The sequence below is a fragment of the Elephas maximus genome, chromosome 27, assembly GCF_024166365.1.
Source record: "Elephas maximus indicus isolate mEleMax1 chromosome 27, mEleMax1 primary haplotype, whole genome shotgun sequence".
Lineage (NCBI taxonomy): Eukaryota > Metazoa > Chordata > Mammalia > Proboscidea > Elephantidae > Elephas > Elephas maximus.
This window is the reverse complement of record NC_064845.1, coordinates 32,089,184-32,221,709: the sequence shown is the minus strand read 5'-3', so window position 1 is coordinate 32,221,709 and position 132,526 is coordinate 32,089,184. Positions and strand designations below refer to the sequence as shown.

The 132,526-nt window shown below is 40.9% G+C and overlaps 1 long non-coding RNA gene and 1 pseudogene across 5 annotated transcripts; both read left to right on the top strand.

The window, feature by feature from the left end:
- The first annotated feature begins 12,141 nt into the window (after positions 1 to 12,141).
- LOC126068360 (uncharacterized) lies at positions 12,142 to 63,519 on the top strand. Of its 5 annotated transcripts, none has more exons than XR_007515631.1 (6): positions 12,142 to 12,237; positions 12,437 to 12,542; positions 31,984 to 32,226; positions 34,467 to 34,815; positions 56,509 to 57,133; positions 58,998 to 63,519. It is a non-coding gene; the product is annotated as an uncharacterized LOC126068360 (long non-coding RNA). The 5 variants fall into 5 exon arrangements; XR_007515633.1 differs by lacking the exon at positions 58,998 to 63,519 and adding an exon at positions 30,687 to 30,780 and having other exon boundaries at positions 56,509 to 58,990; XR_007515632.1 differs by lacking the exon at positions 58,998 to 63,519 and adding an exon at positions 30,687 to 31,111 and having other exon boundaries at positions 56,509 to 58,990.
- A 38,614-nt stretch (positions 63,520 to 102,133) lies between these two features.
- Positions 102,134 to 103,101, top strand: LOC126068355 (olfactory receptor 9K2-like; annotated as a pseudogene).
- The last annotated feature ends 29,425 nt before the right edge of the window (positions 103,102 to 132,526 follow it).

Genomic DNA, 132,526 nt, shown 5'->3' with positions numbered 1-132,526 from the left:
ATGCATTGCTAATTCCTGGTTGTTGGAATGAGAAAGTTAGAAACACAGATGAAGGATTAATAACGGAAAAATATGATGTTGGTGATAGAGACTAAGCAGGAGATTGCAAAATAGAATTTTGCAAGACCAGTGAACTATTCATTGCAAATACCTTTTTCAACTACATAAATGGTGACTACACACGTGGACCTTGCCAGATGAATACAAGGCAATCATATCGACATATATGGAACCTGCATACGTGGAAAGAGACAACTGAGACATTCAGTATCATCACTCAGAACAAGGCCAGGGGCTGACTGCAGAACAGCCAGCAATTGCTCATATGCAAGTTTAAGTTGAAGCTAAAGAAAATTTAAACAAGTCCACAAGAGCCAAAGCACAACCTTTAGTATATCCAACCTGAACTTAGAGACCATCTCAAGAACAGATTTGATGCATTGAACACTAACGAATGAAGACCAGACCAGTTGTGGGATCATGCAGGAAGGACATCATACATGAAGAAAGCAAAAGGTCATTAAAAAAAAAAAAAAAACAAAAACCACCAACATAGATGTCAGAAGATACTCTGAAACTTGCTCTTGAACATAAAGTAGCTAAGGCAAATGGAAGAAATGAGGAAGTAAAAGTGCTGAACAGATTTCAAACGCGGTCTGAGAAGACAAAGTTTGTAATGAAATGTGCAAAGACCTGGGGTTAGAAAACCAAAAGGGAAGAACATGCTCAGCATTTCTCCAGCTGAAAGAACTGAAGAAAAAATTCAAGCCTCAAGTTGCAATATTGGGGCATTCTATGGGTTAAAAATCGAACAACACAGCAAGCATCAAAAGGTGATGGAAGAAATACACAGGGTCACTGTACCAAAAAGAACTGGTCAACATTCAACCATTTCAGGAGGTAGCATATGATCACGAACGAACGGTTCTGAAGGAAGAAGTCCAAGCTGCACTGAGGGCGTTGGTGAAAAACAAGGCTCCAGGAGTTCACAGGAAACCAATTGAAACATTTCAACAAATGTGCAATGCTGGAAGCACCCACTCGTCTATGCCAAGAAATTTGGAAACAGCTACCTGGCCAACCGACAGGAAGAGATCCGTATTTGTGACCCTTCCAAAGAGAGGTGATCCAACAGGATGCAGAAATTATTGAACAATATCATTAATATTGTAATAAGTAAAATTTTGCTGAAGATAACTCAAAAATGGTTACAGCAGTACATTGACAGGGAGCTGACAGAAATTCAAGCCGGATTCAGAAGGGGATGTGGAATGATGTCAGATGGATCTTGGCTGAAAGCAGAAAATACTAGAACAATGTTTACCTGTATTTTATTGACTATGCAAAGGCATTAGACTGTGTGGATCATAACAATTTATGGATAACATTGCCAAGAGTGGGCATTCCAAAACACTTAATTGTGCTCATGAGGAACCTGTACATAAGGCAAGAAGCAGTCATTAGAACAGAACAAGGGGATACTGCATGATTCAAAATCAAGGAAGGTGTGTGTCCAGGTTACATCCTTTTTCCATATTTATTTAATCTGTATACTGAGCAAATAATCCGAGAAGGTAGACTATATGAAGAAGAACAGGGAAACAGGATTAGAGGAAGACTCATTAGAATATACAGATGACACAACCTTGCTTGCTGAAAGTAAGAGGACTTGAAGCACTTACTGATGAAGGTCAAAGACCACAGCCTTTAGTATGATTTATACCTCAACATGAGGGAAACAACAGTCCTCACAACTGGACCAATAAGCAACATCATGATAAAGGAAGGAAAGATTGAAGTTGTCAAGGATTTCATTTTACTCGATCCACAATCAACATCTATGGAAGCAGCAGTCGAGAAATCAAAAGATGCATTGCATTGGGAAATTCTGCTGCAAGAGATCTCTTGAAAGTGTTAAAAAGCAAAGATGTCACTTTAAAGTCCTTAAGGACCAGGGTGTGCCTGACCAAAGCCATGGTGTTTCCAATCGCTTCATATGTGAAAGCTGGACAATGAATAAGGAAGACCAAAGAACTGATGCCTTTGAATTATGGTGTTGGTGAAGAATACTGAATATACCATGGACTGCCAGAAGAAGGAACAAATCTGTCTTGGAAGAAATACAGCCAGAATGCTCCTTAGAAGCAAGGATGGTGAGACTCTGTCTCACTTATTTTGGAAATGTTATCAAGAGGGACCAGTCCCTGGAGAAGGACGTCATGCTTGGTAAAGTAGAAGGTCAGGGAAAAAGAGGAAGACCCTTAATGAGTTGGATTGATAGTATGGCTGCCACAGTGGGCTCAAGCATAACAACGCTTGTGAGGGTGACACAGGGCTGGGCAGTGTTTCATTCTGTTGTACATAGGGTCTCTATGAGTCAGAACGGACTTTATGGCACCTAACCACAACACCACCACCTTTCAATCATCATTTCACTCTCTTCTCCCCTCACACCTAGTTAAACTATTTTCTCTTCCGCAGTGTTCCGTGCTTTCGTGCTTTTTATATGGCCTGTTCCCCAGGCCTAGAATACCCTTTACTGGCAAACTCTTACTAGTTCTTTGGAATTCAGTTAAGGCATTACTTCTTGCAAAAATTCTTCCCTGATTCCATCGATCAGAAGTAGTGCTCCTTCGATGTGCTTTCTTACCATGCCGTGTGCCTCATTTGTAACAGAACACGTTTTTTAACTCAGGAAGCAATTTATTTTTGCCCAAAGACATTTGACTTCTAATAATCTATTTTAGTATTACTTTAGCATATCCCAGGAGGAATTGTTAGGGAGTTTTCTAGAGTCATACAGCTAACAACTACTATGATTGGTTTCACTCCATTCAATGATATATGTCAGCTGAAGCTGAGACAAGACATTAATTATGACATTCACAGAAGAACAATCCAAATAAAATGCATGGAAAAATCTCTGTTAAAATATGGCCATACTAAAAAAAAAAAAAATTTTTTTTTTTTACCAAATGCAAATCCATTGCATAGACTCTGAATGATTTTACGTGGCATACCAATCAAGTGACTTTTCTTTCCTCAGTGTTACTACAAAAGGACTGATTTTGTGGACAGCAGGAGAAATGTATCTTTTTTTTTAATAATTTTTATTGTGCTTTAAGTGAAAGTTTACAGATCAAGTCAGTCTCTCACATATAAACTTATATACACCTTACTACATACTCCCACTTACTCTCCCCCTAATGAGTCACCCTGCTCCCTCCTTCCAGTCTCTGCTTTCGTGACTGTTTTGCCGGTCTCTATCCCCCTCTACCCTCCCATCTCTCCTCTAGATGGGAAATGCCAACACAGTCTCAAGGGTCCACCTGATACAAGTAGCTCACTCCTCATCAGCATCTCTCTCCAACCCATTGTCCACTACAATCCAAGTCTAATGAGTTGTCTTCGGGAATGGTTCCTGTCCTGGTCCAACAGAAGGTTTGGGGACCGTGACCACCGGGATTCTTCTAGTCTCAGTCAGACCATGAGGTCTGGTCTTTTTATGAGAATTTCGGATAGGCAACCCACTGCTGTCCTGCTCCCTCAGGGGTTCTCTGTTGTGCTCCCTGTCAGGGCAGTCCTCGGTTGTGGCTGGGTGCCATCTAGTTCTTCTGGTCTCATGATGATGTAAGTCTCTAGTTCTTGTAGCCCTTTCTGTCTCTTGCGCTCATAATTACCTTGTGACCTTGTTGTTTTTGATTCTCCTTTGATCCAGGTGGGTTGAGACCAATTGATGCATCTTAGATGGCTACTTGTTAGCATTTAAAACCCCACTCTTCAACGTGGGATGCAGAATGTTTTCTTAATATAATTTGTTTTGCCAATTGACTTAGATGTCCCCTGAATCCAAACCCCCCCCCTTGCTCCGCTGACCTTCAAAGCATTCAGTTTATTCAGGAAACTTCTTTGTTTTTGGTCCAGTCCAGTTGAGCTGACTTTCCCTATATTGAGTGTTGTCCTTCCCTTCACCTAAAGTAGTTCTTATCTACTATCAGTAAATAACCACCTCCCACCCCCCTCCCTCCCCTGTCTCGTAACCACAAAAGAATGTGTTCTTTTCAGTTTAAACTATTTCTCAGGATTTTATAATAGTGGTCTTATACAATATTCGTCCTTTTGCAACTGACTAATTTCACTCAGCATAATGCCTTCCAGGTATTATGAAATGTTTCACAGATTCCTCACTGTTCTTTATTGATGACTAGTATTCCATTGTGTGAATATACCATAATTTATTTATCCATTCATCCGTCGACGGGCACCTTGGTTGCTTCCACGTTTTTGCTATTGTAAACAGTGCTGCAATAAACATGGGTGTGCATATATCTGTTCATGTAAAGGCTCTTATCTCTCTAGGATATATTCCGAGGAGTGGGATTTCTGGGTTGTATGGTAGTTCTATTTCTAACTTTTTAAGAAAATGCCAGATAGATTTCCAAAGTGGTTGTACCATTTTACATTCCCACCAGCAGTGTATAGGTGTTCCAATCTCTCCGCAGCCTCTCCAACATTTATTATTTTGTGTTTTGGGGATTAATGCCAGCCTTCTTGGAGTGAGATGAACTCTCATCATAGTTTGAATTTGCATTTATCCAGTGGCTAATGATCGAGAGCATTTTCTCATATATCTGTTAGCTGCCTGAATATCTTCTTTACTGAAGTGTGTGTTCATATCCTTTGCCCACTTCTTGATTGGGTTGTTTGTCTTTTTGTGGTTGAGTTTTAACAGACTCATATAGATTTTAGAGATCAGGCACTGGTCGGAGACGTCATAGCTGAAAATTTTTTCCCAAACTGTAGGTGGTGTTTTTACTCTTTTGGTGAAGTCTTTAGATGAGCATAGGTGTTTGAATTTTAGGAGCTCCCAGTTATCTGGTGTCTCTTCGTCATTTTTGGTAATGTTTTCTATTCTGTTTATGCCTTGTATTAGGGCTGCTAACGTAGTCCCTATTTTTTCTTCTATGATCTTTATCGTTTTAGTCTTTATGTTTAGGTCTTTGATCCACTTGGAGTTAGTTTTTGTGCATGGCGTGAGGTATGGGTCCTGTTTCATTTTTTTGCAAATGGATATCCAGTTATGCCAGCACCATTTGTTAAAAAGACTATCTTTTCCCCAATTAACTGACACTGGGCCTTTGTCAAATATCAGCTGCTCATATGTGGATGGATTTATATCTGGGTTCTCAATTCTGTTCCACTGGTCTATGTGTCTGTTGTTGTACCAATACCAGGCTGTTTTGACTACCGTGGCTGTATAATAGGTTCTGAAATCAGGTAGAGTGAGGCCTCCCACTTTCTTCTTCTTTTTCAGTAATGCTTTGCTTATCCGAGGCTTCTTTCCCTTCCATATGAAGTTGGTGATTTGTTTCTCTATCACAGTAAAAAATGACATTGGAATTTGGATCGGAAGTGCATTGTATGTATAGATGGCTTTTGGTAGAATAGACATTTTTGCTATGTTAAGTCTTCCTATCCATGAGTAAGGTATGTTTTTCCACTTAAGTATGTCCTTTTTAATTTCTTGTTGTAGAGCTGTGTAGTTTTCTTTGTATAGGTCTTTTACATGTTTGGTAAGGTTTATTCCTAAGTATTTTATCTTCTTGGGGGCTACTGTGAATGGTATTGATTTGGTGATTTCCTCTTCGGTGTTCTTTTTGGTGATGTAGAGGAATCCAAGTGATTTTTGTATGTTTATCTCGTAACCTCAAATTCTGCCAAACTCTTCTATTAGTTTCAGTATTTTTCTGGAGGATTCCTTAGGGTTTTCTGTGTATAAGATCATGTTATCTGCAAATAGAGGTAATTTTACTTCTTCCTTGCCAATCCGGGTGCCCTTTATTTCTTTGTCTAGCCTAATTGCTCTGGCTAGGACCTCCAGCAGAATGTTGAATAAGAGCGGTGATAAAGGGCATCTTTGTAACGGAACACTTTTGAATCTTGAATTGTGAGCTTACTTCTCTTCTAAAATGAGCTTAAAACAGGATTCATGGAGTGTGTTTATTGAATGAATGAGATCTGATCCCTCACCTTATGCCTGCTGCCAATAACCTGTGCTGCCTTCCAAAGGTTACCTGCTTTCCAGTTCCAAATCTGTAACTGGAAAACACAAGGGTTGGCTGGGCTACATGGAATCTCCAACTCTGTTATCATGCTCTATATGCCAGTTTGGAATTTCCAAACATTTTGTTCAGTAAGATCTTTGTCCGTTTATATTTATGTTGTTTATTACATGTATACAATAGGATGTCTCCTTATATAAGCCATTCTCTTTCCTTTGTGGCTAAGCTTGCTAAGTGTGAACTCTGATCTAAATAATAAACTTTTTGGGAGTGGTACATGGAGTTTTGACTGTATTTATGTTTTCTTTCATGAGTTGACGGGGAGGGCTATAGAAGGGTATATCGTATTATCTACACATTCCTTAAGTCTGAAATATTTTTTTAAAAAAGTAACAATCTGTAGAGACTATAAAGAAAATCATTTTATCTAAGCTATGCCTTGTGTGTTAGGTTAAATCTAAATCTGTACAGGATTATACTGGATGAAGAAAAAAGCAACAGTTATTAAAACTCAGGGAAAATTCTTTGTTGTCAAGTCAATTCTGACTCATAGAGACCCTATAGGACAAAGTAGAACTGTCCCATAGAGTTTCCAAGGAGCTCCTGGTGGATTCCAACTGCAGACCTTTTGGTTAGCAGCTGTAGCACTTAAGCACTACGCCACCAGGGTTTTCAAAACACAGATACATAGATATAAAAAGTTATGGACATTAAGGAGGGAATAAGGAAATTCATAGAATGCAACGAGAATGAAAATACTTCCTATCAAAACCTCTGGGACACAGCAAAAGCAGTGCTCAGAGGCCAATTTATATCGATAAATGCACACATACAAAAAGAAGAAAGAGCCAAAATCAGAGAACTGTCCCGACAACTTGAACAAATACAAAGTGAGCAACAAAAGAATTCATCAGGCACCAGAAGAAAACAAATAATAAAAATTAGAGCTGAACTAAATGAATTAGAGAACAGAAAAACAATTGAAAGAATTAACAAAGACAAAAGCTTGTTCTTTGAAAAAATTAACAAAATTGATAAACCATTGGTTAGACTGACTAAAGAAATACAGGAAAGGAAACAAATAACCCGAATAAGAAACGAGATGGGCCACATCACAACAGACCCAACTGAAATTAAAAGAATCATATCAGATTATTACGAAAAATTTTACTCTAACAAATTTGCAAACCTAGAAGAAATGGATGAATTCCTGGAAAAACAGTACCTGACTAAACTAACATAATCAGAAGTAGAACAACTAAATAGACCCATAACAAAAAAAGAGATTGAAACGGTAATCAAAAAACTCCCAACAAAAAAAAGCCCTGGCCCGGATGGCTATACTGCAGAGTTCTACCAAACTTTCAGAGAAGAGATAACACCACTACTACTAAAGGTATTTCAAAGCACAGAAAATGACGGTATACTACCCAACTCATTCTGTGAAGCCACTGTCTCCCTGATACCAAAACCAGGTAAAGACATCACAAAAAAAGAAAGTTACAGACCTATATCCCTCATGAACATACATGCAAAAATCCTCAACAAAATTCTAGCCAATACAATTCAACAACATATCAAAAAAATGATTCACCACGACCAAGTGGGATTTATACCAGGTATGCAAGGCTGGTTTAATATTAGAGAAACCATTAATGTAATCTACCATATAAATAAAACAAAAGACAAAAACCACATGATCTTATCAATTGATGCAGAAAAGACATTTGACAAAGTCCAACACCCATTTATGATAAAAACTCTCACCAAAATAGGAATTGAAGGAAAATTCCTCAACATAATATAGGGCATCTATGCAAAGCCAACAGCCAACATCCCTCTAACTGGAGAGAGCCTGAAAACATTTCCCTTGAGAACGGGAACCAGACAAGGATGCCCTTTATCACTGCTCTTATTCAACATTGTGCTAGAAGTCCTAGCCAGAGCAATTAGGCTAGACAAAGAAATAAAGGGCATCCGGGTTGGGAAGGAGGAAGTCAAATTATCTCTATTTGCAGATGACATGATCTTATACACAGAAAACCCTAAGGAATCCTCCAGAAAACTACTGAAACTAATAGAAGAGTTTGGCAGAGTCTCAGGTTATAAGATAAACATACAAAAATCACTTGGATACCTCTACATCAACAAAAAGAACATCGAAGAGGAAATCACCAAATCAATACCGTTCACAGTAGCCCCCAAGAAGATAAAATACTTAGGAATAAATCTTAGGAATAAATGTAAAATGGTACAACCACTTTGGAAGTCTATCTGGCGTTATCTTAAACAGAAATAGAACTACCGTACAACCCAAAAATCCCACTCCTCGGAATATACCCTAGAGAAATAAGAGCCTTCACACAAACAGACATATGCACAACCACGTTTATTGCAGCTCTGTTTACAGTAGCAAAAAGCTGGAAGCAACCAAGGTGTCCATCAACGGATGAATGGTTAAATAAATTGTGGTATATAATTTATATCCATACAATGGAATACTACACATCGTTAAAGAACAGTGACAAATCTGTGAAACATTTCATAACATGGAGGAACCTGGAAGGCATTATGCTGAGCAAAATTAGTCAGAGGCAAAAGGACAAATATTGTATAACACCACGATTATAAGATCTTGAGAAATAGTATAAACTGAGAAGAACACATACTTTTGTGGTTACGAGGGGGAGAGGGAGGGAGGGTGGGAGAGGGTTTTTCACTGATTAATTAGTAGACAAAAACTGCTTTAGGTGAAGGGAAGGACAGTCCTCAGTACATGGAAGGTCAGCCCAACTGGACTGCACCAAATGCAAAGAAGTTTCCAGGATAAACTGAATGCTTCAAAGGTCAGCGGAGCAAGGGCGGGGGTTTGGGGACCATGGTTTAAGGGAACTTCTAAGTCAATTGGCAAAATAATTCTATTGTGAAAACATTCTGCATCCCACTTTGAAATGTGGCGTCTGGGGTCTTAAATGCTAACAAGCGGCCATCTAAGATGCATCAATTGGTCTCAGCCCACCTGGATCAAAGGAGAATGAAGATCACCAAGGTCACATGATAACTAAGAGCCCAAGAGACAAAAAGGGCCACATGAACTAGAGACCTACATCATCCTGAGACCAGAAGAACTAGTTGGTGCCCGGCCAGAATCGATGACTGCCCTGAAAGGGAGCACAACAAAGAACCCCTGAGGGAGCAGGAGATCAGTGGGATGCAAATTCTCACAAAAAGACCATACTTAATGGTCTGAGTGAGACTAGAGGAATCCCGGCGGTCATGGCCCCCAAACCTTCTGTTGGCCCAGGACAGGAAACCATTCCCGAAGACAACTCATCAGACATGAAAGGGACTGGACAGTGGGTAGGAGAGAGATGCTGATGAAGAGTGAGCTAATTATATCAGGTGGGCACTTGAGACTGTGTTGGCATCGCCTGTCTGGAGGGGGGATGGGAGGATAGAGAGAGTCGGAAGCTGGCAAAATTGTCACGAAAGGAGAGACTGGAAGGGCTGACTCATTAGGGGGAGGGAAGTGGGAGTACGGAGTAAGGTGTATATAAGCTTATATGTGACAGTCTGACTTGATTTGTAAACCTTCACTTGAAGCTCAATAAAAGTTAATAAAAAAAAATGTTATGGAGAGTAAATTTTGGGATACCCTGTGAGTTTTTGTGAATGAAATCAATTACATTTAGAGAAGATGTTTATTGCTAGAGAGATAAAAATGTATGTAATTAGCCATTATAAAGGATTCTATAGAGGTTCTGCTCATAACAGATCAGTGGGTGGATTTCTGTGGAGCTGGCTTTTCTATTTGTTCTGCTGAATTGTCTTTGGTGTATTTATTTCCTATGAATTATTTTTGGCCTTTCTTATCTATTCTTATGGATTACATGGAAAATGCCTTCTGTTTTCACAGTCTTCATGTCATTAGTGTTCTGTGTTGCAGAGATGACTTTTCCTTGTGAAAGAATGACTCCATTGATCTAGCAACTTATGCAGGTGTTCTCACACATGCTGGATAGCAAACCACCTGTGGAGCTTTTTAAACCTAAGGCAACCCAGGTTCCATGCCTCACCCCAGTCAGAATCTCTGGGCACAGGGGCCCCAAATCTACACCCTTAAAAACCTTTACTGTACAACCAGGCTTGAGAACCACTGGTTTAATGATAAACCCAAAACCAAATCCATTGCCCTTGAGTTGATTCCGACTCATAGCAACCCTATACGACAGAGTAGACTTGCTCCATAAGGTCTCCAAAGTTGTCATCTTCACAGAAGCAGGTCACCACATCTTTCTCCCATGAAACAGCTGGTGGGTTTAAACCACTGCCCTTTTGGTTAATAGTCGAGCACTTTACCACTGAGCCACCAGGACTCCTCCAGTTTAATGCTAAAACCAACCCAAACCAAACCCATTGCTATTGAGTTGATTCTGACTCATAGTGACCTTAGAAGACAGCAAAGGAAATTTTCTTTGAGACTTCAAATGTATTTTTCTCAGTTGGACAGCTGTTTATTCCTGGTATAACCAAAACAGGTGCTATACTTGATTTAACGTGTTCCCAGAAACTCTGAGTTTTGTGCCATGTCTGCTCTGATACTGAGCGATGTGATGAAAAATGTCCGAGGTTACTAATTGGCCTTCACTTCTAGTCCGGATAAGACACACTGACAATGATGAAGTTTTCTCATTAGAGAAAAGAGATTAAACTTAGAGTTTAATCCCCTTTATGAATAGTGAGAGATAACTGCTTGAAGCAATGTGGTGGGATATCATACTGTGTTTGATAGTTTAGAGAATTTAGCACTTAGATGCTTGAACCACATCAGTACAACACTGGGTAATAAGAGCTTGGCTATGCTGAACAGCAAAGCTTCTAGATGGCCAGTCTGTACACTAAGTTTAGGTCAAGTCTGAGAGATGGCGGAGGCAATGGGCTTCTTGACGTCCTGACTCTGGAATTACAGAAGAACATCTGGGAAAATTTTTAAGACTTCTAAGGCAGGTTAGTTTACAACCACTCTAGCTTATGCTGCCACCATTAGGTCCCTGCATCTTTTTCCCACACTCCAAGCTCCCTTCCTGAACTTGCCCTTGGAGTTCTATATCAGACTGTAAACTCCATAAAGTAGGAGGCACTTTATGCCAGAGTCTGGCACAGCTGCCACTCAGAAACGCAGGCCCAGTGTTTTAGAACAAACACAGTCCTGTTATTTCCAAGGATCATACAGTCTCCATTTCTACTTTCCACAGTCCAATCCCAAGTTGGCATACGTTGTTGTCCCTTAGCCTAAGGGTGGGTGGTGTGGCAATTAAACACAGCACAGCGGTGGAAGGTCAGGGGTTCCAATTCACCAGGTGCTCCTGGGACAAAGCAGTCTGCTTCCCTAAAGATTTACAGCCTTGGAAACCCTATGGGGCAGTTCTATTCTGTCCTGTAGGGTTGTATGAGTCCAAATCGACACCACAGAGTGGGTTTGGTTAGCGGTTTTTTTCTCTCAGCTGGTGCCCAAAGTATGAGCGTCACCAGGACACCCCCTGCTTAGTCAGTCACTGGAATGCTCTGCATCACTGGAGGAAGAGGTCTCAAAACGTGAAAATAACATGGGAAGGTGCAAAACCGACGCTTTCTGACAGATTTCCTTAAAATCTTGCTGCTCAAGGGTGGTCCTCGGACCAGGAGCATCATCACCACTACCTGGGAGCTACTTAGAAAGCTGGAATCTCAGATCCGTACCCCAAACTTACTGGAGCAGAATCTGCATTTTAACAAGACACCCAGTTAATGACTATTCATATTAGGATTTTAGAAACTAACAGATGTAGCAAAAGATCAATCCAGGGCTTCTCAGTCCCCGAACACGCAGGCTTAGTCTTTTCCTGCAAGCCTCACACCCTCCTTGCTGTAGCAAGACACTCCAGGGCCTTGGGAGCCTGCGCAGCCGAGGGCAATTTGGTGATTGGCTGCTGTGGCCACGTGACCGGCGCTGGGCCTCCCGTGCGAGCGGATTGGCTGTCGCGGACGCTGACGGGCAGGGCAGGGGCGGGCCAGAGCCTGGTCGGAGGGGCGCGCGTGGACCAGAGGGACGGAGGCGCGAGAGCGCTAGTGCGCGTGCGCGAGCGGCGGGGCTTTCTCTCGCGCCCTCGGAGGGAGCTAGAGCGTTTCTCCTGAGGTGAGCGGCGCCGTGGGGCTGCCGGCCCGACCCTTCCGCCGGCTCGTGGTGAGCGGGATGGGCAGGGCCGGCAGGGTGGGCGGGGCGGGGCTAGTCTGGGGCTAACGCGCCCCGCCCCGGGAGCCCCGCTTCTGAGGTGGCCGCAGACCCAGGCTCATCCACCCCTCGGTGCCTCGGCTTCCCTTTCGTACCCTCTTAGGCGTCTCTACATCCTCCCCACCGCGGAGACGGTGCCGCCCGAGAGGAGTTGCCCACCTGGCAGCGTCGCCTCCGCCTTTGTTTCCCGCCCAGAGGGATGCTGGCAGGTAAAGGGCGCTGGTGGTGAGGTGGGGGCGTTCCAGGCGCGGACCCGGGCTGGGGCCCAGCAGAAGGTGGCATTAATGCAGCGGGAAAATGAAGGAAGAAGTGGAGTGTCACGTTAAAGTGGCCCAGGCCTTGGGACGCGAACCTCTGAAGCCTGGGGACCCGCACTGATCCCGGGGCTGTGAGCGACGCGAATTGCAGGCGCAGCTGTGGAAAAGCGCTCTCTGCCCCGGTGCGGGCGGGGTGGGGGCGGCGTGACAGGGGGACCGAGCCCGAGTGCGGCCCGGAGAAGCTTCTCTGCCCGCTGGACCTGCAGGCGAGCCCTGGGCCCGGGTTCCCGGCAGGTGGGCGCTCTGAGCGAGCTGAAGGGCCCAGGTTCCCCGCAGGTGGGCGCTCTGAGTGGGCTGAAGGGCCCAGGTTCCCCGCAGTTGGGCGCTCAGACTGGACTGAAGGGCCCAGGTTCCCCGCAGGTGGGGGCTCTGAGTGGGCTGAAGGGCCCAGGTTCCCCGCAAGTGGGCGCTCTGAGTGGGCTGAAGGGCCCAGGTTCCCCGCAAGTGGGCGCTCTGAGTGGGCGGAAGGGCCCAGGTTCCCCGCAGTTGGCGCTCTGAGTGGGCTGAAGGGCCCAGGTTCCCCGCAGTTGGCGCTCTAAGTGGGCTGAAAGGCCCAGGTTCCCCGCAGTTGGGCGCTCTGAGTGGGCTGAAGGAACCCAGAGATTCGTTACAGGGGTAAAAATGTTCTAAGCAGCTGGGCACTGGCGGAGCAGGTCTAAATGAGACGCTCAGCTGGTGACTGGTGAATTGTGAGGAAGGAGATGCCTGCAGTGAACTGTGGACCAGGTCAGCACACTGAGATTCTTCTTCAAGAAGACAGATGTTGTGTGTGTGTGGGGTGGGGGGTCGTTGTAAACTGAGGTTTTTCAGGGGCTGTTCGAAAAAAAAAAATTTTTTTTTTTTTTTTTTTTGTTCAAGAGGGAAAGTAGTTGTTTTCTGCATGTTACTGGGCTGTAGGGAGAGGAAGGCAGGGTCTAAATTAAGCCTCTTCAGACTTCCTCAGTTCTTTGAAAAGGGTGTGTTTGAAGAAGACCATTTGGCTGGCAGAAGAGGGATGTTCGGGGAGGGAATATCTCCTGTGAACCACGCTTTGAAAAGGGGAGGTGTGTGCAGGAGTTTCAGAGCAGATTAAAACTGCAGGGTATCGCCTACCTCTCTCCTCCATTTCTGCAGACCTGCACTAGGAAGGGTATACTGTACGTCCTTATAGTGAAACATAAAAGGTCCCTTCAGTTTTCCCCTGGTTAACTACTTTGTTAATTTTCCTGTATTCTGGAGTTTCAATGTAATCCACTTAGAATTTATTCTGGCATGAGATTGACAAAGATCTGTATTTACCTGATTCCTTGGAGACATCCTGATACTTTTTCAAAGCCCTTTTATTCGTATTCTCGCTACAGATTGGTTTCTTTAGGAAACAGTATGATTTTCAAACATCTAAGACATACTCCAGAGATGGATTATCCAATAAGCAAGGTACACATTGGGTTACTTGTGCCTACTTACTAGTCAAAATTTTACCTGTTTTTCACCACATGAAAGATGTGATGAAAGCCCCATGAAATTGTGCACTACTGATTGGTAAGTAAACACAAGCCAGTTGCACACCTTGCTTAGTGTAATCCCGTGAGTACCTTGCTTACTGGTTAATCCGCCCCTGCATCCTGACAAAATGTCTACACTTGATAGGAAATCAATTAGCTTGACAAGTTAAATAAAAAATAATTGAAGAGGGAGCACTTCGCTTTGTTAGGGAGCTGAGAACTCTGAGGTGCATGAAAGTAAAAGGAGAAGTTGGTGCGAAGCTCAAACTTGCTGGGAACATAAGAGCTGTTCCTAAACCAAACCAAACCCACTGCCATCGAGTCGATTCTGACTTATAGCGACCCTATAGGACAGAGTAGAACTGCCCCATAGAGTTTCCAAGGAGCGCCTGACGGATTTGAACTGCTGACCTTTTTGGTTAGCAGCCATAGCAGTTCACCACTACGCCACCAGGGTTTCCCAGCTGTCCCTAAAACCCACCCTTAAAAAAAAGAACTTAGTAAAGTGAAATATAGGTTGTCGGCTAGTAGTTTGGAACACAAAGCAAATTATTGGGAATAACTTAAAATTTTGCCTAAAATTTTTAAGTTGGTATTGGTGATGGTAGAGGAAGGAATTCTGAAGGTTGAGAGAGGCGGTATAACTTAAAAAGTATATGCTTTTAGGTCTAAAGAAAAAAAATGTCATTTTTGTCATGCAGGCGGTTCCTGGATTACGAAGGAGTTCCGCTCCTAAATCTGTCTTTAACTTGAATTTGTACGTAAGTCAGAACAGTTAGGTACGGTTTGTATCTAACATCAGTTAATCAATTGTTTGTCTTAGCATGTAGTGTACCTTTTCTATACATAAACATTAAAGAATCATTTCCAGCTACACTAAAATATCTTTAACATGATAATATGGTAATAATAACAGTGTTCTAACGCGCTTCCCAAAGTAGCTCCAGTTTATTATTATGAACCATTGTATACACCTCAAATTTTTAATGTAAGTAGCTTTACGGGGATTGGTTTGTAACTACAGGTTGCATGTTAGTGGGTCTTTTGTAACTGGGGACTGCCTGTGAAAACTAAACAAAGGGCGTGCAGTTCTTATTTTAAGCCTATGGAAGGGGCTTTGAAAAGGTTGAAAAACACTGATCAGGTTAAGCAAGGGAAACCAGGAAGATCGGCAGGCTTAGTTCATCTTGAGGGACGCAACATATATCAGTGACGTATAGCACAAGGTTTTGTTTTCTGAGTCAGTAAAAGCTCACTAGTGTTACTTCCAAAACAACAACAAAATCATTTCCTTTCTATCATTTCTGTCCCTTGGGTTAGGCACCTGGAGGATGGAGAGCAAATGAAAGAGATTAGAGTCCAACCTGCATGCCTAAGGAGTAGTGTCCTTTGAGAAGGATCTGTGTCACATTGTGTAAATACAAGAGCCTTCACATTGAGAGAGGTCTGAGCACCTTCCTTAGGATGTGAGACAGAGCTAGATAGCATAGCCACAGGTCGGGGCTGGGAGTGCTATTATCTGATGCTGAAGCAGTGGGGAAAAAGGAGAGCCAGGAAATGTTGAATTCAGTGAGGCTCTTGCATTTGCAGCATTGAGGAGGCATTTCCAGGCAGAAGTGCCTCTTTGTTGGCTAGCCTGGCTTTACTTTATGTGGCTTCCAGATGACCTGCCAGTCACAATGGAGGCTTCTGTGGAGGTTATACGTCTCAGGTTGTAGCTTATGCTTATGATGTGCTCTAGGAAAGAAAGGCTCCCAAAGACAGAAATCTAGGCTGCCATTCCTGTCACCCATAGGCTTCCAGAAAGCAAATTGTGCCCTCCCTACCAGCAGGTGGCACTGCTGTCTCTGGGAATTCCTGGAGGAGATGAAATAATGGAGCTAGCAAACCAGCAGTGTGTAGCCTCTAGTCTAGAAGATCTTGAGAGGCTTTGTGAGATCTCAGTCAAAGAGGAGCTCAAAGAAAATAGTTGTGAAAGCCAAAGTGTTTCTATAAGGTTGGAATAAGGGGTCTTATGGGGACTGAGGGATGGTTGTGGTTACTTTGCTGGGTGTGTGTGTGTGTGTGTCTTTGTGTAGTGGGCGAGAAGGCGGAATGTAACCTAACAATTAAGCATCAAAATACAGGGTTCGAAAGCACTTTGCATAAATTGGTTAATTGAATGTGAAGTTGAAATCATAATTCAATCAAAATTCCCCATAACTTCATAGTTTCTACTTCTTTGCTTGTAAAGCTAGTCTACACATGTGGATGGGATTCTGGAAATATACATGTGACTTTTAAACCTGATCAGTATCCAATAATCACATACTTTGAACGTACGGGTGAGAGTATTAGTAAAAATATACTGTTGGTTAATTAGCCATTATATTTCAGGGCTGACACAGAAGGCAGGTCAAAGTTATTCTCAAATCAGTTTCTTCTGAAACTTGAAACTTCCTAAGAAGTATGGATTTTCTTAAATTCTGTTCTTTTGAGATTTTATTCACAACTGAAAAATTGGACATTGGTTTTATTGACCTTACGAGCCAGGGTCCATTCATCCATTCTCTTTTTGGAAATAACTAGATGGCTGTCCATTGAGTTGAATTTTGTAGACATGTTTGAGGGAGATGGGTGCTGTCGCCAGTGATGGGGAGGTTACAGTGCATATTGAGGCCCTCAGCTTTGACCCTGACCCAGGTAGAGTACACTGCCTTTGGTGCCAGTACCCCAGCCACCTGCTTTCTCTTGTAGTTCGTATTCTATGCTCAGCTTATTGGAGGTTTATTTCTGTCTGTCTTCAAATGAACTGATGAGCTTGCTTTACTACCGATGACGAATCCTAAAATTCTGCTGGTGCTGGCTCAACATTATTAGTCGTTAGGGAGATGCAAATCAAAACCACAATGCCACACCACCTCACCCCCACTAGAATGGGTATAATAAAAAAAAAAAGAAGAGGAAAATAACAGGTGTTGGCAAGGATGTGGAGAAATTGGAATTCTCGTTCATTGCTGGTGGGAATGCAAAATGCCACAGTTGCTGTGGAAAACAGTTTGGTGTTTCCTTAAAAAAGTTAAATGTAGAACATCTGACCCAGCAGTTCCAGTCCGAAGCATGTGGCCCAAAGAGCTGAAAGCAGGGATGCAAACAGCAACCTGTGTACCAGTGTTCATTGCAGCACAATTCACAGTAGCCAAAAGGTGAAAATAAGGGAAATGTCTATCAAGAGATGAATGCATAAACAAAATGTGGAATGTACATAACGATGGGCTATTACTCAGCTGTGAAATCCTGATACATGCTATAATGTGGATGAACGTGGAAGACATGCTGCACAGAATAAATCAGTCACAGAAAGGTACTGTTTGATCCTTCTTACATGAAATAGGCAGATCTGTAGAGACCAGAGCTTATTAGTGATTGCCGGGGTGGGACAGAGGAGTAAAGGGGAAGTCAGTGCTTAGTGGCCACTGAGTTCCTGTTAGTGGTGGTGGGATAATTTGGAAAAGGATAGTCATTGGTTGTACGAAATGTTGAATGTAATCAGTGTCACTGAATTGTACTTGTAAAAATTGTTGGGGAAAAAAATCCTGCTAGTACTAGATAGTGATAGTCACAACAGCTTATTAACATTGCCTCTTTATGTGACCCCAACTCTCTTCACTTTTCTGAACCTCAGTTTTCTCACCTGTTCACTGGGATTGGTGAAGTGGCAAGTGTTGCTTAAGATTCCTTGCAAGTCTGAATTGTCTGATTAGGTGATTTGTATAGATATTTCTGAAGCCTCTGGAAAATTCTCATTTGGAAGGCATTTTCATACTGTGAGTGTAGGGGGTCTTAGTCATGTAGTGCTGCTATAACAAGTGGATGGCTATAACAAAGAGAAGTTTATTCTCTCTCAGCCCAGTAGGCTAGAAGCCCAAAGTCAGGGCGGTGGTTTCAGGGGAAGGCTTTCTTTCTCTGTGGGCCCTGAAGGAAGTCCTTGTGATGCATCTGTCTTCCCTTGGTCTGGGAGCATCTCAGCGCAGGAACCTCAGATCCAAATGATGCGGTCTGCTCCTGGTGCTGCGTTCCCAACTCTTTGCTTCCTTCCCTTTCCTTTTTATCTCTTGAGACGTAAAAGGTGGTGCAGGCCAGATCCCAGGGAAACTCCCTTTACATTGGCTCAGGGAGGTGACCTGGTAAGGGTGTTACAATACCACCCTACCTGTCTTTAACATAAAATTACAATCACAAAATGGAGGACAATCACAGAACACTGGGGATCCTGGCCTAACCAAGTTGTTACACACATTTTTGGGGGACATAATACAATCTATGACATAGGGCGAGAAGAAATTTAAAGTCTCATTAGTATTTATTTTGATAGCAAAGTTTTATTGTAAAATAAGAAACAGATATAAAAATGGGATATAAAAAGGGGCGAGGAGAAGGGATACAGGCGAAGAACGCAAATGGGTCTTCCAGAGCGCAAAGAAATTAGACTCTGAGCATCGGGGGCAGTAAGACATGGTGGGTAAAGATCCCACGGAAAAGCTGGAATCCTCCAGGGAGTGGGGTGGGGCGAGGTTTCCTTTTAGGTGCTGAGGTTTACGTGGAGGCTAGACAGGACGTGGCTAGGTCAGCAGAAAAGGGACTTGGAAGCTCCCTCCCCTAAACCAGCTGCCCAGTCAATCCATCAACCAACAGGGACAGGGGGACCGGGACTCCCCAGAGGCCAAGTCCCAGATGCCATGTAATCTAATCTAAGACGATTTTAAGGCCAGCAGCCTGGTGACTTCCAGCACTGTGGGATCTTTGAGTCATACATGCATCATTAACCTCACGGCAAACCGCAGGATGGTAGGTATCTGTATTTTCTAGACGTGCAGATTGCTGTCAGGAGCAATGAAGTACCCTGAGATAGTTTCCCTGGCTAGTCTGCTAGTGATCTAGGCTTTCAACCCAGGCACGGCCCGTTCTATGACTGGTTTTGAAATCTAATTCTTACGTGCAGGAATGCTATCCTATCTTTCCCAAGCATTCTTTATAGTAAAAACCTTAAAATCTAAGCTAGAGTGTCCCTCATGCGCCCCAAAACATCAGTGCAGGCCAGCATCTTTAGTGGAGGCCCAGACCAAGGTAAGTGAAGAGCTCCTGAGTGTTTTGGAGGCACACCTGTATGAAGCAGGGGTTCAAGCATGTGAATTTCAAAATGGTAGAGAACGAAGGCAGGGGCAGGGTGTGTAAATGGGGGACAGGAAGTGAAGGACATTAGTCTGAGTCAGGCTGCTCTCTCTTGAACATAAGTTTTTTATGGCGGGAGGTAGATTGCCTTTTCTTAGACTTCAGAAGGCTAGATTGAGCCCTGCTCCCCTCTGGCTGCTTCCCAGCCTGGGCATCCTTGAGCTCCAAGGCCTCGTTCAGCTGTAGGAACATCTTGAAGCATTCATGCCCATGGATCTGATTCAACTCATAAACACCATGCCAATCAGTAATTGTGCAGATAAAATCATTAGGTTTTGGATGATGGGATGGAATTCATTAAAAAAAAAAAATTATGTGCATGTAATTATCTCAGGCATTATTTGGGATTTCTTTACATGAGATGTGATTTTCCTAGAACCAGGCAAGGGTTGTTGGGCCTTCCTGAGGTGTGTTGTCCAGAATGGAACCAGGTCTGATTGCCATTTTCCTGTACCCTATCAGGTTGTTAGCTCTGCCAGTTCACATTACCTCAACCACCATCCTCCTCCATGGATCACTTTCCTTAACTTTTCTGTCGTTAATTACTGTTTCTAGAAAGGGAACAGCTTGCCAGAGAGTTGAAGATTCCAGGTTTGGTGGATAATAGCATTAGCGAAGCACATGGTTCTGCAGTTCCACTTTATCCTTCCTCAGTGGCAGTCACGTGTCCATATACTCATCTGTTTACAGTTGCTAGTGAATCAGGTAAGGAGCCCTGGTGGCACAATGGTTAAGCACTCGGCTGCTTACCATAAGGTTGGCAGTTGGAACCCACCCAGCGGCTCCATGGGAGAAAGACATGGGAATCTGATGGCACCTAACAACAGTGAGTCGGGCGTTGGCATTGGGAGCATCATGACCAAGGCTGGCTTTGAGCTCTCATTGGTGCTGATGATTGTTGAGGCCAGAAGGAGAAAGTCACTGTTTGGTGTCCCCTTCTCAGAGTTCAGGTGGAAGTCTGGGAAGAAGGGGTAGAAAAGCACCACGTCTCTTTCTGAGCTCTCCAGCTTCTACAGCTTGAACTCAAATCAGACTCCTTGAAGAGAAAACGACAACTAATAGAAATCTAGGCAGAGCCAAGGGTGGTTTGGAAGGAGGAACAGGAAGTGAAAAATTAAAAAAAGAAAAATTGCATTCAGCTTAAAAACTGTTTGGAGTGTTGTTTTAAGCTTCCGTTAGTACTTTGGTGCCCTTACTAGATAATGCCCCATTGCCCAGCCTCAGACAGAGGGCAGCCAGAAGGGCTGATGTCCTTAGGTGCCTCACATGGCTCGGTAATGAGTGCAATTTACTGAACAAAATAGACAATTAGGGTCTGTAGATCTCTGGAGATTCCCATCAACATACATCGTTACTGCTCTTGAGTGACGCGCGTGCGTGGAGATGAGCAAAGCAGAGAAAAGGCAGCTGCAAAAGTATGTCAGCAACTGAAGACTCCAGGTGAGCAGCCAGGCACAGGCAGACCACAGCTCAGGGGATGGAGGTTGCTAAGGAAAGGAGCTGGTCTTTGCCAGGTTTTCTCAGTAAAGGAAAAGAGTTGGGCTTTGTGAGCTCTACTCATTTTCCTTTGTGGCTCCCTATAGTTACTGTTTGAACAGGTTTGAACAGTAACTAAAAAGTATAGCATGTCAGAAATAGCACTTGACCGGCATGTGTAAATGCTGTACAATGATAAAATTGTAGAGTAAGCCATTCTTTAACTATCAGTCAGCGACCAAAGAAAGTAATCCTAGCGATACCAGTAGACCGGAGTTTCTCAACCGCAATGCGGTTGACATTTTGACATTTTGGTCCAGACAGTTCTTGTTTTGGTGGCGGTGGTGGGGTGCTTTTTGTAGGATGTTTAGCAGCATCACTGGCCTCTGCTCACTGGATGTCAGTAGCATTGCCCTCCTCCCCAATCGTGACAATCAAAAGTATCTCCAGACACGCCAGATGTCTGCGTGAGGGGGGAGGGGCACCAAAAGAGCCCCAGTTGAGGGTGACTACAGTGGGAGATACAGAAATTTAATCTTGCTCTGAGTTTCTCTGGGACTGTATTTTAATGATTTAACCTCATCGTGCCTCAGCTTCCCTACCAGTAGACACAGTCTAAGGAAAGTAATGTGCATAGTACTGTGTGGGAACTAGGGGGTTCTCTAAGTGCTCAGAAACAATACCTGTCTCCCCACATTTCCAGGGCCCAAAGATCACTCTTAATCTTTTGATGGCAGTAACTGAGGGGCAGTGGGAATTTGGAGAAGGGTAAAAGCTTAGTGGTGTGGGAAATGGTGAACAGTACTGGCATCTGAGTTTATTTGAAGGCATCCTGTCCTAGTTTATTGTGACAGTGTATTCTGGATGAAGGCTTTCTTTTGGAGAGGAAAGAAAGGGGAGAGTGGAGGAGGCAAGAAGGAGGCTGCTCAGAAGAGAAGTCAGGAAAGTGCACTTGATGGGTCGATCTCCTAATGTGAAAGTGACTCATATACAATTAGACCAGAGGACACAGAGAAGTAACCCCAAAAATCAAAATATCTTTGCACATGACTGCTGATCCAGAAGAGTTGTTGCAGGTGATTAATGAAGACCAGAGACTGTTTGCAGAAGTCTCTTTGTTCTAGAGCCTTTACGTTTCTGTCTCCTCTCTTTTGGAATATGGAAAAAAGTTGTCTTCAACATATGCCTTTGATAGTTCTTTTGTTGCTCTTCAGAACTGTGTGTCGGAAAGGTGCAAAATACTGTAATCCTGATCTAGACCCGAGTGATGTACGTTATTTTAATAAAAAGCACCAACTTGACCCTAAGTCAGGGTCAGTGCAGGAATTAGATGAAAACCATCCTGGCAGGCTTGCGTTCACCCTTGCGGTGTTTTCTGGTCTCTGTAGTGTTAGATACACTTGCAAAGCTTATGACAAATGTGAACAGACCTTGGATCTAATAGGTGGAAAAGCCGTCTTAGACAGGTATCAGGTAGCCTTGTTATTTATATTCTGTCTGCCCTGCGTTTACAGTACTAGGTGTTTTTATTAGAAGGGGCACTTCTGTGTAGCAGAAAGGGGACAGTGAGAGAAGCTGTTTTGGTAGATAGGTTGGTGTCTTAGTCATCTAGTGCTGCTGTAACAGAAATGTCACAAGTGGATGGCTTTAACAAAGAGAAATTTGTTCTCTCGCAGCTTAGAAAGCTAGAAGTCCAAATTCATGATGCTAGCTCCAGGGAAAGGCTTTTTCTCTGTGTGAGCTCTGAGGGTTGGTCCTTGTCAGCAATCTTCCCATCCTAGGAGCTTGTCAGTGCAGGGGCCTTGGGTCCAAAGGAAGCGCCCCCCTTGAGGTTCTGCATTCTTGGTGGTAGGAGGTCCCCATGTCTCTTTACTCATTTCTCTGTTTTGTATCTTGAAAGAGATTGATGTAAAATACAAACTAGTTTTGTAGATTTAGTCCTGCCTCATTAACATAAATACCCCTAACCCCACCTCATTAAGATGATAGAGGTAGGATTTACAACACATAGGAAATTACATCAGATGACAAAGTGGTGGATCCTCATACAATACTGGGAATCATGGCCTAGTCAAGTTGACACACATTTTGGAATATGTTGAAGTTTTTAATCTAGTGCTACTCAAAGTGTGGTCCTAGTAGCATCAGCATTACCTAGGAACTTGTTAGAGATATAAATGATTGGAGCTCAGCCTGTTACCAGAGAATAGTCTGGGTTCTTGTATTCGGTGTAGGAAAGAATTCAAACATTGAGACAAAGAGTGTCAAGCAAGCAAGGGGTTTTATTAGTTAGCAGAGGGTTAATAGCGAAAAGTGCACTTGACCAGAGAGCATCTAGCGGCTGCTCAGAGGGACAGTCTGAGAGCCCTGATAGTTGTTTTCTTAGGGTTTTATACCCTTTTTCTCTTCTCTCTCCGTCTTAACATTTAACAGCCAAGCCAGGGACCTTATCAAGTTAGGGACTATCTTATTGAGGAATGTCACCACTCCCTGTCACTTCTTCTACTAGAGTGTAAGCTCTCCCCCTTCCCCTTAATCTTTCCCCCCTCCCCTTAATCTTTCCCCCCTCAAGTGCCATTCTTCCAAATCTTTGGGGTTGTTGAAGGGGGGGTGGACTGTCTTCTGTAGCTACTTCTTGCTGTCACTGGGGGCATAGAGCTGGCCCTAGGAGTGGCACTTGTTCTCTAATGGGGGTGGTTAGCTCAACTTCATGGAGCCAGGAGCCGAGGATGGAAGCTTTGGGCAGCTTGATCCAAAGGGTTTTCAAGACATATTATTTGTTGATGTCTGAATTCCAGCCATTTGCAACTGAAACTGTTGTAATGTGGAGAATATAAAAAGAGTGAGTATTTTGAAGAGGCAGGGTCCAAATAGTAAAAAAAGAATCAAAGACATTAAAGGGCCACAGAATGGTGTTTTCATGGGGCCCGTGGTCGATAGTGGCCAGTTTATTGAAATTGGTAGGTTTTATTCTGTAGGCTTTCATCCTTTCAACCAGGCACACTAACATGTGGTCTCTTGTCCACCTGCCTCTTTCGGTATTATAATCCCTTCTTGGGTCTGCGTCTTGGACTGTGGCGGTGCCCATGGGGTAGGCCTGTTTTTTTTTTTTTTTTTTTTTAATATTTTTTATTGTGCTTTAAGTGAAAGTTTACAAATCAAGTCAGTGTCTCACACAAAAACCACATACACCTTGCTACACACTCCCAATTACTCTCCCCCTAATGAAACAGCCTGCTCTCTCCCTCCACTCTCTCTTGTCCATTTTGCCAGCTTCTAACCCCCTCCACCCTCTCATCTCCCCTCCAGGCAGGAGATATCAACATAGTCTCAAGTGTCCACCTGATCCAAGAAGCTTACTTCTCACAAACATCCCTCTCCAACCCATTGTCCAGTCCAATCCATGTCTGAAGAGTTGGCTTCAGGAATGGTTCCTGTCCTGGGCCAACTGAAGTTCTGGGGGCCATGACCACTGGGGTCCTTCCAGTCTCAGTCAGACCATTAAGCCTGGTCTTAGGAGAATTTGGGGTCTGCATCCCACTGCTCTCCTGCTCCCTCAGGGGTTCTCTGTTGTGTTCCCTATCAGGGCAGTCATAAGTTGTAGCCAGGTACCATCTAGTTCTTCCAGTCTCAGGATGATGTAGTTGCTGGTTCATGAGGCCCTTTCTGTCTCTTGGGCTCATAATTGCCGTGTGTCCTTGGTGTTCTTCATTCTCCTTTGATCCAGGTGGGTTGAGATCAATTGATGTATCTTAGATGGCTGCTTGCTAGTGTTTAAGACCCCCGACGCCACACTTCAAAGTGGAAGGCAGAATGTTTTCTTAATAGAATTTATTTTGCCAATTGACTTAGATGTTCCCCAAAGCCATAGTCCCCAAGCCCCCGGCCCTGCTCCGCTGACCTTCAAAGCATTCAGTTTATTCAGGAAACTTCTTTGCTTTTGGTCCAGTCCAGTTGTGCTGACCTCCCCTGTATTGAGTGCTGTCCTTCCCTTTACCTAAAGTAGTTCTTATCTACTATCTAATTAGTGAATGCCCCCTCCCCCTCTCATAACCACAAAAGAATGTTTTCTTCTCCCTTTGAACTATTTCTCAAGTTCTTATAATAGTGGTCTTATACAATATTTGTCCTTTTGCAACTGACTGATTTCACTTAGCATAATGCCTTCCAGGTTCCTCCATGTTATGAAATGTTTCACAGATTCCTCACTGTTCTTTATCGATGCGTAGTATTCCATTGTGTGAATATACCATAATTCATCTATCCATTCATCTGTTGATGGGCACCGTGGTTGCCTCCATCTTTTTGCTATTGTAAACAGTGCTGCAATAAACATGGGTGTGCATATATCCGTTCGTGGAAAGGCTCTTATTTCTCTAGGATATATTCCAAGGAGTGGGATTGCTGGATCATATGGTAGTTCTATTTCTAGCTTTTTAAAAAAGCTCCAAATCGATTTCCAAAGTGGTTGTACCATTTTATATTCCCACCAGCAGTGTATAAGTGTTCCAATCTCTCCACAGCCTCTCCAACATTTCTTATTTTGTGTTTTTTGGATTAATGCCAGCCTTGTTGGAGTGAGATGAAATCTCATTGTAGTTTTGATCTGCATTTCTGTAATGGCTAATGATCATGAACATTTCCTTATATATCTGGTAGCTACCTGAATGTCTTCTTTAGGGAAGTGTCTATTCATATCTTTTACCCATTTTGTGATTGGGTTATTTGTCTTTTTGCAGATGAGTTTTTGCAGTATCATGTAGATTTTAGAGATCAGGTGCTGATCTGAAATGTCATAGCTAAAAACTTTTTCCCAGTCTGTAGGTAGTCTTTTTACTCTTTTGGTGAAGTCTTTGGATAAGCATAGGTGTTTGATTTTTAGGAGCTCCCAGTTATGTAGTTTTTCTTCTACATTCTTTATAATGTTATGTATACTGTTTATGCCATGTATTAGGGCTCCTAACGTTGTCCCTATTTTTTCTTCCATGATCTTTATCGTTTTAGATTTTATATTTAGGTCTTTGATCCATTTTGAGTTAGTTTTTTGTGCATGGAGTGAGGTATGGCTCTTGTTTCCTTTTTTTGCAGATGGATATCCAGTTATGTCAGTACCATATGTTAAAAAGACTGTCTTTTCCTCATTTAACTGTTTTGGGGGCCTATGTCAAATATCAACTGTTCATATGTGGCTGGGTTTATGTCTGGATTCTCAATTCTGTTCCATTGGTACATGTATCTGTTGTTGTGCCAGTACCAGGCTGTTTAAACTACCGTGGCGGTATAATAGATTCTAAAATCAGGTAAAGTAAGGCCTCCCACTTTGTTCTTCTTTTTCAGTAATGCCTTATTTATCCGAGGCCTCTTTCCCTTCCATATGAAATTGGTGATTTGTTTCTCCATCTCATTAAAGAATGTCTTTGGGATTTGGATCGGAATTGCATTTAACGTATAGATCGCTTTTGGTAGAATAGACATTTTTATAATGTTAAGTCTTCCTATCCACGAGCAAGTTATGTTCTTCCTCTTAGGTAAGTCTCTTTTGGTTTCTTGCTGAAGTGTACTGTAGTTTTCTTTGTATAAGTCTTTTACATCTCTGGTAAGATTTATCCCTAAGTATTTTATCTTCTTGGGGAGCTTATTTTATCTTCTTGGGGGCTACTATAAATGGCAGTGATGTGGTGATTTCCTCTTCGATGTTTTTTTTGTTGGTGTAGAGGAATCCAACTGATTTTTATATGTTTCTCTTGTATCCTGATACTCTGCTGAACTCTTCTATTACTTTCAGTAGTTTTCTTGAGGATTCCTTAGGGTTTTCTGTGTAGAAGATCACTTGTACAAAGTATCTGCAAATAGAGATACTTTGATGTCTTTCTTGCCAGTCTGGATGCCCTTTATTTCTTTATCTAGCCAAATTGCTCTGGCTAGGACTTCCAGCACAATGTTGAATAAGAGTGGTGATAAAGGGCGTCCTTGTCTGGTTCCCGAACTCAGTGGGAATGTTTTCAGGCTCTCTCCATTTCGGGTGATGTTGGCTGTTGGCTTTGTATAAATACACTTTATTATGTTGAGAAATTTTCCTTCTATTCCTATTTTGCTGAGAGTTTTTATCATGAGTGGGTGTTGAACTTTGTCAAATGCCTTTTCTTCATCAATTGATAAAATCATGTGATTCTTGTCTTTTGTTTTATTTATGTGGTGGATTTCATTAATTGTTTTTCTAATGTTGAGCCATCCCTGCATACCTGGTATGCATCCCACTTGGTCATGGTGAATTATTTTTTTGATATGTTGTTGAATTCTATTGGCTAGAATTTTGTTGAAGATTTTTGCATCTGTGTTCATGAGGGATGTAGGTCTATAATTTTCTTTTATTGTGGTGTCTTTCCCTGGTTTTGGTATCAGGGATATGGTGGCTTCCTAGAATGAGTTTGGTGGTATTCCGTCCTTTTCTATGCTCTGAAATACCTTTAGTAGTAGTGGTGTTAACTCTTCTCTGAAAGTTTGGTAGAACTCTGTAGTGAAGCCACTGGAACCAGGGCTTTTTTTTGTTGGGAGTTTTTTGATAACCTCTTCTTTTGTTATGAGTCTATTTAGTTGTTCTACCTCTGTTTGTGTTAGTTTAGGTAGGTAGTGTGTTTCTAGGAATTCATCCATTTCTTCTAGGTTTTCAAATTTGAATATAATTTTTCATAGTAATCTGATATGATTCTTTTAATTTCAGTTGGGTCTGTTGTAATATCGCCCCTCTCATTTCTTATTTGGGTTCTTTGCTTCCTCTCCTGTTTTTCTTTTGTCAGTTTGGCCAATGATTTATCAATTTTGTTAGAGTTTTTGAAAAAAACAGCTTTTGGCCTTGTTAATTCTTTCAGTTGTTTTTCTGTTTTGTATTTCATTTAGTTCAGCTCTCATTTTTATTATTTGTTTTCTTCTGGTGCCTGTGGGTTTCTTTTGTTGCTCTCTTTCTATTTGTTCAAGTTGTAGGGATAATTCTTTGATTTTGGCCCTCTCTTCTTTTTGAATGTGTCCATTTATTGATATAAGCTGGCCTGTGAGTACCACTTTTGCTGTGTCCCAAAAGTTCTGATAGGAAGTGTTTTCATTCTCATTGGATTCCCTGAATTTCTTTATTCCATCCTTAATGTCTTCTATAATCTAGTCTTTTTTGAGCAGGGTATTGTTTAGTTTCCAAGTGTTTGATTTCTTTTCCCTGCTTTTCCTGTTATTGATTTCCACTTTTATGGCCTTATGGTCAGAGAAGATGCTTTGTAATATTTCAGTGTTTTGGATTCTGCTAAGGCTTCCTTTATGACCTAATATGTGGCCTATTCTAGAGAATGTTCCGTGTGCACTAGAGAAGAAAGTATAGGTGGTTGATGTTGGGTGGAGTGTTTTGTATGTGTCTACGAGGTCAAGTTGGTTGATTGTGGCATTTAGATCTTCCATGTCTTTATTGAGCTTCTTTGTGGATGTCCTGTCCTTTACTGAAAGTGGTGTTTTGAAGTCTCCTACTATTATTGTGGAGCTGTCTGTCTCACTTTTCAATGCCGATAGAGTTTGTTTTATGTATATTGATCAGCCCTGTCATTGGGTGCATAAATATTTAATATGGTTATATCTTCCTGGTCTATTGTCCCTTTAATCATCATGTAGTGTCCTTCTTTATCCTTTGTGGTAGATTTAACTTTAAAGTCTATTTTGTCAGAAATTAATATTGCTGCTCCTGCTCTTTTTTGATTGTTGTTTGCTTGATATATTTTTTTCCATCCTTTGAGTTTTAGTTTGTTCGTGTCTCTAAGTCTTTGTTGGTTTTGTATATATAGCCCATCTGCAAATCGTCTAGCTGTGTCGGAGAGATTTAGTCTTTCTCCCTGGGTGAGCATTTGGTTACAGATTATCGTTATGTCTTTCTAACCTAAATAAAAAAAAAACGAAACCCATTGCCGTGCTGGAGATCATTCAAAAATGGCTGCAGCAGTATATTGACAGGGAACTGCCAGAAATTCAGGCTGGTTTCAGAAGAGGACATGGAACCAGGGATATCATTGCTTATGTCAGATGGATCCTGGCTGAAAGCAGAGAATACCAGAAGGATGTTTACCTGTGTTTTATTGACTATGTAAAGGCATTTGACTGTGTGGATCATAACAAACTATGGATAACACCGTGAAGAATAGGAATTCCAGAACACTTAATTGTGCTCATGAGGAACCTTTACATAGATCAAGAGGCAGTCGTTCAGACAGAACAAGGGGATACTGATTGGTTTAAAGTCAGGAAAGGTGTGCATCAGGGGTGTGTTCTTTCACCATACCTATTTAATTTGTATGCTGAACAAATAATCTGAGAAGCTGGACTATATGAAGAAGAACGGAACATCAGGATTGGAGGAAGACTCGTTAACAACCTGTGTTATGCAGATGACACAACCTTGCTTGCTGAAAGTGAAAAGGACTTGAAGCACTTACTAATGAAGATCAAAGACCTCAGCCTTCAGTACGAATTACACCTCAACATAAAGAAAACAAAAATCCTCACAACTGGACCAATCAGCAACGTCATGATAAACAGAAAAATGACTGACGTTGTCAAGGATTTCATTTTACTTGATCCACAATCAACAGCCATGAAGTGTCAGTCAAGAAATCAAAAGACACGTTGCATTGGGCAAATCTGCTGCAAAAGACCTCTTTAAAGTGTTGAAGAGCAAAGATGTCACCTTGAAGACTAAGGTGCACCTGACTCAAGCCATGGTATTTTCAATTGCATCATATGCACGTGAAAGCTGGACAGTGAATAAGGAAGACCAAAGAAGAATTGACACCTTTGAATTGCAGTGTTGGCAAAGAATATTGAGTATACCATGGACTGCCAAAAGAACGAACAAGATCTGTCTTGCTCCTTAGAAGGAAAGATGGCAAGACTGCGTCTTAACATACTTCAGACATGTTGTCAGGAGGGATCAGTCTCTGGAGAAGGACATCATGCTTGGCAAAGTACAGGGTCAGTGGAAAAGAGGAAGACCCTCAATGAGGTGGATTGATAGAGTGGCTACAACAGTGAGCCCAAGCATAACAACAATTGTAAAAATGGCACAGGACCAGGCAGTGTTTCGTTCTGTTGTGCACAGGGTTGCTATTCTTTGGAACTGACTCGACGGCACCTAACAACAATGCTAAATTTCAGTTAGAGGGTAATGAAGATGTGAGTTTTCTCTTCCAAGTTTATACACCTCTTGAATTCTATCCACAGATTCCCTAGATTAAGAAACTCTTAAGAGGGCCTGCTGCCGTAACCATTAAACTTTTGGCTGCTGAGTGCAGTTCAGTTCGATCCACCAGTAGCTCTGTCGGAGAAAAGACCTGACAATCTGCCCTCTTAAAGACTGCAGCCTTGGAAACCCTATGGAGCAGTTCTGCCCTGTCCTGTAGGGTTGTTACGAATCATAATCAACTCGACGGCATACAACAAGAAGAAGCCCTTGTTTAGTATCATTTACCGATGGCATAAACTAGATTTAAAAATATACATCCAAGGTTATTAATAAACATTTCCCTAGCTTCAAAAGACTTGCAACAATTAAAAATGATTCTTATGAAAAATTATCCTTAAAGACATTGACGTTAAAAATATTTTAATGGCTTTTTACAATAGTTGAGATACGAAGAGGTGTATTCATCCTTCTAGTCATTCTTTTATTTATTAAGAATTCTCTGAGTTGGAACCGACTCGACTGCAATGGGTTTTTTTTTTTTTTTTTTTTTTTAATGCAGCAATTAGGGGCAAAACCTGCCACAGTGATTATAGCAAGTTTAGCTGGTGGCAGACAACTAGCTGTTCCTCAAAAATTTGTTCTCTCCTTCTGTAGAGTTGTCCCTGGGAAGTTGCTGCCAAGCCAAGGACTGTATGTGCTGCCCCTGCATTTAGGTGGAGGTGATAAGATGAGCTCTCAGGAGTGGAATGTGAGCATAAATGATGGATGCCTCTTCCAGGCCAAGGCTTTGAAGAAGCAGACATGCCTTCCTCACCGTCTTTTCTTCTGTCTGCCGGTTGAATATTGGAGAAGTCAGCCCGGGTCCCGGAATGACTCACGGAACAAAGTGTCCCCCGGTCCCTTTCCACAATATTCAAGACCCACTTTGGACATCCCAGGATTGAATGATAAACTTCTATTGTGCTAAACCATTGAGATTTTGGGGTTTGTCTGCTACAGCGGCCACTTTTTCCTCAACTAATAGGAGAGGCATCAATTAGGGATTTTGCATGGAGGCCCTGATTTCCCTGCCCATCATGGTTGGTATGGCAGGTATAGCAAACTGGCTCACTCAACTCCGTTCCAACCCCTTTGTAGTGGGAAAGCTAAATGGAAGAACGTCAAAGATATTTCCTCATTTCCCAGACACCCATTTCTAGTTCAGGCTTCACATGAGACACAGGTTGTTCCAAGTGGGCATACTTGTGTGTGATTTAGGAGGCAGAAATGAACATAATGAGTGCAGGTCATGCTCCTACTATTTCTACTGTTTCTTCTATCAACCATGTTTGTGAGGCTACAGATAATAGAAAAATCCACTTGCAAGGGCTTAAATAAATAGGAACTTATTTTTTCAGCTAACAAGAAGTTTGGAGGTAGGCAGATACTGGAGTTGGTTCATGAATTCAACAGTGTCAGGGTCAGCATCTGTGCAGTTCTTTTGGATGTCCCCTCATGGTTGCAAGGCCATTTCTGCAGCTCCACCCATCACATCTGTATTTCAGGCAGGAAAAAAAAAAAAAAGAAGAAGTAGAAAACGGGAACAGCAATGCCAACTGCTTCTTTTTATCAGAAAGGCAAAAGCTTTCCCAGAAGCCTTCACGACAACTTACCTGTAGGTCTCACTGTCCAAAACTGGGCACATTGCCACCTGAACAAAATTAGGGTTCTGTTGGCATGCAAGAGGGAAGGATACCTATAGGGTACCCTAAAACATAGAAGTCATGGTCACTGTTCTCAAGGACCTGATAATGGCTTTATAGAAACAAAACATATGCATGTACATTTGAATAATAATACCAGAGTTAAGAAAAGCTATAAGACAGTAATTTAAGTTACAGAGCAGACATTTTAGAGGAGATGGGAATTGTAGGGGTTTTATTTTTTTTAATCTATCCCACCTCATTTTCAGGAGGGCTGGTGTGAAGAACCATGCATCTCAGCTGAACTCTGTGGGTAGCCTCTTGCTTGCCCATGGTACCATGCTAGCATCACCTGCCAGAGAAAACCAGTGTTCTGAGTGAGCGTCCAGATGAAGTGCCCTTGGCAGGATTGATGAACAGGAAGTGGTGAACTTGACCTGGTCCTGGGAGAATGAGAAGATACTACAAGGACCGAGGAAAGGGTCCTGAACACAACTCCAGAAGTTAATTTTGTGAGTACAGCGTTTCCCTGGATGCCAGAAACACTAAGGATGGCCACCTGCCTGTAATTAACCCGAATCTCCTTAGTCACCCAGACATAATGCAGGCTCTGAATTTGCCTCCAGAGAGGAATCACTGGCACTTGCCTTTTGACGTGAGATTTATTGACATGAATGATCCCAGTCCCCTAGGGAGTTGCCTTGACCATGGAGATAATAATTTACCTTCTATGGCAGCAGTGCTCCTGAGGAATGAGCATTAAGTATTTGCAATGAGTATTTTCTGGTTTTTATTTAAATTTGTTGGCTTTTGTGATATTTGTCCCTGGATCATTTGTCATTCAAGCTCAACTTTAATTTTCTCACTAACATGGTTCAACAACCCATTGGGTTGCTGCTTTGGGAAAGGATGAAAATCTACAGAAGCACCTCTCCCATATCCCTAGGTCCTTACCACTTCGTTGTGTCTCAGGCCTGCTTCCAACTGCCAGTCTCGAACCTCTCTGCCTGAGGGCTCTCTTGGAAGCTGTGGAAAGTCTCTCTCTGTCTGCCCACACTGCAGGCCAGAGTGCCCGAGACTCATACCACCCTCCCTTCAGGGTAGCTGTCAACCAAGGACTGATGGGATTTGATGAACATACATACCTCAGCTCCTCCACCCCTGTGGTAGGATAACCCTGATGAGTGTGTTATCCCACATGTGTGAGCATGTGAGGCAGGAGCCCATGGCTTGTTGCCTACCAGACCTTTGGCACTTTATCTCTTGTGGAATCTCTCTGGGCAGCTCCCTGGGCTGGACTCCTCTTTCCACCATTAGTTAAACCTGGAGATAGCAGTGCTTCTTCTCCTTGGTCTTCCTGGGGTTGCCAGGGCTTTTTATTTTCCAGAGTTGATTGATAACATTACCATTCCTCACTTGATGTGCCAGCCTGCTTAGGGGAACCAGTGCAAGGCAGATAGGAGAGAAGAACTCAATGGGTTACCTCAGCTCCTGAATTTTCCCCAAACATCCTTGTTGAAAAAAGAAACCAGTTCCTAAAATTTAGTACCACTCTTTGGCCAACTTTAACCTGGAGAGATTATAAATACACATTTTTTTTTTTTTAAGAACTTTTCATTAACACAGGTGAATTCCCCCCTTTTTTTTTGCAGATAGCCTTTTAGGAAACCCAGTGTGGGCAGAAGAAGGAAGCTGGCTGTCTAGGCTTCGGCAATATTAATGTTAGTTGACTCAGAGAGTCAAAGAGACAGAACGTCCCTTGAATATTAAGGAGTCAAAAAGAGATCCCTAAGCACTCAAAAAAGTCATAGAAAAAGGGAGGTTTAAGAAAAGAAAGAAAAGGAAACATGTATTAAACATCTACTCTGAGCTGGGCACTGAGCTTTTTTTTTTAATCAATTTTGCCACCGTCTGTCCTCTCCCTCATCTCCTAGGGAAGAGGTTGCATGCCTCTAGGGGGAGTGTCTTAGTTATCTAGTGCTGCTTTAACCAAGAGAAATTAATTTTCTCAGTCTAGTGGCTAGAAGTCCAAATTCAGGGCACCAGCTCCAGGAGAAGGCTTTCTCTCTGTCAGCTCTGGAGAAAGGTCCTTGTCATCAATCTTCCTTTGGACTAGGAGCTTCTCGCCGCAGGAAGCTCAGATCCAAAGGACACGGTCTGCCCCCGGCGCTACTTTCTTGGTGATGTGAGGCCCCCTTTCTCTCTGCTTGCTTCTCTTTTTTAAAACTCAAGAGAGATTGGTTCAAAACATAATCCAATCTTGTAGATTGAGTTTTGCCTCATTAACATAACTGTCTCCTATCCCACCTCATTAACATCATAGAGGTAGGATTTACAACTCATAGGAAAAACACATCAAATGACAAAATGGTGGACAATCACACAATACTGGGAATCATGGCTTAGCCAAATTGATACTTGTATTTTGGGGGGATACAATTCAATCCATGACAGGGAGCCATTCTTGAGAAGCATGGAAAGTCCCTTCTTGGGGATTTCCCCCTTTCCCTGGAAATTTTGCAGACCATCTCCCATTACCCCATGATGATCCACTGCTCCTTGCTTCTGTATTCTTAGGTGCTTAGGCCTGTTTGTCTCTGACTTCCAGCTTCTGTAAAGGGGCTCTCACCCTCCCACCCCCCTTTAATGTCCATATTGGACAAAGCTATTTGGCTTGACTAGCCTCTTTTTCAGCTGCAAGCCTGGCCTCCGGCCCAATGATAAGCACCCACCCTTCTTGTTTCTATTTCAGATATTGAGCCGCTCACAGCTCTCTGGGTCTCCTGCAGATTAACTGGGCTAGGCATTGTGTCCCAGGCCCCAGGCTGCAGGTTGGGTTCAAGTCTGCTCCGCATGTCTTGTTCTGGAGCCCAGGCCAAAGGGTCAGCAGCTACCTAGAGCATGTTCTTCTCATGGTGGATCACCAGAGCACAAGGGAGCAACCCGGCCACGCAAGCACGTTTCAGGCCTCTGTTGACATCACGTGTCCAGCCAGAAGTTGCGAGGCAGGTGTCCTCCACTCTCCATGAAGCCGTTAGTGGACTGTGAATGATTTTATCACAAGAGGATGACAAACATGGACCAGTAATTCAGTGTCTCAGGTAACCTATGGTCATGCTGATGTGTGTCTCTTTAAATAGAACTTTGTTCCCATTTGGGCTTTTCTGAGTAGCCAAAATAAGTGTCTGTGTCACTGGGAAGGGAGGAAGTGGGGAGAAGGAAGAAGCAGAGAGTTAGCGTGGCACGTTTGCACTCTCAGGACACTGAGTATCTACAACTCCGTGTTGGTGTGTTCCTGTATGTGTTTATTCATATGAGAAAGAAATGCAAAGAAGGACATGAAAGTTGTGAAACTGCTTTGAAGTTCATTCATTTAAACTTCTAAAAAGAAAGCCCTTCAAATTCTGAAAGACAGACAAATGCTTAAAGGCATATTAAGGGAGTAAGTACCTGGTGCACAAAAAAAAGTTTTTAACTTTGACTAAGCCCTGTTTTTAAGGGAAAAAATAGAAACCGTCAGCTACGATGTTGCAAAACTGTCAAGTAGAAAACTCACAACTGATAAGTCACTTGACTAATTCACAGGGAGGGAGGGGAAGGGAAGAAGTTGGTGGTCCTACCAGTATTTGTTGGCAAATTCTGACTTACTCTTCGGTAGCCACCAGTTGACAAAACTGACACTATTCAAAAACTTGTGACTAGTCCCGTTATTGAAAAAAAGAAAAGGAAATTTTGAGACAAACAGAGACATCTGGAAAAAGATGTTCATGGTTTTCCCATAGTAACTACGTGTGGCTGAGTGCGCTGGGACACTTCTCTCCTGGGACCATTCCCGCAGCAAGTCCTGGGCTCTACGTCTGTTGGCCACATGCAGCTCACGTGAGCAGCCGCACATGTTCTGGGCCCTCAGCCACACAGCCCTCCTCATCTGTTGTCTCAGGCCAACATGAATTGCACACGCTTTAGAACAGGGTCTTACCCGTAAATACTCAATGCTTTTCATCTTCAAAGCGCTGTGCAAGGAATACCTGGTCTGTGCTGAGTAGTCATGTCCAGTCTTATTTTATGGCGTAGTTTTGCTCACTAATGACTGTTGTTGTAGTTGTTAGTTGCTGTAGCATCAACTCTGACTCATGGCGACCCCGTGTGCAACAGAAAAAATGTTGCCCGGTCCTGTGCCATCGCACAATTGCTGGTGTGCTCAAGTCCGTTGTTGTGGTCACTGTGTATTCTGAGTGCCTTCCAACCTAGGGGCTCATCCTCCAGCACTACACTGGGCGATATGCTGTTGTGATCCATGAGGTTTTCATTGTCTAATGCTTTCATCAAATTTTGGAAGTTTTCAGTGATTTTCTTCAAATATTCTTTCTGCCCCTTTTTCTCTCCTCTGTGACTCCCATGATGTGTATGTTGGTTAGCTTGATGGTGTCCCAGAAGTCTCTGAGACCCTGGTCATTTTTCTTCATTCATTTTTTTTTTTTTTTCTATTCCTCAAATCAGATAATCTTAATAGTCTTGTCTTCAGGTTTCCTGATTCTTTTTCTTTTTTTCTTCTGCCAATTCACATCCGCTCTGGAGCTCCTCTAATGAACGTTTCTTTTTTAGTGATTGTACTTTAAAACTCTAGAACTTCTTCCTTTTTTAAAAGTATAACTGCTTTCTCATTATCAATATTCTTTATTTGGTGAGACATTAATCTCACGTTTTCTTTGATTTTTTGGACGTGATTTCCTTTGTAATAGCCGATTTAATGTTTTTGTCTAGTAAATCCAAAATATGGGTGCCTCGGGAACAGTTTGAGGTATACTTTTTATTTTTTTGCATGTCTCATGATTTTTTGTTAAAGACCAGATTTTTTACTTAATATACTGTGGAAAACCGAAAATTGTATTCCCCACCTCTGTAGGATTTGTTGTTGTTGCTGTTTGTTTAGTGTCTTTCTTGGATTACTTCTGTAAAGCTTGTATTCTTAGTTGTGTGCAGCCACTGAAGTCTCTGCTTGGTTAGCTTTTCCATAAACCCATTGCTGTCGAGTGGATTCTGACTCAGAGCAACCCTATAGGACAGAGTAGAACTGCTCTATAGGGTTTCCAAAGAGCAGCTCGTGGATTTGAACAGCCAGCCTTTTGGTTGGCAGCCTGAGCTCTTAACCACCATGCCACCAGGGTTTCTTAGTGTCAGCAAATGATGAGACAGAGATTTCCTTAAATGCCTTAAATCAACAAGTCTCCCAGCCTTTTCCAAGGGGCTCAGTGTGTGTGAGGCATGGCATCAATGCCTTGGCAGGCATTTTACAGCTTTACCTACCTTTTAGTTCCTTTTTGTGCAGAGCCTCAAGGCCAGCAGTTGTGAGAAAATAGGGTCTTCTCAGGTCTTCCCTGGGCATAGCACAGTTCTGCATATGCATGAGACCTCCTAGAATCTCAGAAACATGTCTGGACTTTATAAAGCCCCCATGGACATCTCACTCTCAATCTTTTTCTTTTTTTAATTAATGTTTTTGGTCTGCCTCTTGTTAACCCCTACCAGTATTTCTACTTCAGACAGCTGTGATGTTAAGCAGTTGCTACTAATTATTTCTGACAAATGCCCTGGGGACAGGGCTGGTCTCACAGAGTGAGTCTGAGTCAATGAAGAGAAACTCTGAGAATAAAGCTTTTTCAGTGAACTGCCAAACTGGTGAAATAGTGACAGTTCTCGGGGGATAGGACTTTTGGGGGAGCTTCAAACCTTTTCTGCTCCCTCTGGTGGCTACTAGGCTGCTGGTTTTCGTAGCTGCCATGGTTATGAGGCTGTTGGTTTTCAAGGTAACTATAGAGCTGGAGAGAGGGATATGGGAATAGGTCAAGTTAAAATGCCACAAAGCTTGTGGTTCTTACAATGATTCGGTATTTTTCTTGAATAAATGCCCCTAGGATTGTTGCAAGGTAGTTCCAGTTCCAAATTATGTTGTCAGTGTTACATCTAATAAACAAGACATGTGGACGCAGGGTGTGCATGATGTCAAAAATACTTACATATTCACACTTAGTGATTTAAATAAGTCAAATTCAATCACAGAATCATTTCTTGCGTAGCTCCTATGATGAGGCAAGTACTGCACCCTGGAGAATAACAAAGGTGAGTGAAACTGTATTATTTAAGATTCTCACTGTAGAAGCAGACAGAAACTCACCTGAATCTTGTGTAGGCGAAAGGGAGGCTTGTTGGGATGGTCCAACAGTGCCCTGCACAGATCAGAAGTAAAGACTGCGTGGAAATGAGAATGTCTCAGCCAACACCAGCATGGATAGAAGACCATACTCAGAGAAGAATTCTTCTGCACACTTATATCAACCCTGATGTCTTGGCACCTATGGAACCCAGAAAAAACTCTGGGGAGTGGTGAGATTAGAGCTCTACCACTTGAAAGTTATAAAAAAGTAAAGAAGTAGTTTCTTGCAGGATTGAACTTGTAGTTTGAGATTTGTTCCTACCTCCCTTAAATGTTTACAAAATTCGTGTTACTGCACACATTCTGTTTTATTCATGAAAAAAAAAATAGATTATGGGCATTTTTCAGTGTCCTTAATCTGGTTTTATGGTATATTTCTTCAACTAGATGTGTTATTAATTTATTCTGTCTCTTTATGTGGGACATATAGTTTCCAATTTTTTATTATTACAAACGATGCTGTGAGAAATAATTTTCACATTAAACCCTGTCTGTCAGGCTTGTGCAATACTCTCATATCTCCTACATTTACAGGATCTTTCTTGTTCTCATTTTATCTTTATCACAGTTGAACATTAAGTTAAATTTATTGTTTTGTATTGCATTGTATGCATTTTAATGAGGTGTTCCTCAAATCCTTTCTGGAACAAGATAAGACACAAGTAAATAAATAAAAGCAGAATGCCCATATTTGTAAAACAAAAATCAGTACGCTTAGTGTGACAAATATGAGTTCACAGGGATGAAATTGCCCAGATAGTCTAATGGATCTATGAGTTACAGAAACCTAGTCATAGAACGCTTAAGCGCTCAATGCTCCCTATCTGTAAAATAGGGATGATAATAATAACAATACCTTCTTTATAGAATTGTTACGAAGTCTAAATGAAATAATTATGTATACCAATTAATACAGTGTTTGGCTCTTTGTACGTGCTCCGTAAGTGTTATGATTAGTAGTATCATTGATGGCCACTCAAAAGTAACCAGTGGCAAACAGGAAGTAATGTGATGGCCGACTTAAGTGACTAGATGACCGTGCTGGCCACCACAGCATTTTCTGGCAAAGCCAGCTCTTAATTTTAACCCTTCTTCAGGGCTTTCATAAATTATGACTATTTTGGTTTGAGGTAACAAAAACTCAGGTCAGACTAACACAAGCAAAAAAGGAGAATATAAATAACATTGATATGGACATTTTTCCTGGAATCTAGTGGCAGCAATGATTTGGGCCTCAGGATCCCAGTGGAACCATGGATTTGAAAGACTTCATGACTTCTCGCCGTGGCTTGCCTCTGCTCCTCTCTGGGTCTTCTTATCTTTTCTGTCTTGTAATGACTGGTTTCTTCTCCTACTTAGTCTACACAGAGGAACATGGCCACCGTTGGACCAAGGTTTTACGTATAGCAGGTTCAGCAGCCTGGAGGGAAACCCAACCCTGGGACCAAAGTCAAAGCCTAAAGCCCAAATTCCTAGTGGTCAGGTTGATGACCACCGTCTGTCACTTTGTGGTACTTGGTGACTTGTGTGTTGCCGTGATGGGGGAAGCTAAGCCACCAGTGTTTCAAATGCCAGGAGGGTCACCTGTGGACAGGTTTTAACAGAGCTTCCAGACTAAGACAGACTAGGAAGAAAGGCCTGATGATCTGCTTCCAAAAAATTAGTGAAAACTTTATGGATCACAACAGAATATTTATCCAACTCACTTGTTTTGGACACCACTGTGCCACCTGGGCTCCCGACACATCATCAGAAGGGACCGATTGCTGGAGGACATCATGTTTGGTAAAGTAGGGGGCCAGCAAGGGTGAGGGAGACCCTCAGGTGAGATGGATGGGCAGAATAGCTGCCATGACAGACTCGAACCTGCTGGTGACTGTGAGGCTGACACAGTCCCAGGCATCGTTTTGCTCTGTTGTATGTAGGGTTGCCCTGAGTTGGAGTCGACTTGACGACAGTTATCTATCTACCTGTGATTGATTAGCCTACATTGGGATGGATGCCTATCCCAGAATCAATCACTTGTAGCTAAAGGAGCTACAATGTTGCATAAACTGCCTGCTGCCATGATAACCATGTGGCTTGATTCTCAGAAAATAGAAATGCAAAATCCAGAAAAGTAAGGACTAAAGTCAGATAAATAGGTAATAGATGCTCGTTACAGTCCCTCCTCCCTGCCATCTTCCTGTGGTCGTTGAGGAAGCAGTTTATGCAGGACCCCAAACACTCATCCGGAATTGATTACTAGACTTGGTCATTCTGTCCCTTAGCTTGTAGGCATACTTTCCTCTGAGTTCCCACTGTTTTTCTCTACCTGTGCCCACTCTCCAGCCTGTGGGCAAAGGAAGGCTTGCCCAGTGCTCCAAGTGAAAGGTGCTGTCACATTTTACAAAGCCCTTAGGACCACCACTTGGAACACTTTGGTCCTTTGCGTCCTGAGAGCAAGCACCTTGGTGCTCGGTGGAGGTGTCTTGAAGAGGTGTTAAGCGCCAGCTCACAGAGATGGTGAGGTGGTGTGTTTTAGAGCCTAACCTGTGATCAGGGAACATACAGATTTTGTTATTTCCATATTAGCAGCTTCCTCTATGTGGGCTTTGTCACATGAATTTCGGAAGGATGGAGTGTTTTCCTGATTGACACCTTAGAATCGCTCTTTGTGGCACAGTCAGAAATATTCCCAGGTCTTGCTGGCTGCTGCGAAGTCTGAGCTGCTGGAGACAATCTCTGAGTGTCACTTGACACAGTGTGCGAGGTCGGGCCTGGCTGAGCTGCTTGTCTGGACACAAAGCCAGAGCATTATGTGCCCTGCAGGAGACCCATCGCCCTGGAGCCTGCCCAGGAAGGAGACTGACACATGTGGGTCATTCCACGGAGCCTTTTCCCCTTCACAGAGCAGAGCAGTCCTTACACTTCCAGAAGAAAATGACAGGGAACATGCTCAGACAGAGGGACAACGTTACCACTGCCTTCTGGACAGCCCTTTCTTTGTGGACTCGTACCAGTCATTCTTTTACCCACCTTATCTAATCCACTTCTATTTTGTGTTCTTTAATAAAGAAAAGAAAGGCAACAGTTATTTCATGAATTCCTTCTGTGTACTACAGGCAGCGGTGTGTGTGCTGGAGATGGTTTGTACAGGCTCACGAGAGCCAGCTGTTTGCTTTCCAGGAATTTTGCAAGAAACTGTTAAACAGGGCCTTAATCAAAAATTAAAATATGTTAACATAATTAAAAATTAAATAAACTATATTAAAATGAAAGATAAATATTCAGAACTCATCACTTTTTAATTATTTGACTACATTTTACTGTTACTTATGCTGTAGCAGTTATTTATGTCTGTGGTATCTGTTGGGAATATTGTAAATAGCTTGCTATTGCGCAACTCTGTCATATTGATGGCTTGGAATTGTGCAAAGTACAGAGATCCTGTACACCCCTTTACCCCACCACAGTTTCTTCAATTATTAACATCTTGCATTAGTATGTTACACGTGTTATCATTGATGAATGAATATTGATACATTGTTATTAAGTAAAGTCTTTAGCTCACATTAGGGTTCACCCTTAGTGTTGTTCAGTCCTGTGCGTTTTGACAAATGCTTAATGTCATGTATCCACCATTACAGTATCATACAGAATAGTTTAACTGCCCTAAAAATGCCCTGCGTTCCATGTATTCAGCACCTCCGCCCCATCCCATTAACCACTGATCTCTTCACCATCTCTGTAGTTTTGCCTTTTCCAGAATGTCATATAGTCGTAATCATACGGTATGTGGAATTTTCAGACTGGTTTCTTGCACTTATTTCCTTTCTTTGTCTTTCTGTGTTAGGTAGGACTTCCCGTGTGGTGTTGAATAGCAGTGGGGAGCAGGAACATCTTTTCCTTGTTTCTGATCTTAGGGGAACATCATCTAGCTTCTCACCATTAAGTGTGACGTCAGCTGTAGGTTTTTGTAGGTGTTCTTTATTAGGTGGAGGACGAGCCTTCTCTATTCCTAGTTTGCTGGGAGTGTTTTTTTTAAATCATAAATGGGTGATGATTTTAGACCACTTTTAAAATATAAATTTCCTTAGGATTCCTAAAGGCAACAAGCTGTATAAAATACAGCCAAGCTTTGGTTGACAAAATCCCGATGAATGAAAACCCTTGATGAAATGGAATTATTTGGAGGTGAGCATGTGTAGAGAAGAATGAAACAAGTCACAAGGTAACCAGGACAACTCAGCTAATTGCCAAATCCATCCCAATGGTTTCCTTTGTAACACTCATTGAACATTTTCTTGAACGTGGCAGGCACTGGGTTTTCCATGCATCGTGTGTGTAAGGGACGTGCCAATGGAACATTAAAAGCCCACGAGGACTTACCCTTATCCCAGCCTGCATGTCCTGCTGCATATCCTGGCTGCAAGCTCCTCTCCAACCCTCTTGGTGGGACCTGGATGCTAGCTCTCCTAGTCAAGAGGTATTTCCAGTCTTTAAAACCCAGCTATTGTTCACAGGCTAAGTTTCCTGTTCAGAGTGTGCAGTGACCTATTTCCCCAAAATACATATCCCACCAGGATCAGATTTTCCCGGGGCTGGCCAGCCACTCTTCTCAGATGGGCAGTTCCTAACAAACTTGGAAAGAAACACAAAGATCTCCCTCCGTCTTCCACTTCCTCCACCAGAGTTAGTCATAACCCCAGGAGAGGTCAGCCGGAACCTGTCCAGTCTCCAGCCCAGCCCGGTGCAGGGTAGGTGTGTCAAAGAGAACAGAACCATCATTTACATCCCCCCCACCATCCTTTCCACCGTCTATTACATGCCATTTTCTCAGTGGAGCCCCACAATAAAACCAGAAAACCAAACCCAGTGCTGTCGAGTCGATTCCGACTCCTAACAACCCTATAGGACAGACTAGAACTGCCCCATAGAGTTTCCAGGGAGCACCTGGCAGACTTGAACTGCCGACCCTTTCATTAGGAGCCATACCACTTAACCACTACGGCACCAGGGAGCCCCAGAATAGGCAAATTAAAATGGCAGGGTGTGGGTCATCATTTCTCCCCTGGATTATCGCAGCAGACTCCCTGCTTCTGTCCTTGCCCCTGGCAAATCTGTTCTGAACTCGGAGACCAGAGGGGTCCTGTTCAATGGCACGTTAGAACCTGCCACTCCTCTGCTCAGAACCATCCAACGACCCCACTTCAGTCAGAGGTGAAGCCCAAGCCTTACAGTGGCTAAAGGCTCTGCATGATCGACGCTCTACTACCCCAGGCCCTCATGTAGCTGATTTCTTTTGTGTTAATGTCAGGGATTTTGGTTGAGGCATATTTTGTAGACTGCAGTTACCCAGGATTGCTGATTACCTGTAGGCTTCATATAATGGTTGATATTTTTGTGTATATAACCTTTTTGAAAAATAATTTATTTTTTTTTTGCTGTTGAGAATATACATAGCAAAAACATAAACCAATTCAAGTTTCTACATGTACAATTCAGTGTCATTGATTACGTTCTTCAAGTTGTGCAGCCATTCTCACCCTCCTTTACTGAGTCGTTCCTCCTCCATTAACATCAACTCGCTGGTTTCTAATATTCCTATCTAATCTTTTGAGTTGCTATTATCAGTTTGATCCCATGTAGATCCATCTTAAAAGAGCATAATGCTCTAGGCAGACATTCTTTAGTAGTTAAGCTAAATTACTGTTTGGTTTTCAGAAGATGTCAGGGGATATTTTTGGTTTAAGGTTTAAAGATTATCTTAGAGCAATAGATTTGGGGGTTCATCCAGCCTCCATGGATCCAGAAAGTCTGGATTCCATGAGAATTTGAAATTATGTTCTGCCTTTTCCTCCTTTTGATCAGGATTCTTCTATAGTATCTTTGATCAAAATGTTCAGTAATGGTTACGTAGCTGATTTCTTAGTGGTCTCTCCCTTACTTATTCCGTCCGAGCCACAGTTATCTTCTTGCTGTTCCTGAAACTCACCAGGCATACTCCCACCTCGGAACTTTGCCCTTATTGTTCCCTGTCTCTGGAACTCTCCCCTCAGGTATCCTCACAGCTCACTCCCTCATCTCCTTCAAGTCTGTGCAAATGTCACCTTCTCAATAACATGTATGGTACTAGTTAAAACGGCAAACTGCTCTCTTCCCCTATGTTATTTCCCTCCTCACCCTGTTCTATTTTTACCATAGAATTTATCACCTTCTATAATCCCATGGAAACCCTGGTGGTGTAGTGGTTAAGTGGTATGGCTGCTAACCAAAAGGGTTGGCAGTTCAAATCCCCCAGGCGCTCCTTGGAAACTCTATGGGGCAGTTCTACTCTGTCCTATAGGGTTGCTTTGAGTCGATATCAACTCGATGGCACTGGGTTTGGGTTTTTTTAATCATCCCGTATCGTTTATGTATTTATTATGTTTATTGTTTACTTCTCTTTCAGTAGAATATAAGCTCCAAGAGGGCAGGATTTCTGTATTTTTTTGTCTATTTTGTTCACCGATGTATCTCAGAGGTCTAGGACAATGCAGGGCACAGAGTAAAAAAAACAAACCAAACCAAACCCATTGCCGTCGAGTCGATTCCAACTCATAGCAATCCTGTAGGACAGGGTAGAACTGCCCCGTAGGGTTTCCAAGGAAGCACTTGGTGGATTCGAACGGCCAAACCTTTTGGTTATCATTGGTAGCTCTTAACCACTACGGCATAGAGTAGGAACTGAATAAACATTTATTCAGTGAATTACATTTCATTTTAAAGATGAAGATTCTGAGACGCATAGAGGCTAAATGGCCTGCTCAAAATCACAAATGTTAGTGAGGCAACCTGGAATAGAGATCGGTTTCCCCCATGTCGGAACCCACACCGACCTTCTAATCCAGGCTTCTCTGTCATTGACAAGTGGAATTGTGGGAGAAAGTTCTAGGGAGTTCTCTCTAGAGAAAGCTGCTCTTGGGCTTTGCCAGCTTTACTTGTTCATCAAGATCAAGAAAGCCATTTAAAAACTCTAAAATATGGATTTTTTCAGTTTTTTTTGGAAATTGTCCTCTTATTGGGATGATTTTATGTACATATGTTGATACTTGCAAAATAAACTTAAAACAAGGAATTTTTTGTTGCTAGTAGCAAAAAAAAATTTTTTTTTTTTTAGTAGTGGAGGAGGAGGAATATAGAAACATTAGCTTAATCATGTGAGCTGCTCTAATAATAAAGCTGGTAGCTCCTTTCTGACAGAGAGCCTCGGGAAACTGAATACGAGATAACTTTCCTTTTAAGAGACAGTTTTGCTGAGTCATTGTCCATCTCTGAATTCGCTATCTCTTCCTTCCCACTCGGACTGCTGATTTCATTTCTAATTTATCTAAGGGGGTTTATGAGTCATCGTTGACATTGCAATTTCTTTAAGGCCCTTTATTTCTAAGCACTGTATTATTTCAGTTATTTATTGAAGTATAATAAACTACCCTAAAACCTAGTGGGTTGAAACAACAACCATTTATTTGCTCACCATTCTGTAGGTCAGGAATTCAGGCAGGATTCAGTGGGGTGGTCCCGGTGATGTCAGCTGGGATCATTCACTTGACTGCATTCAGTTGGTGGCTGGCTTAGCTGGAAGCTTGGTTCTGTGCACACCTCTGACACCTCAGTGCTCTCAACATGGCCTCTCTCCAGGCACTTGAGCTCCCTCTCAGCATGGTGGTCTTAGGGTTTATCCTTGAAAGTTGCAAAACGGGTATTTCCACTATATTCTTTTAGTCAAAATAAGACACAGAGCCAGCCTGTATTCAAAGGGGAGGAATATTTCTCATTGGGAGGAGTAGCAAAGAATTTAGTTATAACCCTATTTAATTCATTAAATAACGAAATATAGATGATTTGTTCCCACTTTCACCTGTGCTTCATCTCACTTCTCTGGTAAATAAAAGAGGTATTCAAGGAGCCTTGATCCCATGAGCACCTAATATATGCATCACCGTTATTTATGAATGCTCCCACTTCAGTCAAGCACTCACTTTAGGAATTTCTCTGCTTCCAGACCTGTTCCTCCTTGGAACCACTCTGTCTTGCCATAGAAGTTACTCCCCAAATCCCAGATCCCCATCACCATGAATCCCTACCTCACAGCCAAAGCATCCCCCATATCCATTGTGTCTGCTTTTTCTGGGACCTTATGGCCCTAGGACATCCTTCTAAATGCTATAATTATTGCAGGATACAAGGAAGGAGAAAATCTAGTCCCCACTGGTTGAAGTTCTGATTTTGACATTGGAATTAATTTTCCCATAGAAAATTGTTGGCTCTGCCAAGTGAGAAATTTGGGTGAGCCCAGCAGCAGTTAATTTTAAGATGGAAATGGTACATCTGGGACTGAGCTCAAGCAGGACCAGAGGGCACAAGTTAACTGCATAAGCAGATATTTCAGTCCCCCATGTCACCCACGTGGTTGTACCAGCACCGCTCCCTCAGCTCACAATTATGGCCATATGTGGGATTTCATAAGAGCAGCTGAAGAAAGAGGAAGAAGCCTTAGCTTGGTTTACATTTGAGTTGGCTCAGTGTGTGGGTTCAAACCTAAAATGGACAACTACTACATTACAACCAAACTCAGGGTTGGCCTTGAAAGAAAGTGGTGAGGGGAAATCTTCCCAGTGGGTGGAGCTGCAAGTAGTGTACCTGGTCTTTCACTTTGTGTGGAAAGAGAAGTGGTCCAATATGACAAAATATGTGTACTCCTGGGCAGTGGCCAATAACTTGGCAGACTGGCTATGGGCCTAGAAGGAAAATGACTGGAAGATTGGAGACAAGGTGGTATGGGGTAGAGGCTGGCAGATGGACCTATGGAAGTAGGCATAAAGTGTGAAGAGTTTTGTATCACATGTTAAAGTCCACCAGAAAGCATCCATCACAGAAGAGGCATTGAACCACCAAGTAGACCAAATTCCCGGCTAGTTGACATTAACCAGCCTCCAACATTAACCCTCCAGAGCTGGCATGATGTATTATTGAATGGATCCGTGAATGGAGTGGCCATGGTGACAGAGATGAATGTTACACATAGATCCAACCGCGTGAACTTCCATTTAACAAAGCTGATATAACTATTGTTCCCTCTGAATGTCCATTCTGCCAGCAACAGAGACCAAAACTGAGCCCCTGATATGGCACTAATCTTTGAGGAGATCAATTGATCACTTGATGGCAAATTGTTTTCACAGCAATAGACAACCTATTCTGGCTTTGAGTTTGTCTTTCATGCGGGCAGAGCCTCATGCAGTACCATTATTCAGTGGCTTATGGAGAAGTTGCCCACAGGCATGAGATCCCACACAATAGAATATCTGATCAAGATAAGCACTTCAGAGTGACAGACCTGCCCGAGTGGGCCCATGATCCGATTTTAAGGGGCCATCGATCGTAACTCACACCCCCATTTCAGAGATACTAAAATGTGAAACAATTTAGCATCTTTTAGGGTTGACCTTACCATTCCGCTGGGTTTCTTCTGGGCTTAGGAAGCTCAGATGATCTCATGGCCTCTGAGATGGGGCATCTTACCTATGGTTTGTGTGACTCAGCGCTGGCCTTTACTGTGCAGCTTTGTCCTACTTGGTCTTTGGTGATGGCCTCCTTCCTCAGTGGCCTAAGATTACAACTAGTGAAATCCATGGTCCGTCTCTTGGGCTGACCTGTGCCTAGGGGTCCCTGGGAGTCGTGGCCCTCATCCCAGCTCTGGCAGATCCCTTGGGGGTCTGTCTGTGACTTTGGCCCTATGGTGCAGGCCCCTGCCTCCAGAACTGCCCAGGCGAGCTCTTTAGGCAGCCCTTTCAGCTGTCATCTGCAAACCCACCAGGGCCCTCTCTCTTCTAGACCCACCCTGCCACCCTTTCTATCCCAGGTGGTGATTCCATGTTGACATGGAACGCTTGGAAATTTCTCTTCCTCTCAGAACTCCTGGTAAGAAGTAGGGCTTCCTTCAGACCCCAGAACCTGAGTCCCTACTTCCTCTTTTCAGGGTTTCAACATTCGGAGGGGACAGAGCCAGAACTGCCACTCAGAAACACTCGCCTGCATCTAACTTTCTTACCCGTCTCCAGCCTTTATCCTTCCTGCGTTTATTTCTTTGGGTATGAAAATTGCTTTTACATATCATTTCAATAACCAATTTGAAAATATCATGGGGAAAAAAATTCTGCTTACCATGGGGGGAAAAAAAAACCCGTTGCCATCAAGTCAGTTGCAACTCATAGCGACCTATAGGGCAGAGTAGAACTGCCCCATAGAGTTTCCAGGGAGTGCCTGGCAGATTCAAACTGACGACCCTTTGCTTAGCAGCTGTAGCACTTAGCTACTATGCCACCGGTGTTTCCGTGTTTGCCATGGCAGCTAGAACTGTGTATTACCAAGTAGCCAATTTAAAAAGGACAAGCATAAGGAAAATTTCAAACTGTATTGAGAGACAGAGAAGACTTGAATAAATGGAGAGACATTTTATATTTGTAGTTTTAGAAGTCAAAATTGAAAAGATGTCAATTCTCAAACCAATCTAGAAATGTAGTCTAAATCCCAAATTATTAACATTTTTGTCAGAACTTGCCAAATTAGTCTTCTAAGAGAATAATTTCAAAAGCTCAGTATATAAAAAAAACCTCAAATATGTCATAAAATCTTTCCTTCAGAAGTAATCTTTCCTTATAGGTTGGATTATACTCTTACACACACACACACACACATATCTTTTTTTTTTTGTTAACCTAAATGGATTTTTTTTTTAAATGGATCATTTTTCTCATTCTGTGCTGCAATTTTTCTCACTTATCGGTATGTCTTAGACATGTTTCCAAGCTATTAATATGCAACTATCCATTCCTCTTAACCAGGGCAAATATTTGCAGGAGGGTTGCCCCATCATCCATTTATCCATCTCCCTGTTAATGGATATTTGGGTTGTTTCCAGTGCCTTTGCTAAAATAAACGTTGTTATACATATATTTTTACACATTTACACTAGCATTTCTGGAGGATCAATTCCTAAGAGTGCTATTGCTGGGTCATAGGGCGTATACAGTTAACAATTTGATCGATACCATCAAGTTAGTCTCCAAAAATCTTGCGCCTATTTACATTTCCTCAAGAAAGACCGTTTTCTCATACTTCTTTCAACAGTGGGTGCTATCAGTCTTTTTTAAATTTTGCCCATCTCGTAAGCAAATACTGGTTCCTGTTGGTGTTTAGTTGCCCATTTTCTTGATCACTAGCAGAATGGAGCTGCTTTTCATAGTTTTTGTGGCCATTTTGTGTTTCTTCTTTCATGATTCAACTATTTATATCCTTTGATCATTTTAAAATTGTGTTTTGTTCTTTTTTATTAATTTGTAGGAACTCCATAATATATCTCACCCTTTGCCTAGTATGTATATTGCAGCTGTTTTCACTTCATCTGTTTTTCTCTCTCTCTTTTTTTGGTTGTTGTTGTTATGACAAAGCTTTTAACTTTATGTAAGAGAATCTGTCAGATTCTCCTTTTAGTACCTCTGATTTGCATCATACTGAGAAAGTCCTCCTCAACCCACAACCTTAAATGCATCATCCTATATTTTCTTCTTGTGCATTTAATTCGCTTGTGTGAGGTTATTATGGTGTGAGGTTGAGAGCTAACTTACATTTTCTTCCAAATCTATAACTGACAGTTTTAAGATTGCTTATTGAAAAATCCATCCAGTTCCCACAGATTTGAAATGTTCCCCTCCCCACATACCAAGTTCCCATATATAACTTGGGTCCAGTTCTAGACTTCATATTCTATTCAATTAGTCTGTTTGTATATTCCTATACCAGGCCCATATTACAGGGTCTGAATACCTTTACATATTTTCAAAAGCAGTTGACAAAGTGAATCTAAAGCTACTTTGGTGAGTAAACAAATGAGAATAGCAAAAAGAAATAAGACAAAGGTAGTGGGTGATGAGTTGTGCCATAAAATGTCTCTAATTAGGAGGCTGTGATACTAGTGAAGGGATAAAAAGACAGATTAATAGAACAGAATAACAAGTCTATATCTTTACCTATTTACATGAGCTTAGCATATTATAGGAAACCGTGGTGGCATAGTGGTTAGGAACTATAGTTGCGAACCAGTAGGTTGGTGGTTTGAATCTACCAGGTGCTCCTTAGAAACTCTATGGGGCAATTTTACTTGGTCGTACAGAGTTGCTATGAGTCGGAATTGACTTGACGGCAACGGGGTTTTTTTTTTTCGGTTTTATCATGTTATAAAAGTCTCAAAGAAATAGGGAAAGTATGAATTATTAAAATAAAAGGATAGGATAATTAGTTGTATTTTAGGAAAAAATAAAATTAAATCTCTGCTTCACACATTGTTAAAGATAAATAGGTGGATTAAAGACATTAAAAGATTAAAGAATAATAGAAGAAAACAATATTTTTATAATTTGAGACAAAAGCAGAAAAACCATAATAGAAAATATTCATATATTTAACTCCATAAATGTAAATTTCTGTATAGCAAATGACAACAACAAAACAAAATTAAAATGCAAATACCAACTAGAAGAGGAGGGTTTGCTGTATATAATAGACAAAAACTTAATATGCTAGAAGTGTATAGGGCTCTTTCAAATCAATAAAGAGATAAGCCAATATAAGAGTATGAACAAGCACTTTTCAAAAAAAAAAAAATAAATACAAATCACCAACAAAGATCTGAAATGATTTTCAACCTCCCTCATAATGAAAGAATGCATATCTAACAATATTTTTCACTTGCCAAGTTTGGCAAAGGTTTTAAAAACAATGATAAGAAGAATAATATTATGGAGTGTTGCTGTAGATGTGAAAAAAGAGGGACTTTCATGTATTGTTGATGAGAAGGTAAACAATGAACCATTTTTGGGTGCCAACTTGTTGATGAGAAGGTAAACAATGAACCATTTTTGGGTGCCAACTAACTGACTCAATAAATGAATAAACCTAAAGTCGGATCCAGTAATTCTGCATTCAGAAACTTAAACTCTACTGTAATGCTAGCACAGCACACAAGGATGTAAGTCCCAGGTCTTTCATTGCAGTCTCACCTAAATTATCTATAAAGATAATCACACAATAGGCTAACTCCAGGGCATTTAAATCATTGAGCCCTAAAAACCACAAAGTGTGCAACACTAATACAGTCCATTTAGATTGGTTTGCACCAAGCTTAGTCTGATTCTTTCCCAGTATCTTCAATTGTTCAGAAATTCTTGATGTCTCATATTTATTACACAGTCATACATATATGTACACTTAGACACGTACGGAAGCCCTGGTGGCCCAGTGGTTAAGAGCAATGGTTGCTAACCAAAAGGTTGGCAGTTCGAATCCAGCAGGTACTCCTTGGAAACCCTATGGGGCAATTCTGCTCTGTCCTATAGGATTGCTGAGTCAGAATCGACTTGAGGGCAACAAGTTTGATTTTTGTTTAGACACATACACTCATGCCTACAAACACATGAAAAAAAGCCCAAAAGGATATATATCAAAAAATTTTGTGACAAGACTACTGTTTTCCATCACTACTGCCCTGGGTCAGCCGGGTAAGAGGAGAAACCAAGAATCAGGAAGAAGCTCTTGTGTATGGTGCTTTTCTGTGTTCAGCCGATGGAAAAGAGCTTTAACTCAAGGTCCTCCCCAAGGCCTTGTTCCTTTAGCATGGTAAGATCAAAGTGCTGCTGGAGTTGGCTTGTACTGGCTCTCAAGAGCATGTTGTTAACTTTTCAGGAATTTCATGGGTCTGTTGATAAACACCAGTTACCAGTTGCCAGCCACGTTGACTCCAACTCCTGGTGACCCCATGTGTGTCAGGGCAGAACTGTGCTCCACAGGGTTTTCAGTCGCTGACATTTTGGAGGTAGATTGCCAGGCCTTTCTTGAGAGGCACCTCTAGGTAGACTGGAACCTCTAAACTTTTGGTTAGGAGTTGAGTTTGTTAACAATTTGCACTACCCAGGGACTCCTTGATAAACAAACATTATTAAGAAATCACATACGTAACCTTATAATTTAATAAATTATTTTAAAAGCAGAAGTTAATCAGCCCTCAAAATACATCACTTCCACTTATGATTTACTGCATTTTACTATTACGTCTGCTCTTGAGATTACTTCCGTCTATTGTATCTTGGTGATGGATATGGGCTGTATTGCTGTGCTGCTGTGCGTCTCTCCCCAACTCTGTGATCATGACATCAGGTTGGTAGCTTGAAATTCACCGTGGCGGGAGTATTTGCACCATGAGAATTAGCAGGCACCGCAAATCAATACCTTTTTTTTCTTTACACGGAGCTGGTCGTTAAACATTTAACAGCACACCACCGGGTCAGTCACTCTAATAGGAACAATATGTACATTTTCTGTATTCTCTGTTGGTAACTGTGTATTATCAATGGGGGCTTTTTGTTTTACGTGTATTTTAACAAAAGGGGAGAAATGCCAGTTAGACCTCCGTACCTAGAAGTAGAATAAATGAGTGAGAAAGAAAACGTGTTCCACAATCACAGTACATGAGGTTAAAAGGGTTTCTCTGGGGCCGAGGGTGGCTGCATATGTTTAAGGACACAGGATGCGGAGTTCGTGGCTTTGACAAGATTGAAAATCATGGCAGCTCCAGAAACTGATGTGCAATTTCAGTTCACTGGCACTAAAAAAGTATTTCAAGTCTTACACTCTCACCAGTAGAATGAATTGTGTGCTGGTCACGTACTGGGCATTGCTTTGCTTCTCCTCTACTTCAACTCAAGGTCTGAAAAAAACTCCAACTGTGAAAGCAACATATTCTAAACTGTCTGACCCTCAACTAGTACGTTCTCACGCCTGGAGAAGGTCATGTCAACTCATCATGTGGTTCTCCATCTGTACAATAAATGACCAACCTGGGGGAAAAAGGAGCTTCCCTGTGGCAGTGTACTTAAAGGAGTTACCAGATTAAATGTGTTATTTTTCTTTTATAAATAATGTTCCAAACTTGCTGACCTTTTCCATGCTGAAAATGATGTCAGTAATGCACCTAAAGGATATTTGAGAAAATAACCACATTTGTCTTTTCAGAGCAAAGGTTATGTTCTAACAAAATGAAAGAGAGAGAGTACAGCTTTTCAAAATAAACTCACACTGTCCGTAGGCGAGCTGAGAAGGCAGAAAGGGACAGGAGCTGGTTGAATGGACAGGGGAAGTCTGGGGCAGAAAAGGGGGAGTGTGCTGTCATTATAGAGCGAGCAGCTGGGGTCACATAACAATGTGTTTGTAAGTTTTTGTATGAGAAACTAATTTCAGCTGTAAACTTTCACTTAAAACCCAATAAAAAAAATTATACTCACACTTTGGAGAGACTATACTGACAAGGGATAGTGGAAATGTCTCTAGTGTTAGGTGATTTTGAGGCAGAATATTATGTAAGCGGGCCACCTATTAAAATCGTTTCTATGCTTTAAACACTTGGAAACAGGATATTTGAGCCTCATAAAAAGGTAAAATAAGCTAATTTGTTAACAATATGAAAATTATTTTGCAAGAATAACTGATTGACATTAGGAAAAGTGGAAATCGTTAGCTGAATTTCCACAAAGACCTTTGCATACCTGGTGGAGAAGGCTGAAAAATGAGTATCACAACTTGTTAGGCAAAGTCCATAAAGCGCTTTTTCCATTTGGTATCTGTGCGTGTTGCTGAAGTTCTTTTTCAAGTACTGGAATAATCTGAATTTGGAACTCAACCAACATTGTCAAAAAATTGAGCATATTTACCTTTTCTAAAACATACACAGACACACACACACACACATATATATATATATATATATATATATATAAAACCAAACCAAACCAAACCAAACCTGTTGCCAACAAGTGGATTCCAATGCACGGCAACCTTATAGAACAGAGTAGAACTGCCCCATAGGGTTTTCAGAGAGCAGCTGGTGAATTTGAACTGCCGACCTTTTGACTAGCAGCCAAACTCTTAACCACTGTGCCAGCAAGGTTTCCATATATATATATATATATATATATATATATATATATATATATATATATATACATACATGAACAACAACAAATAAAAACCAAACCTATTGCCATCAAGTTGAATCCAACTCATAACTTCCCTAGAGGACAGAGTAGAACTGCCCCATTTCCCAGGAGAGCCTAGTGGATTCAGACTGACGACCCTGACCTTTGGGTTAGCACTTGAATTCTTAACCCCTAGGCCACCAGGGTTTTATATGTATACATACATACACACACACATATTTTTTAGTGAGAACAAAAATGTGCTGTGTCCTAATAAGTAAAATAAAAATTATTTATTTGTTTTTATTGTGCTTTAGTTGAAGGTTCACAGAGCAAATTAGCTTCTCGTTAAATAATTAATACACATATTATTTTGTGACATTGGTTGCCAGCCCTGAGACATGTCAACACTCTCCCTTTTTGACATTGGGTTTCTCATTCCCATGAATCCAGCTTTCCTGTGCCCTCCTGCCTTCTGTTCTTGCCCCTGGGTTGGTAGGCCCATTTAGTCTGGTATACACGGTGGAGCTACTTGTATTATTGTTTGTTTTATGCGCCTATCTAATCTTTGGCTGAAGCGTAAACCTCAGGAATGAATTCAGTACTGAGGTAAAAGAGTGTCCAGAGGCCATACTCTTGTGGTTTCTCCTGTCTCTGTCAAACCAGTAAGTCTGGTGTTTTTTTGTGAGTTGGAATTTTGTTCTCCATTTTTCTCCAGCTCTGTCTGGGAGCCTCTCTTGTGATCCCTGTCAGAGTATTTGGTAGTGGTAGCCAGGTACCATCTAGTTGTGCTGGAAAAATAAAAAATATTTTTCAAAGGTAGTTTATTTGATATTTATATTTTCAAAATGTGAAAGTGTAGTACTTGGACCAGCAGCATCAGCACTACTTGGAAGCGTGTTATAAAAGAAGGTTCTCAGGCCCCACCCCAGGATCCATGTCACTGCTTTGAGCTAAATGCAGGAATTACCTGCACCGTTGAGTTTGGTGTAAGTACAATCAGGAGAGGCCAAGGCTATTTATTGTCAGGTAGGTGAGGGGTTAGAGGCAGTCTGCTCTTTGAGTTACAAGTTTTGAGGATGAAAATAATTCTTAACATTTTGAAGTGAGTTTCTGTTAAGACAGATTTTGGTGCAGCCCCTACCCAAAAACCAAACCCAGTGCCGTCGAGTCTATTCTGACTCATAGCGACCCTACAGGACAGAGTAGAACTGCCCCATAGAGTTTCCAAGGAGTGCCTGGTGGATCCGAACTGCCGACCCTGTGGTTAGCAGCTGTAGCACTTAACCGCTACACCACCAGGGTTTCCGGTGGAGCCCCTACAAGGTGTAAATTCCACCCCCCCCCTTTATAATGGCACTCAGTAGTGGATATATACAATAATATTCAGAGTCCGGGTGGCGCAATAGCTGAGAGCTCCGCTGCCAACCGAAAGATCGGCAGTTGGAATCAACAAACCACTCTTTGGAAACCCTATGGGGCAGTCATACTCTGTCCTATACGGTCGCTAGGCGTCGGAATCGACTTGACAGCAAGTTAACATAAAACTTACGGTTTACAGATGAGGAAGGTGAGGTACAGAGAATTTGTTTGCTCAGGGTCACGTCCCTAAAAAGTAGCAAAGCCAGGATTTGGAATATAGTCCATCTGACTCCAGAGCCCAAGCTCTTAACCATTACACTACACTGCCTAGGTATAACATGTATAAATGAATAAATATTCATAAATTGGAGGTATATACACAACTATTTTTATTGATGAGGAACATGATCAAAACAATTTGGGGACCACTAGCCTAGGAGAAATAAGCTCAAACTCTAAAAAAAACTCTAGTGTGACATAAAAAGCCTTTTGTGATCTGGCCCCAACCAATCTCTTTGACCCCACCTGTTGCTCTCTTCCCTTAAAACCTGTGTTCTGACTTCTGTCATATTGACTGAGCATCCTGGCAACTCCCTGAATTCCCAGTGACTTATCTCCTACTCCTACTTGAATTTAGGTTTTATCTGCCCTTCTCAATCCCCACCTTCTCCACTTCCCCTCATTCGCCTTAACCCAATGCCAACAAGGCCAGCCCAAGTATCCTTTGTACAGTCCCAGCATTCTCTGTATGCTTCTCCATGACCCTTGTTTTACTAATTTGTAATTATCTATTCACTTGTTTGTCTACGACCCTTGACTGCAGTGTTCTATCTTGTTAGTTTCTTATATCTAGCATCTAGAGTAAGGTCTGGCGTATAGTAGGTGATGTTCATAGGAATGAATGAAATACTGATGAAAGAAAGAGCAGCCGTTGCCCTAGGAATTGCTTTTCGACCTGTTATTTGTATAATGGCCACCAGAGGGGGGCAGACGAACAGGATCAAGTGAACACCACACATTTAGAAGAATTAGGGGCCAAAACTTTAAAGAATTATTCTAGGCCCTTTTTAGAAGGGAAGTTGAGCAGTCATGTAGGCCATTGCCGTATTTTATACAAAACTTTTCAAATAAGCACAGTGATATTTAAAATTTTTTTTGTTTTCATCTAGGCAGTTGTCCTACCACTTGTTTGCCAGCTTGTACTGTGGTGGTTTTCATGTCGCTGTGATGCTGGAAGCTATGCTACCACCAGTATTTCGAATACCAGCAGGGACACCCATGGTGGACAGGTTTCAGCGGAGCTTCCAGACTAAGATAGACTGTTAAGAAGGACATGATGACTTCTAAAAAAAACTGGCCAATGAAAACCTTGTGAATAGCAGCGAAACATTTGTCTGATACAGTGCTAGAAGACAAGCCCCTCATTTTGGAAGGCACTCAAAAGACAACTGGGGCAGAGCTGCCTCCGTAAAGCAGAGTAGACCTTAATGACTCGGATGGAGTCAAGCTTTCAGGATCTTCATCGCTGATGTGGCAAGACTCAAAATGAGAAGAAACTGCTGTAAATATCCATTAATAATCAGAATGTGGAAAGTACATAGTATAAATTTAGGAAAACTGGAAGTCTTCAACAATGAGATAGAACACGTAAAGACTGATATTCTAGGCATTAGTGAGCTAGAGATGGACTGGAATTGGTCATTTTGAATCAGACAATCATATGGCCTACTCTGCTGGAAATGACAGACTGAAGAGGAGTGGTGTCACATTCATTGCCAAAAAGAACATTTCAAGGTCTGTCCTGAAGTACAGTGCTGTCAGTGATAGGATAATATCCATACTCTTACAAGGAAGACCAGTTCATATGACTATGATGCCAATTTATACACCAACCACTAATGTCTTGTAGAGTCGCTATGAGTCAGAGTTGACTCGATGGCAGCGGGTTTTTTTTTTTTTTTCTTTTTAATCATTAATATCACATGCAAATAAAATTTTGCTGGAGAGAATTCCAAACTGTCTGCAGCAGTATATGGACAGGGAACTGCCAGGAACTCAACAGAATTAACAACAGGATCTAATTCATAGAGTGTTTGTGAGGATTAAATGATTTAATACTATGAGGTGCTTAGCACAGCAATACCAACCTATCTGTTTATATATCAATTCCAAACTCAAGGGGACAGGGACAATGGCAAGTCAGATTGTCAAGAGCAGGGAGGCCAAGGGATGGGAAACATCTCTCAGGAATGGGGTCCTGGGAGCCATTAGAAACAGGTAGCATTACAACCCAGTTCAACATTGGTTGCTGGAGAGCAGAGGCCCCTTCTCTGCCAAAGACCTCAGGTCGCACCATTGACATCACATGGACACTCCTATCTCGAATCCAGGGATGGGATTAAAAACAAAAAAAGACAAACCTGTTGGCATTGAGTCAATTCCAACTCATAGCAACCGTATAGGACAGAGTAGAGCTACCCCATAGGGTTTCCAAGGAGTGCCTGGTGGATTCAAACTGCCGACCTTCTGGTTAAAAGCTGTAGCTCTTAACCACTGAGCTACCGTGGCTCCAGGGATGGGATGAGCATGTGCATAAACCAGTTGCTACCAGTTTGATTTAGACTCATGGTGACCCCATGTGTGTCTGGGTAGAATTATGCTCCATGGATTCTTCAAAGGCTGACTTTTTAGAACTAGATCACCAGGCCTTTTTCTGAGGTGCCTCAGGGTAGACTCCAACCTTCAACCTTTTGGGTAGTAGCCCAGCACATTATCCATTTGCCCCACCAGGGACTCTAGATGTGCATAAAAACTAAACTCGTTGCCCTTGAGTCGATTGCAACTCATAGCGACCCTATAAGACAGAGTAGAGCTCCCCACAGAGTTTCCAAGGAGCACCTGGTAGGTTCGAACTACCAACCTTCTGGTTAGCAGCATGAAGCTCTTCTCCACTGTGCCACCAGGGTTTTCAGTGTGCGCATAGGGAAGGAAAAACAATGTTAGCTTCTTGTCCTTCTCAGCACCATCACATCCAGAGAGCTCTTCCCCTCAGCAGCAGCAGCAGCAGCATGTCTTCAGCCACACAAGAAAATGGAATTGTTTTCTTGAAATGTTTTCTTGGAGGGGGGAAAAATCCCTTTTGGAGGGAAGAAGTACAAAGGTCTTGGGTATTAAAGCATCCATTTCCAGACAATACCCTGGGGGCTGCTGGGACCAACAAAGAGGCCATGAATGTGAGACCAAGAGAGGCTGGTCTGTTTGAGCAGCTACAGAGAGGACTGCACTCATATCACTAACGGAAAACGAGAGGAAGGAGGAAGGAGGTGCCCAGTGATGCCTTGGGTGAATGTCTTATTGACTAAGGCTGACAGGATGGCTTGGAGCCCTGGTAGAATCACAGGGAGTTTAGAAACGCACAGCCTTGTTTTCCTGGGGTCTGTTAGCGGACTTTTTTTTTTTTTTTTAATAATTTTTATTTTGCTTTAAGTGAAAGTTTAAAAATCCGGTCAGTCTCTCACACATAAACTTATATACAGCTTACTACACACTCCCACTTCCTCTCCCCTCAATGAGTTAGCCCGCTCCCTCCTTCCAGTCTCTCCTTTTGTGATTGTTTTGCCAGTTTCTAACCCCCTCTACCCTCCCATCTCCTCTCCAGACCAGAGATGCCAACATAGTCTCCAGTGTCCACCTGAAGCAAGTAGCACACTTCTCATCAGCATCTCTCTCCAACCCATCGTCCAGTCCAATCCATGTCTGCTGAGATGGCTTCAGAAATGTTTCCTGTCCTGGGCCAACAGAAGGTTTGGGGACCATGACAGCCAGGTTTCTTCTAGTCTTAGACCATTAAGTCTGGTCTTTTTATGAGAATTAGGGGTCTGCATCCCACTTTTCTCCTGCTCCCTCAGGGGTTCTCTGTTGTGTTCCCTGTCAGGGCAGTCATCGGCTGTGGCAGGGCACCATCTAGTTCTTCTGGTCTCAGGATGATGTAGTCTCTAGTTCATGTGGCCCTTTCTGTCTCTTTGGCTCGTAATTACCTTGTGACCTTGGTGTTCTTCATTCTCCTTTGATCCAGGTGGGTTGAGACCAATTGATGCATCTTTTTTTTAGATGGCTGCTTGCTAGCGTTTAAGACCCCAGACGCCACACTTCAAAGTGGAATGCAGAATGTTTTCTTAATAGAATTTATTTTGCCAATTGACTTATATGTCCCCCAAAGCCATAGTCCCCAAACCCCCGGCCCTGCTCCGCTGACCTTCAAAGCATTCAGTTTATTCAGGAGACTTCTTTGCTTTTGGTCCAGTCCGGTAGTGCTGACCTCCCCTGTATTGAGTGTTGTCCTTCCCTTCACCTAAAGTAGCTCTTATCTACTATCTAATCAGTAAATAACACTGTCTTACCCTCCCTCCCGCCCCCCCTCATAACCACAAAAGAATGTGTTCTTCTCAGTTTAAACTATTTCTCAAGATCTTATAATAGTGGTCTTAGACAATATTTGTCCTTTTGCCTGTGACTAATTTCACTCAGCATAATGCCTTCCAGGTTCCTCTATGTTACGAAATGTTTCACAGATTCATCATTGTTCTGTATCAATTTGTAGCATTCCATTGTGTGAATATACCATAATTTATTTATCCATTCATCCGGTCATGGATACCTTGGTTGCTTCCAGCTTTTTGCTATTGTAAAAGTGCTGCAATAAACATGGGTGTGCATGTATCTGTTCGTGTAAAGGCTCTTATTTCTCTAGGATATATTCCAAGGAGTGAGATTTCTGGATTGTATGGTAGTTCTATTTCTAGCTTTTTAAAGAAATGCCAGATCGATTTCCAAAGTGGTTGTACCATATTACATTCCCACCAGCACTGTGTAAGTGTTTCGATCTCTCTACAGCCTCTCCAACATTTATTATTTTGTGTTTTTTGGATTAATGCCAGCCTTCTTGGAGTGAGATGGCATCCCATTGTTGCATTTCTCTAATGGCTGTTGATCGAGAGCATTTTCTCATGTATCTGTTAGCCGCCTGAATATTTTTTTTAGTAAAGTGCATGTTCATATCCTTTGCCCAATTTTTAATTGGGTTGTTTGTCTTTTTGTGCTTGAGTTTTAACAGAATCATATAGATTTTAGAGATCAGGTGCTGGTCAGAGTTGTCATAGCTGAAATTTTTTTCCCAGACTGTAGGTGGTCTTTTTACTCTTTTGGTGAAGTCTTTAGATGAGCGTAGGTGTTTGATTTTTAGGAGCTCCCAGTTATCTGGTTTCTCTTTGTCATTTTTAGTGATGTTTTGTATTCTGTTCATGCCTGTATTAGGGCTCCTAACATTGGCGGACTTACTTCTTATGGTCCATTCTTCTCCTGAGATATTTGCCTTCTCTTGAGCGGACATATTCCTTTCCAGAGCCCTCAGATACTGGGGCATAGGACACAAATGTTCACTAAATAAAAGGCATCTTTAGACTCTTCACATATTTACTCTCTGTTGTTATAGGGAATTGGTATTTGAATTTCACTTCTCTCCCCTCTAGTCCCACCTAATGGAGAGGCATTTCCCCGGGAATTCAAATCCTGCTTTGCACTAGCTGTTCTGCCATAATTATTAACAGCATCCCCTCTCCCTTTCACTCTCACAGGTGTCCTAGTTTGAACCATAAATTACATGATCATCTGTCTTAGTTTGAGTTCCCTCAGAGCAGGAGTCCGAGACAAGGATTCAAGCACATGCAGTTTATTTGGGAAGCATAGGAAACACGCTGGTAGAAGAGTGGGGAAGTGAGACAAGAAAGGGAAGGCAGCTAATAAAGATTGTGCTATTAAGACACTCCTAGAATACTCATAAGGAGCCCCGATGGCACGACAGTCAAGCAATTGGCTGCTAACCGAAAGGTAGGCAGTTCAAACCAACCCAGTGGCTCCGCAGAAGAGAAGACCTGGCGATCTGCTTTCATAATGATTACAACCTAGAAAATTCTGTCGGGGCAGTTCTACTCTGTCACATGGTATCGCTATGAGTGGAAATTGACTCGATGGCACTCAACAACAAGAGCATTAAGCCAGCTACAACAGTGGGCTCCTGGAGCTTAATGTTGGAGGAAAACTCTGGGAAATGGTACAAAATGCATGCCTCAGGACTGTGCCACCCCAAAGCAAGGGCAAGGCAAGGGAGCTGGGGTATTTATACAGCAATTCCTGAGAGTCACAAGGCTACTCCTAGGGCTCCTAATTCCCCAGCACTTCTGACCTGCCTCATGGCAGAGTGGCCAGTAGTTTGGGGTCAATAAATAAATAAATATCTTAAGCAAAGAGATGCAGACTCCCAGTTGAACCTCAGCCAGAACCCACAGGAAGTCCAAGGGATGTGGGTGAACATTGAGAGCATCTGCTGCATCCCTGTACCTGTAACTCATCCTTCTCTCCATCATCCAGTTACAGTCTCCCATCTCCAAGCTCACCAACAACTTCCTGCTCCCCAATCTCAATAGACTTTCTCTTCAAACTTCTCCCTGGCTTCCCTGCTTCCTTTCACCACTGCTTAACCTCTCCCTATTCAATCTCTTTGCTTCCCTGGCTGCGGTGACCCTGCTTTCTCTTACTTCCTCGATCCTGCTATTGTCTTTTACAATTGTGGGCACTTATCAAAGCCTCTCTTCTCTTCTGAATGGCTCCTCTGAATGGCTATCATACTTCTTGGATATGTGCTACTTATTTGTCATTTAACCTCACATGTCCTATGCTCTGGAAACCCTGGTGGCGTAGTGGTTAAGTGCTACGGCTGCTCACCAAAAGATCGGCAGTTCGAATCCACCAGATAGAGGGTGCTTTTGGGCAGAGGCCTGGGGCAGGAAGAAGTATGCCTGTGAGCATGGCTGGGAGGAGACTGGCCTATGGAAGGACTGTATCCTCGAGTGTTCCTGGGGCTGAATTGTAACCTGTTACTTCCCTAATAAACCCCATAATCACGAGTATGGGCTGTGAGTTCTGTGTGGCCACAGCAATGAATTATCAAACCCAGCAGAGAAGTAGAGAGTGCTGTGCGAGGGACAGTTGGTGTCAGAATTGGTGAAGACGGTGCAGAGAGGAGGCGTGTTTGGCCTCCACCTCATGGGAGCCAGGCTTGGGCCATTGGTCTTGGTTCTCTTTCCCCCTTGGGAGGTTAGAGAAGGTCACTCACCATCCACATGTTGTTTCTACAGCCACCCAGGGACCCTAAAGCTATAGGAATACAGCCAATAAAGCTCTGTACCTTTAGGCTGGAAAAGAATGAGAATCCTCTGCAATCTGTGTGTAAAAGCCAAAACAGACGAAGAACTTTTACTTAAGAAAGCCCCTTTCCTAATCCCTGAAAGCTTGTTGTGGAACAGTGTGGCACACAAAGGAGGACCAGTGAGGACTGCAGAGCCTGGTGATAGAAGAAAAGATTGGTCCAGGACAGAGAAGTCCTTGCCACACCCAGATGAGGAGTCCTTTGATTCTTCGTTAGTACGGATTGGAGATTAATGCCAGGACCACATAGTATGGAAATTATCTCTGACTTGTATTTTTTACTTCCTGACTCACTCTTGCCCTCTTTTTATTGTCTGAGGTAGGATTAATATGTCTTTGTCAGGCCCTAAAGAGAAACCCTTAAGCCTTGTCCACTTTCTGGGAATATCTGAAAGTCCAACATTTGTGTCTAATCACCTTCAAGGCTCACCCTCACCAGGGGCTATTTGCCCACTTGATTATCTCATCCCCACTGTTTCCTTGGGTGATAGACTGTCCCATGACGGTGAATTTGGGGTAGTTTTGGGAGTCTTTTTGCTTAATGTGCTGGTAGAATTAAGATTAATGGACCCAGCTTTCTTTTAAGAAAGGGTAACGCTCTGTTTTCTCAGACTTAGAGGGTCTGAGTTCCCCCAGACCAGTTGTATGTTATTTTTCCCACATATACATCAGGGTGCAAGTAGATCTCAAGATCCATAGCCTCAAAAATAAAAAGAAAACTATCACTCCCCTTTCTCTCTCCCCTTTTAGGGCCAAGGAAAGTCCATGTGTTCTCTCTGTCTTAGAACTTTATATTAGGGTCTTGGGCCAATAGGCCTAGGCCAAAATTCATTTCTCCAAACTTAGAGATCTGAATTGTAGGGGAAGGAACAATGGTGAAAGTAAGGGTGGTAATGGTAGCAGTGACAGGTTTTGTAATGGAGGTGGTGATGCTAATGATGTTGATATTGAGAGTAATGGGGGTGGTTCTGGTGGTGGGGGGCTCACTGATGATGGTGGTAAAATTGATGGTAAGAGTGGTGGTGATGGTGGTACTGGTAATGATGGTGGCAATGAGTTGTGCAATGGAGGTGCTGATGATGGTGGTGGGTAGCATGATGGTGGTGACAGTAGGTGCTGTGATGCTGGTGGGTTGTATGATGGAAGTGGTGATGGTGGTTATGGTGAGGATTATGGTTGGTCATGTGATGGTGGTGGTGGAAATGGTAGTATTGATGGTGGTGTTGGTGGTGACAGTGATAGTAGAAGTGGTGGTGGTGGGTTGTCTGGTGGAGATGGTGATGGTTATGGTCGTGGTGGTAGTAGTGATGGTTGGTGCTGATGCTGGCCATGGTTGGTTGTGATAAGATACATTCAATTCCTTCTCTCCCAGGAGACCCCTGAGCTTCTTGTGTAACTTGTGCGAATCTTCCTTAGACTTCTGCATGCTACAAAAGGAGCCACTTTCCTAGTCAAATACAAATGTCTTACTCATGGCATAAAAGCACTTAGCCTACACCTGCATAGCCAAAGTTGATCTCGAGATCTGCTCAAATATGACTTGACAGCTTCATTTCTTGAAGAAGAGGGAAAAACTACTGCTGGTCTACCCACTACACAATTTTGTTAACCACAAGAAACTGTGCATAGCTCCCACTTCATTGTATGGGTTCAAACTTTCCTTGTCAAACCTGTATTTGTCCTAAAAAAGTCTCTAGTAAATGAACCTCTTCAGGCATTGAAGTTGGGGGACCTGGGCAGGAAGGACCTAACTGACAACTATATAGGAAGGAGTCTGATGCCCTGGGTGACAAGAAATCCCTCCCTCAACTTTACTGTGCACTTGCAGATTGAACCTGCATACAGGCCACCTTTCCTGTATCTCTTGCTTTCACTCCCTTTCATTGATTGCCTATTATGTGCCAGGCATCATTCTGGGTGCTTCACAAATATTTCAATGTAATCCTCAACAATAGTGCTGTGAGGAAGACAATATTACTCCCATTGTAAAGCTGAGGAGACCGAGGGTCAGAGAGGGGCAGTCATTTGCTGAAGATCTTACAGCTAATAAGTGGGAAAGGCCCTATGCATATTACTATGCCTGTCCTCATTATTCCAGTTCAGCGGATCACAGGATGAAACACCCAACAATGATAATTTCAATCCACAGTGGTGCTTAGGGCAATAATGGTTTTTGTCTGCCCTAAAACCCCAATGCAGAAAGAGGGATCCCTGGTAAAAGACAAGGAGTCACCACTCATTAATGTGAGTTCTTTGGCCCATTTGTATCACATACCACTTCCCCATACCTCCTTGGTTCCAATTCCCCAATCACGTTCCTTCCAAGTCCCTGCCTAGCTAGCCAAACCATTGACCACAGCCCATGAATCACTGTACAATTGCATATCTGGCCATTTCTCCTTCCAAGCAAAGTGAACAACCAGGTGCACTGCTTGAAGTTCTGCCATTGGGAAGATATCCCTTCACCATTGTCCTTCAGGGAAGTCCAAGAAATAGACTGCAGCACTGTCACTGTGCACATTCAAGTGGTGCCTGCATATCAGGCAGAACCATCGATTTCTCTTCCTCAGGCAACTGATCATGAGGCACTCCCAGTGAGGCCATAGGTGCAAACTGGGAGAGGGCAGGTAATGTGACAGGAGTAGGGACCATGAATATTTAGGCTATTTCCTCATGCAAATTACTTGAGTGTTCAGGTCATGCTCAGGCCCTGTATAGTACATACCTCTTCCATTTAACGATGGAGTGCTGCTGTGCACATCCAACTTTATGGCTCTATGGGTCAGGCAACACCCAATTCATGATGGACGCCTCAGGCCACATGGTGATTTGGTGGCACAAATTTAAGAGTTCAGTTTCCACTAAGACCCAGTAACAAGACAAAAGCCGTTTCACAAAAGGAGAGTAGTTATCTGTGGAGGATGGCAGGGTTTTGCTCCAAAATCCTAAGGATCTGCACTGTGATTCATCAATAGGAGCCTGCCAAAGACCCCAAATAACACTGGATCAGATGGATCATATGGCTCAAGTGGCAGAACAGCTTGCACGTCAGTCTGAAGCTGTTTCAAGGCCTTCTCTTGTTCTGGGCCCCACTCAAAACTAGCAATTTTTCAAGTCACTTGATAAATAGGCTGGAGAAGCATACCCAAATGAGGAGTATGTTCCTTCCAAAATACAAAGATGTCCAGCAGGGGCTGTGCCTCCTTTTTTGTTGTAGGAGAGGCCAGATATATCAACTTATCCTTCACTTAACAAGGAACATCTTGACATGCCCACACCAATGGAGCCATAGAAAGTTCACTGAGGTGGAAGACATCTCAATTTTTTCAGAATAATTCCCACTCTCTAGCACACAAATGTTCTACCAATAACTCTAGAGTCATTGATACTTCTTGCTTACTAAGTCCAATCAACATAATGTCATCAATGTAATGCACCAGTGTGATGTATTGTGGAAAGGAAGGGCGATTAAGGTCCATGTTGATTAAATTATGATACAGGGCTGGAGAGTTGATATACCTCTGAGATAAGACAGTGAAGGGTTATTGCTGGCCTTGCCATCTGAAGGCAAACTGCTTCTGGTGGTCCTTCAAAACAAGGATGGAGAAAAACGCATTGGCCAGATTAACGGCTGCATACCCCAGGAAATGTATTAATTTGCAGGCCACGTTCCCAAGGAAACGCCTCTTCTAACTGATTGGCTGCTCACATCAGATCTTAAAATGGAGTATGATTACATAATCTCAGCCAGACCCCTGAGAATCGTGGCCTACCCAAGTTGACACATAACATTAATCATCACAGTGGTGATGAAAATGTTCTGAAGTAGATACCAGTGATGGTGAATAGGATTGTGGAAGTACATAAAGCCACTATATTACACACTTGAAAGCTATTAAAACAAAACTTTATTTAATGAGCAATCTACCAGTTAAAATACTATAAACTATACAGAATAAATTGAGCTGGAAAAATACTGCAACAAAACCCAAAAACTACCCACTCAGGTGAGGAGAAGTAAGGGTCTGCTTCTGGAGCAGATGTTCCCTGGCTGTCAATAAGGAGCTGCTGTGGAGGAGGTGTGGCAACTAGCTCAGCCTCTGGTGCCCCAGACGGTGCTGGAGATGGAGGACTTAATGGTGTAGGGGGCTCCAGTGTTGGAACAGGAGCTGGATCAAATCAGCTGTTCGTCTGGGAGCCAGTTGGAAGTGGCCCAGGATGGAAATCCACCCCTCCAGCTGGCCCTTCATCTGGTGTCGGTGATGAAGCTGGAGAAGGAAGACCTGTGGCTTCAACAAGTTCCAGTGTTGGTGCAGGATCAGAATGGACATCAGCCGGTGCTATGGAAGCCGCTTCTGAAGGTGACTCAGGATAGGAATCCGATGCTCCAGTTGGCTCTATGTCTAGTATCACTGCCGGAGCTGATTGTGGAATAACTGGTGCTCTAAGGAGCTCTGGTATTGGTGCAGGAGCGGGATCAACATCAGCAGGTGATGGAGGAACCTTTTCAGGAGGCTGTGGAGGGTTGGTATCCAGCTCATCCAGCCTGCTGTTCTCCTGGTGCCCAGGCCAGAGATGGAGATGGAGGGCGGTGGGCTACAGCGAGCTCTGGTGTTGGTGTAGCAGCAGAGGTAGGATTGACATCAGCCAGTGGTCCAGAAGGCAGTTCTGGATGTAGCCCAGGGTAAGAATCAGACCTTCCAGCCAGCTGTCCATCTGGTACCAGTGATGCAGCTGGTGATGGTGCTCCATGGAGGTCCAGTGTTAGTCCAGGAGCATGATCAACTCCACCAGGTGGTCCAGGAGCCCATTATGGTGTTGGCCGAGGAAGAGAATCCAATCTTCCAGCAAGCTCCCTGTCTGCTCAACTTGGTGATGGAGGACCTGTTGTTGTACCCGGCTCCAACGTTGCTGCAAGGACAGAATACGACTCAGGAGTTTGTCCTGGAGTCTGTTCTGGAAGTCGCCAAGTGTAAAAATCCAGCTCTCCATCTCTTGGCAGTGCTGGAGCTGTTGATGCTCTATTGAGCTTCGGTGTTGGTTCAGGACCAGGATCTCCATCACCAGGTTGTCCAGTGTCTCGCTCTGGAGGTGGTCCAGGTTAAGAATCCGAACCTCCCTCGTTTTATCCCTCTGCTGCCACAGCTGAAGCTGGTCATGGAAGAGCTGGTGCTCTACGGAGCTCCTGTGTTGGAACAGGAGCAGGATTGACATCAGCTGGTGGTCTAGGTTCTGGTCCTGGAAGAAGCCCAGGATGGGAAGCCACCTCTCCATCCAGTTGTCCATCGGATGCTGGTGATGGAGCTGGAGGAGGGCCTGGCTACATCGAGCTCTGGTGTTGGAGCAGGACCAGGACTGACAGTAGCCAGTGGTCCAGGAGCTGGCTCTGAAGGTGGCCCAGGATAAGACTCTGACCCTCCAGCTGGCTCTTCATCTGGTGCCAGTGTAGGCTCTGGTGATGAAATAGCTGGTTTGATATGGAGCTCCGGTGTTACAGCAGGAGCAGGACTGACATCAGCCAGTGGCCCAGGAGCCAGTTCTGGAAGCGACCCTGGATGGGAATCTACCCCTCCAGCCGGTTCTCCATCTCGTGCCAGTGCTGGAGCTGGCAATGTAATAGGTGGTGCGCTATGGAGCTCCGGTGCCAGTACAGGAGCAGAATATACCCCAGGACATAGTTCAGGAGGTGGTTCTTGGGGCAAAGATAGATCTTGAGCTACTTTTACAACTAGTGCTGGCCTTGGCCCTGGAGCTGCAAGAGGAGAAATGTTCATCAATATGACTGCCTTTCCTTGTGCCTTTCCAATGATGGAAAACATCTCACTGCCATCAAGACAAGCCCATTCCCAAGATTTCAGCTCCAGGAAGTCTTCCCAGACTGTGATCCACCAGAGGAGGGTCTGAGGTTACTCTGTGCTGTAGGTCAACCCCAGCCCCTGGGGGTCTTCCCATGTCCCCCTCACAAGCTCCCATGCAGGCATGCCCAGTCCTCCTCACCCTATGGCTCTGTCTCAGTGACTTTCATTTGATCCAGCTGAGCCAAGAGAATTTGGGCATGGTGCTCCAGATGTGATCCCTGAAGGGGTCACGTGTTGTATTCCCTTAGATTGCAGGTTGTACAGAAAGGTGTGTCAGAGCCTGAGCCCTGCACTTTAGGGTAAAAGAAGCCTGCTAAGTGTGACGATATGTGAGGCTGGGAGAAGATGTGGAAGGACAGGCCAGCCGACTGCTGGCCGGAACCCTGGTGTTGGAAGTTAAACACTAAAACAGCAGCAACACGCAAAAGATGCATGGGCTGATGTGAAGTGACGACAGTATAAAAATCTCGTTTCTGATATTCCTACAAATATAGGAAGAGTGACTTTGTAGGGAAGGCAGTGGGGTGGGGGGGAGGTATATTCCTTTGGGAGGGGACTGAGGACCCTCAAGAGGGAAAGTCCTGTGAAGGACCTGAGGTGTACAGGGTGGTATCTGGGCCCTGGCACCCCTCTGGTCATCTCGGGTCCCTATGTGGGGATGCCACTCCCCTCCCCGACACTCACCCAGAACCTGTGCCAGCTCTTCCTGGCCCCTTTCTTGGGGTAGACCATGTAGACGATGCCATTCTCCTTTTCCTTGGGGATATCCTGTGGGGAGTTCTGCAGAGACAGTGCCAGCAACAGCCAGGGAGGCATCAGGAGCCCCTCTGAGCCACCTCCTTCTCTCTCTGCCCTTCAATCCCTTGTGCCTGCTGGGAACTCCATATTCTCTCATGCTGGGCGAGTCGGCCTGTGGGGTGCACCGTCCAGCCCTGACCAAGTCCATGGACAGAAAAATCAGGATCTGATTGCAGCAGGATCTGGCAGAAGCTGGGCTAGCACAGGGTCAGCAGGGGTCCAGGCAATGCCAACAGATAGGGCTGCACGTTGACTGCCACACTCGGGGTGAGCTGGATCTCTGAGAAGGCCCAGGTGAGAGTGCTGACTTAGCCAGTAACCCCAAGAGTCCCTCCCTAAGGCCTGGTCTGAACTGGAACCCCTGGGTAGACTTACATCCCAGTGTCCTGTGTCATCAGTGGTGTCGGGACAGGGAAGTAAAAGAGGCCTCCACGTTTGCCAGCCCAGCCCCCAGCCTCCCCAAGGCAGCCAACATGGTGGACTATGCCCAGCCACAGTCTGACTCAGGCCCATGATCCCAGTATGGTGAGAGACTGTGGGGGTGGACCTTGGGGTTGCCCTCAGTGTGCGCTAGTCCTGAAGCAGCAGCACCGTTTTCATCATCCTCATTATCACTCTTGCCCTCCCAAATCTCCCCAGGTCACATGGCTCCTCCTTCCCTGACCCCCACCACTTCTCTCCCAAATGGACCCTGCCTCAGCCAACAACTTTCTGCCTCATCAGTTCTGTCTACATTTCCTCCCAGCCCCATTACCAGGGACCCCATGAGGACAAGGGCTGGCATGGTCTGGGGGATGGTATGACCTGGGGGAGGGGTGTGGGGCTGCCTATGTGGGATCACAGTAGTAGCTTGCCCTGGATTGGCAGCTCTGATCCACCCTGTGTTACCTTTGGATTCTTCTTGGTAAATGGCCTGAACTTTTGTGGGTGGGGGACAAGACCATGTCTCAGCCTTGGTGAAAGTGTCGAACTCCTGGGTCTCTCAAGCTTTGATACAAGGGAAGACGGGAGACAACAAGAAAACATGTTCCTGGTTTGAGTGTCTCCACTCAAGTGAGTGGGGTAGGGGGCTGCGTGTAGAATGTGGGTGCCTGGATACCAGGGTTCCAAGTTCCATGTACTCTGTCAAGGAAGTGAGGTCATGTCCTGGGTCTCCTAACTTGAGCCTGATGTCAGATAAGACCTACCCAAAGTCCTCTCTGGGCTGCTGAACGCTCACCTCTCCCCATGCCATCTTCATAACTGTACACAGTGGCACCAACATAGCCCTCCCCCCACCCCCAGAACCTGAGGAAGGCCTGGGTGTAGCCAAGGCCCCAGCTTTGAGCAGACAGAGCTGGGTTCAGACAAAGCTCATCCCTCTCATCCAATCCGTGACCTTGGACAAGTCTATGTGCTTCTCAGAGCCTCCCCAGTACCCCTACCCACACAATCGGGATCATTCTGGCATCTTCTTCCTAGGGACCTCAGCAGGTATATGTGAGATAAAACCTATAGAACCCGTGGGCTAGCATTACCTGTAGCTAATCAGGGGTGGATTATCTAATAGGCAAGGTAAGCGCAGAGCTTACCTGCTTACCAGATCATCTGTAATGAACATTTTCACATTTTATCACCACATCTAGTACTCTGCTTCTAGGTATGGCTGGCGTCTATCTCTCCCAACCCCAAAACACCTTCCTACAGAATCGAAGCCTCTTCAAATTTACAATTCCTGACAGGGGGCAAATGACCCTGTAAGCAAGGTAAGCACAGGTCTACTTGTACTTACTTACTAATCTGTAGTGAACAATTTCATGTGGGTTTTACCACATCAAAGATGTGGTGTTCACCATGTTTACCTTGCCTGTTGGATAATCTGCCCCTGTAGCTAACGCACGAACTCAGAGATGGAAGAATTTCAAGCAGGGGTGGGAAACAGCATGGAGTACATCTTCAAACAAGGCTGGGTTCTAGTGATGTGAGCTTGGGAAAGTCACTTCCTCTCTTGGCCTCTATTTCTAGTCTGCACCAGGAGTGGGTTAGAATTAAATGAATATCAGATATTGTCACCCTCTGCATAAAACCGTCAAATAACCTCCATTATATAGAATCTGACCCAGTGCCTCATCTCAGACTAGGGGGTGAGCAGCCTGCACAATGGCTCCCAACAATCCCACCTCTTGGTCTCCACATCCTGTATGACCCCCTCCTCTCAGTGCAGATTTGACCCAGGGACTCGCTTCTCATGAATGTTGTTGTTGTTGTTAGTGCCACTGAGCTGATTTCAACTTATAATGACCCCATTTGGGGCAATGTTTCTTGGCTCACTTTTATTCTCTCTCTCTTAGTCATCTCTCTCTCTCTCTCATTTATTTCTCTCTTCCCCTGGAAGCAGTTGTGATGTATGTCCTGTCCATGGAGAGATTCATGTGACAAAGACCTCAGGGAGAGTCTTGATCAACAGACGGAGAGGAGGAAGTGAGGCCCCCCAGACCAACAGCTCATAGAGTCCTGCTCATAACATGGAAGTGAGTAGGTACAGATCCTCCCCAGTCAAGACTCATTTGAGACCAAAACCACAGGCTCCTGAGAACTTGAGGCAGTCACGAGGTAAGCCATGCCTGGATTCCTGGCCCACAGAGACTGTGTACTGTATTGTGTTGTGAGTCATTAGTTCTGGGGGTGTTGTTATCACAGAGCAGGAGATAACTCCTTCAGCCCAGCAGGTCATGGGTCCTCGACCTGTTCTCCTCCCTGTCTGCTCTCCTCCTAAGCTCCCTCTAGCCATAGTGGCTGCATGTCAACCCCTTCTCTGGACAAACTCACGTCCGCCTCCCCGTCTCTGCACCAGCTATGTCTTCTCCCTGGCACGGTATCGCCAGACTTGTGCAGGGCTGGTGCCTGCTGCCATTCTGGTCACACATAAATGTCACCTTAGTGAGGCTTTTGGACCACACCCTAGCCTTATCTTACAGCACCCTGCTTTATTTTCTCTATGAAATATGCTCTTTTCTTTGCATGTATTTGTTTTCATTCTTTTATCCATCTTTGTGTCTCCCCTACAGATTGTGAGCTTCTAGGTCAGGGACCACGTGGGTCATTTTCAGAACCAGCTCCTGGACCACCGGCTGATGTTGATCCTACTCCTGCACTAACACTGGAGCTCCATAGTGCACCAACTATTCTGTCACCAGCTCCATTGCCAGCGTCACATGAACAGCCAGCTGGAGGCATAAATTTCAATCCTGGGCCACCTCCAGAAATGGCTCCCAGATCATCTGCTGATGGCGATCCTGCTCCTGCTGAACATAAGAGCTCTATAGAGCACCAGGTCCTCCATCTCCAGCTCTGCCTGGGTCACCAGAGGTTGAGTCATTTGCCGCACCTCCTCCACAGCCACCCGTCATTCACAGCTACGGAACGTCAGCTCCAGAACCAGACCCTGTCTTCAACTCACCTGAGTGGGAATTTTTTTGGTTTTGTCATAGTATTTTTCTAGATCACTTTATAGTTTATACTATTTTAACAGGTAAATTTCTCATAGAATAAAATTTGTTTTAATAGTTTTAAAGTGTGTAGCATAGTGGCTTTATGTACTTTATAATCTTATTTAACTATCATCAATATCTATTTCAGAACATTTCCGTCACCACTGTAACAGTTGATGTTAAGTGTCAATTTGGTTGGGCCATGATTCTCAGGGGTTTGGCAGAAATTATGTAATCAGCCTCCATTTTGTGATCTGATGTGAACAGCCAATCAGTTGGAAGAGGAGTTTCTTTGGAGGAGTGAACTGCAGATTGACACATCTCCTGGTACCTGGTATGCAGCCATTAATCTGGCCAATGCCTTTTTGTTCATCCTTGTTTAGAAGGCGGGCCCCTCTCGGTGAATCACAGTGCAGATCTGTAGGATTTTGGGGCAAAGCCCTGCCATCCTCTACAGATAACTACTCTCCTTTTGAGAAACAGCTTTTGGCTTGTTACTGGGCCTTAGAAGAGACTGAGCACTTAACCCTGGGCCACCAAGTCACCATGTGGCCTGAGCTGCCCATTATGAACCGGATGTTGGCTGACCCACAGAGTCATAAAGTTGGACGTGCACAGCAGCACTGCATCATTAAATGGAAGCGGTATATACAAGATCAGGCCTGAGCAGGATGTGAAGACCCAAGTAAGTTGCATGAGGAAATGGCCTAAATGCCCATGGTCTCCATTCCTGTCACATCCTTTCATCTCCCAGTCTGCACCTGTGGGCTCATTGGGAGTTTCTTATTATGAATTGACTGAAGATGAGAAAGCTTGTGCCTTGTTTACAGACGGTTCTATGTAATATGCAGGTACCACTCGAAAATGGAGAGTGGCAGCACTACAGCCCCTTGCTGGGACCTCCCTGAAGGACAGTGGGGAAGGGAAATCCTCCCAAAGGGCAGAACTTCGAGCAGTGCACCTGCTTATTCACTTTGCTTGGAAGGAGAAATGGCCAGATCTGCAATTGTGTGTATACTGATCCATGGGCTGTGGGCAGTGGTTTAGCTGGATTGTCAAGGACTTGGAATGAACATGATTGGGAAACTGGAGACAAGGATTTATGGGGAAGAGGTACGTGGATAGACCTCTTTGAATGGGCCAAAGAAGTGAAGATATTTGTGTCTCATCTGAATGCTCACTAAAGGGTGACCTCAGCAGAAGAAGACTTTAACAATCGAGTGAATAGGATGACTCGCCCTCTTTTCCCAGGTACTTCTGTAATTGCTCATGAACAACGTGGCCATGGTTGCAGGGATGAAGGTTATGCATGGGCCCAGCAACATGGACTTCTACTTATCAAGGCCGACTTGCGACGGCCACTGCTAAGTGCCCCATCTGCCAGCGACAGAGACCAACACTGAGTCTCCGATATGGCCCCATCCCTCAGAGTGATCATCCAGCAACCTGGTGGCAAGCTGATTACATTGGACCACTTCCATCATGGCATGGGCAGAGTTTTTTTCTCACAGGAATAGATACTGTGAATTTGGATTTGCCTTTTCTACATGCAATGCTTCTGCCATAACTACCACCCATGCACTTACAGAATGCCTTATCCACCATCATGGTATCCCACATGCATTTCCTTGAATCAAGTGACTCACTTCAGAGCAGATGAAATGCAGCAATAGGCCCATGCCCATGGAATTCACTGGTCTTACCATGTTCCCCACCATCCTGAATCAGCTGGTTTGATAGAATGATGGGCTGGACTCCTAAAGACACAATTACAGTGCCAGCTAGGTGGCAATACCATGCAGGGTTTGGGCAGTGTTCACCTAGAGGCTGTATATGCTCTAAACCAGCATCCAGTATATGGTGTTTTATCTCCCAAGCCAGGATTCATGGGCCCAGGAATCGAGGGGTGGAAAAGGGAGTGGCACCACTCACTGTTACCCCTAGTGACCCACTCACAAGATTTTTTTTTTATAATTTTTATTGTGCTTTAAGTGAAAGTTTACAAATCAAGTCAGTTTCTCACACAAAAACCCATAAAAGCCTTGCTACACACTCCCAATTACTCTCCCCCTAATGAGACAGCCCACTCCCTCCCTCCACTCTCTCTTTTTGTGTCCATTTCACCAGCTTCTAACCCCCTCCACCCTCTCATCTCCCCTCCAGGCAGGAGATGCCAACATAGTCTCAAGTGTCCACCTGATCCAAGAAGCTCACTCCTCACCAGCATCCCTCTCCAACACATCGTCCAGTCCAATCCATGTCTGAAGAGCTGGCTTCGGGAACAGTTCCTGTCCTGGGCCAACAGAAGGTCTGGGGGCCATGACCACTGGGGTCCTCCCAGTCTCAGTCAGACCATTAAGTCTGATTTTATGAGAATTTGTGGTCTGCATCCCACTGCTCTCCTGCTCCCTCAGGGGTTCTCTGTTGTGTTCCCTGTCAGGGCAGTCATCAGTTGTAGCCGGGCACCATCTAGTTCTTCTGGTCTCAGGATGATGTAGTCGCTGGTTCATGTGGCCCTTTCTGTCTCTTGAGCTCATAATCACCTTGTGTCCTTGCTGTTCTTCATTCTCCTTTGATCCAGGTGGGTTGAGACCAATTGATGCATCTTAGATGGCTGCTTGATAACATTTAAGACCCCAGATGCCACTCTTCAAAGTGAGATGCAGAATGTTTTGTTAATAGATTTTATTATGCCAATTGACTTAGATGTCCCCTGAAACCATGGTCCCCAGACCCTTGCCCCTGCTACGCTGGCCTATGAAGCATTCAGTTTATTCAGGAAACTTCTTTGCTTTTTGTTTAGTCCAATTGTGCTGACCTCCCTTGTATTGTGTGCTGTCTTTCCCTTCACCTAAAGTAGTTCTTATCTACTATCTAATTCGTGAATAGCCCTCTCCCACCCTGCCTCCCTCCCCCCCATATCCCCAAAAGAATGTTTTCTTCTCAGTTTAAACTATTTCTCAAGTTCTTATAATAGTGATCTTATACAGTATTTGTCCTTTTGCAACTGACTAATTTCACTCAGCATAATGTCTTCTCGGTTCCTCCATGTTATGAAATGTTTCACAGATTCCTCAACGCTCTTTATCAATGCATAGTATTCCATTGGAAATCCTGGTTGCGTAGTGGCTAAGTGCTACGGCTGCTAACCAAAGGGTCGGCAGTTTGAATCCTCCAGGCGCTCCTTGGAAACTGTATGGGGCAGTTCTAATCTGTCCTATAGGGTCACTATGAGTCAGAATCGACTCGCCGGCATTGGGTTTGGTTTTTTTGGTTTAGTATTCCATTGTGTGAATATAACATTAATTTATTTATCCATTCATCCGTTGATGGGCACCTTGGTTGCTTCCATCTTTTTGCTATTGTAAACAGTGCTGCAATAAACATGGGTGTGCATATATCTGTTCGTGTAAAGGCTCTTATTTCTGTAGGATATATTCCAAGGGGTGGGATTGCTGGATTGTATGGTAGTTCTATGTCTAGCTTTTTAAGGAAGCGCCAAATCAATATCCAAAGTGGTTGTACCATTTGACATTCCCACCAGCAGTGTAGATGTGTTCCAATCTCTCCACAGCCTCTCCAACATTTATTATTTTGTGTTTTTTGGATTAATGCCAGCCTTGTTGGAGTGAGTTGAAATCTCATTGTAGTTTTGATCTGCATTTCTCTAATGGCTAATGATCGTGAACATTTCCTCATATATCTGTTAGCTACCTGAATGTCTTCTTTAGTGAAGTGTCTATTCATATCTTTTGCCCATTTTTTAATTGTGTTATTTGTCTTTTTGCAGTTGAGTTTTTGCAGTATCGTGTAGATTTTAGAGATCAGGTGCTGATCAGAAATGCCATAGTTAAAAACTTTTCTCCAGTCTGTAGGTAGTCTTTTTACTCTTTTGGTAAAGTCTTTGGATGAGCATAGGTGTTTGATTTTTAGGAGCTCTCAGTTATCTAGTTTTTCTTCTACATTCTTTATAATGTTTTGTATACTGTTTATGCCATGTGTTAGGGCTCCTAACGTTGTCCCTATTTTTTCTTCCATGATCTTTATCATTTTAGATTTTATATTTAGGTCTTTGATCCATTTTGAGTTAGTTTTTGTGCATGGAGTGAGGTATGGGTCTTGTTTCATTTTTTTGCAGCTGGATATCCAGTTATGCCAGCACCATTTGTTAAAAAGACTGTCTTTTCCCCATTTAACTGTTTTGGGGCCTTTGTCAAATGTCAACTGCTCATATGTGGATGGATTTATGTCTGGATTCTCAATTCTGTTCCATTGGTCCATGTATCTGTTCTTGTACCAGTACCAGGCTGTTTGGACTACCGTGGCGGTATAATAGGTTCTAAAATTAGGTAAAGTAAGGCTTCCCACTTTGTTCTTCTTTTTCAGTAATGCCTTATTTATCCGTGGCCTCTTTCCCTTCCATATGAAGTTAGTGATTTGTTTCTCCACCTCATTCAAGAATGTCGTTGGGATTTGGATCGGAATTGTATTAAATGTATAGATCGCTTTTGGTAGAATAGACATTTTTATAATGTTAAGTCTTCCTATCCATGAGCAAGGTATGTTCTTTCACCTATGTAAGTCTCTTTTGGTTTCTTGCAGAAGTGTACAGTAGTTTTCTTTGTATAAGTATTTTACATCTCTGGTAAGATTTATTGCTAAGTATTTTATCTTCTTGGGAGCTACTGTAAATGGCATTGATTTGGTGATTTCCTCTTCGATGTTCTTTTTATTGGTGTAGAGGAATCCAAATGATTTTTGTATGTTTATCTCGTATCCCAATACTCTGCTGAACTCTTCTATTAGTTTCAGTAATTTTCTTGAGGATTCCTTAAGGTTTTCTGTGTATAAGATCAAGTCATCTGCAAATAGAGATACTTGTACTTCTTCCTTGCCAATCTGGATGCCCTTTCTTTCTTTATCTAGCCTAATTGCTCTGTCTAGGACTTCGAGCACAATGTTGAATAAGAGTGATGACAAAGGGCATCCTTGTCTGGCTCCCGATCTCAATGGGAATGGTTTCAGGCTCTCTCCATTTAGGGTGATGTTGGCTGTTGGCTTTGTATAAATGCCCTTTATTATGTTGAGGAATTTTCCTTCTATTCCTATTTTGCTGAGAGTTTTTATCCTGAATGGGTCTTGAACTTTGTCAAATGCCTTTTCTGCATCAATTGATAAAATCGTGGGATTCTTGTCTTTTGTTTTATTTATGTGGTGGATTACATTAATTGTTTTTCTAATATTGAACCATCCCTGCATACCTGGTATGAATCCCACTTGGTCATGGTGAATTATTTTTTTGATATATTGTTGAATTCTATTGGCTAGAATTTTGGTGAGGATTTTTTCTTGTGGTGTCTTTCCCTGGTTTTGGTATCAGGGATATGGTGGCTTCATAGAACGTGTTTGGTAGTATTCCATCCTTTTCTGTGCTCTGAAATACCTTTTGTAGTAGTGGTGTTAACTCTTCTCCGAAAGTTTGGTAGAACTCTGCAATGAAGATGTCCAGACCAGGGCTTTTTTTTTGTTGGGAGTTTTTTTTTTTTTTTTTTTTACCTTTTCAATCTCTTCTTTTGTTATGGGTCTATTTAGTTGTTCTACCTCTGTTTGTGTTAGTTTAGGTAGGTAGTGTGTTTCTAGGAATTCATCCATTTCTTCTAGTTTTTCAAATTTGAGTATAGTTTTTCATAGTAATCTGATATGATTCTTTTAATTTCAGTTGGGTCTGTTGTAATATCGCCCATCTCATTTCTTATTTGGGTTCTTTGCTTCCTCTCCTGTTTTTCTTTTGTCACTTTGGCCAATGGTTTATCAACTTTGTTGATTTTTTCAAAAAATGCGCTTTTGGTCTTATTAATTCTTTCAATTGTTTTCTGTTTCATTTAGTTCAGCTCTCATTTTTATTATTTGTTTTCTTCTGGTAACTGTGGGTTTCTTTTCTTGCTCCCTTCCTTTTTGTTCAATTTTTTAGGGATAATTATTTGATTTTGGCCCTTTCTTCTTTTTGGATGTGTGCATTTATTGATATAAATTGGCCTCTGAGCACCGGTTTTGCTGTGTCCCAAAGGTTCTGATAGGAAGTGTTTTCATTCTCATTGGATTCTCTGAATTTCTTTATTCCATCCTTAATGTCTTCTATAGTCCAGTCTTTTTTGAGCAGGGTATTGTTCAGTTTCCAAGTGTTTGATTTCTTTTCCCTGCTTTTCCCGTTATTGATTTCCACTTTTATGGCCTTATGGTCAGAGAAGATGCTTTGTAATATTTCAATGTTTTGGATTCTGCAAAGGCTTGCTTTATAACCTAACATGTGGTCTATTCTAGAGAATGTTCCATGTGCACTAGAAAAGAAAGTATAGTTGGTTGCTGTTGGGTGGAGTGTTCTGTATATGTCTACGAGGTCAAGTTGGTTGATCATGGCATTTAGATCTTCCATGTCTTTATTGAGCTGCTTTCTGGATGTCCTCTGGGAGGTTTCTTAAGTCTTTGTTTTGGTGGAGCGCTGAAGCCATCATGGTCTCTGCCTCTTTATGTGATCTGATAATGACTGCTGTCTCTGAGCCATGAATAATTGATTATATTTATTTATTGTTTGCTTACTGCGTCCTAGCTTCTTGTTTTTTTTATATGCCCAAATAGGCTGGTCATGTGAACTAATTTGGTTTTTGGTGCCTTTCAGACTCTCACATTCTGTCTCCAGATGGCTAGAGCTATTACTAGGTATGTGAGCCCAGGAGTCTGTTTCTTTTCCTGTGAGGATTCTGCTCAGGTGTCCAGGTAGTTGGTCGCCAAGTGTGCGGTGTAGGCTCTCACATACAGTCCCAGTTGCACAAGGGTGATTGGAGTACACATAGGTATTTGGCTACAGTAGAGGGTCATGCGCTGATCACGGCAAGGGGCTGACTGCTTCCCGAGTGTCTGTGTGGAAGGCGTGTCCCTGTTCCCTAGAGCACATAGGTAGATGGGTTTTGCAGCCATACTACAGGCACCCAATGCTGTTGGGTGTAATGCCTGGGAGTCACCACTTATTCTTAGACTTCTGTCGCAGGTGGCTCAGTGGAGTGGGTGGAGCTACCAGTCCTCAGGCCCCTAAAGAGGGTGGGTGAGGACTCTGCTTAATGGTTAGAGTGGAGTCAACTCTCACAAATCTGCCACTCCCCCTTATAGCAGATACACATGAAAATAGGCTTCAGGTACAAACCCTGTTATACTGTGCTAATGATGGCCTACGCTGTTGAAATGGGCTCACACAGGTCTACGCAGGGGTGAAACGCGTTCGAAGTCCATGGACCCATTATGCCTGTGCCTAGGCAAAGGGTCTGTGCCTGCCTTGTATTCCCAGAGTAGAGGAGCTGGCAGATTATTTTTTTCCCTTTTGTTAATTTGTTCCCTCTCCAAAGCGAGGAGAATGGCTCAGAGCACGTGATGGGTCCTCCTTCCTGCACAGGGAGCACAGCACTTGCTGAAGCCTGACCAGAACCCAGAGCAAAGCAGGGAAGAAGCAGATAAAAAGGGTTTTATTTTTGTTTTGATCCATGTGGTGGATTAGATGCTTGTACTTATTTTTTGCAGGCTGAGGAATATTTTTCACAGGTTCTGGAGGCTTGAGCAGACTCTCCATGACTTGTTCTCTCCCCATGTGGAAAACTGGTTCTAAGAACCACCGCTTGCCCCACCACATGTGCCAGCCAATGTAGCCTTCAGGGAGCCAGTGCTGGCCAGGTCAGGCCTGGCAACTCCTCACTGTTTCTGAACCGTCTCTCCCTCCCTCTGCCACTCAGTCCACTTTCTCAACTTTGTCTTTGCTGTTCAGGGCTCCTACATTGCCATATATAATTGAGTCACTTGTTTTTGTTGTTCTTTGTTGTAAGAGAGACCATGGGAAGCATCTGACTACTCTGCCATCTTGGTCCTGCCTCTGCTCTACTGACTTCAATCACAAGGCATGATAGTACTAAGAGATGCCCTGAGGGATCACCGGCATTCAAGATGTACTCTACTTCCGTTCCCAAAAACCATGGGTTGATATGAGTCAGAATCTACTGCCATTATGTAATATCAATCCAATTTCCTCTTGGTAATCAGGATCAATCACACCGGCCAGTACGGTAACTCCCTTCTTTGCCTGTTGATCCAGACTGTTGATCCAAAGTGGCCATGTAGCATTCTTAGATTCCAGTTCAATGGAATCAGTGATGTGTCTCCACGTGGGCGCATTCTGCCCTTGGAACTAAGACTTCTAGATCTGCAGAGCATAAGGTCATGGGGAAAGGAAGAAAAAAATCTTGTAAGGAGGCAAAGCCAAGATGGCAGAATAGACAGACACTGCCGGCAAGCCCTCTTTACAGCAAAGACCCGAAAAAACAAGTGAATTGAGTATATTTGTGACAAGCTGGGAGACCTGAGCATCAAAGGCAAGCTTAGACAATGAACTGATGGGCAGGGGAAGAAGAGACCATTCAGAAGTGAAGAGGGGTTACCAGACCTGAATTTCAGGGAGCCCTCAGGCACCATTCCCAGAGCGAGGGTGGTCGCAGCTATGGGCTGGTACTAGCGTTCAGCCTCAGTTTCCTCAGGGAGAAGCAGCCAGCCACACAGCCTACTCACACCTCCAGAACCTGAGGAGAATGGTGCTTTCGGCAAAAGCTAAGTACTTCGGTACATTTTGCCACACCCTCACCACCCCCAAACCGGCTTCAGCGGCTGAATCCCTGGGCCTGAGAGAGACCCTGGTGAGCACCTAGAGCCATCCTTCTGGCCTTAGGGAAGGAAAAAAATTTGCAATTGGGGGGAAAGAAAATTTGTTGGCTCCATTAACCGGAGGAGCTAAGGACAGAAACGGCTCCTGTCCAGGCATAAACCTTCCATGGACCTTGAGCACCTTTCCCTTCTGCATGGACCTGTGTGGGCCTATTTCGGGAGAATAGGCCCTTGTTGGCAAACTGCAGCCATTTCAGCTGTGCGGTGCAGAGGTGGGTGTTTGACGTTTGACATTGCCTATAAAACAAGGTCCTCACCTACCCACATCAGGGACCTAAGGACTGGTAGCTCCACTCAGGTCACCCAGCCACCCTTGACAGGGGTCCAAAGATAAATGGTACCTCCCAGTCCTTACAACCAAAAACTCTGGGTGCCCGTGGTCCCTCTGCAGAACCCACCCACCAGCACGCTCTAGGGAACAGAGACGCGTTTTCCTCAGAGACACTTGGAGGTTGGCTCTCAGCCCCCTGCCTTGTTCAGAGCATGACCCCCTGCTGCAGTCAGATACCGATATATACGCCAATCAACCCTGCCCCTCTAAGACTGTAGGACAGAGCCTGTACCACACACTTGATATCAGCTACCTGGAAACCTGAGCTGAATTCATACAAGAAAACTGAATGGACTCCTAGGCTGATATGCCTGATAACAGCTCTAGCCATCTGAGGACATGACACCAGAGCTCCAAAGGTGAAAATAACCAAGCTAGCTCACTCAAGCAACCCATAGGGGTATATCAGAACAAAACAAAACAAGCAGCTTTGACACAGTAAGCAAGCATAAACTAATACAATAACTTAAAGATGGCTCAGAGACAACAGTCAATATCAAGTCACATAAACGGACCATGATCACCTCAACAGGCTCTCAAAACAAAGAATCCAGGGATCTTCTAGATGAAAGTGCATTCCTGGAATTACCAGATGCAGAATAGAAAAGTTTAATAAACAGAACCCTTCAAGACACCAGGAAGGAAATGAGGCAATACACAGAACAATCCAAGGAACACACAGATGAAGCAATTGAAGAAATTAGAAAGATTATTCAGGACCATAATGAAAAGTTTAATAAGTTGGAAAAATCCATAGACAGACAGCAATCAGAAATTCAGAAGATTAACAATAAAATTACAAAATTAGATAACTCACTAGAAAGCCATAGGAGCAGAATTAAGGGAATGGAAGTCAGAATTAGTGAGATTGAAGATGAAGCACTTGACACCAATTTATTTGAGGAAAATCAGATAAAAGAATTAAAAAAAAAATGAAGAAACCCTAAGAATTATGTGGGAATCTATCAAGAGGAATAACCTATGAGTGATTGGAGTACCAGAACAGTGGAGGGATAACAAAAAATACAGAGAGAATTGTTGAAGATTTGTTGACAGAAAACTTCCTTGAAATTGTGAAAGATGAGAAGCTATCTATCCAAGATGCTCATTGAACCCCACACAAGGTAGATCCCAAAAGAAAGTTGCCAAGACATATTATAATCAAACTTGCCAAAACCAAAGATGAGAGAATTTTAACAGTGGTATGGATAAGTGAAAAGTCATTTACAAAGGAGAGTCAACAAAACTAAGCTCAGGCTACTCAGCAGAAACCATGCAGGTAAGAAGGCACTGGGATGACATATATAAAGCCTTGAAGGAGAAAAACTGCCAGCCAAGAATGATGTATACAGCAAAGCTGTCTCTCAGATATGATGGCAAAATTGGGGTATTTCCAGATAAACAGAAGTTTAGAGAATTTCCAAAAACCAAACCAAATTTACAAGAAATACTAAAGAGAGCCCTTCAGTTAGAAAATCAATAACATCAGATGAGTAGAACAGAAAATAGATATCATACAGCTATCTACCCAGATAGGGAAGTTCCAAAAATAAAGCTAAAACACTGAAAATAGGGTAAGAGTGACATCAATATGTAAAAGATGACATTAAAACAAAAAAGAGGGGCTAAAAAAATGTAGTCATAGATGTTCCATATGGAGAGGAAATAAAAGATTTGTTTAAACTTAGAAAAATAGGGATAAATATTAAGGTAACCACAAAGGAAACTAACCATCCTACACATCAAAATAAAAAAGCAAGAAAAACACAAAGACTCAGCAAATACAAAATCAACAACAATGAAAAAGATGAAAATACATACAGAAAAACAACTCAGCACAGAAAATTAAGTGTAGCAAAGAAACTCTCAACAGCACACACACACACAAAATTACATCAAAATGACAGCACTAAACTCATAAAAAAAAGTTTTTTTTTCATACCTATCAATAATTACACTGAATGTAAATGGACTAAATGCACCAATAAAGAGAGTGGCAGAATGGATTAAAAAAAGATCTGCCTATTTGCTGCCTACAAGAGACACACAACTCAAAGGATGGAAAAAAATATATCAAGCAAACAGCAGTCAAAAAAGAGCAGGAGTGGCAATATTAATCTCTGACAAAATAGAGTTTAAAGCAAAATCCAGCACAAAGGATACAGATGTATACTATATAATGATTAAAATGTTAATATATGAGGATGACGTAACAATAATAAATGTATATGCACCCAATGACGGGGTTCCAAAATACATAAAACAAACTAACGGCATTGAAAAGAGAAATAGCTCCACGATAATAGGAGACCTCAACCCGCCACGTTCAGTGAAGGACAGAAGATCCAGAAAGAGGCTCAGTAAAGATACAGAAGATCTAAATGCCATAATCAATCAAATTGACCTTGTATACATATACAGAATGCTCCACCCAACAGCAACCAAGTATAATTTCCAACACACATGGAACATTCTCCAGAATAGATCACATATTAGGCCACAAAGCAAGCCCTAACAGGATATGAAATATCGAAATATTACAAAGCATCTTTTCTGACCATGAAGCCATAAAAGTAGAAATCAATAATGGAAAAAAAAAATCAAATACATGGAAACTGAATAACACCTTGCTCAAAAACTACTGGGTTATAGAAGAAATTAAGGACGGAGTAAAGAAATTCACAGAATCAAATGAGAATGAAAACATCCTACCAGAACCTTTGGGACACAGCAAAAGCTGTGCTCAGAGGTCAACTTATAGCAATAAATGCACACATTCAAAAAGAAGAAAGAGCCAAGATCAAAACATTGACACTTCAACTTGAACAAGTAGAATGAGAGCAGCAAAAGAAGTTCTTGGGCACCAGAAGAAAGGAAATAATAAAAATTAGAGCAGAATTAAATGAAACAGAGAATAGAAAAACAACAGAAAGGGTTAATAGCAAAAGCTTGTTTTTTGAAAAGATCAACAAAACTATAAACCATTGGCTGAACTGACAAAAGAAAAACAGGAGAGGAAGCAAAATAACCCAAGTAAGAAAGGAGAAGGGCAATATCACAACAGACCCAACTGAAATTAAAAGAATCGTAACAGAATACTATGAATAATTGTAGTACACAAATTTGAAAAGCTAAAAAAATGGACAAATTTCTAGAAACACACTACCTACTTAAACTAACATAAACAGAGGTTGAACAACTAGATAAACCTATAAAAAGAGAAGAGATTGAAAATGTAATAAAAATCTCCCAATAAAGTCAATGGAAAACTATAGCAACCAATTCCAACATGATTACTAATGGCCCAGACCCTTCAGGAATGAAGGTTTGGGTCACACCACCAGGTAAAGAACCACGACCAGCTGAGGTGCTTCTTGAGGGCAAAGGGAATACGGAATTGGTGGTGGAAGAGAAAAGAAAAAAGAAGGTACTTTTAAATACCAGTTACTGCCATGTGACCAGTTGCAGAAACAAGGACTGTTATTTTTTTGAGTATTTCTGCTTTGCATGTATACATCAAATATTCTTTTTTTTTTTCACTTATAAAATATAATATGTAAATAGGGTTATTGCATTTTCAGTTGTGTTCCTTGTATCATGTTAGCCCAAGTGTGACTTTGTAATTGTCTTTATTCAGAGATTAGATATAGTTTGGGGAGATGTGTACAGGAGCAAGCTGACAAGGGGTAGACTGTGACGGTTAAGTTTGTGTGTCAACTTGACTGGGCTATGATTCTCAAGTGTTTTGGCAGTTGTATAATGTTGTGATCACTTCCCTGTTGAGATCTGATATGTGATCACCCCCAAGATGGGATCTGCAGAGGCGGGGCCTGCAGCAGCTCACCACCCCTTCAGACTTCATCTCTCCACCCTCCACTGCCAAGTCCTTCCTACTCTCCTTGCCAGGGCTTTTGTTCATTCTAGATTCTGCAGCTGGCTCCCGTTCGTCTGCCCTAGGTTCTTGGGACTTGATCTAGCAAATTATCTGTGCTCTTGCCTGCTGATCTTAAAAAACTTGAGATTCATTAATCTCCACAGCCTTGAACAGTCGTGGTGTTCCGGCCTGCCAATCTTGGGTTCCTCAGCCCCTGTGCCTATGTGAATCTGGAGAAGCCTCTTTTCTTCCCCACAGACTTGGGACATTACAGTCTGTAAAAACTGTGTGGATCATTTCGTTGATATAAATCTCTCACTATATATATATTTATATTTATATCCTTACTGGTTTTTCTTCTCTAGAGAACCCAGCTTAAGACAGGTCGAGTCAGTTCTGTCTCATAGTACCCCTATGTACAACAGAACAAAACACTGTCCAGTCCTATTGATCCTCACAATCATTGCTATGTTTGAGCCCATTGTCACAGCCACAGTGTCAGTCTATTTCATTGAGGGTCTTCCTCTTTTTGATGACCCTCTACTTTACCAAGCATAATGTCCCTCTCCAGGGACTGGTCCCTCCTGATAACGTGTCCAAAGTACATGAGAAGAAGTTTCATCATCCTCCCCTCTAAGGAGCATTCTGGCTGTACTTTTTCCAAGACAGACTGGTTCGTTCTTCTGAAAGTCCACAGTATATTCAGTATTCTTTGCCAATACCATAATTCAAAAGCATCAATTATTCTTCGGTCTTATTCATTGTCCAGCTTTCACATGCATATGAGGTGACTGAAAATACCATGATTTGGGCCAGGAGCCCCTTAGTCCTCAAGGTGAAAGCTTTGCTTTTTAACACTTTAAAGAGGCCTTTGGTAGCAGATTTGCCCAGTGCTTCCATGGGCGTTGATTATGGATCTAATTCATATGAAATCCTAGGGTTGCTAGACTTAGCAAACAAAAGCACAATATTTGAATTTATTTGCAGAATACAGAATTAAAAATTAAATTTCAGATAAACAAAAATTTTTAGCATTAGTATGAAATATTATGTAAAATTTGGGATATACTAAAAAAATTGTTTATCTGAAATTCATTTTAACTAGGTATCTTGTATCTTATCTGCAAGGTTACTTTCAGGAAACAGTGATTCCCATTTGAGTTGCTTAACCCAGAAGAGCCACCTATTTCAGAGAAAACTGGAAATATCATGCAGTTTATATCCCACAATTTTTGCAACCCTTTAGGCCCTCTCTTGTGACCAGAACTCCTATTTAGAATGGTTGTTTAAAATGCGTGAATTGTAAAAAATCTTGTCCTTAGGAATGTAATTATAATAAAAGGAACATATATTAGTCATAAAAATAAAGATAGGCTTATTTGTATACAGCTGCACTAATACAATAGCCATTAGCCACTTGGCTATTAAACACATGAAATGTGGCTAATCTGAATTGTGTAAACACACCAGATTTCAAAGACTTAGTGTAAAAAAAGAATGTAATATATCTCATTAATAATTTTTTACTTATTCATTACATGTTGAAATTATAATATTTTGGATATATTGGATTAAGTAAAATGTATTATTAACATTTATTTTACCTATTTCTTTTTATTACTTTTTCCCTTTTTAATTGGGTACAAAATCCAACCCAAACCCATGCCGTTGAGTCGATTTCGACTCACAGCAGCCCTACAGGACAGAGTAGAATCGCCCCATAGTGTTTCCAAGGAGCACCTGGTGGATTTGAACTGCCAACGTAGCAGACGTAGCTGTTAACCACTACACCACCAGGGTTTCCAGTGTGGCTACTAGAAAATTAAAAATTACATATTGTAGCTCATATTTGTGGTTCACATTACATTTCCATTGGGCAGTGCTGGCCTAGAGCAAAAGCAAAATCTGGGAGACTTAATAATGACCATCAATCAGGAGCCAGGTGCCAGCCTGCTCAGAAAGAGTTAGATTCTCCTCATTATGAGCTGTTGTGGCTGAAATGCTTGGGGTGTACAGAATCGTTGAATGTAGTATGTGTTCACGTAGTTTTCCTTGTTTTTATATTCTATCCTGACAAAAACGTGATTTTTGAAAGATTGCAGAACAAATAGAATTGTGGCTTAGATTTCCTATTATGTATGTTTGGCAGTTGGAGTACGTTTTTGACAGTTACAAATTTCTGTCTGCTCTGTGGCTCATGAAGACATTAGATTGGGACCTGGTGGGAGGAGGCAGGAGAGGGGGTGCAGGAGGTGGGGCAGTTGGGAAAGATTCTGGTTCCTAGAAGCCATGCTCATGAGTTATTCTTTTCTATTCTTTCTTCATTTCTTCTTTTGATTTTATGACTCTGAATTGACGATGGCAGGGCCACTTTGACTATATTTGCTAGAAGCAGATGTCTATGTTAAGTAGAATTTTAAGGATTGAAAACCATAAAAAACAAAAAAGTGGAGGAGACCACTTAGAGGGAAGAAGGGTTGGGAATGGGAAAGTATGTATCCCTGGTTACTGAGTGCTGTATCTCCTGTTGGGAGGCCCATGAAGCTGCCTTCCCAAACTCCTTGTCTGCGGTCCTTGGTTGCTGAGGTCTGAGATGGCAAATCCAGGTGGCAGGGAGCTGGTATCTCTGTGGCTGAGTGACCATGGCCCACTGGAAAGTGGTGAAGGCTTTGAACAGGGAAGAAGGGTGGGAGGTGGGCAAGTGTGTATCCCCAGTTTCTGAGTGTGAGAGGTGGGCAAGTGTGTATCTCCAGTTTCTGAGTGCTCTCTCTCCTGTGATGTTGTCTTCCTGTACTCGCTGTCTGCAATCCTTGGTGGCTGAAGGTCTAAGATGGTGAATCCTGCAGCAGTGAGCTGGTGTATCTCCGGCTGAGCAACTGTGACCCATTGGAAAGTGGTGGAGGCCTCATATAGGGAAGAAGGTGGGGGATGGGAAAGCATGTGTCATGAATTGAATTGTGTCCCCCCCCCAAAAAAAAAATCTGTGTATCAACTTGGCTGGGCCATGATTCCTAGTATTGTGTGGTTGTCCTCCATCTTGTAACTTTAATTTTATGTTAAAGAGAATTAGGGTGGGGTTGTAACACCCTTATCCAGGTCATATCCCTGATCCAATGTAAAAGGAGTTTCCCTGGAGTGTGACCTGCACCACCTTTTATCTTTCAAGAGATAAAAAGGAAAGGGAAGTGAACAGAGAGGGGGACCTCATACCACCAAGAAAGCAGTGCCAGGAGCAGAGCACATCCTTAGGTCCTGAGCTCCCTGCACGGAGAAGCTCCTAGTCCTGGGGAAGATTGATGAGCAGGCCGTCAGGGAGAGAAAGCCATCCCCTGGAGCTGATGCTCTGAGTTTGGACTTTTAGCCTACTTTATGGTGAGGAAATAAATTTCTGTTTGTTAAAACCATCCACTTGTGGTATTTCTGTTATAGCAGTACTAGATAACTAAGACAATGGCATATATAAAACCTTGGGGGGGAAAAAAAACTGCCAACCAAGAATAATATATCCTGCAGAACTCTAAAATATGATGGTGGTAATACTATTCTCAGATGAAATAGACTTTAAAACAAAATCCACCATAAAAGACAAGGAAAGACATTATGATTAAAGGGACAACCCACCATAAAGATGTAACCATAATAAATATCTATGCAGTCAAGCACTCCAAAATACATAAAACAAACTCTAACAGCACTGAAAAGAGAAATTGACAGTTCCACAATAATAGTAGGAGGCTTCAACGCACCACTCTTTGTAAAGGACAGAACATCCAGTAAGAAGCTCAACAAAGACACAGAAGATCTAAAGGCTACAATCAACCAACTTGACCTCATAGACATACATAGAACACTCCACCAAACAGCAGCAAAGTACACATTCTTTTCCAACACACACGGAACATTCTCCACAATAGACCACATCTTAGGCTGCAAAGGAACCCTCAACAAAATCCAAAACACTGAAATAATACAAAGCATCTTCTCTGATCACAACACCGTCAAAGTAGAAGTTAATAACAGGAAGAGCAAGAGAAAAAAAAAAAAAAAAAAAAGATGGAATCTGAGCAACACCTTGCTTAAAAACCACTGAGTACTAGAAGAAATAAAAGATGGAATCAAAAACATTTCTAGAATCAAATTAGAATAAAAACGCATCAAACAAAAATCTTTGGGACACAGCAAAGGCAGTGCTCAGAGGTCAATTTATAGCAATAGATGTACAGATCAAAAACAAGACAGGGACAAAATCAAAACATTAGGTATACAACTTGAACCAATAGAAAGAGAACAGCAAAAGAAGCCCACAGCCATGACAAGAAAGGAAATAATAAAGATCAGAGCAGAAATAAATGAAATAGAAAAACAATAGAAAGAATCCACAAAACCAAAAATTAGTTCTTTGAAAGGATCAGGAAAATTGACAAGCCATTGGCAAAATCCACAAAAGAAAAACAAGGCAGGTTGTAAATAACCCAAAAAAGAATCAAAATGGGGGACATTACAACACAGTCGACAGAAATAAAAAGGATCATAATAGAGTGCTTTGAAAAACTATACTCTGAAAAAATTGAAAACCTAGAGGAAATGGACAAATTTCTAGAAATTACCTACCTAAACTAACAGGAACTGAGACTGAGAATCTGAACAGACCCATAACAAGAGAAGACGTTGAAAAGATTAAAAAAAAAAAAAATTCCCAACAACAACAAAAAGCCCTGGGCCAGATGGGTTCACTGGAGAATTCTAACAAACATTCAGAGAAGATCTTGCACCAGTACTACTAAAAGTATTTCAGAACATAGAAAAGGAAGGGAAGTTTCTGAATTCATTCTACAAAGCTAGGATATGCCACATCTACAATACTGAGTCTGACGTACCAAACCACAGGGAGATGTTAGTTCTCACCAGAGGAAACAGCCCTGGGCTTCGGGTGGGAGATGTGAATCTAATCCTAGCAACTTTACAAAGGAGCTGGGAGTCTTAGGAAAATGATTCAACCTCTATGGGCCCGTTTCCTCTCATGTAAAATAGAGGGTCGTAGCAGATGACTTCTAAACACGCTTTTGACTCTTCAAATCTGCAAGTCTTAGGAGGAATCCGAAACGTCAGTGAGAAGACTCTAACATGATACCTCTTTGGTGGTGACCAAGATACCAAAACCAGGCAAAGACATCACAAAAAAAAAAGAAAGAAAATAAGAAAAGAAAATTACAGAACAATATCTCTCATGAATACAGATGCAAAACTTCTCAACAAAATTCTAGCCAATGAAATTCAGCATCATATATATAGAAAAATAATACACCATGACCAAGTTGAATTCATAGCAGGTATGCAAGGATAGTTTGACATTAGAAAAACAATCAACACAATCCACTACATAAATAAAACAAAAGAAAAAAATCACATAATCATTTCAATTGATGCAGAAAAAGCAGTTGATAAAGTCCAACACCGAAGCCTGATATAAACTCTCCATAAAATAGGTTTAGAAGGGAAATTCTGCAACATAATAAAGGGCATCTACACAAAACCAACAGTCAATATCATTCTTAATGGAGAGAGGCTGAAAACGTTCCCCTTGAAACAGGAACAAGACAACGATGCCCTTTATCACCACTCTTATTTAACATTGTGCTGGGAGCTCTAGCCAGAACACTAAGGCCAGAAAAAGAAATAAAAGGCATCCAAATTTGTAAGGAAGAAGTAAATCTGTCCCTATGTGTGGATGATATGATTCTATACATATAGAGCCCGAAGGACTCACCAAGAAATTTGCTGGAACTAATAGAGAGATTCAGCAGGGTAATGGATACAAGATAAACATACAAAAATCAGTTGGCTTCCTATACATCAATAAAGACAACCACGAAAGGGAAAAGAGGAAAGCAATACCATCTATAAAACCCATCTACAATAGCCCCTAAAAAAGTAAAATTCTTACAAATAAATCTAACCAGACCTATAAATAAATCTAAAAGACCTACAGAAAGAAAACTACAAAACACTACTGTAGGAAACCAAATGAGACCTACATACATGGAAAAACACACCATGCTCACGGGTAGGTAGACTGAACATAATGAAAATGTCAATTCTACCCAAAGCAATCTGCAAATACAATGCAATCTCTTTCCAAATACCAACAGCATTCTCTAAGGAGATGGAAAAACTAATCATTATCTTTATACGGAAAGAGAAGAGGCCTATTGAAGAAAAAGAACAAAGTAGGAGGGCTCACACCACCTGACCTCAGAACCCACTATACAACTTTGGTAGTCAAAACAGCCTGGTACTGGTAGAACAACAGAAACATTGACCAATGAAACTGGATTGGAAATCTAGATGTAAATTCATCCACCTATAGTCACCCGATCTTTGACAAAGGCCAGAAGTCCATTAAATGGGAAAAAGACAGTCTTTAACAAATGGTGCCAGCAAAACTGGGTGTCCATCTGTAAAAAAATGAAACAGGACCCATACCTCACACCATACACAAAAACTAATTCAAAACAGATCAAAGACCTAAATATGAAACCAAAAACTGTAATGATCATAGAAGAAAAAATAGGGTGAAGGCTTGAGGCCCTAATACAGGGCATAAATATTATACAAGCCATAATTAACAATACACAAATTCCAGAAGATAAGCCAGATAACTGGGATCTTCTAAAAATTAAACTCATTCATCGAAAGACTTCACCAAAAGAGTAAAAACAGAACCTACAGACTGGGAAAAACTTTTTGGCTATGACAAATCCAACAAAGTTCTAATCTCTAAAATCTACAGGAAAATCCAACACCTCTACAACAAAAAGACAAATAATTCAGTTAAAAGATGGGCAAAGGATATGAACACACACTTCACCAGAGAAGATATTCAGGCAGCTTACAGACACATGAGGGAATGCTCGCTATCACTAGCATTAGAGAAACGCAAATCAAAACTACAATGAGGTACCGTCTCTCCCAGACATTACTGGCACAAATAATAATAATAATAATAATAATAAACAAAATAACGAATGTTGGAGTGGTTGCAGGGGGATTGAAACTCTTATGCACTGCTGGTGGAAAGGTAAAATGGTGCAACCATTTTGGAAAACCATATGGCGCCCCCTTAAAAACCTAGAAATAGAAATGCCGTAAGATCCAGCAGCCCCACTCCTAGGAATATATCCTAGAGAAATGAGAGCTGTCACATGAGTAGACATATGCACACCCATGTTCATTGCAACACTATTCACAATAGCAAACAGAATAAGTGCCCAGCAAGAGATGAGTGGATAAACGAACTATGGTACATACACACAATGGGATACTGTGCAACAATAAAAATCAATGATGAATCTGTGAAACATCTCACAACATGGATGAATATGGAGGGCATTATACTGAGTGAAATAAGTCAATCAGAAAAGGGCAAATACTGCATGAGACCACTATCATAAAAACTCGTGAAAAGGTTTACAAACAGAGAGAAACAATCTTTGATGGTTGGTAGGGAGGGGAGGGATTGGTAGGGAAAAACACTAACTAGACAATAGATAAGTGGTAGCTTTGGTGAAGGATAAGACAGTACACAATACTGGGGAAGTCAGCACAACTTGACCAAGTCAAGGTCATGGAAGCTTCCTAGACACATACAAACTCCCTGAGGGACCGAATTACTGGGCTGTGAGAACCATGATCTTGAGGGACATCTAGCTCAACTGGCATAACATAGTTTATAAGGAAAACATTCCACATTCTACTTTGGTGAGTAGGATCTGGAGTCTTAAAAGCTTGTGAGTGGCCATCTAAGATATCTCACTGGTCTCACCCCATCTGGAGCAAGGTATAATGAAGAAAACCAAAGACAGAAGGGAAAGATTTGTCCAAAGGACTAATGGACCACAATTACCACAGCCTCCACCAGACTGGGTCCAGCATAACTAGATGGTGCTCAGCTACCACCACCAACTGCTCTGACAGGAATCATAAAAGGGGTCTCAGACAGAGCTGGAGAAAAATATATGGGAAAATTCTAACTCATAAAAAAAGACCAAACTTATTGGTCTGACAGAAACTGGAGAAATCTAAGAGTATGGCCCCCGGACTCCGTTTTAACTCAGTACTGAAGTCACTACTGAAGTTCACCCTTCAGCCAAAGATTAGACAGGCGCATAAAACAAAACCAACCTAAACGGGTACATCAGCTCAGGCACAAGGAGGAGAAGGCAGGAGGGGACAGGAAAGCTGGTAATGGGGAATCCAAGGTTAAAAAGGGGGGAGTGTTGATACATACGTTGTGGGGTTGGCAACTAGTGACAAAACAATATATGTATTGTTTAATGACTCTTTAAACCTTTATCTAAATTCAATAAAAGAAAACAAATGAAAAAAGAAAACAAAAATCCTCACATCTGTACCAATAAACAGCATCATGATGAATGGAGAAAAGATTGAAGTTGTCAAGGATTTCATTTTACTTGACACCACAATCAACCCCCATGGAAGCAGTAGTCCAGAAATCATAAGACGCATTGCATTGGGAAAATCTGCTGCAAAAGACCTCTTGAAAGTGTTGAAAAGCAAAGATGTCACTTTCAGGACTAAGGTATGTGTGACTCAAGCCATGATATTTTCAATGGCCTTATATGTGTGTAAAACCTGGACAATGAATAAGGAAGACTGAAAAATTGAGACTTTTGAATTATGGTGTTGGCAAAGAATATTACATATACGATGAACTGCAAGAGGAGCCAGCCAATCAGTCTCGGAAGTTCCAAGTACAGCCAGGATACTCTTTAGAAGCAAGGATAGTGAGACTTCATCTTGTATACTTTGGACATCTTATCAGAAGGGACCAGCCCCTGGAAAAGGACATCATGCTTGGCAAAGGGTCAGTGAAAAAGAAAACTCTCCAGGAGATTGATAGACACAGTGGCTGCAACAATGGGCTCAAGCATGACAACGATTGCAAGGACCAGGAAGTATTTCATTTTTTATACCTAGGGTCACTATTCATCTCATATGAGTCAGAATTGACTTGATGGCAATGGGTTTAGTTTTGGTTTTTAGAGGGTCACTGTGAGCTGGAACTGACTCAACTGTACCTACAACAGCAAGCACAAGATTGTACTTTTAGGTCTGCAATCCATTTTGAATTTGTTTTTGTGGATGGTATAAGGCATGGGTCCTGTTTCGTTTTTCTGCATGTGGAAATTCAATTTTGCCAACACCATTTATTGAAGAGATTCTTCTTTCCCATGGAATGGACTTAGTACCTTTGTCAAAAATTAGTTAATCTCAGATATGTGGGCTTATTTCTGGACTCTCAATTGTATTCCATTGGTCTATGTGTCTGTTGTTATATCAGTACCAGGCTGTTTTGTTACTGTATCTGCATAGTATGTTTTAAAATCAGGAAATGTGAGCCCACCTACTTTGTCCTTCTCTTTCAATATTGCTTTAGCTATTTGTGGCCTCTTGCCATTCTATAGGAAGTTGAGAATTGGTTTTTCTATTTCTGTGAAGAAGGCTGTTGGAATTTTGATTGGGATGGTGTTGAATCTATAGATTGCTTTGGGTGGTATGGATATCTTTTTTATTATTTTAAACATACAAATTCAACTTAATTTCACCATTGTCATTTAAAGCTTGATTTTATCAAACATGAAAAGACATTTTTAAAGAGTTCTCTATCACAGGAAATTAAACAGTAGAAACGTCCATAGCTTCATAGGCACAAGTTATACAAATTAAAATCAAATAGCGGGCAATTTTTTCCACATGGGAACTATACATCTAAATAAATGGTCGAAGGACCTCAATATTTCATTTCTTATAGATCAATTTGGTTATTTTCAGAATCTAAACAAAGATTCTGATATTCAAATTTCTTTTGCTGTGATTTATGATTAAATATCATTCTACTTATATTCTGACTCAAGCTACTTGAACAAAATGTCTGATTTAGGAAGCTATTTAGCTTTAGAGTAAAAGTTTTTCTAACTACAGTTTCCACCTTCAAAGGAATTGACATTACAATGCCGATGAAATCTGCTAGTTCCCCTTTGAACAATGAGCAATATTCTTTTGTGCTGATCTGTTTAGTCAAATACATTAATGAGAGGAAAATACCATAATCTCTTCTAGTTCATGATGTCAATTCCATGGAACGTAAACAGGTACAAAAATGGATTGTGCACAGTTCAGTAGGGTATAATATTGTCTCCCTCATCTAAAAATTAGCCAATGCAATAAAACATATCAACTTTTATTGGATTTCATTTCAAGAAAACACATCTGAGAATTGCAAGTACATTATTTTTCTCATCTCATTCCTCAGTCATTGACAGAAATTTTATCAACCACCACACTATCTACTTTGTGGATTGTAGTAGTAAATGAACAAAGATGGACTTCCTCAGAATTGGTAATGAACTGTGGTCCTGATTCTTCCCATTTTTCAGGTACAACCAAGTCTTTATCTGTATAAATCAGTAGATCAAATGAACAAGAAACTTCCAACAGTGAGAGAAGTTTTACTGTAGCTGTGATCTGTCTGAAGGGTCTGTTATGTTTTTCTTCTCTAATCCACTAATATAATGAATGATATTAATTTTCCACTATTAGGACATTTTTGCATTCCTGTGATAAATCCATCTTGCTTATGAGATACTATCTTTTTACACGCTGTTGTTGTTAGGTGCTGTTGAGTTGGTTCTGACTTATAGCAACACATCTACAACAATATGAACAACAGAATGAAAGACTGCCCAGTCCTGTGCTATCTTCATAATCCTTGCTATGCTTGAGCCCATTGTTGCAGCCATTGTGCCAATCCATCTCCTTGAGAGTCTTTCTCTTTTTCACTGGCTTTCTACTTTATCAAGCATGATGTCCTGTTATAAACTATGATATAATATTTTTTAATGTTTTTGTACCTGTGTTAATGACTGTTACTGACATTTTTCTTTCTTATACAATTGTTGCTACTTTATATTTCTCGATACATCATATAAGTGACAGAAAATGGGGTTATAGTCTATGAAAATTCAAGAATGTGTCAAGTCTGGGAAGTTTTCTAGATCCAGTGGCCTGGAACATGTTGAGTTACTCCCTCTAATGTGGAAGTAGAATTCCTGGACTGTTCATCCTCTTACATGAAGAGTTAGGTGTTTTCATGGATTTTGTAGCCAAAATATAATACTTCTCAGTGTGCATGCAACCATGAAGCACCCAACTTTCCATGGGCCATAAAATGACAATGTTCTTCAGCTGGTTCAGCTTCTTCAGGAAAAGAAGTGTTGCTCCTTTGAGCTCATGAATAAGAATATCTAGGGATGCTTCGAGTCTTTATGGACTATCAGATGTTCTGTGGAAACTATTGCAAACCCTGATTGGAAAGTCACAGCACTGGCTTCTGAGGTTTCTAGAAAAGCAAATTTCCTGCAAGTTATCTTTTGATCAAAAGCTCCTAACTTGGGCCCTGTATTCTTTACTATGGATACAAATGACTGTGTTAAGGTGAACATATGGTATATAATCCTTCAGGCATACACTTGGGTTTGACAGAATTGTTATTAAGAGCAAATGGTATATATGATAACTGGCTGAAGTTTTATGAGTAATGATTTATATTCCAGTGTATCTGTATCTCAGCCTATACATATGAGCACGGAACATTCTGTATTCAGAGTTTCTGAGGAAAAAATTAAATGGAGCCCAGTTTATAGATGCTGCAGCGTTGAATATGGGCATCAGAAGGAAATGGACAGTATAGCTTACTATTCCAACTTAAGGCTGTTTCCTGTAATGAAAGTATCCTTAGTGCACATAATTTCAAGCTGTGTATCTTGGTCAGTTTGCCTGGAAGTACGACGGAGATGTTCACCTACAATGAGGTTTGAGCAGTGGCTGATGATTAAACCGAATCACCAGGAGCTCGTGAAGCAACAAGTTTGGAGGATTATTGACAAAGTGGTTTCTTTACGGATGGACCTAAGTGGTTAGAAAAATGGGGAATATTAGTTTCCCACATGAATGCTTTGAAAATTACATTCTCAATAATCTGGTGAAGGCGATGACCTATTATCTTCTAGCTGCTTTCCCATTCACTTCACTTCCTGTTCAATTAATTCATCAATTGAATGAACTACCAGCAAGCTAACAATTTTCAAGCTAATCTCATTGGAACTTTCCCATGAGGGGAAAGAGCAATTTGTGTGGACACTGCTCTAAATATATAGATACTGCCTTTTCTGTTCAAGTTGCTTCAGTTAATACTGCCTGATATGGAATAAACAAACATTTTAATCTCTGTCATGCTATATTACACTATTGCACTGTAGCAAGGTAGTCATTTTACAAGAATAGGAAAGCAATGCACTCATACCCATGAAATTCGATAGACTGTTCATGCAACTAATCAAAGAGAATCTGGTGCATTACTGGAGTGGCGTAATCACTCACTGAAGAATCAGTTCTTGAATCAATTGTTGATGTCAACATCTTGAGAGGCTGGGTCACTGTCATCCACATGTGATCCGTGTTCTGTATTAGGAACCAACGTATGAGGTTATTTCTCCCATAGCCAGACTGCAAGTCTAAGGGCTGGGGGTAAAATTGGGAATGTCACTTTAAAATCTACGAAACTCCTTGTACCTTTTTTTTTTTTTTCTGCCCATATGTCTTTGGACTCTGATAATTTCTATTCAAAAGAGGGATAGTTTTACAAAGGGACAATCAATTTCTAAAATACACTACGAATTGAGACTCTCTTCTGGACACTTGTGGGATTCTTCTTTTCATTGAATCAACGGGTACAATGGATGCTTTGTATTCTTTTGGGTGACAGATTCTGATTAGCCAAGGAAAGTGTTAATAAGGAGAGAAGGAGGAGTACAGCCATAACCCAGGGAATTTTTCAGAATGCCTTCTAGTACTATCACGTCTGATAGTAAATCTTAATGAACAACTAGAGTACTTCATCAGAGACAAGAACACAAAGCTCAGATCCTCATAAAAGAAGGTCTGAGTCACCCTACTAGGTACATTTCAAGGCATTAAGATTATTGCTGAGACCAAATTAATAGAAAATTTATTCTGAAGTACAATATTTCATATCTATTTCTTTTGCCAACCAAAACTTTGCTCTAATAATACATTTAAAATGCCTCTTTTTCAGTGAAGAAACCAAAATTGACAGATCTCTTTTGTCCTCCCATAGGATCCACACAAACAGGGACCCATAAAACTCTTTGACTTCTTCTAGACTCTATTGTTATTATGTTTTAATCTAGAGCCTCTGTGGTCCTCATGGAGCCTAGGTCTAGATGTCTTAATAACTGACTTAAACTTCCTTCTCTCCCAGAAGATGAGGGAAGCCTCAATGCTGCAATTATTTGAAGATGTTGCACTGCTACGTCCAATCAAATCCATTGTGGATAACTGCTGCAGATGTTTTGGCAGACTGTCAGCATTACCTTTGGCTCAGCGCCTCTACTTTTCTTACATATCCATGGCAATCTTTGTTTCTTCGTCGAAAGAGTATAAGCATCCAGAAATGGAGGCGAGAGAATATCCTGCCGATTGATTCATCAGGTTTACTTCGCATGACTACAGAATATAATTTCTGGAATTACTTCAGTATGGCAGAGCATAATTTGGAAAGTTCACTTCATCTCTCTTCTAAAAAGACCTATAGCATTTTTCATGGAACACACTACTAAGGGAAAGGCCAATAATTTAAATAGAGCAACGAGGAAAACAAATTCCAGTCCTATATAGGAGGAATATAAAACTGGGATAATGAACATGTATTTGGGAATTTTTTTGTAGTTCATTTTATCTCAAAGAGTTGATTCTCAGCACTTGAAGTTGTGGCACAGTCATTAATTAACTTTATGTTTACCATTCCCAGAGTGAAAACAATAAAAACAATAACAAGAGGAAAACATTGGAATTCTTCACTGTTAACTGGATCTGACAAATTACCAGAGGATACAAGGTAAAAGTAACTTTTAAAACACGTACAGTTTTGACAAATATTAAGTCATAAATGGACTGCTTGCTTGTTGGCTGCTGTAGGAAGTGTTATCTTTTTAACGTGTGAATGTTTTCAGTCATAAACCTATTAAAGTTTGCTTAGTTTATTAGGAGTAAATCTTAAAATAATCTGTATTTTTGCTCCTAAGGTTAATAAATAAAATGTCTTATTAAAAGTAATATTTCATGACTATTACAGGCTGTGTTTTCACTGCTTAACTACCTCACAACTCTCCAGATGCTAAGTATCACCTAATTAAAATTTTGTTGACAATAAATTATTTGCATATTTAATTTTTAATGGGGCTGGTAAATATTTTATTTTCAACATTAATATATTCTTGAATAACATTAACACAAAATGCCATTTTTCTCTGCCATCTTCTCCCTTAAGCAAAATATTGTACTTGTTTCAGTTTTTTTCTTTTTAAGCTTGTTCCAATTTCTTTGATTCATTTCTTCAGCTTCAAATGGTTAATCCAAAAACGCCTTTATATATTATTAATATAAACCTCATTAGCACCAATTATTTTGGTGTGAATTGTGAGATTGAGAAAGTAAGGTACAATAAAAAATAAAAAGAATAACTCACAATTGTTGAGTACTTGCTCTGCCAAAAATGATGCTAAATGATTTACATACATTATCTCTTTTTATATCCCCAAGAAACCTTTGAGGGTTATATTATTTTTATCCCCACTTTGTATATGAGGATGACATAGACAGCATGAGTAACTGGTCCAAGGTCCCAGTCAGAAAGTAAGAGAAGCAAATTGAGACTTAGGTCTGTTTACACTGAACCCAGTACTAACCCTGGAACTATTACACAGCCTTCGAGTTTTTCTATGAATCTTCATGCTCAGTTATCATTCCACTTTTACCTGTATAATAAATGTATACTGATTAATTACAATTGTCAGACACAGAACGTTATGCTGATGCTGACAATATACAGAAACCAAGCTGAATTTTGATCTTAAGAAAATTATTGTCTAGGGAGGAAAACATTGCAATTCTTCACTTGTAACTGAATCTAAGAAGTTACAGGAGGATAGAAGGTAAAAATACCTTTTAAAATAATAGGTCATAAATGGACTACTTGTTTGTATTGAAAGAGTATTGAATTACTCTGATGACAGCTATAACCTTGGAAGCATGATGGATACAAAGATGTTTTGGTGCAGACTAGAGAACTAGGAAGTTTATTCTGAAGATGTGAAACTTCAACTCACCTGTATAGTAAGTCAAGTAAGGACACTGGAGGTGCCCCTTAACAAAATGTGGTGTAGTATAGTAATAAAGAGCTGGATTCTGGAGGTTTCCTGGCTTCAGATCCTGCTTCTGACGTTAGCAGTTGACATTCAACAGTCTTCTTCATATATTTGTGCCTCAGTTTTCTCATCTGTACACTAGAGAACATCATAAGACCTCTCTCATATTATTATTGTATAGATTCCGTAAGTTACTTAGAAAAGGGTCTGGCATATGATAAATACTGCATAAATGTTTGGTATTATAATGATTGCTTAAAGAAAATTATGCGTATAAAGGCCTGAGGTGAGAGAAAGGGTAGGCCATATTGTTAATACAAGGAGTTCAAAGTCTAATTGAGCTGTGTAGTGAATGAATTAATGATGCCCATGAAAGGTATATTGAAGATAAACAAATATGCTTTCAAGGATTTCCTCATGTGTATCTTTTTGTTCTGTGTCCATTTCTAAAGTATGTCCTCTAGCTAGACTGTGTATAGTCTTCTTCTCCAAGAACTATGAGCCTTGGGCTCGGGAAATGCAGAAAATTTTTGTTTATGCTAGGGCTTTGTAAGTCCATCTAGAACAGAAATCCTGGTAAGGGCAGGAAAAATATTTATGTGTTTTGATGTGCACAGCTTTTCTCCTAGAGGGTATATAGTACCTGTGACCCACAAAAAGTAATTGCATCTCCTAGGTGATTTTTCAATTCGTTCACATTCTTCATATTCATTGGTACTGAATTATTTCTCACTTTGACCAATGAAGCCCCCTCTATCTCCAAACTGAGACTATATAAATTGTTTAGAAAATGTCAGTTATTTTGCTCACTTTCAACAACTGTTTCATGGTATTGAAGTTATTGTGTAAATCATGGGTGGAAAATACATAGAGAAGTGGTACTTGTAAATGTGAAATGCATTGCGGTGGAAAGACTTTGCACTCAAACAGAGACAAAAGAGTTAATTCCACCAATTGCTGGAATTAGGAAATGAAACTAACCTTTGAATTCATTATCAGTTGTAACTGGCTTCCATTTATGTCACAGTATCTCTGTTTTAAGGCTAAAATTAAGAACTATTACAAAGTAGCTTCAAATTCTAACACTTAAGAATTAAGTGTAACACTAGGGTCTAATCAAAGCATTCCTTCCTTTATTTTGCCTGGTGCCTCTCAGCAGGTCTCTGCCATGGGTGACAGGGAAAGGAGGAATCATTCGGAAGTGACTGACTTCATTCTTGTTGGCTTCAGAGTCAGCCCGGACCACGTATTCTCCTTTGCCTGCTATTTCTGCTCGTTTATGCTGTAATTCTTCTAGGGAATGTCGGGATGATGGCCACTATCATGACTGATCCCCGGCTGAACACACCAATGTATTTCTTCCTAGGCAACCTCTCCTTCATTGATCTCGTCTACTCATCTGTGATTGCACCCAAGGCTCTGATCAACTTCTGGTCTGAGAGCAAGTCCATCTCCTTTGCAGGCTGTGTGACTCAGTTCTTTCTCTTTGCCCTCTTTATTGTGACTGAGGGATTTCTCCTGGCAGCCATGGCTTATGACCGCTTCTTTGCGATCTGCAATCCACTCCTCTACTCTATTCAGATGTCAACAGGTCTCTGCACTCAGTTGGTGGCTGGTTCCTATTTCTGTGGCTGCATCAGTTCAGTTCTTCAGACCAGCATGACATTCACCTTATCCTTTTGTGCTTCTCGGGCCATTGACCATTTCTACTGTGATATTCACCCACTTCAGAGGATTTCATGTTCTGATCTCTTTATCTATAAAGTGGTGTCTTTTTCTATTTGTACCATCATCATCTTGCCTACCGTCATAGTCATTATCGTTTCTTACATGTATATTGTGACTACAGTTCTCAAGATATGCTCCACCGAGGGACGTAAGAAAGCCTTCTCCACTTGTAGCTCCCCCTGAGAGTCGTGAGTGTCTTGTACGGTGCTGTCTTTTTTATGTATCTCACTCCTGACAGATTTCCGAAATGAGTAAAGTGGCCTCCTTATGTTATGCCCTAGTCAACCCCTTGTTGAATCCTTTGATTTACTCCCTGAGAAACAAAGATGTCAAGGGGCTGTGAAAAATTTTCTAGAGAAGAAAAATACCATGCTTTGATGATCGTTTATCTTCTACCAGTTGTGTTGTTGATTTTATTTTATCTATTTTTTATCTTTTTTTAAATTCAAATTTAGATGAAGGTTTACAGAACAAACTAGTTTCTTATCAAACAGCTTGTACACAAATTGTTGTATGACATTGATTAACAACCCCAAGACATGACAACACTCTCCCTTCTCAACCCTGGGTTCCCTATTACCAGCTTTCCTGATCCCTCCTGGGTTCCAGTCCCTGCCTCAGGGCTTGTGTGCCCCTTTAGTCTTGTTTTATTCCATGGGTCTGTTCAATCTTTGGCTAAAGGGTGAACCTCAGGAGTGACCTCATTACTGAGTTGAAAGTGTATCAGGGTCCATACTCTCAGGGTTTCTCCAGGCTCTTTCAGGCCAGCAAGTCTGGTCTTTTTTTTTGAGCTAGAATTTTGTTCTACATTTTTCTCCAGCTCTGTCCAGGACACTGTTGTGATCCCTGTCAGAGCAGTCAGTGGTGGTAGCCAGGCACTATCTAGTTGTACTGGACTCAGTCTGGTGGAAGCCGTGGTAAATGTGGTCCATTAGTCCTTTGGACTAATCTTTCTCTTGTGTCTTTAGTTTTCTTTATTCTTCCTTGCTCCCGAAGGGGTGAGACCAATGCAGTATTCTAGATGGCCATTGACAGGCTTTTAAGACCCCAGACGCTACGCACCAAAGTAGAATGTAAAACATATTCTTTATAAACTATGTTATGCCAATTGAGCTAGATATTCCCAAAGTCCATCATCCCCACAGCCCTCAACCCAGCAGTTCGGTCCTGTAGGGCATTTGGATGTGACTATGGAGCTACCATGGCCTTGCCTTATACAGGTTGCGGTTGCTTCCCTAGTATTGTGTGCTGTCTTACCCTTTGCCAAAGTTACCACTTACCTATTGTCTGTTAAGTGTTTTCCCATCTCTACCCCTCCCATCCCTCATAACCATCAAAGATTGTTTCTTTTTGTAAGTAAACCTTTTCATGAGTTTTCACAGTAGTGGTCGCATACAATATTTGTTCTTTTGTAATTGACTTATTTCACTCAGCATAATGCCCTCTAGTTTCATCTATGTTACGAGATGCTTCACAGATTCATCGTTGTTCTTTATCATTGTGTAATACTCCATTGTGTGCATGTACCACAGTTTGTTTATCCATTCATCTGTTGGTGGGCATCTAGGTTGTTTCCATCTTTTTGCTGTTGGGAACAATGCTGCAATGAACATGGGTATGCATACGTCTATTCGTGTGACAACTCTTATTTCTAAAGGTTATATTCCTAGGAGTGGAATTGCTGGATCATATGGTATTTCTACTCTGTCCTATCGGGTCGCTATGAGTCGGAATCGACTCGACAGCATTGGGTTTGGGTTATGGTATTTCTATTTCCACCTTTCTAAGGAAGCGCCGTATCGTTTTCCAAAACGGTTGCATCATTTTGCATTCCCACCGGCAGTGCATAAGAGTCTCTGCTGCCTCTCCAACATTTGTTATTTTCTGTTTTATTGGTTCATGCCAGTAATGCCAGGGTGAGATGGTATCTCATTGTGGTTTTGATTTGCATTCCTCTGATGGCTAGAGATAGTGAGCATTTCCTCACGTGTTTGTTGGCCACTTGAATGTCTTTTTTGGTGAAGTGTCTGTTCATTTCTTTGCCCATTTTTTAGTTGGATTATTTGTCTTTTGGCTGTAGAGGTGTTGGATTTTTCTCGTAGATTTTAGAGATTAGACTTTTGTCTGATTTGTAATAAGCAAAAAATCTTTCCCAGTCTATAGGTTCTCTCTTTACTCTTTTGGTGAATTCTTTTGATGAGCGTATGTTTAGTTTTTAGAAGATGCAGTTATCTAGCTTATTCTGTGGCACTTGTGTGTTGTTGATTGTGGTTTATATCCTGTTAATGCCATGTATTAGGGCCTCTAATGTTGATCCTATTTTTTCTTCTATGAACTTCATAGTTTTTGGCTTTATATTTAGGTCTTTGGTCCACTTTGAATTAGTTTTTGTATATGACATGAGGTATGGGTCCTGTTGTATTTTTTTGCAGGTGGACACCCAGTTTTTCCAGCACCATTTGTTAAAAAGACTATCTTTTCCTTATTTGATGGACTTTGGGCCCTTGGACAAAATCAGCTGACTATAGGTAGATGGATTTACATCTGGATTCTCAATTCTGTTCCATTGGCTGATGTATCTGTCAATTGTACTAGTACAAGACTGTTTTGACTACCGTAGCCATATAGCAGGTTCTGAGGTCAGGTAGTACAAATCCTCCTACTTTCTTCTTCTTCTTTAGTAGTGCTTTACTTATCCAGGGATTCTTTCCTTTCCGTATAAAGTTAATAATAAATTTTTCCATCTCTTTAAAGAATGTTGTTGGTATTTGGATCGGTATTGCATTGCATTTGTAAATCGCTTTGGGTAGAATTGTCATTTTCACAAAGTCGAGTCTACTTATCCATGAACACGGTATATTTTTCCATTTATGTAGATCTCTTTTGGTTTCTTGCAGTAGTGTTTTGTATTTTTCTTTGTATGGGTCTTTTTCATCCCTGGCTAGATTTTTTCCCAAGTTTTTTTTTTTTTTTTTTTTTTTTAGGGGCTATTGTAAATGTTATTTTTTTCCTAATTTCCTTTTCATCTTTCTTTTTTTTTTTTTTTGGTGTATAGGAATCCAACTGATTTTTGTATGTTTATCTTGTATCCTGCTTCTCTGCTGAATCTTTCTATTAGTTTCAGTAGTTTTCTCATGGAGTTTTTTGGGTTTTCTATATGTAGTATCATATCATCTGCAAATAGGGACAGTTTGACTTCTTCATTACCACTTTGGTTGCACTTTATTTCTGTTTCTTGCCTTATTGCTCTAGCTAGGTCTTCCAACACAATGTTAAATAGGAGTGGTGATAAAGGGCATCCTTGTCTTGTTCCTATTCTCAAGGGGAATGTTTTCCACTTCTCTCCATTAGGAATGATGTTGGCCATTGCTTTTGAATATATGCCCGTTATTATGTCAAGAAATTTCCCTTCTATATCTATTTTATTGAGAGTTTTTGTCAGGAATGAGTTTTGGACTTTGTCGAATAGCTTTTCTGCATCATTGAGATGATCATATGATTATTTTCTTTCCATTTATTTATGTGGTGAATTACACCGATTGATCTTCTAATGTTGAATCATCCTTGCATACCTGGTATGAATCCTACTTGGTCATGGTGTATTATTTTTTTGGTATGATGCTGAATTCTATTGGCTAGAACTTTGTTGAGAATTTTTGCATCTGTATCCATGAGAGATATTGGTTTGTAATTTTCTTTTGTTGTGGTATCTTTGCCTGGTTTTGGTATCAGGGTTATGCTGGCTTCATAGATTGAATTCAGTAAGTATCACTCCCTTTTCTATGTTCTGAAATAGTTTGAGTAGTACTGGTGTAAGCTCTTCCCTGAATGTTTAGTAGAATTCTCCAGTGAAGCCGTCTGGGCCAGAGCTTTATTTTTTTGGCGGGGGGGGGGGTGGAGTTTTTTTTATTACTTTTTCAACCCCTTCTCTTGTTATGGGTCTGTTCCGATTTTCAACATCATTTTGTGTTAGTTTGAGTAGGCACAGTGTCTCTAGAAATTTGTCCATTTCCTCTAGGTTTTCAAATTTATTGGAGTATAGTTTTTCCTAAAACTCTGTTATGATCCTTTTTTATTTCAGTTGGGTCTGTAGTAATGTCCCCCATTTTATTTCTTATTTGGGTTATTTGCATCCTTTCCTGTTTCTCATTTGTCAATTTGTCCAGTGGTTTGTTGATTTTGCTGATCTTTTCAAAGAATCAACTTTTGATTCATTGATTGTAATATATATATATTTTTAATTCTATGCTGCATTTTATTTCTGCTCTGATCTTTATTATTTGCTTTCTTCTGGTGGCTGTGGACTTTTTTTGCCTGTTCTCTATCTATTAATTCAAATTGTGTAGCTAATGCTTTGATTTTGTCCCTATCTTTTTTTTTTTTTTTTAATGTGTGCATTGATTGCTCTAAATTACCTCTGAGGACTGCTTTTGCTGTGTCCCAACTGTTTTGGTATGATGTATTTTCATTTTCTTTTGATTCTAGGAATTTTGTGATTCCATCTCTGTTTTCTTCTATTACCCAGTTGTTTTTAAATGGGATGTTATTCAGTTACCATGTAATTGACTTTTTTTCCTTGCTCTTCCTGTTGTTAATTTCTACCTTCATGGCATTGTCATCAGAGAAGATACTTTGTATTATCTCAGTGTTTTGGATTTTGTTGATGGTTGCTTTGTGGCCTAAGATGTGGTTTATTCTGGAAAACATTCCATGTGCCTTGGGAAAGAATGTGTATTTTGAAGCTGTTGAGCGGAGTGTTCTATATATGTCTATGAGTTCGAGTTGCCTGATTGTGGCCTTTAGATCTTCTGTATCTTTGTTGAGTTTCTTTCTAGATGTTCTGTCCTTTACCAAGAGTGGTGTGTTGAGGTCTCCTACTGTTACAGTAAAACTGTCGGTTTCTCTTTTCAGTGCTGTTAGAGTTTGCTTTATGTATTTTGAAGCCCAGTCATTGGGTGTGTAGATGTTTATTATGGTTAAGCCTTCATAATAGAGCATCCCTTTAATCATTATATAGTGTCCCCCTTTGTGTTTTATGGTGGATTTTGTTTTAAAGTCTATTTTATCTGAGATTAGTATTTCCACTCTTATTCTTTTTTGGTAGCTGCTTCTTGATAATATTTTTTACCTCCTTTGATTTTTAATAAATTTATATCTTTGTTTCTAAGGTGTGTCTCTTGTGGAGAGCATATTGATGAATCTTGTTTTTTTATCCATTCTGTCATCCTCTGTCTCTTTATGGGTGCGTTTTGGCCATTTACGTTTGGTATAATTATTGATGGGTACGTTTATTGCTGCTATTTTGTAGTGCTTTTTTTTTTTGTGGTGCTGACAATTTCTCTGTTTCTCCTACTCTCCTGTGCTAATTTACTTTTGTTTGTGGGTTTTTTTTTTAATTGTTTTGTTTTTGTAGATTTTGTTTTTACTGAGACTTTATGTTTTTCTTCTTTATTTCGATGAGTAGATTTGTTAACTTTCTTTGTGGTTACCTTGAAATTTACCCTTATCTTCCCAGGTTTGAACCAGTCTATTATTACTTGATATCACCTTTCCTTCCTCTCTGTTAGAAAATTCTGTATCCACACTCTTTATTTCCTCTGTTATTGTTCTGAAATTGTTGTCATTTACAGATTAACCTCTCTGGTTCCCTGTTGTAAATGTTTTGGTTTTGAATAGCCCTTGAGAGTTCATTTCCTAGGTTGGTTGGTATCTGGCTGGTGCAATCTTGTGTCTTAGATTCAGGCTGTGGTCTGATGTTCTTTGTTCTCAGATCAAAGGACTTCCTTAATAATTCTTGTAAGTTTGGTTTGGTTTTTACATATTCTCTCAATTTCTGTTTATCTGGAAATGTATCAATTTCACCATCATATTTGAATGAGAATTGTCAGTATATATTATTATTGGTTGGCAATTTTATTTTTTTAAGGTTTTATATATGTCATCCCATTACCTTCTTGCCTGAACTGTTTCTGCAGAATAATCAGAGCTTAGTCTTATTATTTCCCCTCTGTATGTGACTTTTTTTTTTTTTTTTTTTAAGCTGCTCTCAGGATTGTTTTGTTGTCTTTGGTTTTAGACAGTGTGATTATGATGTGTCTTGGTGATTTTCTTTTGGGGGCTATCCTATATGGGATTCATTGAGCTTCGTGGATGGTCAGCTTTTCATCTTTCATGGTATTGGGGAAGTTTTCTGTCATCAGTTCTTCAATGATCCTCTTGGTTTTACATTTTGTTTGCCTGTTACAGAATGCCAATCACTCGCAAATTTTTGCTTTTGATTGTATTCCACCTCGTTGTCAGGGTTTCTTCATTTTTCTTCATTATTTTTTCCGATTTTTCCTCAAAAATGGTATCCAAATATTTGTGTCCTATTTTGCTGATCCTGTCTTTCATTGTTTCACACCTCCTCCTTAGACCTTCTATGTCATTATTCATTTCTGAAATCTTGTTATCTTTTGGATTTCTAATTGTTGTTTTTGTAAGATTTCCAGCTGTGAATTAATTTTGACATTTTGTTCCTGTATTATTTTCCCAAATTCTTTCATCTTTTTTCTGTATTTTACATGAATTTGTCTGCATTTTCCATGAATTTGTCTGCATTTTCCATGAATTTGTCTATTTTTTCCTCATTTTTGTCTGCTTTTCCTTCAACTCCTGGATAGCTCTGAATATTAGAGATTTGAATTCCCTATCAGGTAGTTCCAGTGCCTTTTCTTCTACTGGAAAGTCATCTGGTGCTTTTTTTTTTTTTGGATGTCTACTGGAACTGTCCAGTCCTGTTTTTTATGTGTTTTGGTATTGTCACCTGCCTTGGTGACATAGAGTAGTTTTTTTTTTATATTGATTATACATTTTTTGTTTTTTCCTGCTTTATTTATTTATTTATTTTTTGTTATGTCTGAGCAGGTGGATTATGCATTCTTTCTTGTCTGCTCACCTGTGTACACGATACTTTTCACCTCCTTGTGCCATGGGCAGGGCAAGTCGGTCAGCTATGGTGCAGCATGGCAGGTCCAGCTGAAGGGGAGGTATTTGGATGGGTTGTTTGTGCCATGTACTGGGGCCAACAGGGTGTGCTGGGGTAAGTGCAGGGCAGATTCCAGTACACCATGCCTGTGCTGCTTGGGAATGCGATGTTCATAACACGGTGCAGATAGACAGGAGGGAGGAGGAGAGGGGAGTTAGATGTGTGGAGCTCTGTTCGGAATGCGGAAAAAAAGAGAGAGGAGAGAGAAACAGGAGACAAAAAAAAAAAGAGAGAAAGTGCTCAGGGAGCCTGTTGTTGGAGTAGAGACACAAGAAATGAGAAAAGAAGAAAAACAAAAAGGAAATAAGGAAAACAAATGCTCCCAGCGATCCCACTGGTGCTGCTGCAAAGACTGGGAAAGTGGCTCCCAAGCCGCCCAGTACAGCCTGGCTAGAATGGATAGAGATGACACACAGCACTGGGTATTCAAGAAACAGGAAAAGAAAGTAAGTAGAAAGAGACGAGAAGCTGAGAAATGAAGAAAAATGAAAGCGAAAAACAAATCAAAGAGAAAGAGGAAAAAAAGAAGTTCCCAGGGTTCCCACCAGGGTGGTGGCACAGACTGAGGAAGCAGTTCCCCAGCCAAGCAACGAGATTCACAGCCTGTCAAAAAGAAGCAAAGATGGCACATGGAGTGAAGTCTTTGATAGAAAGGAGGGAGAGGAGGTGAGAGGCAGGAAAGAAACCAAAAGAAGCTGAAAAAAGCAACACAAGCAGCAAAGAAATGGCACTAAAGGAGCCTGCTGGTGTGGACCCGGTGAATCCATACGGCACAGGGCTGGTGGTTCCTGGGCCACGGTTGGGGCCTGCTGGAAAGTGGTGGATTGGCCCTCTGGGAAGTCGTTACTTGGCCTGCTGGAAAGTGGCAAAGGCCGAGAAGGGGAAGGAAGGGTGGGGTGTGGGAAAGCCTGTATCATTGGTTACTGGGTGCTCTGTCTTCTGCTGGGAGCTCTGTGACTCTGCTTTCCCATATTCTCTGTATGCTGATCTCTGACAGGAGTCCAAGATGGTGAATCCATGCTGTGTTAGCTGATAGGGGACATCCACTCGTATCTTTCCTCACTCTGTGTTCTCCGTCAGTTTCTTCTTATTCTATTCGGTGCTTGGTTGAGTTCTTTGTCTCTCCATTTGATGTTTAGGGTCCCAGGACTGACGTTTGTCTCTGTTTTATTTAGCTTTTTGAGGCTTTGCTGTGGTGGGACAGCGTGGTGCTTCTATCTCTTTTAGATTTACCACTTCTTTTCATTTGTAGGCTTGACAAACAGGAAGGCTTTCACCATAATGATCAGTTAATTATAAATTTGGAGAATGTCATGAAATTCTTCTGTTAAAACGTTTGGGTAAAGTCTTTGTAAACGTTGTCTGGGAAAGATCTAAACTGTTTCATTAGTCTGACTTTGAAGCCTGAATTTGGCAAAAAGTTGACAGAAGAGACATAAGATATGAGCATAAGCCATTAGAAAGTGTTACAGTCTCAGTCCAGAGTGAAAATGAACAGAGTAGTAAAAACAGTAATTTGGAATTCCAGCTTATTCAGAAATAGACTGTTAAAATCTTGCTTAAAAGCACAGAAAAGTGGATGTTTTGTCATCCCCTGCTTAAGAGACGATAGGATTGTCCAATTCAAAAGGGCCAATACCATTCCATTTTAGCTCACTAATGCCTAGGATATCGATCTTTATGCATTCCATCTCTTTTTTGATGATTTCTAATTTTCCTAGGTTCATACTTTGTACATTCCATGTTTGATTATTAATGGATGTTTGCAACTGTTTCTTCTCATTTTGAATTGTGGTACATCAGCAAATGAAGGTCCTGAAAGCTTGACTCAATCTGTGTCATTAAGGTCGACTCTACTTTGAGGAGGCAGCTCTTCCCCAGTTGTATTTTGAGTGCCTTCCAACTTGAGAGGCTCATCTTCTGGCACTGTTTCGGACAATGTTCTGCTGCTATTCATAAGGTTTTCACTGGTGAAGTTTTCCACAAGTAGACTGACAGGTCTGTCTTTCTCGTCTGTCTTAGTCTGGAACTTCTGCTGAAACCTCTCCACAATGGGTGACTCTGCTGGTATTTGAATACTGGTGGCATAGCTTCCAGCATCACAGCAACACGCAAGCCACCACAGTATGACAAACTGACAGACGTGTGGGAATGTTGGCACAGCCAGATTTTTTACTTTAAATTAATATTACTCTCCTTTTCTTACATTGTACACTTTCTCTTATAGTCATACACCTTCTCTGATGTCTTTAAGTGTGAAAAATGAACATAACACAATCGCAAATTCTGCATTTTTTTCAAATATATTATGTAATGGCCAGTTTATATTACATGTAAAAAGAGATTAAGGTACATATTAAATTTATACTTGGAGATCCAGCATTTTTACAGAAAGATATTTAATTTTTTTTCCCAAAAGAGTGTAAGTGGAATAACTAAATCCTTCTCACATGCAGCATTACCAGAAGCTCACAAGAGTGAACACTTCACCTTCAATTCAGTTTAAATTTTAATAGATATAATTTTAATCATTTTGTTAAGCCAATATTAACATATTTGATGTAAAAAACTAGTGGAGGCAATTTAGGAAATTTAAACTGATTAGTCTTTACATGAGAAAAGAATCCTAAATGTTGACTAGACTAAAAAATTATTTTTGCAGTTTAAAACTGTGATAAAATCAGGGAAATTAAGTATCATTCTTTCTAGACCAAAATAATTATTTCACTGAAATATTTACCTTAATTAGTAATATTAATAACTCTTTACTATGTTTATACATCAAATAAAAATATCTTTACCTTTTTTTAAAGTACTCAATTTTTTTTGAGTACTTTGCAGTTTTCTCTTCTTATCAAATTTCACTCATTTGCTCTTTCCACCTAGCTTAATAACCGAGACCATTAGTTTAATTCTGAGCTAATTTTTTTCCTTTTTGTGTAACAGTTTCAGCAAGTGTCTGAAGCTTAAAGAACCCAGCAAATGTGAAGCATTTAATGTGGAATCTCTTCTCCTTTTTTTTCCTAGAATATGTTACAATTTTATCATTTTTGAAAATGCCATTTACATCTCTATGAGCCAATAATACAGTAACTTTATTAAATGTAAGGAACTTTTTAATCTGCTTTATTATTTATCTCTGTAAGTAAAGTTATACCAATCTGTTTGCTGAGAAAATATTTCTCACTCATAAAACAAAGTATTTTGTTCAACTATTGAGTAAACTAGCAAGTTCAGAAACACTTCTTTTAGCTGAATTTCTCCCTATTTATTATGTGCTGCTTTCTGAGTTGCATTTGTTCAGGGAAATTGAAGGTAGAGCTAAGGACCCTTTTAAGACTCCTCAGCAGGTGGAGCAAGTTTCCCAGCTTGAGTCTTCATTCATATATTTCTATAAGTCTTTCTAATTTTCATGTGAAAGAGGAGAGAGAAAAAAACATGCATTCAACACTATTAGATTTTTCACAAGGTCATAAAACTCTGGACAAATCAGAAGTAACCTTTCCCATTCACTTGTATTGCCATTCTTTTGTTTATTGAGACTATTTCACACAGTTGTTAATCAAACCATGAACAGTTCAAAGAATAGAACTTTCTGCCATGCAAGACTAGTTTAAAAAAGTTTTAGAAATCCTTTAAATATTTGGGCCCTTAAGTAGTAATATGTCTGTTTGAAATATATCAGTATAACATGTACAAACGGTTTTATAACCAATTAATTTCCGAACTTTTTTTCTGAGATAAAAAGAGTTGGCCACGGCAAAGAAAGTGTTGCAAATATCTTTGTGAAAAAATTGAGTTACTTCTTTTTTTGAGGGCAAAAAAAGCATTTTTCATTCACATATTCATAATGAGAGCTAGAAGAGTCAGTTTTCAACCTCAGCTAAGTGAGCATAGCACAAAAGCTCCATAATTGGTCACAATAGTTCCAGACTTCAAAGATCTTGCCTTCCTTCCAGAGAGGACATTTTTTTTTTTCTTTTTAAGTGGTTGCAGGTCACAACGATACAAAACTATAGCAAATAACAAAGCTTTCAGACAATAAAAAAGGACAGATTTCCTATCAACTGCCCTCCAACAGAGACTGTCACACCATGATACCAGATTTTTAAGGAGAAACGTGAGGCTAACCATAAGCCAGAATCAGAATCAGAGTCCACCAAGAAAAAGCGAGTGTCAGAGGTGTACTGTCACGTGGCATTCACATTTTCAATGTGAAAACAGCCAACGAGTCGTAAATCTCAGGCTATGAGGTTTTGGTCAGGTTTGATATGAGTCCACTTGGGCACTCTCAGTTTACCTTGCAAAGATTCAGAAAAAAAAAAAAAAAGAAAAGGGAAGTAGTTTACTTGTAATGAATGTTTTCTGTGGGGTCCAGGCTTTAGGGCTGAATTACCAAATTAAAAAAAAAAAAAAAAGGCAACAGTCATTTCAAGGCAAAAAAGAAAAAAAAAAGGCAACAAATCTCAAATGTTAATCAAGTTACTGATAATCTACTTAGTCTGCGCTTAGTGGTAAAAACAGGAATTTTATCACATCCTGAAGACTATGACATAGATGTAGACACAACCACTGCAAAATTCAGGAATAGAGCTGTTTTTGTTAGAGTCGGCCACTTACGGGGAGTATTGAGATTTCTTTTTATTTTTCTTTTATTTGATTTAAGGAAGCAGAATATTATTTTGCTCTGTGTAATGGGATGAGCACAGTTACCCCAGTAGCAGCCAAACAAGCTGACATTTCTACAGAGATTAAGTAACTGACCCATACATAACAACATGGCAAATAAGGCTCTTACCTGGCACTTGAACTCATGGTGTCTGGTCAAACCATTAAACACACTGTGCAGAAATAAAGACTTCTTTCAACTAGGACGGGAAACAAGGAGAATGCTGTAGAAGAAATACATTTTTCTACAGTGGTTTTCAACAAGAAAGATTATTGTTGTGCAATTAGTTCAGAGCCTGGAAGTTTCTTGTTATACGGTCTTATGTCAGTTTTTACAAGAAGAAACAAAACAAAAAAAACAAGACAGACATTACTGGGGGAAAAAATACTGTGCGAGAAAATCCTGGTCTGAAATCAAAACACTGAAATAAGAGCTATAAGTTTCCTTGCCTTTGTAAACAAAATATGCTCTAAGCAGCATAAGCTTTGTTATATAAAATTACTTTCCTTGTTAGTATGTTCGATGATACTACTTGGTTATGCAGTAAATAATTTTATATAATACTACCTTAAATGTTTACTGAAACGTTTTTGAATACACTTATAGATAAAACAGGGACACGGTATTTTGCCTTACTTTGCCTGTAATTACATTATTTCACCTGCTTTCCTTTGTTCGTGTTTGTTGGGTATCTTAAGAATTCTTAAGAATTACAAAATGTCATTCTTGTGACTTTTTGTTTTATATAAGGCTCTTGTAAATAACAAATTTGATAGTTAATGTTAATTATTTTTATTTTTAATTTTATTGTGCTTTAGGTGAAAATTTACAGTTCAAGTTAACTCAGTCAAAAATTTATACACATATTGTTTTGTGACATTGGTTGCAATCCACACAATGTGCAATCACACTTCTTCTTTCCACCCCAGGTTCCCTCTGTCCATCCATCCAGTTCCTGTCCTTTCCTACCTTCCTGTCTTGCTTTTGAAGAGGAGGTGTCCATTTGGTCTCCTATATTTGGTTGAGCTAAGAAGCATGCTCCTCACATGTGTTACTATTTGTTTTATAGGCCTGTCTAATCTTTTTCTGAGAAGTAGGCTTCAGGAGTGGTGTCAGTTTTGAGTTAGAGTGTCCAGAAGCCATAGTCCCGGGGGTTCCTCTAGTCTCTGTTGGACCAGTGATTCTGGTCTTTTTTGTGTAAATTTAATTCTGTTCTACGTTTTTCTACTGTTCTGTCCAGGGCTCTTTGTTGTGATCCCTGTCACAGTGGTCGGTGTCAGTAGCCAGGCACCATCTAGTTCTTTTGGGCTCAGGCAGGTGGAGTCTCTGTTCATGTCGTCCTTTAGTCCTTTGGGCTAATATTTTCCTTGTGTCTTTGCTTTTCTTCATTCTCCTTTGTTCTGCAGGGTTTAGGACCAATAGGTGTATCTTAGGTGGCCACTCGCAAGCTTTTAAGACCCTAGACCCTACTTACCAAAGTGGAATGTAGAACACTTTCTTTATGAACTGTGTTATGCCAATTGACCTACATGTACTCTGAGACTATGGTTCCCTGCCTCCAGGCCCCACAACTCAGTCCCTCAAGGTGTTTGGATGTGTCTGCTGTTGTTAGGTGCCATTGAATCGGCTTCTACTCATAGCAATCCTACATACAACAGAACTAAACATTGCCTGGCCTGACCATCCTCACAATCATTATTATGCTTGAGCCCATTGTTGCAGCCACTGTGTCAAACTATTTCCTTGAGGGTCTTCTTTTTTGCTGACCCTCTGTTACCTGATTGAGGTCTGTGCCCTGGAGCAGTCCAGCTAATGAAACATACTCCAAGTCAGAGAGATAAAGTTTACTAGGAGGTGATACCAATGGGGAATCTGGCAGCAACACAGGCTGTCTTTTTGGAGTCCTGGAAAGCAATTTCTACATAAGAGCTTATACATCATTTTTACAAGGATTACCTAATGTCTTCAAGCACATTGCCCACAGATGGTCGGCTGTGTATGCCTCACAAAACAACTACAAGGAACCCTTTATTAGACTAAAGATATGCATGCTGGACATCTGGACTCAAATCTGTAGGTTTGTAACAGGCAAAAAAAAAAAAAAAAAAAAAACTTAATAAAAATCTCTTGGATAGTGGAACTGGCCAGTCAAGTTTATTCTGATTGAGATAAAGTGTAAGAAAGAAAGTTGCAGACCAAAAGCACCAGGCAACCTTCCTAGCTGCCCTTTTGGAGGCTGAAGGCACCTTGGTTGTTTCCATCTTTTTGCTATTGTAAACAGTGCTGCAATGAACATGGGGTTTGCATATATCTATCTATTCATGTGAAGGTTCTTATTTCTGTAGGATATATTCCAAGGAGTGGGATTGCTGGATCATATAGTAGTTCTATTTCTAGCTTTTTAAGGAAGTGCCAAATTAGAGACAGAGCCAAGATGATGGAATAGACAGACACTTCCAGCAAGCCCTCTTTACAATGAAGACCACCTGAAAAAATAAGTGAAACGAGTGTATTTATGACAAGCTAGGAGCCCTGAACATCAAAGGCAAGCTTAGAAAAAGAACAGCGGGGCGGGGGAGGAAGAGAGGGTTCAGAAGCGGAGAGGAGTTACCGGACCTGAATTGGGGAGCCCTTAGGCACCATTCCCGGGAGCGGTGGCTGGGGGCCGGTACTAGCATTTGGCCGCAGTTTCCTCAGGGAGAAGCAGTCAGCCACACAGCCTACTCACACCTCCGGAACCAGAGAAGAATGGCGCTCTCCGCAAAAGCTAAGTACTTGCATATATTTTACTGCGCCCCCCCCCACTCCCAAGCTGACTTCAGTGGCTGAATCCCCTGGGCCTGAGACAGGCACTGTCGAGCACCTAGTGCCATCCTCCCAGCCTTGGAGAAGGAAAAAATTTGCAATTGGGCGAAAAGATAATTTGCCAGCTCCACTAACTGGGGGAGCTCAGGACAGAAGCGGCTCCTGTCCAGGCATAATGGTCCATGGACTTTGAGTACCTTTCCCCTCTGCATGGACTTGTGTGGGCCTATTTCAGGAGAATAGGCCCATATTGAAAGACTACAACTGTTTCAGTTGTGCAGTGGAGAGGGGGGTGTTTGATGTTTGACACTGCTTTGCCTATTAAACAGGATCCTCATCTACCCACAAGGGTTCTGAATATTAATTTTTTTGTATTCTCCCTCTGGTAATTCCAGAAAGGCACTTTCATCCAGAAGATCCCTTGATTCTTTGTTCTGAGTGCTTGTTCAGACAATCCTGGTCTGTTTCTTTATGTGTCTTGATATTGACTGTTGTGAATATGTGAATGAAAAATGCCTTTTTCACCCTCAAAAAAAGAAGTAACTCAATTTTTTCACAAAGATATTTGCAACACTTTCCTTGCCGTGACCAACTCTTTTTATCTCAGAAAAAAATGTTCAGAAATTAATTGGTTATAAAACTATTTGTACATGTTATACGGATATATTTCAAACAGGCCTAAAGACTGGTGGCTCCACTCAGGTCACCCACCCACCCATGACAGAGGTCCAAGGATAACTGGTACCTCCCAGTCCTTAAAACCAAAAACATTGGGTGCCTATGGTCCTTCTGCAGAGCCCAGCCACCTGCACACTCTAGGGAACAGGGTTGCACTTTCCTCAGAGATACTCGGGGGTCATTTCTCAGGCCCCTGACTTGTTCAGAGCATGACCACCTGCTGCAATCAGATACCGGTACATACACCAATCACCCCTGCCCCGTAAGACTGTAGGACAGAGCCTGTACCACATACTTGATGATCAGCTACCTGGACACCTGAGCTGAATTCATAGAAGAAAAGTGAATGGACTCCTAGACTGATATACCTGATAACAGCTCTAGCCATCTGGGGACAGGACGTCAGAGCTCCAAAGGCAAAAATAAGCTAGCTCAGTCAAGAAACCCATTTGGGCATATGAAAACAAAACAAAGCAAGAAGCTATGACACAGTAAGCAAACATAAAATAAACTAATACAATACCTTATAGACAGCTTGGAGAAAACAGTCAATATTAAGACACATGAAGAAACAGACCAGGATTGTCTGAACAAGCACTCAGAATAAAGAATCAAGGGATCTTCCGGATGAAAGTGCCTTTCTGGAATTACCAGAGGGAGAATACAAAAAATTAATATACAGAACCCTTCAAGACATCAGGAAGGAAGTGAGGGAATATGCAGAAAAAGCCAAGGAATACACAGATAAAGCAATTGAAGAAATTAAAAAGATTATTCAGAAACATAATGAGAAATTTAATAAGCTGGAAAAATCTGTAGACAGAGAGCAATCAGAAGTTCAGAAGATTAACAATAAAATTACAGAAGTAGACAACTCAATAGAAAGCCAGAGGAGCAGAACTGAGCAAGTGGAAGGCAGAATCTCTGAACTTGAAGATAAAGCACTTGGCACTAATATATTTGAAGAAAAATCAGATAAAAGAATTAAAAAAAAAAAAAAAGAAGAAGAAACCTTAAGAATCATGTGGGACTCTATCAAGAGAAATAACCTACGAGTGATTGGAGTAAAAGAACAGGGAGGGATAACAGAAAATACAGAGAGAATTGTTGAAGCTTTGTTGGCAGAAAACTTCCCTGATATCATGAAAGATGAGAAGATATCTATCCAAGATGCTCATCAAACTCCACATAAGGTAGATTTTAAAAGAAAGTCACCAAGACATATTATAATCAAAGTTGACAAAACCAAAGATAAAGAGAGAATTTTAAGAGCAGCTTGGGATAAACGAAAAGTCACCTACAAAGGAGAGTCAATAAGAATAAGGTCGGACTACTTGGCAGAAACCATGTAGGCAAGAAGGCAGTAACATGACTTATATAAGAAATCGAAGGCAAAAAATTCCCAGCCAAGAATCATATATCCAGCAAAACTGTCTCTCAAATATGAAGGTGAAATTAGGACATTTCCAGATAAACAGAAGTTTAGGGAATTCGTAAAAACCAAAGCAAAACTACAAGAAATACTAAAGGGAGTTCTCTGGTTAGAAAATCAATAATATCAGGTATCAACCCAAGACTAGAACACTGGGCAGAGCAATCAGAAGTCAACCCAGACAGGGACATCACAAAAATAAATCAAGATACAAAAATGCTCAAAACGGGAACAGCGATGTCATTACGTAAAAGAAGACAACATTAAAACAATAAAGAGGGACTAAGAAAAGTAGTCATAGATCTTCCATATGGAGAGGAAGATACGGTGATACAAAGAAATAAAAGTTAGTTTTAAATTTAGAAAAATAGGGGTAAATAATAAGGTAACCGCAATGGAAACAAACTATCCTACTCATCAAAATAAAATACAAGAAAAAAGAGACTCAGCTGAAATAAAATCAACAACAACGAATATGAGGAAAGGACAATATATATGGATAATCTACTCAGCACATAAAATTAAGTGGGAAAAAAGAAACTGTCAACAACACACAAAAAAAGACATCAAAATGATAGCATTAAATTCATACCTATCCATAATTAAGCTGAATGTAAATGGACTAAATGCACCAATAAAGAGACAGAGAGTGGCAGAATGGATTTAAAAACAAGATCCGTCAATAAGCGGCCTACAAGAGACACACCTTAGACTTAGAGACACAAACAAACTAAAACTCAAAAGATGGAAAAAATATATCAAGCAAACAACAATCAAAAAAGAGCAGGAGTGGCAATATTAATTTCTGACAAAATAGATTTTAAAGTTAAATCCATCATAAAGGATCAGGAAGGACACTATATAATGACTAAAGTGACAATATACCAAGAAGGTACAACCATATTAATTATTTATGCACCCAATGACAGTGCTGCAAGATACCTAAAACAAACTATCAGCATTGAAAAGTGAAACTTCAACACACCACTTTCGTTGAAGGACAGAACATCCAGGAAGAAGCTCAATAAAGATACGGAAGATCAAATTGCCACAATCAACTGACTTATGCTTAAGTGGTCCAGGGAACTGCTAGAAATTCAAGCCGGATTCAGAAGAAGACATGGAACCAGGGATATCATTGCTGATGTCAGATGGATCATGGCTGAAAGCAGAGAATGCCAGAAAGATGTTTACTTTTGTGTTATTGACTAAGACATTTAACTGTGGATCATAACAAATAAGGATAACACTGTGGAGAACAGGAATTCCAGAAATAAAAGAATGTTCCCATACTTAAACTTCCAACAACTACATTAGCAGTAACAATGTGCTACTTTTAAATACATAGAAAAAGTTACCAAAATTGGCAATAGAGTGGGACATAAACACTCAACAAATTCAAGGATTTATATTCTTCAGTGTATGTTCTCTGATCATGAACAACTTGATATAGAGGTAAAAAACAAATAGATAACTAGGAAAACCAATTTTTTTCTTAGGCATGACATTAAATATAAACACTTTCTAAATATCCATGGGTAAAGAATTAATCAAACTAAATTTTAATTTAGTGTCAACTAAATGATAATAAAACAAAAAAACTTTTGGAATACAGCAAAAAAAGTACTTATAGGGGTATATATAAGTCTTACATTCAAATATTATTTTAAAGAGAAAAGCAGAAAAATTAATGGATAAAGCTTCTATCTTAACAAGGTAAGATAAAAAACATCAAATTAAACCAAATAAAGAAAATAATATAGATAAAAAGTTAGGCCAATCAAGAATATCCATAAGAATTAATATTCTTTCTTTGAAAGATTTATAAAATATATAAAACCCTAACAAACTTAACAGAAGAAATAAAAACTATAAATCACAAGTATCAGAAATTAAAAAGGAGCTATCAATATAGTACTTCAAGATATTTAAAAAAATAAAAGAAGGTAATAAACAAGCAAGATATTTAATAATAAAGTTGATTTTTTGTGAAATAAAAATATTTAAAAAGGAAAAAATGATATATAAAAGAGAAACTGAATTTTAAAATATCTTTTAAAGTCATTAGAAAAAGAGATATTACATTACATACAAACAAAAGTTTAATTACAGACTTTTTGTCAGAAACAATGTAAACCAAAAAAAGTGAAAGGACAATTTTAAGGTGATAAATAAAATACTGTCAATATAGAATTACAGTACTGGTGAAAATAACGATATTACTGGTGAAAAGAAATTAGATGTAGTCAGCACGCATCTTTCCCATTGAATTCAGCTCTAAAACTTGGACAGAATTCTTGAAATAGCTATTAAAGGACACTAAAAAGTAAATAAAAGGAGCCCTGGTGGTCAATGGTTAAGTGCTCATCTGCTAACAGAAATGTCAGCAGTTCCTTGGAAGTAAAGACCTGGCAATCTGCTCCCACAAAGATCACAGCCTAGGAAACCCTATGTGGCAATTCCAGTCTGTCATATAGGGTCGCTATCAGTCAGAATTGACTCAACAGCACAACTAGCATATAGTAGCGAGTGCATTGGGGAAGATGAGAATTGAAACTACTACTGAACTGACCGTTTACCATTTTTTTTCTTCTGTACACCCCTGACAAGAGTCAATGCAAACCAAACCCCAAGTGTACATCACTATGAACAGAGAAAACTACTTCATTTGGAGGATCTGTGGTCTCAAGTTGTTGTTGTTAGGTGTTGTTGAGTTGGTTCCGACTCATAGTGACCCTATGTACAACAGAACTAAACACTGCCGGGTTCTGCATCATACTCACAATCCTTATTATGCTTAAGCCCGTTGTTGCAGTGAGTATGTCAATCCATTTTATTGAGTCTTTCTGTTTTCCGCTGACCCTCTACTTTACCAAGCATGATATCCTTCTCCAGGGACTGATCCCTCCTGACAACATGTCCAAAGTATGCAGGAGGATGTCTATCCATCCTTGCTTCTAAGGAGCATTCTGGTTGTACATCTTCCAAAACAGATTTTTTCCTTCTTTTGGCAGTCCACTGTATATTCAATATTCTTCTCCAACACCACAATTCAAAGGTATCAATTCTTCCGTTTTCTTTATTCATTATGCAGTTTTCATATGAACAGGAGGTGATTGAAAACACCATGACTTGGGTGAGGCCCACCTTAGTCTTCAAGGTGACATCATTCCTTCTCAACACTTTAAAGAGATGTTTTGCAGCAGATTTGCCCAATGCAATGCGTCTTTTGATTTCTTGACTGCTGTTCCCATAGGCACTGATTGTGGATCCAAATAAAATGAAATTCTTGACAACTTCAATCTTTTCTCCAATTACCATGATGTTGTTTATTTTGTTTATTGGTCCAGTTGTGAGGATTTTTGTTTTCTTTACGTTGAGGTGTAATTCATACTGAAGGCTGTGGTCATTGATCTTCAGTAAGTGCTCCAAGTCCTCTTCACTTTCAGCAAGCAAGGTTGTGTCATCTGCGTAATGTAGGTTGTTAATGAATCTTCCACCAATCCTTATGCCCCGTTCTTCTTCATATAGTACAGCTTCTCATATTATTTTCTCAGCATACAGATTGAATAAACATGGTGAAAAGATACAACCGTGAGGCACACCTTTCCTGACTTTAAACCATCCAGTATCTCCTCTTCATCTATGCACAGGTTCCTCGTGAGCACAAGTGTTCTGGAATTTCAATTCTTTGCAATGCTATCCATAATTTGTTATGGTCCACACAGTCAAATGCCTTTGTATAGCCAATAAAACATGGGTAAACATCTTTCTGGTATTCTCTGCCTTCAGCCAAGTTCCATCTGACATCAGCAATGATATCTCTGTTTCCACATCCTCTTCTGAATCTGGCTTGAATTTCTGGCAGTACCCTGTCAATGTATTGCTCCAGCCACTTTTGAACGACCTTCGGCAAAATTTTACTTGTGTGTGCTATTAATGATATTTTTTGATAATTTCCACTTTCGGTTGGATCACCCTTTTTGGAAATAGGGATAAGTATAGATCTCTTCCATTTGGTTGCAAATAATCTTCCAAATTTCTTGTCATAAACGAGTGAGTACTTCCAATGCTGCATCAATTTGTTGCAACATCTCAATGGGTATTCCGTCAATTTCTGGAGACTTGTTTTTCACCAGTGCCTTCACTGCAGTTGGACTTCTTCCTTCAGTACCATTGGTTCCTGCTCATATGTTACCTACCGAAGTGGTTTGAACATCGACCAATTCTTTTTGGTATAGTGACTGTGTATTCCTTCCACCTTCTTTTGATGCTTCCTGAGTTGTTTAATATTTTCCTTGTAGAATCCTTCAGTATTGGAACTTGAGGCCTGAATTTTTCCCTCAGTTCTTTTGGCTTGAGAAGTGCAGCGTGTGTTCTTCCCCTTGGTTTTCTATCTCCAGGTCTTTGCACATGTAGTTATAATACTTTACTTTGTCTTCTCAAGCAGCCCTTTGAAATCTTCTGTTCAATTCTTTTACTTCATCATTTCTTCCTTTTGCTTTAGCAGCTTGATGTTCAAGAGCAAGTATCAGAGTCTGTTCTGAATCCATTTTGATCTTTTCTTTCTTTCCAGTCTTTTTAATGACCTCCTGCTTTCTTCATGGATGATGTCCTTGATGTCATTCCACAACTCTCTGGCCTTTGGTCATTAGTGTTCAACAAGTCAAATCTATTCTTGAGATGATCTCTAAATTCAGGTGGGATATACTCAAGGTGGTACTTTGGCTCTCATTGACTTGTTCTAATTTTCTTCAGCTTCAACTTGAAACTTGCATATGAGCAATTGATGGTCTTATCTGCAGCCAGCCCCTGGCTTTGTTCTGATTGTTGATATTGAGCTTTTCCATCATCTCTTCCCACAGATGTAGTTGATTTGGTTCCTGTGTATTCCATCTGGTGAAGCCCATGTGTATAGTCTCTCTTTATGGTGAGAAAAAGGTTTTTGCAATGAAGAAGTTGTTGGTCATGCAACATTATATCCTGTGATCTCTGGCATCATTTCTACCACCAAGGCCATATTTTCCAACTACAGATCCTTCTTCTTTGTTTCCAAATTTCACCTTCCAATCTCCAGTAATTATCATTGCATCCTGACTGCATGTTCAATTGATTTCAGACTGCAGAAGTTGGTAAAAATCTTCAATTTTTTCATCTTTGGCCTTTGGTTGGTATGTAAATTTGAATTATAGTCATATTAACTGGTCTTCCTTGCAGACGTATGGGTATTATCCTGTCACTGACAGTGATGTACTTCAAAATAGATCTTGAAATGTTCTTTATGACAATGAATGCAATGCCATGCCTCTTTAAGTTGTTGTTCCTGGCATAGTAAGCTGTATGATTATCTGATTCAAGGAAACAAAGGACTGGGGAGATCATGAAGAAGGAAAGGCTTGAGAAAGTGAGTCTATAAAGTTGTTTATGAATTCTTGGGTTCACTACTAAAATGTACATGCAAAGATATGATAAGGAATGGCATAATAAAGGCTATGAGGAGTGAAGAAAGTGACAGAAAACTGCTCAGGTTCCGGATTGGTTACCAGCTAGTGCAGAATAACACTGATCAGAATAACACTGCAAAGATCACAAAATGGAAATAACATTCAAGCCACAACCTCCAGAAAGGTGGTCAGAATTTGTGGACTAAACTCAACTGGGTTGATTCTCTGGTAAAATGAAAATTTAATATATTCTCCATAGGATTTAAACAAAACTCAGAGTCTCATAATATTCAAAATGTTCAGGACACAGTACAAAGCTATGCAGCATACAGGAAACTGGGAAAAATCCCATTTTGCATAAGAAAAGATAATTAACCGTTGAAAATACCCACCACAAATTTGGCAAAAGACATAAATTTACAGATTCAAATAGTTCAGTGAAAGCCAAGATGAACAAACCAAAGAAAACCATGTTCAGGAACATGGTAAATCAAACTGCTGATAACTAATGACAAAATAAAAAAAAATCTTGAAAACAGACAAAGCAAAATACATCACCAATAAGCATTAACATTAAGGAATCAGTAATTGACATGACTGCAGATTTCTAATCTGAAACACCTGGAGGCCAGAAGGAAGTGGCACATATTTTAAGTACTGAAAAAGAAATGTGAACCTTAAAATCTATAGCCAGTGAAAATATTCTTCAGGAATGAAGATAAATATCTTCTCAAACACTAAGATTATCTGTTGCCCTCAGAACTATTTAAAGAAAAAAAATCAAATCTGCTAAAAAAAAAAAAAAAGATCTTCAGACAAATGGGAATGATACCAGATGAAAACTGGAACATCAAAAATGAAAGAAGAACAATGGAAATGATAAACCTTTTGGGAAATATACCATTCATGTCCCCTGACATTAAAAAAAAATACCCCTGGGAACTCCTATTCATTGATGGTGGGAATGCAAAATGTTACAATAACTTTGGAAGATAATTTGGCAGTTTCTTAAAAAATAAAACATAGGCTTACTGTATTGTTGTTGTTATGTTGAAAATATATGTCTACAAAAAAGTCTGCACATGAATGTTTATAGCAGCTTTGTTTATAAAAACCAAAAACTGGAAGCAACCAAGATGTCCTTCAACAGGTAAATAGATAAACAAACTGTGGTACATCCATCAATGGGGTATTATTCACTGATAAAAAGAAATGAGTTATCAAGCTATGAAAAGACAAGAGGGAACCTTAAAACCATATTGTTAAGTGAAAGAAACTAATTTGAAGAAAGTTCATAGTGTATGTTTCCAGCTATACGGCATCTGGAAAAGGTAAATCTATAGAAACACTAGAAAGATCAGTGATTCCCAGGGTTCAGGAGGAGGGGGATAAAGAGGCAGAACAAAGGCATTCTGTATGATACTATAATAGTGGACATATGATATTATATAAAAAAATGATATTATACATTTGTCAAAATCCATAGGACTATGTAACACAATAATGAACCCTAGTGTAAACTATAACCAAAAACCAAACCTGTTGCCATCTAGTTAATTCCAGCTCATGGAGGCTCCATGTGTTACAGAGTAGAGCTATGCCCCATAGGGTTTTCTTGGTTATAATCCCTACAGAAGCAGACCACCAGGCCCTTCTGTGGTGCCACTGGATGAGTTTGAAGCATCAACCTTTAAGTTAGTAGTGGAGAACAAACCACGTGCACCACCCAGGAGCCTATGTAAACTATAAAAAACCAAAAACCAAACCCAGTGCCTTCGAGTCGATTCTGACTCATAGCGACCCTATAGGACAGAGTAGAACTGCCCCATAGAGTTTCCAAGGAGCGCCTGGCGGATTTGAACTGCCGACCCTTTGGTTAGCAGCTGTAGCACTTAACCACTACGCCACCAGGGTTTAGTTAATAATAATGTATCAGTATTGGTTTATCGACTGTGAGAAATATGCCATGTGAATGCAAGACATTAATAATAGAAAAAAACAGTGTGTGCTGGTGGGGAGAGGGGGTATAAGCAAACTCTGTATTTCCTGTACCTTTTTTTCTTAAATCTAAAACTACTCTGAAAATGAAAGTCTATAAAATAAAATAAACACAAAAAAGAAAAAATACATTTGTTAGATGAAAGCAAAAACTATAATGTTGTCTAATAGGGTTTTCGGTGTATGTAAATTTGATATATAAGATATAAAGGGGGAAGATATAAAACCCTTGAGGTGGTAACTACATTAAAAAAGTGGTAAAATATTGACTCTTCACAGACTGTGAGAAGTTAAGTATATATATTGTCCCTAAGGCATCCACTAATACACACACATACACACGCAGATACGTAGTCACCATTTTTTGTTGTTGTTAGGAGCCGTTGAGTTGATTCCAACTCATAGTGACCTCATGTGACAGAACAGAACTGTCCCATGGTTCTCTAGGCTGTCATCTTTCTGGGAGCAGGTTACTAGGTCTTTTCTCCCACAGAGTTTCTGGGGGGCTTTGAATCACCAATCTTACAATTAGCAGTTGAGTGCTTAACTGTTGTGCCACCAGGGCTCCTTGTAGTCACAATAGATAAATAAAAATGATTTATAAAATGATATAAATAAAAATGATATTAAAAATGATATAACCCAAGAGAAATCAGAAAAGAAAAAAAATAATAAAAAGCTTTTGAAAGCTACCAGAGAAAATGTCACATTACATATTGGACAACAACAATTTTTATAACTGTGGACTTCTCTTCAGAAACTATGGGGGCAATGTCTTTAAAGTGCTTAAAATGTGTGAATGTTGGGGAGGGGCCCAAAATGCTATCTTTAGAAAGAATACAATTTAAGATTTCAGAAAAATAAAGCACTTTTCTAGTAAAGGAAAACTAAGAGAATGTATTATGCCAAATTTCCACTCTATGAAATGTTAAAGGAGGTTCTTTATGCTAAAAGTAGATGATAATGGTAAAGTAGGATCTGCAGAGATGTATGAAAAATACTGGCATTGGCAAATATAGGAGCAAATATAAAGACAATTTTTATTCTCTTATTATCTTTGAAATACAAGCAACTGTTTGAAGCCAAAATTATAAAGCTGTGTCTGATGGTTAAGATTTTGTGTCAGCTTGGCTGGGCCATAATTTTCAGTGTTTCGGCAGTCATATAATGTTGTGATCACTTCCCTGTTGAAGTCGATATGTCATCACCACCCATGGTGGAATCTGCTAAGTGGTACCTGTGGGAGCAGGACCTGTGGCGGCTCGCCGGCCCCTCAGCCTGCATCTTTCTGCCCTCTGCCACCTACTTCCTTCCTGTTCACCTTGCCAAGGCTTTTGGCTTGTTCTGGATTCTACAGCTGCCTCTTATTCATCGGACCTCCAGTTCTTGGGACTTGAACTAGCAGCTTACCTGCCAATCTTGGGTTCTTCAGCTCCTGAAGCTAGGTTAATCAGGAGAAGCCTTGTGGTCTTGCCTGCTGATCTTGGGATTCCTCGGTCTTCACAGCCTGTGAGGAAGAATCCTGCTCTCCAAATAACCATCTCGGGTTCGCCAGCCCCTGCATCTACGTGAATCAGGAGAAGCCCTATCCTGATCCACAGACTTGGGACATTGCAGCCTCTACAATTGCGCAAGCTGTTGCCTCGATATAAATCTCTCTCTGTATATACATATTTATATGCTTTACTGCTTTTGCTTCTCTAGAGAACCCAGCCTAAGACACTGTGTTTTGGACTTTATATAGGGCAATTACAGCTTAAACACAGTAGCAAATTTGTCAATACACCTACATGGTCACAAGGTTTCTAGAGTTTGCATGAAGTGATACACTACTAACTAAAATACCCCATGAAAAGTTAAGAAAGAGTATATATTGTTTACTTCCAGAATAATCACTAAAAATTAATACAAATTATTATACCTAAAAATCTAACCAGTACATTAACATTGGCTTTTAAAAAGTAACCTAAGTGGCCGTTGAATATTTTCAAATACTTTTCCTGCATCTAATGAGAGACATCAGGGTTTTCTTCATTATTTATACATAGCAGATACAGAAAGGGTTTAAGACATCGTTATTGCCAGCTAGGAGCCCTGGTGACGCAGTGGTTAAAACACTTGGCTGCTATCTGAAAGATTTGAAGCCACCAGCCGCTCTGCAGGAGAAAGATGTGGCAGTCTGCTTCCGTAAAGATTTACAGCTTGGGAAACCCTATGGGGGAGTTCCACTGTGTCCTATTGGGTTGCTATGAGTCATAATTCGAAATGGCAATGGGCATCAGGAACTGTCCATTGGCTCACACTGTATCACTTAACTATTGTTATTTTGCAGCAGAAACGGTTTAATGATTAATTAAAGGAAATGAGAAATTTTGTGTAGTGTCATGTTAAGATGAATGAGCAAATTAATGATATGTGAAAAAAATGGAAAAGCACAGGTCTTAAAATACTTGACAAAAAATCCTCAAATTATAAAAATGTTATTTATGTTTTCTTCAATGATTTGGAGACTTCCTGTCCTCTTTCTCTAAGTTGTTTCACTATAACTCAGAATTTGCTTGTAAATAAAGTTTTTGGTAACCTGCAGTATAATCAGTGGATATCAGTTTAGAACTATGCTCTGTTATTACTAGGATGTTTTGCAATGTTTTAATGTATCATCTACACTGAACAAATCAAACATATTCTACTAGTAAGGAAACCGATTCAACAAAGAGATCAACCTTCTATGAAGACACAGAAAATGACTGTTGAGAGTTTGGATTTTTTTTTGTGTGTGTGTGTGAGATTGTTTCTTCCTTAAAATGTTAGTTGAGGGATCTTTTTATATTTTAGAGTAGAGGTCAGCCAAATTCAGTTGCACCCATATGTTTACATATTGTCTATGGCTGCTTTAATACTACAAAGGCAAGTCGGAGAGGAATGGAGAGAGGGTATTTCTCTCCTTCCATGTGCTTCTTGGGGTGTTTTTTTCCTTTGGTCCTAACTCCTGCTAGCCAAACCCCAGCATGAATCTCACTCTTGAAGAAATGCCAGGCTTCACAGATCTTTTCCACAACGTCCCCCTGTGCCTTGGGATCATAGGTAATTGCTCTGACTGTCTGCTGTCGCTCATCTCTGCTACTCCAACATCACGGGCTTTTATTTTTTTATTTCCTTCATTGACTGCTTAGCCTATCCACTTTATGAATTTTCCTCTGTTTGGATTAGAAGGGTTTCTGTGTTCCTAAGTGAGTCCTGACTTACCACAGCATGATTGAATTACAGTAGAGACAAGAAATAAATTACTCAAAGTAAGGGTTGTAATTAATTCAAATGAAAAATAATAAATAGCCCTGTGTGTAAATCCTGAAGATAAAAGAAAAATCAAGTAGTTCTTGTCCAATTATGTTTGTTACTCTTTTCTGTCAGTAGAAGATTAGCTCATATGTCTTCCAGAGAAGACTTCTAACTTTCCAAACGTCTGATAAGTTTACTAATTGATATTTCTTCTCTCATTTTCCTTTCTGCATTGTAACACAAAATGCTTGGCTGGCGAGAGGAACTGTGAGTCCCTGGTGAATAGCCTGCAGAGGGAATGCCCGCCACTTTAGTTTCTCTCCCCACAAGATAATTTCTCTGAGGATCTGCCCCACAGCTATTTGTTGGTCCAGTCAATGAAAAAGTAAACTAAGAATAAAAAATAAGAGATAGGCTACAGCTTTTACTAGTACTTGTTCATCTTAGCAAATTGAAACTTGATCTGGACAGCGAGGAAATGCAGAAAGACTTCTTGTGAAACAAAGGTTTGCTTTCTTTCCCTTCATATTTTTGTTTCTTCATGCATGTGCTTGACTTTACACATAGGAAAGTATTTAATAACATAAGAAGTAGCATTCATTCTTGATGATATTTTATATTTCCCTACTGTTTGTTCTCCACACCCTTTTCTTTTAGATTGTATTAGTTACATTTCTCCCCTTTTTTCTTTTGTACTGTCCTAATCAGAAACTTACTATGTAAAATATGGAGTTTTGTAGTTGATGGGCTCTGCAACAGGTACTTTTGAACATTCCTCTTCCTTCTAGAATCAATTGACATCTACGTTCAACTTTAATTTTTTTTTGAAAAAGTAGAATTTATAGTTGGACCTAATTAATTCTAATATATTTCCATAGAGCCAAACTGCATTAAAATAATGCCAAATATTGATGAAACCATAACAATAATGAAACTTACATGGCATTTTCATAGTATGAGAATTGTTGAATTTATAATCTGTCAGGTTTTTTTTTTTTACATTTAATGGTAAAGCATTGAAGAGAAAACTAGTATGTTGATCAATCTCATGATCCATACAAGCCTCTTAAATCTATTTTTGTCTCAGTTTCCTCATTCATAAAGTTAGAATAAAAAAATTACTTTCTTTCTCTACCTCTCCACTGTATTTTAAGAATATTTTATAGTCATAGCAAGATAAACTGAAATAAATGTAATTCAAGTTTGTGTTAATACATATTTATTACATTTTTTCATTTACAACCATCTTTGAGTTGAATTGTCCTGTGTGCCTTCTGTTATTCATATGCATAGATCTTTTGATTTGTAATTAGGTTTGTCTATATCTGAAAAGACAGAAAACTCACTGACCAAGATCTTAGAACTCTCCAGTTGCATTCCAATCTGCAAAATCTAAAGGGAAAAAAAGAGGGAAAGAAGAAAGGAAGACAATAAAAGCCTCATTTCAACAAATTTGGTGAATATAAGCAAGAATCACTTCTGCTTTTAGCACATGGACTGTGCCGCTAAGACTGTATACAATCATAGGGACAAAAATAATGGAGGAAACAAAGATATGAAGCTAAAGTGTAACAAGACAAAGCTTTGATTTATCAAGATTATTTATTATAACGACTGATGCCACCCTTCTACTAGGGGGGGAAAAAAAAGCCCAAACCCATAGGGTAGAACTGCCTCATAGCGTTTCCAAGGAGTGGCCGGTAGTTTCGAACTGCTGACCTTTTGGTTAGCAGCCAAGCTCTTTAAACTCTTTGCCACCAAAGCACACTCCTATTCCACAGATCCGGGTTTATATTCTGGTTAAAACCAGATTATGACTCTACTCCTATAAAAAGGAGACCTGAAATATTCTAGAAGCAATTCTTCTCATGGAAAACATGTGGCAATAACATTCTACTAATTTTTATTTACCCATTCTCTTCTCAATATAATAATAATAATAAAAGTTGATGTGCAAGGAGCATGTACTATATGCCATACATTGTTTTTATCACCATTTTTCAATTGAGAAAATTGATGCCCAGGAGACACCAATAACTTGGTGGAGTCAAGACTCAAAACCAGTCTGGCTCCAGAATTTTTATTATTCAGCTGTGTACTTGGGATATGGCACATTGAATATCATAAAAATGTAATCTCACAACCCGTAATCAACCAGTGTAAGCATTTTTCTCTACTTTCTTATAATATCTATCTATTCATTAAATCTAAATGAATTAAATCATTAAATTAAACGCGATATATATGTATATATTTCAAAATTGAGATCACGCTTTAGCAGTGTTTTTTCATTCTAGTTTTTTGAATTAACTGATTTTGTATAGAGAAAAACATTTTCCAATGTCAGTGACTATTCCATAAATGTATGAATTGCAATGGTTTTATAATATTCACAGAATATCAATGCACCATTATTTGTGGAAACAGTACTTTTCACTACATCTTTCCCTGCACTGAATGTGGGAGCTGAA